Raw genomic sequence first — 144,179 nt, forward strand, 5'->3', positions numbered from 1 at the left:
GTAACAATCCTTAGGGCACGCTTTATTTATATCCGTGAAATCTACACACATTTGGTACTTCCTGGTAGCTTTCTTTACAAGCACAACATTAGAAAGTCAGCCCGAGTAATGCACCTCCCGAATAAACTTTACAGCTAGGAGTTTTTGGATTTTGGCCTTGACAGCTGTTTGCTTATCTTGAGCCTGTAAGCACTTCTTCTACTTGACTGGTGCAAAGGCCGAGTCAATGTTGAGCCTGTGGGTGGCTTGCTCGGGAGATACTCATGTGATGTCTTCGGTGCTCCAGGCGAATAGATCTGCACTTTTAGTGAGCACGACCTTGATTGCCTCGATAAGATCAGGTGCCATCTATGTTCCGACCTTCAATTTCAGCTCACCTCCGAGGGAGCAGTCGACGACGGGCTCGATGGGCATGGTGTTATAACCCCTCATGTCTATGAGGTCGTCCTCCAAGCACATTGTTGCACGGGGTTGCGTAGCCTACCATTGGATCTTTCTGGCTAACATTCAATTGCCTGGCACGGTGATCAAGTTGCTATAGCAAAGCAAAGTGAGGCATAGGTCGAAGACGTTAACAGTGGCTTTCATAGCCGCGAGTAGAGGCCTCCCAATGATGGCGTTGTATGCTAGGGGGATGTCAACTACTACCCACTCGGCCACCCGTTCCAGCTCCTTTTCGTCTTGAGTTAGGACCACTGGAAGCGATATGATTCCTTTGATCGGGACCTCAAAATCAGATAGTCCGACCAGAGGGAAAATGCCCGCCCGCAGGGCGTCACCGACATTCTTCATGGCGCCTAGGGCTACCCAGGTGAGTAAGTTTACCGAGCTTTCTGTGTCTACCAGCACCCTATGCACACTGAAGTTTGTGATATTGAGGGTGATCACGAGGGCCTCTGAGTGGGTGGTCCGGAATGGAGGCTACAATGTTAGGGTCTCATTTGTCGCTTTCCTCTTGCGGGAAGCCCCTGGGGCACCACCGCGTGCGGGATCCCCCTCCCTAATTACATGAATCTCGCCCTGAAACCTCAGCCTTTTTGAATCGTTAAACCTGGCGGGGTCTCTTTCCTTGGACTATGCTCTCGATGTCTGAAAGGCCTCGGGGGTGCCCCTTGCTCCGTGATTCTGTCGATCTCCTTTTGTAGCTGGTGACACTTCTCTGTTGTGTGACCGAAAGATTTGTAGTACTTGCAGTACTGCTCCTTCTCGACGTGATATTTTTTCCCTTGTCGGCTGGCGACAGTTGGCATCGGTACCTTCTTGGACCGGGTTTGTGGCGTAGTGGACCCTTTTCCCCTGCGCTCTGTCGCCTCTTCGATCCTGTATGATCGATTCTCCATATGAATGGTAAGGCATGGGGGCATCGTCCCTACGTCCCCTCGCACATTCGTGGTCCTCAGCCAAAGCCTTGCCCTTTTCTTCCTTTCTTGAATCTCCCTTTGCTTTATCTTTTTCTGATTCCTCATAGCCCGCGGGGCGGTTGTAGTCATCGTAGCGCACAAAGGTCTGAGCCATGGTCATCAGCTCTTCGAAGGATCGGGGCATCTTCTGAAAACACTTCTCCTTGAGAGGTTTGCATGATGTCCCTTTCACCAAGGCGTCGTGCGCGACCTCCAAGTTAAGGCCTTTGACCTGAAAGGCCATATGATGGAACCTAGAGAGAAAGTTGCGTAGTGGTTCCATCGTTTGCTGCTTCAGACCGTTGAGGTCGGAGCTAATCTTCCTTACTTTGGCCGCTGTGGCGAACCTCGAGAGGAAAAGGTCCTTCAGGAGATCGAACGAGTGAATGGACTCGGGTGCGAGGCCTTGATACCATTCCTGCGCACTTCTCGAAAGGGTGGTAGGGAAGACCTTACACATGACATCCTCGTCCTTGGAGTAGAGATTTATGATGCTCATGAAAGAGGCCACGTGGTCATTGGGTTCCTCCATCCGGTATACAGTGATAGGTGAGGTGCCTTCCAGTCTCACGGGAAACGTGTCTCTATGATCCGTTGCACTAGCGCAGTTTCGCTTGGCACCCGCTGCTCTGTTTACTGGCATTGCTCCCGGGGCCGCCGGTAAAACCTCCAAAGGCATGATTGCTCCGTCGGGTCCATCTGCAGCCGGCCTCGCTTGTTGAGACTCCGCAACATCCTTGAGGTATTGCCAGATTTTGGTATTTTCGTCCTGCAAACTTCTCTGTTGCTTGATGATCTTAATTTGAGCCGCAGTTTGAACCACATGGGTGGTTTGGAAACCTCGAATTGCACTGAGGAGCTGGGATGCGGTGTATGCCTCCTCGTCCGCCGGATCCATCTTTTCCAGCAAAGGGGCCAAGTTCTTGGGGGAGACCGGGAGCAGGTCGAAATTTGTTTGTTACGGAGCTCGCAGCTCCGGTTGTAGTCTCCCTTGCAGGTGTAGTTTCAATCGGGCTATGCATCCTTCCGATGTTCCAAAGTTACTTGTAGTCCACGATCACCGCACCAAATAATTAGGTATCGGACCGAACAGTAACTGTGGGGTGTCTCTGGGTGAGTTCCGAGGTGCTTCTTTCCGAGGTGTTGGGCTTCCGTCGACGTCTCTGTGAGGGGATCGGTCCCTGTATGCACTCTGACGGTCAAGACATTTAGTAGTTCTTAGCGAGGTGCTTAATAACGGGTTGATGTATAAGTGTGAGAATGCATACCATTGTAAGAGGTGTGGATGGATATTTATAGGCCTCGTTGATGGGCATGGGAGCCTTGATTGGCTCGATGGGTCTTCTATTTTAACTTAGCGGGCCCGATGGGCCAAGTTCATATCCCTAATCATTATTTATTTTCTCTACTTTAATAAAATGATTATTCTGTTCTTCCTCAATTAATGATGAATTTAAAGATATTTCTGAAAATTAGATCAAAAATTGTTATAAAATATTTATTCACATAATTAAAATATTAAAATTTAATAATATTGATAATTATATTATATAAAAAAAGGACTATACAATAGTACATAACTAAATATATTATACATAACTAAATATATTATCTAATATCTATGATAAATATAAAATAAATTTAATTTGCATAATTAAAAAAATTAAAATTTTATTAACTAAACTAAAATAAATGTGCAGTATTACATATACTGTGCAATATGTTGATACAATTAAACTATAAAATTAGTTTAATTATTTATTATTTTAAAAATTGATGACATAATTTTATAACTTGTGCATCACTTGAGCTTTCTATTAGTTTAACTAAATTAATTAATTTCAAATTTAATTATATAAAATTAATCAATTATTTAATTATCATAATTAGTTGGATCCAGATAAATAAACTGAGGTTATGTTTGATATTCCCTTAATCAATTAAATTAAAAATATTTAGTATTTATTTGATTTTAAAAAATATAAAAATAAATTTTATGATGTGATCGATTTGCAAAGAGAATCTCATAGTTTAAAAGTTTAAAAATAGAGATTGGAAGTTTGTGAACTTTACAGTTAAAAAAACTGCTGGTCAATTTTTTAATAAAACATAACTTGTGATTTTTTTTTACACAGATTCCTATTTGCAAATTTATAAACTATAAGACTATTTTTACACATTAATCAAATTACCGTAGTTTATTTTTATACTTTTTCTTTAATTTAAATGTATTTAATAGTTGTTATTTAAACACTAAAATAAATAAAGTTAAGAATCACTTATAAATAAATTATAATTTTTAATTGAAATTTTTAATATAAATGAAATTGGTTAGCTCTGTTATTTTTAATAGTTTCTTTCCTATTTTACAATTTTAGAGCAACTTTCTCCGCGTCTATCAAGGATAAATCGTACCAATGATTACTGAATCTTGATTTCTATTTCATAAAGGTTTATGGTTTCAATTAAAACCCTAAACTTTCTCTTTTAGTTTAATAAAATCATTCATACAATTTCAAACAAAAAATCATTGAAATAGTAACGTAGTAGCTACTTTTAAACTAATTAACTTTTACATATGAGATAATAACCACAAGGAGAAAAAAAAATAACAAATATTTCTTATTTATTTAATTCAACACGGCAACAACATATGTAATTTTTTTTTTAAAAATGTTATCATATGGATATCGTTTTATACGTAATTAAACTTTTTTCAACGTGATTGTCATGTTCTTTTTACGGTAAATAAAATTATTAAATTTTCTTGTGGTTTATAATTTCTAAATGTAAGATGAACTACACATTTTTTAAATTTTAAACTTCCAAAGGTCTGATAAAAAATAATCAATCAAATTGAACTCCAAAAAACAAAACTTGGAAGGTTACAGTCAGGGATGACAATGTTACCATAAATAAAGATAAATTAGAGAAAAAGAACAACATATAATAATAATAATAATAAACCAGAAAGAGTATTATCTTTAACATGTTTTGATAAATTTGCTTACTTGTGAATTAAATCTAAATTTATTTTGAGACACATTGGTCCCTAAAGTTAGTTGAAGGAAAAAGGGAGCTTGTTAAGATTTTATCAGTGTACCATTTGATACAATACATATATCAATACCCAACTTAAGTTTATTTAGCTATTTGGATGAGTTCTATGCATGCTCAAAAACTATTTATTGTAAACATACCAATTGAAAAGATAGCACTGTAAACATACCTAACTGAAAACATACCAATGGTATCACTTACAAAACCACAATAACGTTCAAACAAATGCCAAAACCACTATAAACTAGGACAAAAACATTGGCTATTGCGTCTCCTTTTGTAAGTCCACAGAATGCACAACCTCCTTCCCTAAATACACCTTATCTTTTTCACCTAAAAAATTAAGATAACTCGGACTTCATCAGATCACATTAATCATGCTCGAGCAGAGAAATGATATAACTTACAAAGCTCTCTGTCCATTATGAGAATTATGTCTGCTTTTTCAGCTTAGCTATCTGACTTATAACATCATTCAGGGGTTCACTTAGAATGCTTCTCTTCGATTGGAACAGAAAGGTAAAAACAGCAACAAATGTTTTACAATAACTTTCAATGCAATTTTCCACCTTAAATTACCAAGTTAGAGTGATATGATACATTCAAGGATGGAACAAGAGAAAAGACTTCATCAACATTGTCAGGATAAACTTTTGCAATCACAGATATCTGTAGACATAATGTTGAAATTTAACGATTGCTTACCTTTTTATTTATAGCAAGGTTAAAAAATGATACCTCCCCATCAGACACACCATGTTTTTTGAGGCTACTGATGTTTTGAGTTAATAATTTAACAATAGATGTTCAGCAACAATATAAATGTGTAGTAGAAGTAAAAAATCCCTTCTGTAAATGATGGAAAAAAATGATACTCTAGAACTTTTCTGATTGACTGAGGATTTGTATAATAAGCATCGGTCTTTGCATACTGCAATGCCCTGTCAAATGACCTGAAAATAATATGGAACAATATACTGCGTAAATATATTTCTAATTGTGAATATTGGCTTAAAGATATTTTACTCACACAAGAAGTTTAATTTTAGGATCTTGAGACAATAGAACCATTTGCTCATGGATTCCTTATAAGATTTGTGCAGCCTCATAGTCCATCATACATATGACAGTCTTTGGAAGTTCTACAAATAGAAGCAAATCTATATTACATGGCACTAGCTACCAAAAGGCACCTAAGAATCCGATAATCGCTCAAACACGGTGATTAATTATAATTAACCGCTCCTGGAAAATTAAGCATGTAAATGATTCCATGAGAAAAGTATATGCCTATGCCTATGCCTATCCCTGCGTAACATCAAACAACACAGGGCCAAAAAGAATTTCACAAATCTTACTATATTTGAAGATGTGCCCTATATATTCAGACTTTCACAGAAGAAGCAAATAGAAAGTATGGAACAATATGGGAAAACCTATGCGGATAACATAACAAAAAAATTAGTTAATTGGTCACTGGAGCGATTTCTGATCTGTGCTTCTTTCAACCTTTTATTTGTTATCCTTTAACGTATTTATTTATTACTTTTTGAGACCATTTACTGAAAAAAAACAAAGAGATGCAATGAGAATGCAATATAGTCAATTTTCGTATAGTGGTTTGGTGGATAGAATTAAAATTATTTTTTATTAATAATTTACCAAAAATAATTAATTTCTGTAGAATTATACAAATGTTACGGAAATTTGTAAAGGTTTTATAGATTTTCCGTAAAGTAGTGTTAATTTTCGTAAAGTGGTTTGGTGGATATAATTAAAATTATTTTTTTATTAATAATTTAACAAAAAATAATTAATTTACGGAAAATTATAGAAATATTACGAAAATTTGTAAAGGTTTTTTAGATTTTCCGTAAAGTAGTGTTAATTTTCGTAAAGTGGTTTGGTGGATATAATTAAAATTATTTTTTATTAATAATTTAACAAAAAATAATTAATTTACGGAAAATTATAGAAATGTTACGAAAATTTGTAAAGGTTTTTTAGATTTTTCGTAAAGTGGTGTTAATTTTCGTAAAGTGATTTGATGGATATAATTAAAATTATTTTTTTATTAATAATTTAACAAAAAATAATTAATTTACGGAAAATTATAGAAATGTTACGAAAATTTGTAAAGGTTTTATAGATTTTCCATAAAGTAGTGTTAATTTTCGTAAAGTGGTTTGGTGGATATAATTAAAATTATTTTTTTATTAATAATTTAACAAAAAATAATTAATTTACGGACAATTATAGAAATGTCACGGAAATTTGTAAAGGTTTTTGAGATTTTCCGTAAAGTAGTGTTAATTTTCGTAAAATGATTTGGTGGATATAATTAAAATTATTTTTTTATTAATAATTTAACAAAAAATAATTAATTTACGGAAAATTATAGAAATGTTACAGAAATTTGTAAAGGTTTTTTAGATTTTACGTAAAGTAGTGTTAATTTTCGTAAAGTGATTTGGTGGATATAATTAAAATTATTTTTTATTAATAATTTAACAAAAAATAATTAATTTACGGAAAATTATAGAAATGTTACGGAAATTTGTAAAGGTTTTTTAGATTTTTCTTAAAGTAGTGTCAATTTCCGTAAAGTAGTTTGGTGGATAGAATTATATTCTACATTGTGTAACTTTAATTTTCCCTATTTAGTGGTAGCCTGTAATAGCAGGTCAACTTTTAATATAATTTAATTTATTTTAAATTAATTTGACACATGTCGCAATACTATTCGTTATTGAAACAAAGTAAATTTACTTTGTTTTTAAAGGAAGTGAGGATAGCGGGCACCATTGAAAAGATAGCACTGTAAACATACCTAACTGAAAACATACCAATGGTATCACTTATAAAACCACAATAACGTTCAAACAAATGCCAAAACCACTATAAACTAGGACAAAAACATTGGCTATTGCGTCTCCTTTTGTAAGTCCACAGAATGCACAACCTCCTTCACTAAATACACCTTATCTTCTTCACCTAACAAATTAAGATAACTCAGACTTCATCAGATCACATTAATCATGCTCGAGCAGCGAAATGATATAACTTACAAAGCTCTCTGTCCATTATGAGAATTATGTCTGCTTTTTCAGCTTAGCTATCTGACTTATAACATCATTTAGGGGTTCACTTAGAATGCTTCTCTTTGATTGGAACAGAAAGGTAAAAACAACAACAAATGTTTTACAATAACTTTCAATGCAATTTTCCACCTTAAATTACCAAGTTAGAGTGATATGATACCTTCAAGGATGGAACAAGGGAAAAGACTTCATCAACATTGTCAGGATAAACTTTTGCAATCACATATATCTGCAGACATAATGTTGGAATTTAACGATTGCTTACCTTTTTATTTATAGCAAGGTTAAAAAATGATACCTCCCCATCAGATACACCATGTTTTTTGAGGCTCCTGATGTTTTGAGTTAATAATTTAACAATAGATGTTCAGCAGCAATATAAATATGTAGTAGAAGTAAAAAATCCCTTCTGTAAATGATGGAAAAAAAGCATACTCTAGAACTTTTCTGATTGACTGAGGATTTGTATAATAAGCATCGGTCTTTGCATACTGCAATGCCCTGTCAAATGACCTGAAAATAATATGGAACAATATACTGCGTAAATATATTTCTACTTGTGAATATTGGCTTAAAGATATTTTACTCACACAAGAAGTTTGATTTTAGGATCTTGAGACAATAGAACCATTTGCTCATGGATTCCTTGTAAGATTTGTGCAGCCTCATAGTCCATCATACATACGACAGTCTTTGGAAGTTCTACAAATAGAAGAAAATCTATATTACATGGCACTAGCTACCAAAAGGCACCTAAGAATCTGATAATCGCTCAAACATGGTGATTAATTATAATTAACCGCTCCTGGAAAATTAAGCATGTAAATGATTCCATGAGAAAAGTATATGCCTATCCCTGCGTAACATCAAACAACACAGGGCCAAAAAGAATTTCACAAATCTTACTATATTTGAAGATGTGCCCTATATATTCAGACTTTCACAGAAGAAGCAAATAGAAAGTATGGAACAATATGGGAAAACCTATGCGAATAACATAACAAAGAAATTAGTTAATTGGTCACTGGAGCGATTTCTGATCTGTGCTTCTTTCAACCTTTTATTTGTTATCCTTTAACGTATTTATTTATTACTTTTTGAGACCATTTACTGAAAAAAAAACAAATAGATGAAAGGAGAATGCAATATAGTTGAAATAAACATGGAATACAAGCAGTCATTACAGCAGTTTCCAGCATCAATAACAGCAAATTCTTGAGAACATATTTAAATGGCCTTGAGAATTTTCAACTGCCAGAATTACGGGAGGCTGGGGCTATGGCACAGTAGTGCTTCTAAGGAGATCCAGTAATAGATCCTGAATAAATCTATTGATTCTGGATGTGCCATAAACACATGCGTTATCATGCCAAAATCAGGATCAGCTTGCGTATAATGAACATACCTGTTCTCGACAGTAATATGGTAGAACTGACTAGCCAGGTCTCTACCTTTGAACTCATCTTTCCTCATCTTATCCATGTAATTATAGACATGTTTAATTATTGGGTTGTCTGCTAGATGCTTTTCTTTAACTGCTGTTAAAATAGCACAGGGATTTGCTTGAGCCGAACTCATATCACGCACAATTATTTTAGATACGGTACTGAGTCCGCTCATCTGCCGACTTCCTTCTGGATACACACGTAATGTATGATTGTGCTTACTAGTTGACCCAGCCTTAGTTTGTATCCCCCAACCAGAAAGGTCTATATGTTGATAGGATTTAATTTGAAATTTACATCTGCACGCTTTAGTTTTACTTTGTCTTATTAAAGTATCTTCAAAAGTTCTCAGAACACCTCTTTAGCATTCACCCCGTGAACATCTCAACAGCTTCTGCTTTCCTCCATGTTTGTGCGAAGATATTATAATCTCAAACCCATTTTGCCCAATCAACAGCATCTTCACACGAAAGGAAAACGGTGTCCGTTATGAAATGGGAACTATAATCAATGGTATCGGGATTCCAATCTTCTAACAGTTCCTGAATATACAAAAAAAATGCATAACAGGTGTTACTAAAACTTGAAAAAATATAAAAAATTAAGTTCGAGGGTGTTTCGGCCATTTTTTATGGTAAACGGACAAGCCACCCGTTCCACCATAGGCAGGAACGGGCAGCTTAAACTCCCCGTCCCCCTGGTGGAACGGGCGGCGCGCGCTGCCCGTTCCATAGGTGGAACGGGTGGCGCATGCTGCCCGTCCTATAGGCCGAACGAGTAGTTCATTCGTTCGGCCTACGGAACGAGATGCATGCGCCACCCGTTCAGACTAAACTCATAAAAAAAATTAAATAATTTCCGAATTCGATTTTTTTTTTAAATTTAGGATCGTAATATTACCTCGTGTTCGAAATCATCTACTTCGGAAATGCTCGGTTTCATTTTCGTAAAATTCGGTTTTTTTGCTCGGGAGAGAAAAGGGAGAGTGAGGATTTTGAGTTTTGGATAAAAAATAATGAGAAAGATGGAATGGTTAAAGATAGGGCGGTAATAAGTAATTTGGAGCGGCAAATAGCAATACCCTTATTTAAACACTAAAATAAATGAAGTTAAGAATCACTTATAAATAAGTTAAAATATTTAATTGAAAATTTCAAGATAAATGAAATTGGTTAGCTCTGTTATTTTTAATAGTTTCTTTCCTATTTTACAATTTTAGAGCAATTTTCTCCACGTGTATCAAGGATAAATCGTACCAATGATTACTGAATCTCGATTTCTATTTCATAAAGGTTTATGATTTCAATTAAATCCTTAAACTTTCTCTTTTAGTTTAATAAAATCATTCATACAATTTCAAACAAAAAAATCATTAAAATAGTAACTTAGTGGCTACTTTTAAAAATAATTTACATATGATACAATAACCACAGAGTAGCAAAAAAAATAATAATAATAACAAATAAGCAGCAAAAAAAATAACAAATATTTCTTATTTACTTAATTCAACACGGCAACAACATAGGTAATTTTAAAAAAAATGTTATCATATGGCTTATCATTTTATACATACTTAAACTTTTTTTCAACGTGATTGACATGTTCTTTTTACGATAAATAAAATTATTAAATTTTCTTGTGGTTTATAATTTCTAAATGTAAGATGAACTACGCATTTTTTAAATTTTAAACTTCCAAAGGTCTGATAAAAAATAATCAATCAAATTGAACTCCAAAAAACAAAACATTGGTCCCTAGAGTTAGTTGAAGGAAAAAAGGAGCTTGTTAAGATTTTATCAGTGTACCATTTGATACGATACATAGATCAATACCCAACTCAAGTTTATTTAGCTATTTGGATGAGTTCTATGCATGCTCAAAAACTATTTACTCTAAACATACCAATTGAAAAGATAGCAAATTTATAAAACATAACTTGTGATTTTTTAATAAAACATAACTTGTGATTTTTTAATAAAACATAACTTGTGATTTTTTTTTACACAGACTCCTATTTGCAAATTTATAAACTATAAGGCTATTTTTACACATTAATCAAATTACCGTAGTTTATTTTTATACTTTTTCTTTAATTTAAATGTATTTAATAGTTGTTATTTAAACACTAAAATAAATGAAGTTAAGAATCACTTATAAACAGTGGCGGAACCAGGACCTCGAATGACCCGGGGCTCAAACACATCAATAAAAAAAAATTCAAAATGTTAAAAAAAATCGGAATTAACTCTGTGGTTGACGGAAAATTTTCAATATTAAAACTGTAAAAATGTTATCATTTTTTTTAGAAACTAGCATTAAACTAATTGAATATTAAATATGTTTATTTTTTTTAATGGTAAAGATATATTAAAAATGAATTCAAAAGTGTTATGAAAATAAAAATAAAGAGTTCATTTAAAAATAAAAACTTTTTAAAATAAAATGAGGTTGAAGGGAATCGAACACAAGACCTCTCAAATAAAAGCAATGACCCTTAACCATCTCATCTACCTTTAAACATTGATTTAATACTACATAAAGTCAATATAATTATTTCCAAAATATTACGAGACATCATTATTAAAAAAAAATTTCTCAATTCTCGGGCGGCCGGCCGGGTCTGGAGCCCTGGCCAACCCCCCTGGTTCCGCCCCTGCTTATAAACAAATTATAATATTTAATTGAAATTTTTAATATAAATGAAATTGGTTAGCTCTGTTATTTTTAATAGTTTCTTTCCTATTTTATAATTTTAGAGCAACTTTCTCCGCGTCTATCAAGGATAAATCATACCAATGATTACTGAATTTTGATTTCTATTTCATAAAGGTTTATGGTTTCAATTAAAACCCTAAACTTTCTCTTTTAGTTTAATAAAATCATTCATACAATTTCAAACAAAAAATCATTGAAATAGTAACGTAGTAGCTACTTTTAAACTAATTAACTTTTACATATGATATAATAACCACAAGGAGCAAAAAAAAAATTACAAATATTTCTTATTTATTTAATTCAACACGACAACAACATATGTAATTTTTTTAAAAAAAAATGTTATCATATGGCTATCGTTTTATACGTAATTAAACTTTTTTCAACGTGATTGTCATGTTCTTTTTACGATAAATAAAATTATTAAATTTTCTTGTGGTTTATAATTTCTAAATGTAAGATGAACTACGCATTTTTTAAATTTTAAACTTCCAAAGGTCTGATAAAAAAATAATCAATCAAATTGAACTCCAAAAAACAAAACTTGGAAGGTTACAGTCAGGGATGACAATGTTACCATAAATAAAGATAAATTGGAGAAAAAGAACAACATATAATAATAATAATAATAATAATAATAATAATAATAATAATAAACCAGAAAGAGTATTATCTTTAACATATTTTGATAAATTTGCTTACTTGTGAATTAAATCTAAATTTATTTTGAGACACATTGGTCCCTAGAGTTAGTTGAAGGAAAAAGGGAGCTTGTTAAGATTTTATCAGTGTACCATTTGATACAATACATAGATCAATACCCAACTTAAGTTTATTTAGCTATTTGGATGAGTTCTATGCATGCTCAAAAACTATTTACTGTAAACATACCAATTGAAAAGATAGCACTGTAAACATACCTAACTGAAAACATACCAATGGTATCACTTACAAAACCATAATAAGGTTCAAACAAATGCCAAAACCACTATAAACTAGGACAAAACATTGGCTATTGCGTCTCCTTTTGTAAGTCCACAGAATGCACAACCTCCTTCCCTAAATACATCTTCTTCACCTAACAAATTAAGATAACTCAGACTTCATCAGATCACATTAATCATGCTCGAGCAGCGAAATGATATAACTTACAAAGTTCCCTGTCCATTATGAGAATTATGCCTGCTTTTTCAGCTTAGCTATCTGACTTATAACATCATTCAGGGGTTCATTTAGAATGCTTCTCTTCGACTGGAACAGAAAGGTAAAAACAGAACAAATGTTTTACAATAACTTTCATTACAATTTTGCACCTTAAATTACCAAGTTAGAGTGATATGATACCTTCAAGGATGGAACAAGAGTAAAGACTTCATCAACATTGTCAGGACAAACTTTTGCAATCACAGATATCTGCAGACATAATGTTTTAATTTAACCATTGCTTACCTTTTTATTTAGTTATTTGTGTTGGGGTTTAGTGTCCTATAGACAATTGTTCCAGGATATAAACCTACTGTATATGAATTGTTCTATATGAATTGTTCTTTATGTCATTTGTTTTAATAAGATATGGTTCCATAACTGTATAAAGGCAACCTCTTTTAAAGAACTAAATAAGTCTAATAAAAGGAAATCCCTGAGTTTATTTAAAGTGATTATAAAGTGTTCATACAAGCATGAAGTGAGACAAAACATTATAATAAACTAATAAACTTAAAACCACCCCAAGTCAAGTGATATGTTTTGAATAGGGATTGATATAACACTGTTAAGACTTGCATGTAACAATGTTTTCTGTCGAGACAGAGAGATGATCTCATAAGCTTCAGATATGCAGATATCTGGACAGTTACATGGATCCAATGAAAGGGTTCATTAGGATTGGGGGCCCGACTTGAGATAAGAGGATGGGTAGATTTATCCTTGTCACCTGTTCATCTCATTGGTATTAATAGGTATAAGTAATCCTAAGACTCAAAGGAATGTTAATTAGTGATTCTGGATTATGGAATGTGATGCTTTGATCCTGTTGTAGCACGATCCATAACAGGGATGACTCTAGGGTGTGTACGGCAGACTTTGGGTATCACAGAATGTAATTGCAAGATAATTAATATTGGATTAAGCATTTGTCACTCCTGATAAATGGGAGATATGTCCAAGGATCGCTTGTGGAAGACTTGACTCTAAATCCTTGCAAGGTGATAGCTTAAGACTTGAAATGTAGATTTCACTTAACCTATCTAATTGGAGTTAACTCGGCTTGTACAAGTAAAATGAAATATGTGACTTGACATTATCCATAGTCATAAGATTCTGTTCAAGGATATAGTTGATAAAGGATCGAATTATACTGTAACTAATACGGAAAGGTCAACGACGGAATCAACCTGTTTTCTTAGAGCTCTAGGGGAATGTTTCGGATCTGCCAATCATAGTTCGTGTACTCATTCCGTTATATAAAGATTGAATGTAATTTTGAGAAATTAATTTAATGGTTGTATACGGCTAGAAGCAGTAAGAACCTAATGGGTCACACATAAGACATGGAACCCAAAAGAGAAACAGATGTTAATTAATTGACGGAAGCCCAACTGAGTCCACTAAGGCCCAGTAATAGAGGGGGCGATTTTTTTTGTGTTGTGACACATAAGGAATTAATTTAATTTTAAACAATTATAATTAGATTATGATTATGGATTAAATTAATTATAGGATAAATAAGTTATGAGCTTTATTGAGATTAAATTGCTTCTAATTATTATCCTATTAATAAGTTATTATTATCTTTATATTTAGATATAATTATAGATAATAACAATAAGAGTATTATTCCAAATACAACTCTTATTCTGTAACCTAATTCTATCTGACCAGGGTTTAGATAGAAGAGGCTATATTAACCCCCTCTTGTTGTAAATTTCGGCCAAGCCAGACTATCCTGAAGAGAGAGAATTTCGACCCCCTATCGTAGTGGATCGTCTTTCACCGCTTGCTTCCGATTCAATTGATTTCATCTCTTTCTTTTATTCATTGATCTTGTGTTGATTAGTTAGAGGCAATCTGTCTTGATTGCTATTATTCGATTGAGTTCTAATATCATTTTGATTTTTTTTTTTGTTTTGTGCTCGTGAACTCGGATTAAGAGTTGAGGGCACTTCGCTTGCAACGGTAGATAGTTCATCAAAAGGTATTTCCTTCTGTCCCTCTTTATATGAAATAACGATTAACAGACCTTGGTTTAAAGGAAATAGGTTAAAAATTTTATATTTCTGCTGCCAAACGTTTGCCTATTTTCCTTCAGTGGTATCAGAGCCTGCGTTAAATCCGTTATTTCACATATGAAAATTAAAAGGTTTTTCAATCAGATTGAACATATATTTATTGTTAGGTTAATTAATAAAATTGTTTTGATTAATTAATCTAAAGATAAATAAGTTTTAATTAATTGTTAATTAAAATTGATTATGCATAAGTTCCTAATTATTTTGGTTGATAATCATTGTAACAAAATCTATTTGTTTTATGGTTAGATTAATAAAAGTTAGTTTTATTAATTCTAAAGGATAAAACAGAAAAACTTTAAAAGCTTTTCTTATATTATGAAAATCGTTTTAAAACCGTTTTAAAACTGATATACATACATATATATATATATTTATATGTAAAAAAAATTATTGAACAGTAGTTCGGGTTGCGCCGCGAGGCAGCAACCCGAACTACTGTTCTGTGGTTGCTGCCTCATGGCAGCAACCTGTTGCGGCTGGCCGTCGCTGCCGCAAGGCAGCGACGGGCCAGGCACAACGCTGCTGCCAAACGGCAGCAGCTATGTGGTCGGACCCTTTACGGGCCCGGCCCAAGGGTATGTTTGTTTTTAAATCGGTTTTAAAAATAAAATAGTTTTAAATATATTTATATATATACGTTTCAGAAATAAATAGTTTTCTGTTTTGATTATCAAATAAAAGAATTTATTTAAAAGTTTGTTTTACTTATTATTTGATATTTGTAAATCAAAGATATTAAATGAATTAAAACAAAATTAATCGGGATATGCATAACAAAAGGATTTGTATAGTTATATTAATCTAATATGTAATTGTTACATTTTGATTAGATTAGATATAGAAGATACAAAACTGATAGAATTAAAATTGGATGAAAGTTAATGTGATTAACCCAAATATTACATAAATATTTTATATAATTAAATTTAATTGAGTCTATGTATGGTTGGAGTTATGGACATATTTGGACCCTCTATTTAGTCTTTTGGTATTTTGGAAATAGGACCTGCGTGTCCTGCCTATCTACTATCTATTGTAATTTCTCCTCTCATATAATTCCCTTCAAATTAATTGAAGTTTTCTTTAGCAGTATAGAAATTAATATTGATGTAATTTCGATGCGCCATGGAGAAGACGGAGGACCTAAAGAGAAATATATAATGGTTAGTATTTCCCTAGATTTGACCTTTTATTCCGTTTTTGGCTCAACGAAATAATTTAGATAATATGTCCATAACGCCAATGTAAATTGTATATGTCTGATATATGCTAAAGCAAATCAAGACTATGTTAGCTTATGAGACTTAAAATAAAAATCCCCCACTCATTAAAAGTTAAGTAAATAAGCAAGTGATGAGTATCCGGTAGAGTGGTAAAATATGATGATAATAAGTGTGTCCTAGGGTTATAGATATGATCTTTCTAAGTGCTTTAACTCTACTAGACGCTACTACGTAGGGGCAAGTGTACCCCGTCGTATCAAGTAATAATCCGGTTAAGATCGGGTATCGAATCCACGAGATTTATAACTACAAGTATTAAACTACTCGGTTTTATACGTTATCTAAGCGGTGAATACTTTAGTTTGGTTGGGTGACAACTATAAACTACTCCTAAACTACGGGTGAGACAATTTTCATGTATTTCAAGCCCTCTTAGAGTGATACGGGTGATGATAAGTTATAACCTATGATAAACAACACGAAATATATACGATTAATGATTTACTCTCGCAAAGACGACAATTTATAGACCGAACAACTCCGTGAGGTTCTAGAGTCGTGATTTCCCCTTAAGGCGACTCTAATTCTTAGGATTAGAAACTAGGGCCCGTAAGTTCCGTGGCTCGTCAATTCCTACGGTTTCCGGTTTGTCAACTCCGGTGAGGCAACACCTATATGATTCCTAATAGATTTCGGAGCTCGTAAACGTCCTACACAATAATCAATTATAAGTATCAGAACAAGCAGTAAACATCAACACGTATAGTGAAAACGGAATCGTAAATCATATGTTATAAATATGGAATACGAGAATACGGGATACAACCAAGCCTAGTACATAGAAAGAGTACAAGCTAATTAACAAGTAGAAAGGGAAGAAGAATCGGCCCTTAAGACTAGCTAACCGGACTCAAAGTCGTCTCTTAGGACTAGGAGGTGGAACTCTCGAGCTTGGTGAATGCGGATGGAGCGGAACTTCGGCGGAGTAACGGGAGGATTATCAAGCTCTCAAGGTGTGAGGAACTCTAATACATAGAAAATTGAATACTGAAATGAGTGCTAATCACTCTTATTTATACATCAAACTCGGGGTAGAATCATAAATACACAAGTTGCATTATTTCTGCAGTTTTCCCATGACACGCCCCGTGTGGACAGGCAGGAGCCCCACGTGTTTGCACATTTCATTGAAAATTTCCTGCATGAGGATCAGATTCAGGCCTGATGTCATAAACACGCCCCGCGTGGACAGGCAGATGCCCCGCGTGTTTGCCTATTCCGTTGATAATTGACTGTGTGTGGATTAGATTCAGACTGGTTGTCATAACCACACCCCGCGTAGGTTGGAGTGCGCCCTGCGTGGTTGAGCCTCTGGGGTTCAATAGCTTGAATCATGCCTTTGACGCCCCGCGCGGCTTGGAACATGCCCCGTGTACCTGAGCTTCTGAAACTTAGATTGAAGAATTGCTCCTGTATGCCCCGCGTATAAGTGGAAACGCCCCGCGTACCTGAGCTCCTGAGATTTAGAATTGAAGAATTGCTCCTATACGCCCCTCGTATAAGTAGAGACGCCCCGCGTGTGTCGGTGGATTTTACTCCTTTTCTCATACCTGCGAAATACAATTCTCGAGAGCCGAGTTAGCTTGACGTTTATTTTTCTGAAATTAACTGAAAACAAAGGAAATTAATCAAAAGCATAAAATTTATTTTTATTTTATTATTTTATTAAAAACACATTATTTTTGTAATTAAACTCACTTATTTAGTCCACAATTAAACCATAATTTACGCTAAAAGATAGGGACGAAATGCCCCTATCAACCTCCTCGTACTTTAAAGTTTTACTTGTCCTCAAGTAAAAGAAATCGAAAGATAAGGGATTGAGACAATTAAGAAACAAACTTCCGGTTGGTTTTACCAGGTGCGTGATTTCGAAGCTAAAGTTTTATGCAAAGTTTTCGGCAAGTACTCACGCAAGCGAATGAGCGACCAAAACTTAGTCGAAACCTCCATAATCAAACTTAGTAGGCAATATTAACGGGGATTGATTATCTTTTGAGAACCCGATTGTACCTCACCAAGGGATTTCACTCTTAAGCTTAAGCTTTGGTGGGTCGGTGTCTTTGCGCTCTTCTTTGTACTTACTCGAAGTCACTGTGAGTTTGCATTTTCATCCGGGTTTTTCCTCCTATATTATGGTTTAGGCAATATTAAAAATGAACCCGGAGGGGGGTTGTAATGTGGGTGGCTTTTTAGCGGTTCATTTTTAAAAACTCGAGTCCAAATACCATTTTGATGATCGCATCGCTTTTTTCATTTTGGCCTTAGCAAGCTTGTAAAGTATAACTTGAAATTGCTCGGGTAGAGCTTGAGAACGCCTTTTTGCTCTTTATTTTTATTATTATATTTTTTTCTTTTTCTTTTTATTTTGAGAGCGGCACAAAAACGATTTCGAAGACTTGTTGTGCTTACTTGTTAAGGCCTTGGTTTGTTTCGGGTAATTCCGATGCGGTTGATTTCATTGGTATTTGAACAAGAGAAAAAAGGGTTAAATGTTAAAAGGGTTGTAGACACTGAGTCAGAGGACCTGTGACGAAAACCTGAAAACAAGACGGTTGAAGTGATTGATTCCGGAAGTTTTGAAAAACAAAAAAATATATAAAGAATAATAAGCGAAGGAAAATTAGCGGCACGGCGCGGGTGCTTAGCGGCATCCGACACGCGGACGACAATGGTCGAACGCCCGCTCGGCGGCGCGGGACGTGCGCTCGACGTCCGTCGGACGCACCGCAAGTGGCACGCTCTTGACGTCCGAGCAATGCCCGGGTCCGGTGGCACGGGGCGCGCCCTCGTGGGCCGCTGAGCGCACGTGCCCGGTAGCGCGAAGCGCGCGTTCGGCGGCCGCGACGTGTGAGCGTCCGGCGGCGCAGGACGCGCGCTCGGCGGCCGCGGGGTGCGCACGCCCGATGGCTCGAGGCACGCCCCGAGGGTCGTCGGGCGGGCGCCCAACCACGTCGGGCGAACGCCCGACGGAGGTTGGGCGCGGGCGCCCAACCTAGCGTTGGGCGCTCGCCCAACGCCGTTGGGCGATCGCCCAACAAATGTTGGGCGGCCGCCCAACAAGGTTGGGCGGTAGCCCAACACTAGGTTGGGCGGCCGCCCAACCCCAATGGGCGACGCCCAATTTCTTTTGGGCGTCGCCCATTGGTCCGGGGACCCGTTTGCCTATAAAAGGCACGGATCCCCATGCAAAAAAAAAGGAAGAAGGGAGGAGGAATCCTTAGAGAGCTTCTCACACTAGATATTTTTCTAGAGAGAGGAAGTTGATTTTTTTAGGAAAAAACATTTTTTTTCCTAAAAATTGAAAATCTCTAAATTTCCTAAGTTCAATTTTTACTAAATTTTTCATAAAAAATGGGAGCTCATGGTTCGTGGAATCAATCGGCTTCAACTGTCAGATACCGAATTCAAGGTATTATCCGAGGACTAGACTCTTTATTTTATTTAATTTATTCTCTTCTTCTATTTTTATGCTATAGTTTTTATTCATTTAGTCATTTATTTATTTTGTCACATTTTATTTAATTAGCGTATTTATTTAATTTTCGTTTCGTGTTAAATAAAATTCGGTTTTGTTTTAAAATAAAAAACCTCGTTTTGATGTCCCAATACGAACCGTGATCCGATAAAAGGTAGTTCGGGTATCGAAAACGTTGTAATTACAAGTTTTTAATTTAAAAGGAATTTCCAAATAATGTTTTGAAATAAAAAACGTCGTTTAGGAATTTCCGTTTTCGACTATGATCCATCTTTGGTAGTTCGGAAACCCAGAACGATTGAATTAGATTTGATTTAAAGCTTTTAAATAAATCTGGAAACATTTAGGAGTGCTGCTGTAATTTACCCATTCTGTCACTAAATGCTGTTTACCGACGGATTTTCCGTCGGTAAATCTGCCAAAATGTAAAAAAATACCATTTCAGTCCCTTTTTCTTAACTTTTAAACTTTTAATCCTTAGTACATATATATAAATATGTAACATATGTTTTTCAAATTATTTTAGAACTTTAGCATATATAATCATTCTAGAATATTTGTATATTATTATTTATTCTATTTTACAATATAAGTATAAGTATATATATGTATTCCTTTTTATTAATTTGGATTATGTTTTAAATGTTAGTTATTTGGTATTTTGAGAAATAATTAATATATATTAGCATATGGTATTTTTGGTATTTAAAACTATAGTAGTTATGTATATGTATAGTTTTTGGAACATTTGGGTTATTTTAGTGATTATTGAATAAAATTATTTTTGGATAAGAATTATTTTCTTAGTTATAGGATTTACTCATTATTTTCACATTTTCAAAGTATAGATATATTGTACCTATTATTTTTATATATACATATAACTTCTTTTGTATTAACTCTTATTTTATATTCTATTTTTGATTTAAATGTATATACGTATGTACAAATTATTTTCTTTACCCTTTGAGCCCATTCATGGGTCCATATTTCAAATGGGCTTTATTTAAGTGTAAATATTAGTTAAAATAAGTTTATTGTTGTAATTATAACAATTAGAGAGTCCATTAAATAAGTGGGGAAAATAAATCACAAAAAGAGAGTTTTCAATTGAATTATTTAAACTAATGAGTTTCTTTTTCTAATGTAAATAAATAGAGTCATTCTTGTTAATATTCCAAATCGTCTTCAAAACACCACGTTTTAAAACCTTAATCCGTTCCAAAGGCGGATTAAAGGATCATTGTAATTAAAAGCGTTTTCTTTGCAAATAATAGATTTTTGAATCATTTCCTTAAAGGATTTGTACAAAATGAAATTGACTTGTATGTTTAACCACGTTTTCTTATTAAAAGGTTCTTTATCTCAAACATTTTTAAATACTCGAGTCGTTCTAACGGCGATTCGGGTAAGCTTCATCAAACGAGGTTTTAAGACGCTCCTAAATCGTTCCAACGGCGATTAAGGTGCGAACCATGTAAATAAAACTCGTTTTGGGGAAATAAGTTAGTGTAGAATAAACACACAACATAACATTTAAATACGGTTGTAAATAAATCATTTCTTTCTTCCCTCTCTGTGTATGTATAAACATAAATGGGTGATTCTTTACTGAGGTGGCTTTTCAATATCATATGCTCAAAATGGTTTCTAAAAAGAGAAAGAAAAGGGTTTCAAATGAATTTTAAACTTAAAGAAGTATACGATTAGTCCGTTATCGCCTAACATGCTGAGTAGGAGGCCGGTGGTTCATAACCGGGCGATGTCGGGGTGACTAGTAGCCTTTCTCCGGAAAGGAGCTAGCCTTCTCGGCTCGTACCTAAGTTTCCCGAACCCACACCAGTCTCCCACAAGGGACCGGTGTTCATTTTCCCATTCGTGGGTGGCGACTCTTCCATATCTCCGAGCTTCGGTCCTGCCGAGCAGCTTGATTCCACGATTGGTTGCTTTCGGCGCCAATCACCGCTTACGTCGCCATGAGGTTGTCCACCCCCCGGTCCGCCCGGGAGATTAGGCCGCGGCACCTCGTCTAACAAGTGGCGACTCTGCTGGGGAAGCGAGAAATTTGATTCCGGAAGGCGTGTATTAAGCCCTTAACGGGGACGGATCGTTTTACTTCTTTTCGTATGCATTCATATGCATTATTGCAAACCCTTTGGGTAATTTCCACGAAACCTCTAGCGAGAGTCCATTCGTCGCTCGAAAGAGGCTAGCGTAAGTTCCCCCTTACAGTAAGGCGCCAGAGGGTCCCCATCCATTCGTTAGGGGCGAATCTGTGCGGTCCTGTGAGGTCCCGCGGTCAGCCGTGTCAGCATATAGTAGCCTTAGAAGTTTCCATAGGATTACCCGTTACTATTTTTGATGTGATAAATGAATCAGTTCGTGTTTTCAAACCGCCATGATACGTATCAAATCCTAAAGTATGTAAAGAAAATGGGACGATGTGTTAATATATACTTATGAATCGACATACTAATTACCCGAAAACATCGAAACGATTTGAACTAAAGACGACTTAGTTATCTCATATGAATGAACATGTGCAACCCGCCTTGTCCCTTTCGGTGTCCCGACGAAGGCACGTGTTCAGGAAATGTGTTATGACGTAAGCACGTATTAAGTATGAATCGGTTTAATGTTAAGGATAATTACATTTCGATATAAAAGACTATATTAACAATAGCCGTTATTCACATTCTTTAAATAAATTGGGATAAAACGAGATCAAGACAAAACGAAAATGAAGAACATTTCTGTCCTGAACGACCCTGTCATAACGCGAAAAGTTTCGCACAAGTAGCCCGTCCCTTCCGAATAAAAGACGAGCTTTTACGTTATGCCTCGTGTCGTTCTTAAGAGAAATGGATGTGTCCGTACAGATGACTAAGAAAATAAAGAAGAGAAAAATGAACTAAACGACCAAAATCATTCCGAATCTACGATATATATCAATACCGAGAGTAGTTAAAGAAAATAAACTAATGTCGTTGAGTACGTGCCTCGAACGAGTGTATACCCCGTTTAAAATCACAAAGCCGAATTAAGCCAAACCATATAATTGCGCCATATGGACGAGACTGCGGGTTTTGACTAACGACTCGATCATTTCGACCGTTACCAAAACTGCAAGAAATATGGCCCGATGTACGTGTTTGCTTAATTCGTTCCTAAAGGAAAGAGAACGGTGATGTCCTCGCTTTGAATAAGCATGCGATTCAACGAAACGTTGATTTTCTATAACCACACTAAGACGATATATCCCGTGGATTGGGAAGAACAACGAACTGTTGCTAGCCGAAAGGTTACCGTGCGCTCAAAATGAGACTCGCCGTCTTTTCACGTAGCTAAAATGAGCAAACGGATCCTCGACGCTAAGAACAAACGCGTTACGCGATGAGTCCGTTCCCTAAAATAAAATCCAAAAGTGATTCCATCACTAAATGAACACATGGTTATGTCTCTCGATAGATCCAAAAGATCCCGTTGTAATCCAAAAATCGAGACACAAACCCACGCGAACAAAAGGGAACGAGTCATTGACGATAACGAACGATTGGACTAGAAGAATAACTCGTACCCCGTCTAAAAACTGAGATGCGCTCAAAGGGAGTCAAAACCCGAACTAATGCGTCTCACGAAAGGACGAAAGATGAGTTATTCCGAAGGGACAATCCAACTTGGTCGATTTCTTAGTCACTGAACGTGGATACGTCAAAAACGAACTGTATTGTCTGATGGATGATTTACCTTCCCGCAATAATCGACGGCATCACGCGTCCCTGGACCGCAATGTGAGCCCCAAACCAAAATCCTAGGAAAGAGACCTGGACCAACGAGTGTGTGGAGGAATAAGGGCGGAAGAGAGATGTTGTGATACGTGTAAATAGAACTAACGTTTGTTCTTCTTATCTTATAATCGTAAATAAATAAACGCACACACCACGAATCATGCATATAAAAATCATGCATACATACTAATGGATACCGTTCGCGCAGACGTCATCATTAAGCGGTTGTGGTTTCGCGAGAGTGATCGGCTTGTCAGACAGTTTGATCAGCTACGAGTAGACAGTTCAGAATCAATAGATGTGGCTTCTGAATCATCTTCGTCTGGGTATACTCAGTCTTCCGTCAGTATGTCTGCGACCGACGAGAAAGTGGTTGAATTGGAAAATTCTGTGAACAATATCAATGATCAGCTGGCCGCAATCTTGGCCCAGCTAGCTGAGTTAGCACTGAAGGACAACAAGAGTGGTAGTAAGCGTGCTGAGAATGAGGTGAACGATGGCCCTCGCTTTGGGAATGAGGAGGATTATCAGGATTATATCCAAAAACAGCTGGAAAAAGAGAAAGCTAAGGAAGAGGAGTGGAAGCAACACATCACACAGGAAGTGCAGGACTTGCGCGGAGGAAGTTCCGGAAGTCAGGACTTTTATAACTTGAAGAATTGTTTGTCGGCAACAGCTTTGCCTCTGAAATTTCGGCTCCCTGACATGAAAAAGTTCGATGGAACGGGAGATCCCACCGCTCACATGAATCAGTATGTTGCGGTGATGAAGCACACGATCCTGACGGAGGATCAGGTCCTAGGGCTGTTTAACACCTACTTAGAGGGGGCTGCCCTCACATGGTTTCATGCGTTACCAATGGTGACAAAGAAGGATTGGAAGGAATTAGCGAAGTCATTCATCGCTCAGTATAGCTTTAACACCATGCTGGAGGTCACTTTGAAAGAGTTAGAGAGCACTAAACAGCAGGCTGGGGAATCCTTTTCCGATTTTGTGAAAAGATGGAGGGCTAAGGCCGCAGTGATGAAACAAAAGCCGCTCGAGCAGGATCAGATCCGAATGGTGGTTGGCAACACGTTGCCGTATATCAAGAATGAGTTGCGGTATATGTCGTTTACGGATTTCAATCAGATGTATAGTTGTGCCTTGACTGTCGAAGGTGATGGGGAGCCGAAGAAAGCTTATACCAAGTGGACGAAGTCTGGATATAGTGCCGGAGGGCCTAGCGCGAGTACGGAATCTGCAGCAGTGAAAGTGGTTGATCTTAATGCTATTGAAAAGAGGCGGTTCGCCAAGTTCGATCAGACCTATGCTAAAGTTTTCGAGCGTCTGCAGAAAAAGGGATTGTTGAAAGCCCTTACCCCGTATAACAAAGCTCAACCTACTCCGCAGATTCAGGCTAGAGGGTACTGTGAGTTCCACAGCAGTTATGGACATACGATTGAGAATTGCGAGAGGCTGAAACACGAAATCCAAGATTTGATTGAGGAGAAGAAGATAGCTGATCCTTTGTCAGCAAACCCTTCCGTTAGGCGCAATCCATTGCCTAATCATAGGGTGAGCGTGATCGGAGCTAGTTTGACAGAAACTGTAGTGATGGAATCCTTTGAGGAAGATGTAGAGGAGTTGTTGGACTCCGTCGAAAAAAGCAATGTGGGAAAAGGTCTGTATGTGTCCTTCTTGGGTGAGGAACGAGAGGATGAACCGATGGAGGAAGGGTCAGATGGTGGAGCACCGTATGATGAGGATAGTGCTGAAGAGACCGGAGAAGGGTCGTCTCGGACTATTGTGCCAGATTTGAGTTTGTTTAGCGGAGGAAGAGATCCCGAGGTGCACTTGCGTGAATATATGCACAACATGTTTATTGAATCCTTCGGAGTAGATGAGATTGCTCAGTGGTTTCATCATTCACTGGTAGGCGAGCCTTTGGAATGGTTCCACTCATTACCCGACTCTTGCAAGCATGATTGGGATCAATTATCAGATTTATTCTTAGAAAAGTACCAAAGAGCCGAGGCCGTAGAGCGCTTCGCAATGCAGATTGGACCTATCAAGCGTCCGCTACCGAGAGTTAGCAAGTATAATGGCAATAAGGATCCTATGGAACACCTTCATTTTTACTTGTCGGCTATGGCACCCTTGGGTTTTAAAGAAGAAGAGATCACTAGCTTGTTTTGTAATTCGTTGATGGGTGAACCGTTAATGTGGTACATGTCGCTGCCGATGTATGTTAAGACCGATTGGGCCGCAATGACGAAAAGATTTATCAAGGAGTATACAGTATGGATGCTGGCAGAGCAAACCCCTGACTCCCCGTCTTACCAAACACCTGATGCGGTGTTAGCAATGCCTAGGTATGGTGGATACCAGGATCCTGTGGAGCATGCGAGGATATTTCGCAATCATATGTATGACGTCGGATTTCCGCAGTGTGAGTTGCATGAACATTTTTCGGAAACCTTGATGGGTGAAGCCTTATTGTGGCATCAGGGTCTATCAGAGGAGGAGATGGGTCATTGGATACCGCTCCGAAGTGCCTTTGTGGCGAGATATGAAATGTACATTCCATGGACGGGATCCCTGGATGATCTAAACAGGATTAGGCAATTCCCCGAGGAACATTTTGTGGATTATGCTAGAAGGTGGAGGCACCGTTATGAGCAGTGTAATGAGACAATGAGCGATAAGGTGCAGCTTATGTGCATACAACGAGGTGCTATTCCGTTGGCCGCAAGGAGGATGAGCCGGGTGTCCCTCCGTGACTATGATGAGTTGATAGGTTGGGCGTTGTACGGATCGGCGGATCCCTTTTTCCTGAATCCGAGTGTTCCTCACGTCATGGATTTAATGGTCGTGGACATTTGGGAGAGTTCCTTGGACGAGGAGGATGCCAATCGAAGGGTTCCTATTAACATTTGGGACGAATCAGATGATGAGCCGGAAATTGTGGTAATGACGAGATCAGGTCGTGTGGCCGAGGAAAAGGCACCAATGGTAGACACTGAGATTGGAGAAGGGTCGGCTCCTAAGCCCAATAACCAAGTTCTTGAGCAGTTGAAGAAGACGCAAGCTAAGTCTACGGTCTGGGAAGTTTTATGCCATTCTAAGTACCATCGTGAGAACCTGATGAAGGAGTTGCAGAATTTGGTTATTTCCACCGATACTGAGCCGGCAGCGCTAGTAGGGGCAATTATGGCTCGAAAGAAGACTGAGATCACATTTACCGACGAGGATCTCCTAGAAGAGGGGAAGGCTCATAATAAGCCATTGTATATCCGAGCGGAAATTAACGGGAAGAAGACTAGCTGTGTGATGGTCGATGATGGATCGGCCATTAATGTTTGTCCGTTGAAACTCTTGTCAAAGTTGGGAGTGGAAAGAGGAGACTTGACGGCCTCTGAAACAGTGATTAGAGCATATGACGACAGTCGTATGCACATTGAAGGAGTCTTCAAGGCCAAGTTGAAAGTGGGGCCGCACGAGGAAGAAACTGAGTTCACGGTGTTGGATATCCCGGTAACTTTTGCTGTGCTGTTGGGACGCCCTTGGTTCCATAAGTTAGGAGGTGTGCCCTCCACGCTCCACCAAATGATTAAGTTCCCCTTCGGGGAGGAGATAGTAACAATTAGAGTTGAGAAATTGAGCTCGGTGGTAGCACTGGGAATTGAGCCTCAACTTTTCTCCGAATTCCAAGTCTCCGGGATTTACGAGTCGAGCATGACCACCGATGTGGTGAAAATGATGAAGGGAGGTTTCATCCCGGGAATGGGTTTAGGAGCATACCATCAGGGGCTGCCAGAGTTTCCGGACTTTAAGAGTCAGAAAACCCGGAGAGGTTTGGGATATGAGCAGGGGAGTCCGTCCAATGCGAGTGCTGAAGGAAAAGTAGGCTTGAGGAAGTATTTTGTGAGCGAGGGGCATGGGAAGGCATATTCAGGAACCCCCGAGGCATGGACTAGCATGGAAGGGAAGATTCTGCCAGGGTTCGAAATCTTCAATGATGTTGCCGACTGGGGCAAAGGAAAGGTGAGCTGCTTTGTCGAGGAGATCATGATGCTAGACTCGAATGCCGAGGAGCAAGTTATCACCATTGAAGCAACTGCGGGAGCGGTGGACGAGCCCAGTACCTCCAAGGTTCATGAGGAGCCCGAGAACCCTGATGATGAAAATTGTATTACTGCTTTGTTTGAATCGGATGATGTAATCACCCATGCTATCAATGAAATGAATTCTGATTTTGCTTACTTGCTTGATGTTGATCATGATCATTCCATGCATTCTCATTCATATAACATGCCTGCATTTGAAATCAATACAATAGAAATGTCAACTTTCAATCTTGGTACGGATGAAAATCCTAAACTTATACAAATTGCTCAAGCATTAACTATTGAAGAGAGAAAAGAATTTGAGAGAATAATTAAAAAATACGAAATTGTATTCGCTTGGACATACGAAGACATGCCTGGAATTGATCAATCAATCGTAACCCACCGCATTCCAACTTACCCCGAAGCGAAGCCCGTAAAGCAGAAGCTCCGACGTATGAGACCAGAATGGGCAGATAAGATCAGAGAGGAGGTGAAGAAACAGTTAGAAGCAGGATTCATCGAAGTAATCGACTATCCCCCTTGGGTCGCAAATATGGTGCCCATCGCAAAGAAGGACGGCAAAGTGAGAATGTGCGTTGATTACAGAGATCTTAACAAGGCATGCCCCAAGGATGAGTTCGCATTACCTCATATCGACGTATTGATCGACAGCGCATCGTCAAGTGTATTACACACGAATGTGGACGGTTTCATGGGCTACATGCAAGTTCAGATGGCCGAAAAGCACAAAGCGAAAACCTCGTTCACAACTAAGTGGGGGACATACTGTTACAGGGTAATGCCGTTTGGTTTGAAAAACGCCGGGGCAACTTACCAGAGAATGGCCACAGCACTGTTCCATGATATGATACACAAGGAGGTAGAAGTCTACGTGGATGATATGATGGTCAAATCAGAGACAAGAGAAGGGAATTTTGCCGCGCTCGAGAAGTTTTTGGCCCGAATCGCAGAATTCAAGCTAAGGCTAAACCCGAAGAAGTGCTTTTTCGGCGTTTCGTCGGGGAAAATCTTAGGCTATGTAATCGGAAATAAGGGAATCGAGGTGGATCCTGATAAAGTGAAGGCCATACAGGAGATGTCGGCGTCGAGAAATGAGAAGGAAGTGAGAGGGTTTCTGGGGCAGGTTCAGTATATCAGTCGGTTCATAGCAAGACTCACCGCAATCTGCGAGCCAATCTTTAAGTTGCTAAGGAAAGACCAACCCGCTGTTTGGAATGATAAGTGTCAGCAAGCTTTGGAGAGCATCCGGAGCTATTTGTCTAATCCGCCAGTGCTGAGACCGCCTAAACTAGGAAAGCCGCTTCTCCTCTATGTAGCGATTGAGGAGCGATCTATTGGGGCAATGTTGGCTCAAGAGGGAGACACCGGTGTGGAGCACGCGGTGTATTATTTGAGTAAGAAGTTCCTGGAGTACGAGCTCAAGTACAACATGATCGAAAAGACATGTGTGGCAGTAGTATGGTTGACAAAGAAACTGCGACACTATTTCCAATCGTATAAAGTGATCATTATTTCTCGGATGGACCCCGTGAAGTATCTATACCGAACTCCATCCTTGACGGGGAAGTTAGCCAGATGGTTGTTACTTTTGTCCGAGTTTGACATTGAATATGTGACGAAGAAGGTTATCAAAGGGAGGGCCGTGGCATAATTTCTGGCCAACCAGCCCCTGAATGCAGAGGAAGAAGAGATAAGTTATGATTTCCCCGATGAGCACTTGAACGCAATCGAAGTTATACCGTGGAAAATGTTCTTCGACGGAGCAGTTAATTCGAATGGAGCCGGAGTAGGAGTACTACTTACCTCACCGGAAGGAGAAAGGATCCCGATGGCCAAGAAGTTATCCTTCCCTCTCACCAATAATATGGCTGAGTATGAAGCGTGCATTTATGGCTTAGAGTCATTAGCGGCACTGGGAGCGTCATATGTCGAAATCTGGGGGGACTCAAAGTTGATCATTGAACAGGCACAAGGAAACTGGGAGGTAAGAGAAGAAAGACTACGTCCATATCTAGATCAGCTAGAAGGGTTGGCACAAAGATTCAGGGAATGTCGTTTCTATCATATTCCTCGAGCATAGAACCAGGCGGCGGATGCCTTGGCTACTTTAGTGTCAGTTTGGGACAACCCCCGGAACCTTGCTTCGAAGCCGTTGGTATTGAGAAGATCTCACAAACCATGTTACGAGGACGTAATGCTGTTAGGGACAGATGAAAAACCATGGTATTTCGATATCGTGAACTTCATGAAAGATGGGACATATCCGGCAGAGTCAGAACCTAGGGATCAAGCTGTGATTAGAAGGCTAGCTCGTCAGTTCGTCATCCATAACGACTTGCTTTACAAAAGGCACGTTGATGGATTACAACTCAGATGCTTGGATGCGGGAGAAGCCCGCGAGGCAATGGAATCAGTACATTCGGGAATTTGTGGAGCCCATATGGGAGGAGCAGTACTAGCTAAGAAAATTATCAGACAAGGCTTCTATTGGCTCACCATGGAAAGAGATTGTAACGAGTATGCAAAGAAATGTCACGATTGTCAAATCCACGGCGATTGCAGTCATCTTTCGGCCATGGAACTACATGTGCTAGCACCTATTTGGCCATTCGCTGCCTGGGGCATTAACATCATCAGCGAAGTAAGGCCTAATGCTTCAAATGGACATAAGTTTATTGCAGCCGCCATCGATTATTTCACCAAATGGGTAGAAGCAGAGTCGTTTAGCAAACTGGGATCCAAGCAGATGAGAAAGTTCATTGAAAAACACTTGATCACCAGGTTCGGAGTGCCTCATCACATGATCACGGATAACGGAGTCCAGTTTCAGGGGGAAGTAAGGAATCTTTTCCGAGAATATGGCATTGAACATCACAGGTCTTCTCCGTACCGTCCACAGGCTAATGGGACAGTAGAAGCAGCTAATAAGAACCTTAAAAGGATTCTCGTAAAGACGGTGGAATCACATCGGAACTGGCATGAGCACCTCCCATTCGCGTTGTGGGCTTATCGCACGACAATCAGAACCTCGACTGGGGCAACGCCATTCTCCTTGGTATACGGAACAGAAGCAGTCCTGCCGATTGAGATCGAAAAGCGATCGTTGAGAATCGCAGTGGAGGCAGAAATTCCCGAGGCGGAATGGACGAAGAAGCGATGTGAGCAGTTGGCTCTAGTTGACGAAAAAAGGATAGAAGCGCTTTACCATGTACAGTTATATCAAAGAAGGATGGCTCAGGCTTTCAATAAAAAGGTCAAGACTAGTCCTATCAAAGAAGGAGATTTAGTGCTGAAACAGATCCGTGTGACGCACAGCGACCCGAGGGGGAAGTTCAGGCCTAACTGGGAAGGACCATTCGTCGTAAAGAAGATACTAAGCAAAGGAGCGGTGAAGTTAACCACAATGGACGGCATGGAATTCTCCGAACCTACCAACCTGGATAGGCTTAAGAAATACTTTTCGTAAAAAAAAAAAGAAAAATAAAGAAAAATTCCCGATAGGTTGAAAACCCGCAAAGGGCAACCTATGCAACAATAAGGGAAATCCCAATGAGTGAAAACCCGAAAGGGCACTCATTTAAAAATTCCGGGATAGTAAAAGGGGAGGAGAAAAATCGCCGGGATCCGAAAACCGAAAGGCGGGTCCTGGTAACAATAGTTATAACTTGAGCAATTACAAAAACAATGTATAAGAGACTAAGTATTTCTGTTGTTTGTAAATAAATAGAGGCATGAATATATTTGACGAGAATGATTGGAATCATTATAATATATATGAATCACGGGTTATACATTTCTTGTCCTACTTTTCACAAAAAGCCTACCTACTATCCACCCCACTCCCTATACATCAGCTATACATCGGAGAAACCCTAATAAAAGCTACAAAGCAACAATGAAAGCTACAAAGCAATAATGAAAGCTACAAAGCAATACATAACGAGCCTAATACGGAGGAAAGTCCCAATAGTTCTCAAAATCTCTCAAGTGTGATGCCCGCTCCGCAGATAGTGCCTCCTCGGCAGCACGCGCTCCCTCATCAGAAACTCGCGCTCTCTCATCAGAAACTCGTGCTCTCTCATCAGCAGCTCGTGCTCTCTCCTCTGTGGCAAGGCGTTTGATCGACTCATCACGCGCCCTCTCCTCGACGGCAAGGCGACCCTCAGTCTCTCGTCGCATCATCCCCGACCAGTGGTCGTTCCTCTCTTGATACACATGACCAACTCGGGCATCAGCTTCCCGCACTAGCTCGCTCTGTCTTCGCTCGTGGGCATGCAGATCACTCTACAGAAAAAAGAAAAAAAAGAGAACAGATAAAAGGCAGCATAGGCAAAAACATAAATCATACATACATGCATACATTTCACTACACTAAAGTACAGTAATGATACATACCAGGTGATCGGTGCAGCGCAAGCTGAGACGGTCTCGGAGATAACCAGACAGCCCCACGTAATCCGTACAAGTCTCTCTCATGGTCAGAGAAGCGTCCGAGGGATCAAACGGGACCCTCGAGGAGAAGATAGGAGGGGCCGCCTCAAATCCTGCGTAAGGTGCCCCGGACTCGTCATAGCAGATCGTAGCATAATCTCTCCCATAGTCTGGTATAGGCACGCCTAGGGAAGACCTCTCCGGTCGGGCAGCGCTGGAGGACTCGCCAACATAGTAGGGCTGCTCGCACACTGGCGTCTGAGCCCGAGTGCCGTCGAAGAAATCAGATAAGTGGGCACTCCTCCAGGATCCCTCCTACAAACAAAACACACCATAAAACCTCTGAACATCTCATGAATAAAGGGGTAAAATAAAAAGGGAATGGAATCACTTACTGGGACCTCCTCCTGACCAAAGACTGCCGCGACAGCCTCCCTCGAAAATACATCCGCCACCGAATCCACCTCCATCGCCGCCGCCGGGGCATCCCTCGCGCTCAGCAAAGTAGACAAGTAAGGCTCACGGCCCCCGGCGTGAATCCACACCGCTCTACCAACATACCAACGGGTCAGGTCCCGACGAATGACCGATAGTGGCAGGGTCCGCACCGCGAACATAGAGACGGGGATCTCGCCCGGCGTCCAGTGAGCGTCCCTAACTCCGGTGATGCCTCAATCCCCTAAATACCACGCCCGCACGCAGGGGCCGGTGAGCACACACTGCTGCTCCTGGATCATCGATACAAATGTATAACTAGGGCCGAAGTCGAGGTCGTCCCATCGGAACTTAATCTAAAAAAAATGCACAAAGAGAAAGTCAGAAAGACTCAAACAAAAAACCAAGCATGATTAGGCAAAATCTACCTGTGTGAGGGTCAGCGAGTCGATCCGATCCAGAAGCCGCGACACTGTCCGACTCCTCTCGGCGCTCAAGTCAAAATCCCTCCACTGAGTCATGAAAGGCGGCCTCAGTACTCTCGATCGAGATCGAGACCGGCTGGGAAGGATGTGTCTCTCATACGCCCACACCTGCGGTAAAAACGAGGACTAAGAGTGTGAAAAATGCGAAGAAGATAAGACGGATAAGTCAAGAAGGCATCACGTACCAGCAGAGCAAAGGTATAACCACCGAAGTCCTTGCGCTTCCGGCAAGTCAGATCCAAAAACTTGTAAAGAAAGGCTAAGCCTGCCCCCACCCAATCGTAGGAAGCCGCTGCATCCAAATCGCTGAGCGCCTGAATGAGGCCCGTATGTACCTTCCCGCCCTTTGTGCGGAAAATCGTCTCACTCAGAGCATATACCAAGAAGCTACGAACCGCCAAGTCGGTATCGTCAGTCTCGCAAAAATATCGTCTACTCAAGAGGCTCGCGGTGGAAACAAACTTCGCCGGAGTAGACTTGGCGCATAGACGAACTCCCGGTCCAATCAAGGCAGCAAGCCTAGCAGGGTCGACCCGCGGTCGCATCATACCAAAATGGAAAGGGACGGGAGTGTTGCTCCCTCGCAATTCGGTCAATAGCGAAAAATCTCGAGGCGAGATAGTCATCTCCCCAAAGGAAAGGTGGAAGGTGTGGGTCGAATCAACCCACCGCTCACACAAGGCCCGTAGGCCAAAAGGATCGCATACCCCGTTGGTGCAGGGCAGCGCTGCAATAAAGGGCTCGAAGCCCAACTCACGCACGCGGGCTCTCGCCGCGGCGCCTAGCCTATCATACCACGAGTGAACCTCGGCGGTGGTCCCCGAAATCTCAATGAACTAAAAAGGAACAAGATAAGAAAATTTAAATACAGCTCCTAAAGCATGCAATTGATAAGAACGCGTTAAGACTAGGTATTCTTTCATTTTCTAACCTAGAGACATCCGGTCAGTTAGGACCAATTTTCTGTAAAAATCTCTCCGGTAGGGTCATTCACGTAAGGTTTAGTCAATTCTTTGATCCATCCTCGTCTGCGGTGACGAGGAGCATAGATTAGGCTTTACTATTCACATGCATTAGTTAAGTTTTTACTATTCACGTTTCACTATTCACGTGCACTATTCACGTTTTTACTATTCACATGCATTAGCTAAGTTTTCACTATTCACGTGCATTAGCTAAGTTTTTACTATTCACGTGCACTATTCACGTTTTTACTATCCACGCGCACTATTCACGTTTTCACTATTCACGTGCATTAGCTAAGTCTTTACTATTCACGTTTTTACTATTCACGTGCACTATTCACTATTCACGTGCACTATTCACGCCTTCACTGTTCACGTCGTTTTTACTGTTAGCATGCATAAATTCGTAGTGTCACTATTCACATGAATATAGCGCGCATTCTTACAAAAATAAACAGGTGTTACTTGTAAATAAAGGAATTCACGTTTTCTAGCTAAAGTCCTCTAAGGCAGTCTAAGGGTTAGCATGCAAATCATGTTCGTATAGGAATGCTAAAGCCTAGAGTTCGAATCGAATAAAAGTGAGAAATTACTTACCTCGTTGCAGCGTGTCCTGCTCAAATGCGTCGTAGGGTCGTGAAAGGTATCCACTCTATCCAGGTTTACGTAAACCTCGTCCATGCCTCTAGTGCCATCCCATTCATCTAAATCCATCCCGAGAATAATCCAAATTGAAGTCTAGTGAGAGAAAGAGGAGAGAGAAGGTGTGGGGTTGAAATGAAACCCCACCACCTTATATAGGAAAAGGGAATGGCATTACCGTAAATAGTGAAAAAAGTACGATTTGACATAAAGGTAAAAAGTAAATAATTAATTACTAGGTGCACAGACATTCGATTTGCAGTCCGTTTCAGCCTGCATTTCTCTTAGACAGCAACCAATACTGTCAAGATATGAACTCCAGACAACAGCCAATTTTTACAGAACAGTGACACCAGTCAAAGTACAGACGACAGTCAACAGAAAAACAATCGTTAGTCGATATCATTCCAGACCAAAACACGTTCCCATTAAACCTCCGAGACACTAGCTCCAGACAATGGTGTTTTAAAAGAATCCAGAATGGTTAGAAAGAACTTTTCTGCTCTTTAGCCATCTTACCTACGGTTCACGATCGAGGTAGCTTTTTAGCCATCTTACCTACGGTTCACGACCGAGGTAGCTTTTTAGCCATCTTACCAACGGTTCACAACCGAGGTAGCTTTTTAGCCATCTTACCTACGGTTCACGACCGAGGTAGCTTTTTAGCCATCTTACCTACGGTTCACGACCGAGGTAGCTTTTTAGCCATCTTACCTACGGTTCACGACCGAGGTAGCTTTTTAGCCATCTTACCTACGGTTCACGACCGAGGTAGCTTTTTAGCCATCTTACTTATGGTCCACGACCGAGGTTGCTTTCGAGCCATTCCTACCCATAGTCAACGTACGCTAGATTCCGAGAGAAAAACATCCACCGACGGCCGATTCAGAGGCGAGGATGGAAGGAATCAGAGAACGACACCAGAGCGCGCAGCGCGAAGGTCAGGTATGCTCCCTCCTACTCTTTACGTGTCTTTTACTTTTATATGTTTTACATTGCATGTGTTACGTTAGCAAAAAAACGTTTTCGAAACACACACATCACTGTCAAAATAGAAAAGTAGGGGCAACTGTAGACACTGAGTCGGAGGACCTGTGACGAAAACCTGAAAACAAGACGGTTGAAGTGATTGATTCCGGAAGTTTTGAAAAACAAAAAAATATATAAAGAATAATAAGCGAAGGAAAATTAGCGGCACGGCGCGGGTGCTTAGCGGCATCCGGCACGCGGTCGACAATGGTCGAACGCCCGCTCGGCGGTGCGGGACGTGCGCTCAGCGTCCGTCGGACGCACCGCAAGTGGCACGCTCTCGACGTCCGAGCAATGCCCGGGTCCGGTGGCACGGGGCGCGCCCTCGTGGGCCGCTGAGCGCACGTGCTCGGTAGCGCGAAGCGCGCGTTCGGCGGCCGCGACGTGTGAGCGTCCGGCGGCGCAGGACGCTCGCTCGGCGGCCGCGGGGTGCGCACGCCCGATGGCTCGAGGCACGCCCCGAGGGTCGTCGGGCGGGCGTCCAACCACGTCGGGCGAACGCCCGACGGAGGTTGGGCGCGGGCGCCCAACCTAGCGTTGGGCGCTCGCCCAACAAATGTTGGGCGGCCGCCCAACAAATGTTGGGCGGCCGCCCAACATTGTTGGGCGGCCGCCCAACAAGGTTGGGCGGTAGCTCAACACTAGGTTGGGCGGTCGCCCAACCCCAATGGGCGACGCCCAATTTCTTTTGGGCGTCGCCCATTGGTCCGGGGACCCGTTTGCCTATAAAAGGCACAAATCCCCATGCAAAAAAAAAGAGAGGAAGAAGGGAGGAGGAATCCTTAGAGAGCTTCTCACACTAGATATTTTTCTAGAGAGAGGAAGTTGATTTTTTTAGGAAAAAACATTTTTTTTCCTAAAAATTGAAAATCTCTAAATTTCCTAAGTTCAATTTTTACTAAATTTTTCATAAAAAACGGGAGCTCGTGGTTCGTGGAATCAATCGGCTTCAACTGTCAGATACCGAATTCAAGGTATTATCCGAGGACTAGACTCTTTATTTTATTTAATTTATTCTCTTCTTCTATTTTTATGCTATAGTTTTTATTCATTTATTCATTTATTTATTTTGTCACATTTTATTTAATTAGCGTATTTATTTAATTTTCGTTTCGTGTTAAATAAAATTCGGTTTTGTTTTAAAATAAAAAACCTCGTTTTGATGTCCCAATACGAACCGTGATCCGATAAAAGGTAGTTCGGGTATCGAAAACGTTGTAATTACAAGTTTTTAATTTAAAAGGAATTTCCAAATAATGTTTTGAAATAAAAAACGTCGTTTAGGAATTTCCGTTTTCGACTATGATCCATCTTTGGTAGTTCGGAAACCCAAAACGATTGAATTAGATTTGATTTAAAGCTTTTGAATAAATCTGGAAACATTTAGGAGTGCTGCTGTAATTTATCCATTCTGTCACTAAATGCTGTTTACCGACGGATTTTCCGTCGGTAAATCTGCCAGAATGTAAAAAAATGTCATTTCAGTCCCTTTTTTCTTAACTTTTAAACTTTTAATCCTTAGTACATATATATAAATATGTAATATATGTTTTTCAAATTATTTTAGAACTTTAGCATATATAATCATTCTAGAATATTTGTATATTATTATTTATTCCATTTTACAATATAAGTATATATATGTATTCCTTTTTATTAATTTGGATTATGTTTTAAATGTTAGTTATTTGGTATTTTGAGAAATAATTAATATATATTAGCATATGGTATTTTTGGTATTTAAAACTATAGTAGTTATGTATATGTATAGTTTTTGGAACATTTGGGTTATTTTAGTGATTATTGAATAAAATTATTTTTGGATAAGAATTATTTTCTTAGTTATAAGATTTACTTATTATTTTCACATTTTCAAAGTATAGATATATTGTACCTATTAGTTTTATATATACATATAGCTTCTTTTGTATTAACTCTTATTTTATATTCTATTTTTGATTTAAATGTATATACGTATGTACAAATTATTTTCTTTACCCTTTGAGCCCATTCATGGGTCCATATTTCAAATGGGCTTTATTTAAGTGTAAATATTAGTTAAAATAAGTTTATTGTTGTAATTATAACAATTAGAGAGTCCATTAAATAAGTGGGGAAAATAAATCACAAAAAGAGAGTTTTCAATTGAATTATTTAAACTAATGAGTTTCTTTTTCTAATATAAATAAATAGAGTCATTTTTGTTAATATTCCAAATCGTCTTCAAAACACCACGTTTTAAAACCTTAATCCGTTCCAAAGGCGGATTAAAGGATCATTGTAATTAAAAGCGTTTTCTTTGCAAATAATAGATTTTTGAATCATTTCCTTAAAGGATTTGTACAAAATGAAATTGACTTGTATGTTTAACCACGTTTTCTTATTAAAAGGTTCTTTATCTCAAACGTTTTCAAATACTCGAGTCGTTCCAACGGCGATTCGGGTAAGCTTCATCAAACGAGGTTTTAAGACGCTCCTAAATCGTTCCAACGGCGATTAAGGTGCGAACCATGTAAATAAAACTCGTTTTGGGGAAATAAGTTAGTGTAGAATAAACACACAACATAACATTTAAATACGGTTGTAAATAAATCATTTCTTTCTTCCCTCTCTGTGTATGTATAAACATAAATGGGTGATTCTTTACTGAGGTGGCTTTTCAATATCATATGCTCAAAATGGTTTCTAAAAAGAGAAAGAAAAGGGTTTCAAATGAATTTTAAACTTAAAGAAGTATACGATTAGTCCGTTATCGCCTAACATGCTGAGTAGGAGGCCGGTGGTTCATAACCGGGCGATGTCGGGGTGCCTAGTAGCCTTTCTCCGGAAAGGAGCTAGCCTTCTCGGCTCGTACCTAAGTTTCCCGAACCCACACCGATCTCCCGCAAGGGATCGGTGTTCATTTTCCCATTCGTGGGTGGCGACTCTTCCATATCTCCGAGCTCCGGTCCTGCCGAGCAGCTTGATTCCACGATTGGTTGCTTTCGGCGCCAATCACCGCTTACGTCGCCATGAGGTTGTCCACCCTCCGGTCCGCCCGGGAGATTAGGCCGCGGCACCTCGTCTAACAAGGGTGTTAGCAAAGAAGTCGGTTAATAGGCTCGAGGGGGCTTCCTAAAGGTTAATGAAATGAGAAAAATAGTTAAGAAAGGAATTAGCCTAAGTGGGTCCGTTTTATCATCTATTGCCCTTCTTACCAAAATAAGTGTACTTAACCCGGTATTAGATGCAAACTCTATGAGTTGAGTGAAGTCAAAGCTCTCGAAAAGTTGTGAAAGAAATAGAGTTCTCGTACAAACTCTTTTAGGCTCAAAAATATCTCACATGAATTTCGGGTTAAATTGTGTACTTTTAAGTTCTCGTAAAATTTTCAAAAATCCGTTTTTATTGCCTTTTTAAATTTCATTATAGAGATAACTTGTGGGTTAGGACTCAATGCTTTTGTTTAGTACGAACCTTGGCTTTGCATAAATTCCATAACTTCGAAATTAAGACTCAAATTTCTTAATTAAACCTATCATTTATGTTTCGATGTATTTACCTTTGACGACAAATAACGGAACTTTTAATTATTATCCGTAGAAGGTAGTGTGTCGGGTAATTTATGAGCCAATAAGTTAGTTCAATTATTTTTTTTGTTTATTTTATTTTTGTTTTTGTTAATGCAAAACAAACTGTAAGTGCGGGGTTGCACGGCCCTCCGCGTGATTAAAATGACGTGTATTCCAAAGACGTCGCAGCAGAAAGGAAAACAAAAACAAAATGAAAAATAAAGAGGGAATTAAAGAGAAACAAGGACCGTATAGGTCTGTTCTTACGCGAGGCGTACCTAAGGGAACGCTCCGCATAAGAGGTGTATTTTGTGTGAGTTTTGGGCAGAGACTCGGATACGCGGGGCGTGCCCAAAGAGACGTTCCACGTAGACCGAGGAGAAAGCCGTTATTGATTGGACAAGGTGGGTCATGCAGGGCGTAGGCAGGGGTACGCCTCCGCGTAAACCTTATTAATGCACACAAAAACAGGAAAAACGAACACGTAAATAACGAGTCAGTGCAAAATAAAATAGAAGGGCGGAAAATAAACGAACAAAACACAAAATAGAGACCGAAGAAAAGAGATATATATATGAAGACAATAAAAACACCAAATAGAAACAGGAAACGGAAAACATAAAAAACCGAAATGTAAAAACTCAGAAATTACAAAAAAAAGAAAACACAAGGACAAAAAATCATAAAAACATAAAAACCGAAAACAAAAACATAAAGAAATTATAGCGGAGGCGGAGGAGGATGGCCATAAATGTTGAAGTGGGCGAAGAAGGTGTTGGTGAAGGCGTCGAAGTTTTCCCGGTCCTCTCGCCTTTGGGCCTCGAATGAGTCGAAGCGAGTGGCGAGGGCGACTTGGTCCATGAGGCGATGAGCCTCCAAGGTGTCGAAGCGGGTGGCGATGTTGGCTTCAAGGGTGTCAAATCGGGAGTTGAAGTGGGCCCGATCTTGCCTTTGGTTCCCCTCCAAAATGTCCAACCGGGCATAGATCGATTGGAAGTCGGGGTTGGGTGGTGGGCTAAAGTTGAGGCCAAAGTCCGAGTCCCATTTGTCATCCGCTTGTTGTTGTCCAGCCCTCGAACTTTCACCCGGTCTGGAGGGACGGCGTTTGAGGGTTTGGAAGGCATTTTTCTCCAAGGGGCGGGGGTCATAGTGGGGAAGGCGATCAAGGGCGGCGACGCCAAGAGCGGAGGCGGCATAGATGGTGATTAAGTGCCCCAACCCGAGTTTGGCACGCTTCCGTGAGGGAATTTGGTGGAGCATGGTGGCAACAAGGTAGGAGAGGTCGAAAGTAAGGCCGTTCTCACAATAATAAAGGGCAAGAAGCTCAAGCTTGTTGACCTTGTTGGCCTCGGATTTCCCCGAGAAGTAGTAATTGATGAAGCGATGGAGGAGGTAGAGGACGGGATCGCGGATGCTGCCCAGGTGGAGATTGGAGATGTCATAAGTGTCCGACCCGATGATGGTCGTCCAGAATTCATGGGCAGAGGCATCGGTGGGCCAATGGGTGATGCCGGGATCCATTTGTATGGTGAAATGGTTGCGGATCTAAGACGTGTCGATGGAGTGGGGTCGGTTTTGAAGGCGAAAGGTGAGGAGTGCGCCACCGGGGACACCATTGGAAGTGAGGGAAGTGTAGAATTCTTAGACCAACGAAGGGTACATGCGGTGGCGTGCACAATAATGGTCGTGCCATCCGAGGGCATGAAGGAGATCCTCGAAGGCATGACGAACATCATAACGGTCGAGCACACTGGGGTCGATGTAGGGGAAAGTAATGACGGTGGAAGAGGAGATAGTTTGGTAGGTGATCGCCTCCCTTTCAGTGAGAATGTGAAAGGGGGCGTTGTATTGGCAGGTGAGAGGTGGTGTTGCCTCTCGTTCGGGTGGGGGTGGTGATTGTGTTTGGTTGGAATGGGAGGAGCGGGCACGAGTGGACCGCGGGGGACGGTTATCGGCGAGTCGCTTACTTCGGGTCATGGTGAGAGGGAGTGAGTGAGATTAGGAGGGAATTAGGAAGTTGGAGTGAGTGTGAGGGAGGAGGGGGGAAGAAATAGGGTAGTTTATATAGGGAAGGCGTGGGGATCCAGGTAATTTACGAATTCCCAGGGGGTACGCGTGGCGTGAAGGGGCCACGCCACGCGTATCCCACCTCCTGACCAATTTTGGTCCAATAGGGCTGAGGCACACGGGGCGTGCGTGGGAGCACGCCACGCGTACCTTGGTCTCTGACCGAAAATGATTGGAAGAATGGATAGCACGCGGGGTGTGCATGGGGGTACGCCCCGCGTGGAAGACGGTGATTGAATCATTTTTTTTTCGTTTTTTAAAGATATTTTTAATGTTTATGGGTTTTAATGGTTTTTAATTTTTATGGGTTTTAATGAGTAATTAAGGTGGTGGTTAAATGAAAAATTAATTATGGAGGGAGGTTAATTTATTTTTGAATTTGAAATTAAAGGAAGTGATTGGGGGGAGAATAGGTAGAGTGGGAAAATGGTGAAAGAAATGGGGAAATGGGGAAAGTGATATGAGTGGTGTTAGAGAGAGGTGGAGTGTTAGAGTGGTGAATAGGGGGTAGGGTGTCATGGGGAGTTGATTTTCGCAACTCCCCAAGGATACGCGGGGCGTAGCATGGGGAACACACGACCATTTATTTTCACTATGGATGAAGGGGACCTAAAAACACGCGGGGTGATAGCTCCCATTTATATAGGGTTTTTAGGATTAATTTAGTTTGTTTTCCCTTTGTTTCTATTTAATTTTAGTATCGTTTTATTACTTTTTAGTTAAAATTAGTAATTTCCTTTATTTATGGTATTTTCGGTGTTTTTAGGGATTTTCAGGGACCTTTCGTGCATTTCCGAACCAGACCCAAGCCTATTGGAGCATTTCCGGATCATTCAGGGACCATCAGAGCACTTTTGGGATTCATCAGGGACCATTAGAGCACTTTTCGGAAGCCCATGGACCTAAACAGATAAAAGCCGGAGCCACAGTTCCTCAAATAGGACCTGTCTCGGCGAGACATCACCTGTCTCGTCGAGACAGGCCCTCGTCTCGTCGAGACAGGCCTTGTCTCGACAAGACGAGGCGGCTGAAATTCGCGGATCAGGGCCCTAAAAGCCCATTTAACACTTTGCAAATGCCATTTTTACCCCTGAGGCATTAGGGTTTCCTTCCTAACTCTATAAATAGGGAGCTAATCCTAATCTTTTAGAGGGGATTAGCCACTTAATAAATTAGAGAGCCGCTAGGGCTTTCTCTCCTCCACAATGTAGATTTAGCTTTTATTTCAGTTTTATTTTCCTGTTTCTAGATTAGGTTTATTTCAGTTTTTATTTTCTTTTGTCAAGAACGATTGATGGGAGAAGCTCCGCATCTTCTATTTTTATAATTGGAATCGGCAAAACGGGTTTTGGATTTCTATCTCTTTCCCTTTCATCTTTTGCGATTATATTCAATTGAAGCTTTTTCCATTGTTCCTATTTTCCTATTGCTATGATTGGTTTGTCTATGAACTGATCTCCATCCAATTTGGGATGGGGATGAAATTGATTGTATGAATATGTATGATTAGGGATCTAGGACCCTTGATTGATTAGTTTATGCATGCTTAATGCCTAGAAATTGTTAGGAACATGATTTATGCTAGAATGAACATTGATAATGATCAACTAGCCTGTTTATGTATATAATGTGCTTAATTCCTGTGACCCTGACATTAAATATGATTATAGATAGATGAGAACCTGACCATGGAATCGTCTATACCGAAATTGTGTAAATCTGACTTCGCTAGAGACCACTAGGAATGAGGCTTTGTGGCTGGGCTACGGCTTTAGCCTTAGTTGTCAATAAACCTAATGCTTTGCATGACCTAGGGTATATGCCTAATCAAGCTGTCACCCGAATGCATGTGAATAGGTTAGACAAATCCCGTACAAATTTGTCTTTCACTTAGGAGAATTACCTTCAATCATTGGTAAAACATAAATCTGAAGTCCCTAAACCCATACATATGATTTAATCAAAGGATTCCTCAACCTATATTGTGCCATCCGTCAATTCACCTTCTACCCTGTCAATTGTTCACTTTATTTTGTTATCTTTATTGCTTTCAATTAGTTAATTACTTATCAAAAACCCAACTTTTATCCAACCCTCTAAACAATTAGATCATTCTAGGTAGATTTGCTAGTTATAACTAATAGTCTTTGTGGTTCGATCTCGTGCTTAGCACAATATTACTTGTTGCGATAGGATACACTTGTCTTATTAAATGCTATATATTTTACGAGCATCACGGGGCGTGGTATGGGATACACCCCGCGTAACGTGCTTTTTAGCATCAAAACTGAGCAGAAGCTCATCTACGCGGGGCGTATCGGTGTGTACGCTCCGCGCAGATGTTTGGATTAAAAATGGGATTTGTTTTTTCGTATTGTGGTTTTTATGATTTTTTTTACGTTTTGGGGTGTATTTAAAAATGGACGAAACGATCTCGAAAGAAAGGAATGTGGGAAGTTTGTTTAAAAACCGAATGAAAACGAAAATAAGAACAAAATTTTTGAAGGAAGATGAAGATACACACGAAGAAAAATAAAAATAATCTGAAAAACGTATATGATACATATAGACAAAGGGTTCGAAAAATGCAAACCGATGCTACGTTTATAGTCAGAGTAGCTCGACTTTCTCGGCGGGTGTGCTTATTGTAAGATATCCGAACCGGAGCCCGATGGATCCGAGCTGTGACTGTTAAGAAGAGTTATTGCTTGCCCGGATTCTCTATTCTTAGCCCGCGGGTTTTGCTCGGTATTGGTCGGGAGAGTTCCTAGTTGTCTCTCCTGTTGTTGTCGGTTCAAATGAGTCACTTGGTGACTCAAATCCCTGCAAAACACTTCATTATCGGCAAGACGGGTTAGAATGTCCTTTAACAAGGAAGTTACCGATTGGCCTTGCACATTGTTGGGAGGTTGGGCATTTCGACCGCCGAGGGCGCTTTGGGATTGCCCTAGCCTGTGCTCCCTATATTCTTGGTGGAACTCGGGTGGGGGCCTCAATATGTTATTGTTATTACCGTATGACAGATTAGGATGTTGGTATCGAGGTCTCCACCCGTTATCGTTATTATTGTGGTGGTTAGGATAAGAGTTTGAGTTAGAGTTGTACCTTCGGTTACCTCCTACGTAACTTACGTTCTCGGTATCACCGACAAAAGGGGTGCCGGTGTTGCAATTTCTTCCGTCGTGATCACCACCACAATGGTTGCACATCAGGACATGTGCATCTTTGTTGAAGCTCAATTGTGCTATTAAGGCGTCTAGTTTCTTGTTCATCTCAACCATGGAACCCTTTGGAGCCTCCTTTTCCATCGCGAACGTTTGATGTCTCGGAGATCCGGTAAGCCGATCTTTTTGCCATTGAACGCTTTTTCTCGCGAGCTCATTGATGAGCTCATATGCTTCGCTTGCTGATTTCCTGAACAGGTCCCCACCTGCTGCGGAATCCACGGTAGCACGATTAGTAGGCGTTAAACCATGATAAAAAAGTACTTACAAGATCGTGCTTGGGGATGTCGTGGTGTGGGCAACTTTGAAGCAATTTTCGGAACCTCGCCCAAGCCGCATGAAGGGCTTCGTACTCGAGTTGCCGAAAGGAAGTGATATCATTGCGCAACTTCACCGTCTTAGAAGGTGGAAAGTAATAAGAGATGAACTCCTTTTCGAGCTCGACCCATGATGTGATAGTTCCGGCTTCCAATGAGTGCAACCATTCCAACGCTTGGCCTGTCAAAGAGAAAGGAAAAAGTTTTAGACGTACAGCCTCAACCGGGACACCATTTTGCCGAGAAGTATCGCCACACATAAGAAATTTATCAAGATGTTCGTTAGGGTTCTCATGAAGTTCTCCTCCGAATTGACTGAGTTGTTAGATCAATTGGATCATGCTAGTCTTTATCTCATATGTGTTGGCCGGGATGGCGGGGCGACGATTCCATTGTGATTTTGTGGTCTATGTGGAGCTAGGATCTCCATCATTGTTCGGGTGTCGTTTCCCCCTCCATTCGGGACGTTTTGTTTTGATTAAAAAAAATGAAAGAGTTTGTCATTTTTTGTTTTCTTGTTCACCGATGGGTTGGTTTCATTGTTGACGTTGGCCATCTTTTCTCTCCGAATCCTACAAAGAGTTCGTTCAATTTCAAGATCAATAGGAACGAGAGTATCACTCCGAGATCGGATGTGCATAAACTCAAGAAGTAAACAAAGAAAATATGAACAAGAAAAAATATTGTCAGTAAAAGTGTATATAAACAATTTATACAAAGATAATGCTTAGACTAACAATAAAACGTTTTGGACTAACAATAAAACGTTTTGGTCTAATATTGCAAGAAAATATAAATCCCCGGCAAAGACGCCAAAGACTTGATGCGTGTCCGGTAGAGTGGTAAAATATGATGATAATAAGTGTGTGCTAGTGTTATGGATATGATCTTTCTAAGTGCTTTAACTCTACTAGACGCTACTACGTAGGGGCAAGTGTACCTCGTCGTATCAAGTAATAATCCGGTTAAGACCGGGTATCGAATCCACGGGATTTATAACTACAAGTATTAAACTACTCGGTTTTATACGTTATCTAAGCGGTGAATACTTTAGTTTGGTTGGGTGACAACTATAAACTACTCCTAAACTATGGGTGAGACAATTTTCATGTATTTCAAGCCCTCTTAGATTGATACGGGTGATGATAAGTTATAACCTATGATAAACAACACGAAATATATACGATTAATGATTTACTCTCGCAAAGACGACTATTTATAGACCGAACAACTCCGTGAGGTTCTAAAGTCGTGATTTCCCCTTAAGGCGACTCTAATTCTTAGGATCAGAAACTAGGGCCCGTAAGTTCCGTGGCTCGTCAATTCCTACGGTTTCCGGTTTATCAACTCCGGTGAGGCAACACCTATGTGATTCCTAATAGATTTCGGAGCTCGTAAACGTCCTACACAATAATCAATTATAAGTATCAGAACAAGCAGTAAACATCAACACGTATAGTGAAAATGGAATCATAAATCATATGTTATAAATATGGAATACGAGAATACCGGATACAACCAAGCCTAGTACATAGAAAGAGTACAAGCTAATTAACAAGTAGAAAGGGAAGAAGAATCGGCCCTTAAGACTAGCTAACCGGACTCAAAGTCGTCTCTTAGGACTTGGAGGTGGAACTCTCGAGCTTGGTGAATGCGAATGGAGCAGAACTTCGGCGGAGTAACGGGAGGATTATCAAGCTCTCAAGGTGTGAGGAACTCTAATACATAGAAAATTGAATACTGAAATGAGTGCTAATCACTCTTATTTATACATCAAGCTCGGGGGTAGAATCGTAAATACACAAGTTACATTATTTCTGCAGTTTTCCCATGACACGCCCCGTGTGGACAGGCAGGCGCCCCGCGTGTTTTCCCATTCCATTGACAATTTCCTGCATGAGGATCAGATTCAGGCCTGATGTCATAAACACGCCCCACGTGGATAGGCAGACGCCCCGCGTGTTTGCCCATTCCGTTGATAATTGACTGTGTGTGGATCAAATTCAGACTGGTTGTCATAACCACGCCCCACGTAGCTTGGAGTGCGCCCCGCGTGGTTGAGCCTCTGGGGTTCAATAGCTTGAATCATGCCTTTGACGCCACGCACGGCTTGGAACATGCCCCGCGTACCTGAGCTTCTGAAACTTAGATTGAAGAATTGCTCATGTACGCCCCGCGTATAAGTGGAAACGCCCCGCGTACCTGAGCTCCTGAGATTTAGATTGAAGAATTGCTCCTGTACGCCCCGTGTATAAGTAGAGACGCCTCGCGTGTGTCGGTGGATTTTACTCCTTTGCTCGTCCCTTCGAAATACAATTCTCGAGAGCCGAGTTAGCTTGACGTTTATTTTTCCGAAATTAACTGAAAACAAAGGAAATTAATCAAAAGAATAATATTTATTTTTATTTTGTTATTTTATTAAAAACACATTATTTTTGTAATTAAACTCACTTATTTAGTCCACAATTAAACCGTAATTCACGCTAAAAGATAGGGACGAAATGCCCCTATCAACAAGTTATTAAAATCGGTTGCCTCTCCCTAATATTATAATTCAGCCAGCAGTACTGGCGGCCTTTGGGTTGTTGAGTAAACTCAAGCTCAAGGTCTTATGGTAACACCTGAATTATCGAAAATCGTTTTCATGAATATGGGGTAATACTTAAATTAGATTATGATAATTGGATGGATAAACTCATGTTGTCATAAACTAATGGGCAATATGGTTGGGATTAATATGAACACATATTAGTTACTAATGTGGTTAGTAACCCAATAACCTAGGAATCGCATTGTTGATGTGATTGATTGTACGAATCTACCTAACAAATGGGACTAGCTTGTTGAGTAAACTCAAGGTGAAATTTCAGGAGTTAGGATCCTAGCTCACTAAAGGATTTGTGAAATTCTTTGAATTAATATGGAGGGTTATTAATTTGGCAAAATAGTGAGAGCAATTTAAAATGAAATTAAAAGGCCTATAATTTTAGATTGATATACTTTAAAGAAAATGAATAACATACGTTTACTCTTTCTCACTCTCAAGTTAAATTAAAACACTCGTAAAATCATGACTAAAACCAATCTGCAAAATATACTTACCGATAACAAGTTGAACGGTTCAAACTTCACCGACTGGTATCGTAACCTCAAAATTGTTTTGAAGTTCGATAAGATAGGGTATGTACTTGATACATCGATACCCCCCTACCCCGGCTGATGATGCTCCCATCGAAGAGATCGATGCTTACCAGAAGCATAAGGCTGATGATGATCATGCGGGATGCATCATACTTGCATCGATGACACCAGAATTGCAAAGGCAACATGAGGAGATGGATGCCTATTCCATCATCGTGCACCTGAAAGAGTTGTTTGGGAAACAAACTCAGTGCGAACACTATGAGATATCAAAACTGTTATATCGTTGCATGATGCAAAAGGGCACATCTGTGATGACACATTGTGTCAAGATGATAGGCTTTATTACCAAGCTTTCTAGTATTGGATTCGCGATGGATCACGAGCTAAGTGTGGACTTACTTCTTCAATCCCTCCAGAGAGTTATTCACAATTCATCATGAACTACCAAATGAATGACTTGCAAACCTCTCTTGAAGAGCTTACAAACATGCTCAAGACAGTTGAGCCCAATATGAAGAAAGACAAGGCAATATCAACTCTTGTCATAGAGGGATCAAAGAAGAGGAAAAGGAACTTTCCCAATCCTAAACATCCCAAGAAGGGCAAGAGGGCCATGCCCACTAAGGGGAAGCAAGTGAAGAAGCCCAAAGGAGAGTGCCACTTCTGTGGTAAAGACGGGCATTGGAAAAGGAACTGCAAGGAGTACCTAGCATCCCCCAAGAAGGGAAAAGACGGTGCTTCAACATCTGGTATCTTTTATATTGAAATAAATACAATTTCACAGTCTGAATCTTGGGTATTGGATACCGGGTGTGGATCTCATATTTGTATGAATATGCAGGAACTAAGTCGGACTAAGGAATTGAAGAAAGGAAGCATAAACTTGCGAGTAGGAAATAGAGCAAGAGTTGCCGCACTCGCGATTGGAGATTATGCTTTGAGTTTGCCCTATGGGCTTGTAATAGAATTAAGGAACTGTTTGTATGTTCCAGAGATGTCCAGAAACATTATTTATATTAGATGTCTTGTTGATGACGGCTTTCATATTTCAATAAAGAACAAGTATTGTGAGTTTTATAGAGATGGGATTTTCTATTTTTCAGGAATATCATTGAATGGCATTTATGTATTAGATGATAAAATTTCTGTATTCGCAATTGATACCAAAAGACATAAGCTAGATAATACAACTTACTTGTGGCATTGTCGTTTAGGCCATAAAAACAAAAGACGCATGCTTAAGCTACATCAAGATGGACTTATAGATTCAATTGATTGTGAATCATTGGAAACATGCGAAGCTTGTTTAAAAGGGAAAATGACAAAGGCACCCTTTAGCAATAAAGGTGAGCGTGTATCAGACACTCTAGGATTAATACATTCAGATATATGTGGTCCTATATCAGTCCAAGCAAGAGGAGGATTCAGATACTTCATTAGCTTCATAGATGACCATACCAGATATGGTTAACTTTACTTGATGAAGCACAAGTCCGAAGCTTTTGAGAAATTCAAATGCTTCAAGAATGAAGTAGAAAATCAAACGAGAAAGAAAATTAAGATTCTTCGATCCGATCGAGGTGGTGAATATCTTTCAGATGATTTTCTGAGTTATCTAACTGAATGTGGAATATGCTCACAATGGACGCCTCCTTATACACCATAACACAATGGAGTATCCGAAAGGAGAAACCGTACCTTACTAGATATGGTACGATCCATGATGAGCATAGCATCACTTCCAAAGGCATTCTAGGGCTATGCCTTAGAAACTTCCCTCTTTACCCTAAATCGAGTACCAACTAAGTCCGCCAGTTCCACACCATATGAATTGTTCATTGGTAGGAAACCTACTTTCTCATTCATGAGAATATGGGGTTGTTCAGCGTTTGTCAAACGCATAGCATCACATAAATTGGATGCTAAATCTGATAAATGTTTCTTCATAGGATACCCTAAGGAAACTATGGGGTATTACTTCTATCACCCAGATGATGAGAAAGTAATAGTATCCAAGCATGCAACCTTCTTAGAGAAAGAGTTTCTCGAAGAAACACAAACGGGAAGCATGATTGAACTTGATGAAGTTCAAGAAGAAGAAACACCAGCTGAAACAACAGAGGCGATAGAGGAACCCGAAGCAGTCCAATCAGATGAGACTCAAGTGCCACCACCTACTCGTAGATCACAAAGAGTTCGTGAACTCCCAATTAGATACGGTTTTCTAGTGGGAGATGATGAAGAGGTTCCCGTGTTAGACGATGAACCCGAGAACTACGAAGAGGCTCTCACCAGTCCAGATTCTAAAGCATGGCTTGAGGCTATGGATTCTGAAATGGATTCCATGTACACTAACCAAGTGTGGACTTTGGTTGATCCACCCGAAGGGATAAAACCCATTGGGTGAAGGTGGATCTTCAAGAAGAATACCGACATGGATGGAAAGGTTAGCACCTACAAAGCTAGGTTAGTAGCGAAAGGATACCATCAGAAACAAGGAGTTAATTATGACGAAACTTTCTCTCCAGTAGCCATGTCCAAATCAATCAGAATAATGCTTGCTATTGCCGCTCACTACGATTACGAGATTTGGCAAATGGATCTGAAAACAGCTTTCCTAAATGGAAACCTGCTTGAGGATGTATATATGATGCAGCCTGAAGGTTTCACGTCAAAGGATGCAACCAAGGTTTGCAAACTTTAGAGATCCATTTATGGACTCAAGCAAGCATCAAGAAGCTGGAACAAGCGTTTTGACGAAACCATAAAACAGTTTGGTTTCGAACAAAATTGCGAAGAAGCTTGTATTTACAAGAAAGTTAGTGGGAGCTCAGTAGCATTTCTCATATTATATGTGGACGATATATTACTAATGGGAAATGACATAGCTCTGCTACAGTCGGTGAAAGTATGGTTATCAGGTAACTTCTCCATGAAAGACCTTGGTGAAGCAGTGATGCGTGGTTCGTCTAGCTGTGTTTACGGATGTAGTGTGATATGAGTGTGCTATGGGACTATGGATGTGGTCTTTATAATTTCTCTAAATTCACTAGACGTCACTACTTAGGGGCAAGTGTACCCCATTGTATCAAGTAATAATCCGGTTAAGACCGGGTATCGAATCCACGGGATTTATAATTACAAGTATTAGACGACTCGGTTTCGTATGTTATTTAAGCGGTAATTACTTTCGGGTTAAGTAAGACTCAACTACACACTATTCCTCGATATTGGCGACACTGATTTATGTAGCTAATACTCTATGAAGTGAGATGAATATGATAAGTTATAACCATGATAAATAATGATTCTAAATGTATACGGATAATAGTTTACTCTTGCAAAGACGACTAAGTGTAGTAGAACCGACCCGTGAAGTACTTAGACTACGTGGTTCCTAGTCAAGGCGTGTCTAATGCGGGGGAATTAGAAACTAGGGCCCGTAAGTTCCGTGGCTTATCAATTCCTACGGTTTCCGGTTTGTCACTTCCGGTAAGGCAACACCTATATAACTCCCTAAAGATAGCCCGAATGGCGGCGGTAATCGCATTCTCCTACACAATAATCAATTATCAATATCAAAACAAGCAATAAACATTAACACATAAAGGGAAATAGAGATTATAAATCATAAATTATAAATATGGAAAGTGATTAGATGAAATACAACCAAGCCTAGTACATAGGAAGAGTACAAGCTAATTAGCAAGTAAAAAGGGAGAATCCGCCCTTGGAACTAGCTAACCGGACTCAAAGCCGTCTCCTAGGTCGTGGAGGTGGAACTCTCGAGCTTGGTGACGAATGGTGGAATGGAGCGTCAATGGAATGCCGGAACAACGAACAAGCTCTCGAGGGGGGGGGAGAGTTTAACTTACAAAATCTGAATCTAAATTACAAAGAAAGAAAAGAGTATAGTGTAGCTCTCTAGTATGTAGTTGGTGTTAAATGAAGTTCAAAAGCTTCTTATTTATAGACATCAAGCAAGGGCAAGTTTGTAATTTCACAAAGCACAAGTATGGAGCAACATTATTTGGTGCAGAAATCCCATGATACGCCCCGCGTAAATTGGTCTACGCCCCGCGTAAATGCCCATTCCGTCAGAAATCTCCTGCATGTGGACCAATTTGTTGTCTTGTTGTCTCAAGCACGCCCTGCGTAAGGGATTGTACGCCCCGCGTCTTTGAGTCTCTGGAGTTTTATTGCTTGAATTGGTACTTTTACGCCGTGCGTAGCTGAAGTACGCCCCGCGTAAAAGAGTCTCTGATCTTTTTATGTTGAAGAACTGCCTTTTACGCCCCGCGTATATGGTGGTACGCCCCGCGTAAGGAGAGTTGACTCTGGGAGACAATGCAGTCTGACTTTCAGGATTAGGCCAATTATTGTCGACATGTGTCATACGCCCCGCGTATGCTGAGTCAGTTCCACATGGCTTCTGCGGATAAGGCAATCATTACCGACACCATGTTTCACGCCCCGCGTAGGGGATTATACGCCCCGCGTATGGAGTGGATTTTTGCTCATTTCTCGTACCTGAAATACAAAACTTGAGAGCCGAGTTAGCTTGACGTTTTTATTTCCTAAACTAATCAAAAACATGGAAAATAAACTGAAAGTACGAGATTTATTTTTATTTCTTTATTTTATCAAAACACTTTATTTTTGTAATTAAACTTATTTATTTTATCTAAAATCAACCCCTAAATCACGCTAAAAGATAGGGGTAAAATACCCCTATCAAACCTCCTCGGACTTTAAATTTTTACTTGTCCTCAAGTAAAAGAAATCGAAAGACAAGGGATTGAGAAAATTAGGAAACAAACCGAAGGTTGGTTTTGCCAAGTGCGTGATTTCAAAGTTATGGTTTTGTGCAAAGGTTCCGGTAAGTACCTACGCAAACAATTGAGTACGAGACTTTTCTGAAACCTCCATGATCAAGATTTAATAGGCAATATTAACGGGGGTTGATTATCTTTTGAGAACCCGATAGTACCTCACCAAGGGATTTCGCTCTTACGCTCAATTTTAGGTGGGTCGGTGTTTTTTCACTCTTCTTTACACTTACTCGAGACCATATTGAATTTGCATTTTTATCCGGGTTTTTCCTCCTAAATATGGTTAGGCAATATTAAAAATGAACCCGGAGGGGGGTTGTAATGTGGGTGGCTTCTTTAGTGGTTAGTTTAAAGAAACTCGAGTTCAAAAATACCGTTTTGTGATTGCACCGTATCATTGCTTATTTTGGCCTTAGCGAATTTTACAAGACGTACTTCAAAATTGCTCGGGTGGAGCTTTGAGAATGCCTTATTATTTATTGTATCATTTGTTTTGATAGAGGCACAAAAACAATATTTTGAGAGCTAATGGTGCTCATTTGCTAAGGCCGTGACTTATTTCGGGTAATTCGGGTGCAACTTGATTATGTCGGTAATTGGACAAGAGGAAAAAGGGTTAAATGTTAAGAGGGTATTAACAAAAAAAGTTGGTTAATAGGCTTGAGGGGGTTTCCTAATGTTTAATGAAAACGAGAAAAATAAATTAAGAAAAATTAGCCTAAGTGGGTTCGGTTTATCATCTATTGCCTTTTTACCACAATAAGTGTACTTAACCCGGTATTAGATGCAAATACGATGAGTCGAGTGAAGTCAAAGTTCTCGAAAAAGTGTGAAAGAATTAGAGTTCTCGTACGAACTCTTTTAGGCTCAAAATACCTCACAAAGATTCGGGTTTAAATTGTGTACTATCAAGTCTTCGCTAAATTCTCAACTATCCCATTTTTATTGCCTTTTCAAAGTTCATTATGGAGATAACATTCGGGTTTAAGACTCAGTGCCTTAGTTTAGTACTAATCCTAAGTTTGCACAAATTCCCTAACTTTAAGATCAAGTCTAAAATTTCTTAATCGAATCATTCCTTTATGTTCCGACACTTTTATTTTTGATGACAAATAACGGAACTTTAATTAATTTTCGAGGGAGGGATAGCATGTCGGGAAAATTTAAAAGAGTCAATAAATTAGTTTAATTATTTTGTTGTTATTAAATTTTTATTTTTGTTTTTGGTAGTGCAAAACAAACGTTAAGTGCGGGGTTGCACGTCCCTCAGCGTTATTTAAAATGACGCCTATTCCAAGGGCGTTGCAAAAAGAAATTAAAACAAAAACAAAAATAAAGCTAAGGAATGGAAAGAAGAAGACCCTAAGTGGCCAGGGGCCCTACGCGAGGCGTGCCCAGGGGGGCGCTCCGCGTAGGGTGGCGTTTAAATCCTTTATTTGGGCAGAGACTTAAGTACGCGGGGCGCAATAGGGGAGGCGCCCCGCGTAAGTTGTTGTTTTTATTATTGATGGAGTCAGAGACTCAAATACGCGGGGTGCAATAGGGGACGCCCCGCGTATTTGAGGTTCTGAATTTTAGGAACCACGGAAAGGAACTTATACGCGGGGCGTAAGAGGGGGTACGCCCTGCGTAAAAGGTGTCTCTTGCAGAGTTTTGGATCAGAGGCACAAAGACGCGGGGCGTGCATAGGAAAACGCCCCACGTATTATGTCGAATTGGGATTTGGCTTTCCGTGGCTGGGAAGCGAAACGAAGAAAACAAGGGAAAATTGAACAGATATATACAGGGAGTTTGAGAGAGTCAAACCAATGCTACGTTTTCTCGACTTTCCTTTCTGATGTGCAAGCTTACGGTGGTGCGAGGAGTGTGGTTTCGCCTTGTTGTGGAAAAACGCCGCCGCGGTATATCTTTAGACGGTGGCCATTGACCCGTAGGGTTGCATTGTCGGAACCTTGGATTTCGCATGCCCCGGAGGGGTGCACATTGATGACGGTGTATGGTCCCGACCACCGACTTTTCAATTTTTCGGGAAATAACCGGAGGCGAGAATTGTAGAGGAGAACTTGATCCCCGTTGCTGAACTCCTGAATTTGGATGTGCTTGTCGTGCCACCGCTTGGTACATTCTTTGTAGAGTTTGGCATTTTCGTATGACCCCAAGCGGAGTTCATCAAGAGTATTGAGTTGGAGGAGGCGGTGTTCTCCCGCAGCCTGCATGTCAAAATTTAAAATTTTTAGCGCCCAATAGGCTTTATGTTCCAATTCCACGGGTAAATGGCATGATTTTCCAAAAACTAGACGATAAGGGGACATCCCGATGGGCATCTTAAACGTCGTGCGGTAAGCCCAAAGAGCATCATCGAGCTTCAAGCTCTAGTCTTTTCTAGAGGAGCTAACCGTTTTTTCTAAAATACGTTTTAACTCTCGGTTAGAAACCTCAACTTGCCCACTAGTTTGCGGGTGGTAGGGTGTAGAGACCCGGTGTGCAACCCCATATTTAAGTAAGAGTTGATCGAATTGTCGGTTGCAAAAGTGGGAACCCCCGTCGCTAATGATAGTCCGAGGGGTTCCGAACCGAGTGAAAATGTTTTTCTTTATGAATTTCCCTACCGCCTTAGAGTCGTTTGAAGGTAGGGCGACGGCCTCCACCCATTTGGAGACATAGTCAACCGCTACAAGAATGTAAGCGTTGTTATGCGACTTAGGGAAAGGTCCCATGAAGTCTATCCCCCAAACGTCAAAAAGTTCGCAAACTAAGATTCCTTGTTGGAGCATTTCGTGGTTTCGGGAAATGTTTCCGCTCCTTTGACAAGCGTCACATGATTTGACGAAGTCTTGGGAATCTTTGGACAAAGTAGGCCAATAAAACCCACATTGTAAGACTTTTGCCATAGTCCGACTAGGGCCAAAATGGCCCCCCGGCTCTTGGGTATGACACATATGTAACACATGATTAACCTCTTCTTCCGGTATACACCTACGAATAATGTTATCGGCACAAGATTTGAACAGATAGGGTTCTTCCCAAAAATAATGCTTAGCATCGTGAAAGAATTTCTTACGCTGCTCATATGTAAGGTGCGGGGGAAGAATATTACCGGCTTTGTAGTTTGCCATATCGGCATACCAAGGTAAAGATGTTACCGCGTAAAGTGCTTCATCGGGAAAGGTCTCCTTAATCTCAACAGCTTCCGAAGATTCGCCTTGCTTGCCTTATAAGCGAGAGAGATGATCAGCCACAACTCCACTCCTTTTTTATCTTTGATCTCGATGTCGAATTCTTGTAGGAGTAGGATCCACCGTATCAAGCGTGGTTTGGTGTCCTGCTTAGTCATCAAGTATTTGAGAGCTGCGTGGTCAGTGTATACGATAATTTTGGATAACACAAGATATGACCTAAATTTATCGAAAGCAAAAACAACGGCAAGCATCTCCTTTTCCGTGATGGAATAGTTTTGTTGGGCCTCATTGAGCGTTTTGCTCGCATAATAGATAGGGCGAAAGAGTTTATCCACCCGTTGGACCAAACAAGTGCCTACAGCCAAATCACTCGCATCACACATGAGTTCAAAGGGGAGGTTCCAATTGGGTTTCACCATGATAGGTGCATTAACTAGTTTTTCCTTTAGCGTATTAAATGCAAGTAAACATTCGGGGGAAAAACTAAATTCCGCATCCTTTGCAAGGAGTTGGGTCAAGGGGGTTGCTATCTTAGAGAAATCCTTGATGAATTGTCTATAGAACCCCGCATGACCCAAGAAACTCTGAATTCCCTTAACGTTGATTGGTGGAGGTAGTTTTTCAATTACCTCGATCTTGGCCGGGTCGACCTCGATCCCCTCCCCGGACACCTTGTGTCCCAAAACAATGCAATCTTGAACCATAAATTGACATTTTTCCCAACTTAGCATAAGGTTAGTGTCTTCGCAACGTTGGAGGACCTTATCAAGATTACTTAAACAAATTTCAAAGGACGACCCAAAAACAGAAAAATCGTCCATGAAGACTTCCATGAAATCCTCAATCATTTCGGAGAATATAGCCGTCGTGCACCTTTGAAAGGTGGCGGGGGCGTTACAAAGCCCAAATGGCATCCGCCTATATGCAAATGTCCCATACGGACAAGTGAATGTCGATTTTTCCTGATCCGAAGGATCGACGGGAATTTGCATATAACCGGATAAGCCATCGAGGGTGCAAAAGAATTTATGACCCGCCATTCTTTCCAACATTTGGTCGATGAACGGCAAGGGAAAATGATCTTTTCGGGTGGCTTCGTTAAGTTTTCTATAATCAATGCATACTCGCCACTCGGTTACTTTCCGTGTGGGGATTAATTCCCCTTGATCATTTTCCGTCACCGTTGTGCCCCCCTTTTTGGGAACACATTGGACCGGGCTAACCCATGGACTATCGGAGATAGGAAAGATTATACCTGCGTCGAGGAGTTTGATTACCTCGGCCTTCACTACCTCTTTCATATTGGGGTTAAGCCGTCGTTGCGGCTGCACGGAGGGCTTGACTTTATCCTCCATAAAGATGCGGTGCGTGCAAATGGTGGGGCTGATCCCTTTTATGTCGTGAATGGTCCACCCAAATGCGCCTTTATGTTTTTGTAATACCGCAATTAACGCCTCCTCCATTTCCACTGTCAAAAGCGAAGAAATAACAACCGGTAAGAAATTAGGAGGTTGCAAAAATACGTATTTTAAATTAGGAGGCAAGGGTTTGAGTTCCAAAGTTGGAGGTTCCTCAAGGGAGTTCTTCAGCTTTACTTTGCTATCCCGGTCTAAACCCTCAAACCGGCTCCTTGCCAACAGACATCGTTCTATTTCGGAGGAGTATTCAAACGGCTTGTTCAATGGCTCCTCATCCAAATGCTCAATACCATCCATTTCCGAAGAGGTTCCCGCGGAAGACCTCTTTGTCTTGCAACCGTAGGATGAGCTTACCTTCATGGACGTCAATGAGAGTCCTACCTGTTGCAGGGAATGGTCGTCCTAGGAGGATCGGTACCGAATCGTCTTCCGCCATATCAAGCACTACAAAATCGGCGGGGAAAATGAACTTGTCCAGTTTCACTAAGACATCCTCCACAATTCCTTTTGGCCGGGCAATGGATCTATCGGCCAGCTGAAGCGTCATATTGGTAGGCTTAGGTTCTCCCAAACCGAGCTTCCTGAATACAGATAAAGGCATTAGATTGATGCTAGCACCTAAATCACATAAAGCTCTCCTAAACTCAACATTACCAATCGTGCAAGGGATAGAAAAACTACCTAAATGCTTGAGTTTAGGTGGGAGTTTGTTCGTTATAATCGCGGAGCATTCCTCCGTGAGCGCTACCGTTTCATTATAATCCAACTTCCTCTTTTTGGCGAGGATTTCTTTAAGAAACTTCGCATATGTGGGCATTTGCTCCAATGCTTCCGCAAGTGGAATGTTAATGTGAAGTTTTTTAAAGATTTCCAAAAACTTGCCGTATTGGTGGTCCAATTTTTCCTTTTTAAATCGTTGTGGAAAAAGGAGCTTCGGCACGTAAGCTCCAATTGGGTCACACACATTTTTATTCTTATCCAAGGAAGTTGAGGGTTTTGGATCTGAACCGGGGTTGCTTACCACTTCCGGTTCATTACTTACATGTGGAGTAGGTGGAGTCGCCTTTGGAACCTGTGGTTCCAAACCCTTACCACTACGGAGAGTTATTGCTTGTGCGGTCTCCCAATCTTTTGGTTTCGGGTTTTGTTCGGTGTTAGTCGGGGGAGACCCATGTTGTCTCCCTTGTTGTTGGCGGCTTAATTGGGCCACTTGCTGTCCCAAGTCCCTGTAAAATGCTTCGTTGTTAGCAAGACGGGAAGATATTTCTTTAAGGAGATCAATTACCATTGCGTCTTGCGCATTGCTAGGGGGTTGTGATTTTTGCCCTTCTTGGTCATGAGGGAATTGGCCCAACCCTTGTTCCACAAATTTACCATGGGGATCGGATGGGGGCTTCAATACATTCCGCTCGTTATCATAAGATGGAATGTGTTGAAGCCTCCTTCCGTTATTATTATTGTTATGGTGGTGATAAGCATGCGTGTTAGGATAGGAGTTATAATGAGAATTATACCTTTGTTGTCCCCCTACATAACTTACACTTTCGGTGTCACCGGAAAAAGGGCTTCCGGCTTGACAATCCTTACCTTGGTGGCCACCACCACAGTGAGAGCACACCAAGACTTGTGCTGAATTTTGGAGGCTCATTTGCGCCATTAAGGCGTCTAGTTTCTTGTTCATTTCGATCATGAAGATTGTGGGAGCCTCGTCTTCTACGGCAAAAGTTTGATGTTGCGAGGGTCCGACAAGCCGATCTTCTTGCCATTGGACGCTTTTCCTAGCTAATTCGTGAATGAGCTCATACGCCTCGCTTGCCGATTTGCGAAACAAATCCCCACCTGCGGCGGAATCAACGGTTGCACGATTAGTCGGTGTTACACCATGATAAAAAGTACTTACTAAATCATGCTTAGGGATATCGTGATGGGGACAGCTTCGGAGCAGCTTTCGGAACCTAGCCCAAGCTGAGTGGAGGGCTTCGTATCTAAGTTGCCGAAAGGAAGTGATATCTTTTCTCAATTTAACCGTTTTAGAGGGCGGGAAGTAGTAAGATAGGAATTCCTTCTCGAGTTCCTTCCATGATGTGATCGATCCCGCTTCTAACGAGTGCAACCATTCCAACGCCTGTCCTGTCAAAGAAAAAGGAAATAGTTTTAGTTGGACGGCCTCAACTGGAACATTATTTTGCCGTGAAGTTTCGGCACACATAAGAAATTTATCAAGGTGTTCGTTAGGGTTTTCATGGGGTTCCCCTCCGAATTGACCGAATTATTGGATTAATTGGATCATGCTAGTCTTTATTTCAAATGTGTCGGCCGGAATGGTGGGGGCAACGATTCCGTGGTGGTTTTGAGGACGATGTGGAGCAAGAATCTCCAACATCGAACGCGTGTCGTTGCCTTCACCATTACGGTCGTTATTCACGGGTTGTTCCGGCACCCTTTGGTTGAGCTCGGGCTGGTTAGCTTCATCATTGAGATTTGCCATTCTCTCTTTTCGAATCCTACAAAGAGTACGTTCAATTTCAAGATCAATAGGAATAAGAGAATCACTTTTCGATCGGGTGTGCATAAAGTAAAAAGAAGTATAAAAGGTTATCAACAAGAAAGAATAATGTTAGTAAGAGTATATATAAACAATTTATAAAAAAAGAATGCTTAAACTAACAATGAAACGTTTTTGTCTAATATTGTAGGAAATTATAAATCCCCGGCAACGGCGCCAAAAACTTGATGCGTGGTTCGTCTTGCTGTGTTTACGGATGTAGTGTGATATGAGTGTGCTATGGGACTATGGATGTGGTCTTTCTAATTGCTCTAAATTCACTAGACGTCACTACTTAGGGGCAAGTGTACCCCGTCGTATCAAGTAATAATCCGGTTAAGACCGGGTATCGAATCCACGGGATTTATAATTACAAGTATTAGACGACTCGGTTTCGTATGTTATTTAAGCGGTAATTACTTTGGGGTTAAGTAAGACTCAACTACACACTATTCCTCGATATTGGCGACACAGATTTATGTAGCTAAAACTCTATGAAGTGGGATGAATATGATAAGTTATAACCATGATAAATAATGATTCTAAATGTATACGGATAATAGTTTACTCTTGCAAAGACGACTAAGTGTAGTAGAACCGACCCGTGAAGTACTTAGACTACGTGGTTCCTAGTCAATGCGTGTCTAATGCGGGGGAATTAGAAACTAGGGCTCGTAAGTTCCGTGTCTTGTCAATTCCTACGTTTTCCGGTTTGTCACTTCCGGTAAGGCAACACCTATATAACTCCCTAAAGATAGCCCGAATGGCGGCGGTAATCGCGTTCTCCTACACAATAATCAATTATCAATATCAAAACAAGCAATAAACATTAACACATAAAGGGAAATAGAGATTATAAATCATAAATTATAAATATGGAAAGTGATTAGATGAAATACAACCAAGCCTAATACATAGGAAGAGTACAAGCTAATTAGCAAGTAAAAAGGGAGAATCCGCCCTTGGAACTAGCTAACCGGACTCAGAGCCGTCTCCTAGGTCGTGGAGGTGGAACACTCGAGCTTGGTGACGAATGGTGGAACGGAGCGTCAATGGAATGCCGGAACAACGAACAAGCTCTCGAGGGGGAGAGTTTAACTTACAAAATCTGAATCTAAATTACAAAGAAAGAAAAGAGTATAGTGTAGCTCTCTAGTATGTAGTTGGTGTTAAATGAAGTTCAAGAGCTTCTTATTTATAAACATCAAGCAAGGGCAAGTTTGTAATTTCACAAAGCACAAGTATGGAGCAACATTATTTGGTGCAGAAATCCCATGATACGCCCCACGTAAATTGGTCTACGCCCCGCGTAAATGCCCATTCCGTCAGAAATCTCCTGCATGTGGACCAATTCGTTGTCTTGTTGTCTCAAGCACGCCCTGCGTAAGGGATTGTATGCCCCGCGTGTTTGAGTCTCTGGAGTTTTATTGCTTGAATTGGTACTTTTACGCCGTGCGTGGCTGAAGTACGCCCCGTGTAAAAGAGTCTCTGATCTTTTTATATTGAAGAACTGCCTTTTACGCCCCGCGTATATGGTGGTACGCCCCGCGTAAGGAGAGTTGACTCTGGGAGACAGTAGTCTGACTTTTAGGATTAGGCCAATTATTGCCGACATGTGTCATACGCCCCGCGTAAAGTGGTATACGCCACGCGTATGCTGAGTCAGTTCCACATGGCTTTTGCGGATAAGGCAATCATTACCGACACCATGTTTCACGCCCCGCGTAGGGGATTATACGCCCCGCGTATGGAGTGGATTTTTGCTCCTTTCTCGTACCTGAAATACAAAACTTGAGAGCGAGTTAGCTTAACGTTTTTATTTCCTAAACTAATCAAAAACGAGGAAAATAAACTGAAAGTACGAGATTTATTTTTATTTCTTTATTTTATCAAAACACTTTATTTTTGTAATTAAACTTATTTATTTTATCTAAAATCAACCCGTAAATCACGCTAAAAGATAGGGGTAAAATACCCCTATCAAGCAGCTTATATACTAGGGATAAAGATCTATAGAGATAGATCAAGAAGACTGCTTTGTCTTTCATAGGCTACATACATTGAAAAGGTGTTAAAGTGGTTTAGCATGCTTGAATCGAAAAGAGGTAACTTACCCATGGTACATGGGGTAAAGTTAAACAATCATCAATGTCCTAAAACAGAAGATGATAAGAAACGCATGGCTGTAATTCTGTATGCCAGCGCGATTGGTTCTATTATATATGCTATGATATGCACTAGACCTGACGTAGCATTCGCGTTAAGCATAATGAGTCGCTATCAAGGAAATCCGGGTGATGAGCATAGGAATGCCATCAAGAAAATTCTTAAGTACTTGAGAAGGACTAAAGACATGTTCCTAGTGTATGGAGAAGGGGATCTGAAAATAGAAGGATTTTCAGATGCCAGTCATCTCACAGATGAGAACGATTTTAGATCCCAATTAGGATACTTGTTTATCTTGAATGGGGGCGCGGTCGGTTGGAAGAGTTCCAAGTAGGGAAGCGTGGCTTTCTCTACGACCGAGTCTGAGTACATAGCTGCTGCGAAGGCAACAAAGGAAGCAGTTTGGGTTAAGAAGTTCATTACCGAACTTGGTGTGGTGCCTGACATTGTGAATCACATTACTCTGTACTGTGATAACAATGGAGCCATTGCACAAGCAAAGGAACCACGGTCTCATAATGCATCCAAGAATTACCTTAAGCGATACCACCTTGTAAGAGAGGTTGTTGCAAGAGGAGATGTGAGAATAGAAAGAGTACCTATAGAGGACAACGTATCTGATCCATTGACAAAGCCCTTAACCCAAAAAGTACATTATCGTCATTTGAGTTCTACTGGGATAAGTTGTAGAAACAATTGGCTTTAGTCCAAGTGGGAGTATGTTGGGGTTTAGTGTCCTATAGACAATTGTTCCAGGATATAAACCTACTGTAAATGAATTGTTCTTTATATCATTTGTTTTAATAAGATATGGTTGCATATGTAACCCCCTCAGTAGGATCACATGATATCTCACACAACATCAGTTACAGACATGCTTTCAATTCTCATTCATATAAACTTCAATCTCATATAAACTTTACATATTATACATAAGAGAAAGTATTTACAATTTACAATTCACGTTTAAGTCATTATCCTACATAGAGGATTTACAAAACAAAAGTACATCACAATACTCCAAATTGCCTAGATGAGAATGGACTAACATTACCGGTGCGACCTTAAGCAAGAAGAACTCTGCCTAACCTGTAAAATCTGTTGGCAAGGGGTGAGCTGCCTACTCAATAAACATATTACGCATATATGTATGTACAAAAGTAATGTAAAGAACACATATCAAAATATATCATCAGTACCAAGTTAGAATTTATTCACTTGTTTCACTTATTATAGTAATACTTATTTCAGTAAGTAGGCCTTGATGTACTTAGACAATATATATAAAATGGTCCTTGGGCCCAATCTGTATTCCGGCTCACTAAATTTGGAATACAATCATCTGTGCTACGGAGGAGTTAAACTCAACTCACGTACTCATATATCTCAACACATGTGCTTCCGGCTCACAATATTCGGATAGCACTCTCAACTTGGACCATTTCACATATCCATCTAAGCAAGCTCATATTCATATCTTATCCAACCATTATTCAGTTCCAGTATGTGCACAAGGCTCAACATGTCGTATTTACTCATAACACTGCAACATACTCAATCATATCACTTTATTATCAATCATAACGTATCACAAACACTCAAACATTATTCACATCATTCACATCAGATTCAACCACATCTCACACTCAACAAGTCACAAGGCACAATACATCCATACACATATATAAGCAATATGCTTACCGTCGCACTCAGTTCGATCTATTTTACACGATCGGGTGTACGTTCAATTGCACCTTGTCCTCCTAATGTCACATAACATTTATACAATTAGCCATAAGATAAACTTAATGAAAATATAAACTAATGAATGCTATATGATTTACAAGACACTAACTCCACAAAGGTCATGCAATCTAATCCTTTTGTCTTAGATCATCACATGACCTACTTGCACACATTCTGCCATAACTTTCTCTATATGAATCCAAATTCCTTGTTTCTTGAACCTACTGAAACTAGACATATATGGGTATAACATATCCAATATTCACATTAATATCACTTCTACACAATATATGGCATGCAAAATGATTCTTCCCTATTTCCAGCCAAGAAACAGACTATCCAGATTTGCATCTACCATAATTCACTCCTTCTAGCTCACACTAAACACAATGGATTCCCAAATCCTTTTACAGACATATACTTCAAGTAGTAGAAACACGTTTGTATAAATAAACTTTCCCAAATTATGAATCTAAGGTCCTCAAAATGCTACATCAACATGGATGCCTCACATGACATTCAATTTCGATGCAGTCATGTTCCATCTAGGTTTTCTTCATCTATATATGGATCTAAAGTCCCATATTTTAAAGATGGTTTCATAACATATATAGAAACATAGTTTATTCTTTATGTATCTTCAAATCCAAACAATATCAAGATGAAAAACATGCTCCAAGATGACTGAAAGCAGTACCCTTTATTTCTGTTTAGGGAACTTGATACATATCTTTCATTTCGACAGCCTATAACCACTTTAAACAACACAAAAACTCAACAAACTCAATCACAACTCATCCAAAACAAATCCTATGATCATACCTAGGTATTTCAGAATCTCAAACTCATAAAAAATAAGCTAAAACAACATACTAACCTTCAACTTGTGTCTATCACCTAGTATGCTTCCTAACTTGACTTGTTTGGCTTGAAAATGGAAGAAATTGGAAGATTTTTCTTTGGAGGGTGTTAGGGTATGAAAAAGGAAGGTTTGGTGAAGCTTCGGTCGAAATTGTGGCTGAATATCATAAGGATTGAGTTGTGCACATCCTTTTTAAAATGAAGAGGTGTATTTTGTCTTAATATTGGGTGACACCTCATGCTTGCTCACAAACCTCAAATTCAGCCCTCCTAAAGTGTAAGTTAATCAATTTAGGACATATTAATTCATTCATTCATTTAAGTCCTAACTCAATTAACCAATCGTTACATCTTAACGACACATTAATCGCATTATGCATATGAAACTTCTAGTGACAATGAGATGAATCTAAAATGTATGTATTCAATTATGAAAACATATATGAATGTGGGAAGACTCATATATTAGGGTTTTAGGGATGTTACATCATAACTGTATAAACGCAACCTCTTTTAAAGAACTAAATAAGTCTAATAAAAGGAAATCCCTAAGTTTATTTAAAGTGATTATAAAGTGTTCATACAAGCATGAAGTGAGACAAAACATTATAATAAACTAATAAACTTAAAACCACCCCAAGTCAAGTGATATGTTTTGAATAGGGATTGACATAACACTGTTAAGACTTGCATGTAACAATGTTTTCTGTCGAGACAAAGAGCTGATCTCACAAGCTTCAGATATGCAGATATCTGTACAGTTACATGGATCCAATGAAAGGGTTCATTAGGATTGGGGGCCCGACTTGAGATAACAGGATGGGTAGATTTATCCTTGTCACATGTTCATCTCATTGGTATTAATAGGTATAAGTAATCCTAAGACTTAAAGGAATGTTAATTAGTGATTCTGGATTATGGAATGTGATGCTTTGATCCTGTTGTAACACGATCCATAACAGGGATGACTTTGGGGTGTGTACGGCAGACGTTGGGTATCACAGGAAGTAATTGCAAGATAGTTAACATTGGATTGAGCATTTGTCACTCCTGGTAAATGGGAGATACGTCCAAGGATCGCTTGTCGAAGACTTGACTCTAAATCCTTGCAAGGTGATAGCTTAAGACTTGAAATGTAGATTTCACTTAACCTATCTAATTAGAGTTAACTCGGCCTGTACAAGTAAAACGAACGTCTCGCTATATGTGACTTGACATTATCCATAGTCCTAAGATTATGTTCAAGGATGTAGTTGATAAAAGATCGAATTATACTGTAACTAATACGGAAAGGTCAACGACGGAATCAACCTGTCTTCTTAGAGCTCTGAGGGAATGTTTCGGATCTGCCCATCACAGTTCGTGTACTCATTCCGTTATACGAAGATTGAATGTATTTTTGAGAAATTAATTTAATGGTTGTATACGGCTAGAAGCAATAAGAACCTAATGGTTCACACATAAGACTTGGAACCCAAAAGAGAAACATATGTTAATTAATTGATGGAAGTCCAACTGAGTCCACTAAGGCCCATTAATAGAGGGGGGCGATTTTTATGTGTTGTGACACATAAGGAATTAATTTAATTTTAAACAATTATAATTAGATTATGATTATGGATTAAATTAATTATAGGATAAATAAGTTAGGAGGTTTATTGAGATTGAATTGCATCTAATTATTATCCTATTAATAAGTTATTATTATCTTTATATTTAGATATAATTATAGATAATAACAATAAGAGTATTATTCCGAATACAACTCTTATGCAATAACCTAATTCTATCTGACTAGGGTTTAGATAGAAGAGGCTATATTAACCCCCTCTTGTTGTAAATTTCGACCAAGCCAGACTATCACGAAGAGAGAGAATTTCGACCCCCTACCGTAGTGGATCGTCTTTCACCGCTTGCTTCCGAATCAATTGATTTCATCTCTTTCTTTTATTCCTTGATCTTGTGTTGATTAATTAGAGGCAATCTATCTTGATTGCTATTATTCGGTTGAGTTCTAATATCGTTTTGATTTGTGTTTTTGCTTTGTGCTCGTGAACTCGGATTAAGAGTTGAGGGCACTTCGCTTGTAACGGTAGATAGTTCATCAAAAGGTATTTCCTTCTATCCCTCTTTATATGAAATAACGATTAACGGATCTTGGTTTAAAGGAAATAGGTTAAAATTTTTATATTTCCGCTGTCAAACGTTTGCCTATTTTCCTTCGATTTGAAACATAAAACAAGATTAAAAAATGATACCTCCCCATCAGACGCACCATGTTTTTTGAGGCTCCTGATGTTTTGAGTTAATAATTTAACAATAGATGTTCAACGGCAATATAAATATTTAGTAGTAGAAGTAAAAAATTCCTTATGTAAATGATGGAAATAAAGGATACTCGAGAATTTTTCTGATTGACTGAGGATTTGTATAATAAGCACCGGTCTTTGCATACTGCAATGCCTGGTCAAATGACCTGAAAATAATATGGAAAAGTATACGGCGTAAATATATTTCTACTTGTGAATAGTAGCTTAAAGATATTTTACTCACACATGAAGTTTGATTTTAGGATCTTGAGACAATAGAACCATTTGCTCATGGATTCCTTGTAAGATTTGTGCAGCCTCACAGTCCATCATACATACGGCAGTCTTTGGAAGTTCTACAAATAGAAACAACAATCTATATTAGATGGCACTAGCTACCAAAAGGCACCTAAGAATCCGTTCATCACTCAAAGGCGGTGATTAATTATAATTAACCGCTCCTGGAAAATTAAGCATGTAAATGATGTTGAAGCACCTTTCCACATGATTTTGATTTGACAAAATTATTTAAGTTAATCCCATGATTAAGACAATTAAATTTAAGTGCTTTGATTTAATTGTACTAATGTGTTTGTTCAATGTTGAGTATATTAACTAATGAGAACAGAAACTAAGTGTTCATAAAAAGAAAGACAGAACAAAGTCAGCATAAGTCAAGACACCCAGCAGAAGCTGAGTTGAATGTAACTTAGCCTCGTTAAAAGAAAAGTCTTCTTCAAAATAACGCTTGAAGGTGAAGCCGACCAAAGAAGCTGAGTGAAATATAACTCAGTCTCGACAAAGGAAATCTTAAAGGCAAAGTCGAACATTCAAGCTGAGTATTCATCAGCACAGCGCCAATGATCTGTTTACTAAAAGACAAGGTCCGACAGATCTCTGCAACAAATCAGAAGCCCCGAAAATGTGATCAAAGACCTTTTCGAGACGCATGGACCGTCTGGCATTTGGCAAGAAGACAAACCTGGCGCTAGAAGACGAAACCTGGTGCAAGAAGACGAAACTGGCAAGCATGCCTCCTGCGCAAATCAGAAGACAGGATTGGCCTGCGATTCTGGAAGCTGACCATTCAATGACGAAAGAAGACTGTTACTCCCAACGGATATGTCGGAATTCAAATGATTTGAAGCTTCAGAATTCACTATAAAAGTACAAGTTCATCACTTGGATCCTTACAACACATACAAGAAAATACAGATAGAAAAAGCAAATCTTCACAAGAGTGAAAATCCAAAATAGAAGCTGTCTCAAAAGAAAGCAAGTTCTTACATTCAATTTCCAATCATTGTGTAAAAGTCTAGAGTGAATTTGTATTCATCTAAAGTGTTCTTCGTTTTGTGAGAACAATCTTGTATCAATTGTAAAGGTTAGAAGAGTGGTGCTGAGTACTCGGTTTTAGTACTCAGTGGTAGAGAAATTCTGAATACTCGGTTATAGTATTCAGTGTGAGATAGAATTGAGTAGACGAATAGAGGACGGTACTCTTGCATACTCAGTTGCTATTGTAAACGGTTTGTGCTCTACCTTTAAAGAGCTCAGTAGTGGATTGAAAAAGCCCGGAGGGATTTTAGGGACTGGACGTAGGCTGTGAGGCCGAACCAGGATAAGACTGATGAGTAATCTCTAAACCTTTCTCTTGATATATATGTATGTGTTGCTTGCTTAAATTACTCAATATATAATTTGTACAAGCCGACGCTGAGTAATCAGAGTGCTGAGTTGGAAGCTGATCTAAAGTGTTATTTCCCAACTCACAATTGAAACAGTTCTAGTCAGTTTCTGACTAAAGCTGTCTCACACTTCACTCAGCCTTGCTGACCTAAAGTTGAGTTAAATCATCAAAGAATTAATTAAGTCAGCATTATTAAGCGAAAAAGTTATATTAGTTCCTAACCCCCCCCCCCCCCTTGGAACTAATCATATTAAGTTACACGGGACCAACAAGTGGTATCAGAGCTCAGTAGCTCACTATCCGAGATAAAACTATCTTGAGCTAATCCCTGTAAATGGCTGAGACCAGCACTCATTTCCTTCCAGGAAATCGAACAACACAAATACTCCCTATGGGATTATCAATTAGTCGACCTCCTCTATTCTTCGGGTCAAATTATATATTTTGGAAGAATAGAATGAAAAAATTCATTCAGGCTACAAACATGAGTGCATGGCTGGCTATAGTCCAAGGCCCGTTTGTTCCCTATGAAATTATTGACGGAGTAAAATCTATCAAGAGTGAGTCTAAGTGGTCAAAGGATGACCTTAAAAAATTACAAAATAATGCTTCGACTATCAATATGCTTCACTGTGCGTTAGATGCTGCAGAGTATAATAAAATTTCAGATTGCGAGTCAGCACAAGAAATCTGGAAGAAGCTGGAGGTGACCTATGAAGGAACTGGCAAGGTCAAGGAATCTAAAGTGAATCAGCATATGCGACTATACGAGCTGTTTGAGATGAATGACAATGAAGACATCTCTGAAATGAATGCAAGATTCACCAACATCATAAATGAGCTTAAGAGACTCGGCAAGAACTTCACAGAAAAAGAACATGTGAAGAAAATCTTGAGAAGTCTCCCCAAGAGCTGGCAAGCTAAGAAGAAAGCTATGGAAGAAGCTCAGGACCTGACCACGTATAAATATGATGAGCTCATTGGATCTCTGCTGACCCACGAGATCTCCAAGAAGAATTTTGAGGCCAAAGAAAAGACTGAGGACAAGAAGCAAAAATCTCTTGTCATGAAAACTGACTCAACAGAAGCTGACTCATCAGACGATGAGGAAATGACCACGTTCACAAGAAAGATGAAAAAGCTGTTTAAGAAAAATGATAAATACATCAAGAGGCCATTCAAAAGAAGTGACAAATACAAAGCTGAGTCGAGCGACAGCAGACACAAAAAGGACAGCTCAAAGCCAGTCACCTGCTTTGAATGCCATCAACCTGGGCACATCAAGTCAAGCTGTCTGATAGGGGCGTTTCGTTCCTATCTTTTAGCGTGATTTACGGATTAATTTTAAGAGAAATAAATAAGTTTAATTGCAAAAATAGAGTGTTTTAATAAAATAACGAAATAAAAATAAACTCCGTACTTTCGGTTAATTTTCCTTATTTTTGACTAATTTAGAAAATAAAACGTCAAGCTAACTCGGCTCTCGAGAATTGTATTTCATGTACGAGCAAGGAGTGAAATTCCACTGACATACGCGGGGCGTATCTCCCTTCACGCGGGGCGTGGAACACTTGGTCAGAAATAATTGACTCAATCCACAGGCACCACGTGGAATCTACTCACCAATACGCGGGGCGTATCAACAACCACGCGAGGCGTGGAACATGTGTCAGAAATGATAAGCCTAATCCTGAAAGTCAGACAGCATGGTCTCCCTGAGTCAACTACCCTACGCGGGATGTACCACCTTACACGCGGGGCGTGTAAGGAGGTTCTTCAATCCAAAAAGCTCAGAGACTCATTTACGCGGGGCGTACTTCAGCTACGCGAGGCGTAAAAGACCCAATTCAAGCAATAAAATCTCAGAAACTCAACCACGCGAGGCGCACCCAAGTATACGCGGAGCGTGGTTGAGACAACAAGATCTGGATTTGGTCCATATGCAGGAGATTTCTGACGGTATGGGAAACTACGCGAGGCGTACTCCACCATACGCGAGGCGTGTCATGGGAAATCTACAGAAAATCATGTTCCTCCATGCTTGTATTTTATGAATTACAATTCTACCCCTAGCTTGATGTGTATAAATAGGGGCTGAATCTTAAGTTTTAGATACACCATTGATATACAATTTTACTATAGTTAAAGCTCTTGTTATTTTTGTTTGAGATTGTATTTATAGAGCAAAACTCTTCCACCTTGAGAGCTTGTTCGTTGATTCCGGCGTTCCATCAAAGTTCCGGTCCATCTCCGCTCACCAAGCTCGAAAGCTCCACCTCCAAGTCCTAAGAGACGGCCTTGAGTCCGGTTAGCTAGTTCCGAGGGTGGATTCTTCCCTTTTTACTTGCTAACTAGCTTGCACTCTTCCTATGTACTAGGCTTGGTTGTATTCCATATTTACGTTTTCCATATTTATAATATATGATTTGCAATTTCCGTTTCTATATACGTGTTGATGTTTATTGCTTGTTTTGATACTCGTAATTGATTATTGTGTAGGAGAATACGATTTCCGACGCCATTCGGGCTATCTTTAGGGATTCATATAGGTGTTGCCTTATCGGAAGTGACACTCCGGAAACCGTAGGAATTGACAAGCCACGGAACTTACGGGCCCTAATTTCTTATCCCGAGCATTAGACACGCCTTGACTAGGAACCACGTAGTCTAAGTACTTCACGGGTCGGTCACACTACACGTAGTCATCATTGCAAGAGTAAACCGTTAACCGTATATATATTGGGAGTCATTGTTTGTCATATTTATAACTTATCGCCATCCGCATCATTTCGTAAAGTTTTTGTTATATAAATTTGTCTCAACCGTATTTAGGAGTAGTTTGTAGTTGTTCCCCGAATCAACTCAAAGTATTCACCGCCTAGATAATGTATAAAACCGAGTCGTCTAATACTTGTAGTTATAAATCCCGTGGATTCGATACCCGGTCTTAACCGGATTATTACTTACGACGGGGTACACTTGCCCCTAAGTAGTGGCATCTAGTAGAGATAGAGCATTTAGAAAGATCACACCCATAGTCGTAACGCACTCATCATAATATACATTTCGTCGTTAAAGAAGCTCTACCTAGTCGTACGCCTCATCAAGTTTTTGGCGCCGCTGCCGGGGATTTATAATTTCTTGCAATATTAGACAAAAACGTTTTATTGTTAGTCTAGGCATTATTTTTGTATAAATTGTTTATATATACTTTTTATATATACTTTGTACTAACAACATTCTTTCTTGTTTATAATTCCTTTCATTTATTTACTTTATGCACACCCGATCCCGGAGTGATACTCTCGTTCCTATTGATCTTGAAATTGAACGTACTCTTTGTAGGATTCGGAGAGAGAAAATGGCAAACCTCAACAATGAAGCTAACCAACCCGAGGTCAACCAAAGGCCGCCGGTGCAACCCGTGAATAACAACCGTAATGGTGGAGACATGCGCTCGATGATGGAGATTCTTGCTCCGTATCGTCCTCAAAACCGCAACGGAATCGTTGCCCCCGCCATCCCGGCCAACACATACGAAATCAAGACTAGCATGATCCAACTCATCCAACAGCTCGGCCAGTTCGGAGGAGAACCTCATGAAAACCCTAACGAGCATTTAGATAAATTTCTTATGTGTGCCGAAACTTCTCGGCAAAACGGTGTACCGGTTGAGGCCGTCCGACTAAAGTTGTTTCCTTTCTCTTTGACAGGACAAGCGTTGGAGTGGTTGCACTCATTGGAGGCAGGTTCGATTACATCATGGGTGGAACTTGAGAAGGAGTTCCTTTCTTACTACTTCCCGCCTTCCAAAACGGTCAAGTTGAGGAACGACATCACTACCTTTCGGCAGCTCGAACACGAAGCCCTTCATGCAGCTTGGGCAAGATTCCGAAAGTTGCTACGAAGCTGCCCGCACCACGATATCCTCAAGTTGGGGACCTGTTTAGGAAGTCGGCCAGTGAAGCATACGATCTCATTCACGAGCTTGCAAGGAAAAGCGTACAGTGGCAAGAAGATCGGCTTGTTGGACCTTCGCGACATCAAACGTTCGCCGTGGAGAAAGAGGCTCTGAAAAGTTCCATGGCAGAAATGAATAAAAAACTTGACGCTTTGATAGCCCAGTTGAGCCTTAATAAAGTTGCACATGTCCTGATGTGCAATCATTGTGGAGGAGACCATGACGGACTTAATTGCCAAGCCGGTAGTCCTTTCACCGGCGACACCGAAAATGTAAGTTACATAGGAGGCAATCAAAGGTACCATCCTAACCCGAACTCCTATTCACACCACCACAATAATAATAACAGCGGATGGAGGCCTCGGTACCAACACCCTAACTTGTCGTATGGCAATAATAACAATGTATTGAGGCCCCCATCCGACTTTGATTAAGAATATCGGGAAAATGGGCTAGGGCAATCACAAGCCATGCCCGGTAATCGGAACGCTCCACCTCCCGATAATGTGCATGGCCAGTCCGTAACATCCTTGTTAAAGGATATCTTAACCTGTCTTGCCGATAGTGAGGTGTTTTGCAGGGACCTTAACCGCCAGGTAGCTCACTTGAATCGTCAGCAACAGGAGAGGCCATTAGGAACCCTCCCGGCAAACACCGATCAGAACCCGTGAGGCAAAAATAGAGAGTCCGGACAGGTGATAACGCTCCTAAACAGTAGAAGTTCGGACCCGTCGAGTTCCAACTCGGACAACCTACAGTAAGCCGCCGAATGAGAAAGTCGAGCTACTTCGACTCTAAACGTAGCATCGGTTTGAATTTTTCAAACCTTTTGTTTATATGTATCATAACCGTTTTTTAACTTATTTTTATTTTTATTTATTCTCTCTTTTATGTTATTTTTAGTTTTCCTCTTTTAGTTATTTTTATTTTTTTATTGTTCTTTCTTATTTTTATTTTTATTTTGTTCTCATAAATCAAAAGAAAAACAAATCCCATTTTTAAATCCAAATTTTTTTAATCACGCGGGATGTACAACCCAGTACGCCCCACGCATCTTCGTGTCTGACCCATTTTCACAATAAAAGACACGTTACGCGGGGCGTCCTTCCTACCACGCCCCGCGTAACCTTCGGCAATTGACCCCCTCTCAAGTAAACGCCACGTATTGGACACGCGGGACGTGCCCTAGGGCACGCCTCGCGTATCCTCGGGGAGTTGTGAATTGCAACTCCCCATGGCAGCCTTTCTCTCTCCCACCTTTCCCATCACTCTCTCCTCTTCCCCAAAAATCTTTCCCACTTCTCCACTCCACCTCCTCTCTCCTCCAATCACCCTTCACCTTTTCAAATTCAAAACTTCCCTCTTCATTATTTTTGTAACCACCCTCTTAATTGTTCATTAAAATAATAAAAACATTAAAGCAATTAAAACCCATAAAAAAATTCAAAAAAAAAAAAACTCCTTAAAACCGAAAAATTGTTCGTTCCACGCGGGGCGTACCACCATTTACGCCCCGCGTCCTCGCCCCTCTCCTTTCAATTTCGGGCCAGGAGGTGCGATACGCGAAGCGTGCTTCCCTACACGCCCCGCGTACCGTGCCATTTTTGCGTCAAATAATGGGCAGAAGGTGGGATACGCGTGGCGTGGCCTCTTCACGCCCCGCGTACTCCTCTGGGAATCCGAGTTTTACTTGGATTCCCCACTCCTCCCCTATAAATACTCCCCCTTTTTCCCTCTTCTTCCTCACAACTCATTCTAACTTCCCACACCCTTCCTACACACTCTCTCAATCCCTCACTCACACCATGGTAAGACGAAAACAGGTTGTCGACATGCGCCCCCCACGGTCCACTCGGGCCCGTACCTCTCGTACCCAACTACGCCAATCACCACCACCCCCGAACGGGAGGAAACACCACCACTCACCTGCCAATACCGGGCTCCTTTCCATCTTCTCAGCGAAGAAGAAGCCCAATCCTACCAAACACTCTCCGCCGCCCACGTAATGGAACTCCCGTACATTGAACGTAGTGTTCTTGATCGCTACAACATTGGAGGTGCCTTCGAGGACCGCCTCCGTGCTCTAAATTGGCTCGATCACTATCGGGCACACCACCACATCTATTCTTCATTGGTCGTGCAGTTCTACACCTCCCTAGAATCCAACAATGTTCCCGGAGCCGCCCTCTTCAACTTCCGCCTTCACAACCAACCTTTCTCCATTGACACCCAGTGGCTCCGCAAGCATTTCACCGGTCAAGCGGAGGCGGGCATTGCACATTGGCCCGATGATGTCTCCCCTCATGATTTTTGGACCTCCATCACCGGGTCCGATGATTACGATATCTCCAACCTACGCCCGGCATGCATCCGCGATCTAATCCTCCAACTTCTCCACCGCTTCATCTCCTTCTACTTCTCGGGGAAGTCCGAGTCCACCAAGGTCAATAAGTACGAGATTTTGGCCCTTTACTATTGTGCAAACGGCCTCACCTACGACCTTTCCTACCTCGTGGCCGTCCAACTCCACTACATGCCTACCCAAAAACCTGGCAAAATCGGGTTGGGCCATCTCATCACCATCTTCGCCACTTCCGCTCTTGGCGAAGCTGCCCTTGACCGCCTCCCCAGCTTGGAGCCGCGACCCTTGGAGAAAAATTCCTTCAAATCACTCAAGCGCCCTACCTCCGGCTCGGGTGAAACTTCGGGGGCGGCCCACTCAAACGAGGAGGAAGGCTCGGACTCGGACATGGGGCTCAATTTCAGTCCACCACCCCTCCACGACTTCAACTCCCTCTATGCTCGGTTGGATATTTTAGAGGACAACCAACGCCAAGATCGGGCCCACTTCGACTCCCGCTTCGATTCCCTCGATGCTCGCCTCGATGCCTCTGAGGTTCAAAGGCGTGAGGATCGGGGCCATCTCGATGCTCGCTTCGACGCCCTCACCAACTCCTTCGCCTCCTACTTCAACATCCACGGAAATCCTCCCCCGCCTCAACCTTAGTTTCCCTTTCTTTGTTTTTATGTTTTCCTTTGTTTTGTGTTTATTTTAGTTCGTTTTCATTTTCTTGTTTTTGGTATCTTTTTTGTGTTTTTATTGTACTTTCTTTTTTCTGTTAATATATTTCCCTTTTTGTTTCGTTTGATTTATTTCCTCTTTTCGTGTTCCTTTTTCTCTGTCTATGCACCTTTAATAACCTTCACGCAGGGCGTACTCCATTTTACGCCCCGCGTGCTCATCATTTTTCTTGAATAAAACTCTCAGAAACTCAAACACGCGGGGCGCCCCTCTAAGCACGTCCTGCGTATTTGAGTCTCTGGCCAAACTTCGTTTAAAATATATCTCCTACGCAGGGCGCACCCCTGGGCACGCCTCGCGTAGGACCTGACCTTCAAGGGTCCTATTTGTTCATTAAAATTCCTTCTTTATTTTTGTTTTTGTCTTTCTTTTCTTTTGCGACGTCCTTGGAATAGACGTCATTTTAATAACGCAGAGGGCCGTGCAACCCCGCACTTACCGTTTGTTTTGCACTAACAAAAACAAAAATTAAAATTAAATAAACAACAAAATAATTAAACTAATTTATTGATTCTTTAATTTTTCCGACACACTACTCCCTCGGAAATTAATTAAAAGTTCCGTTATTTGTCCTTAGATGTAAAGACATTAATACAAAGGATCGGTTTTAGTAAGAAATTTTAGTCTTAATTCTGAAGCTCTAGAATTTATGCAAAGCCTAGGTTCGTACTAAACAAAAGCATTGATTCCTAACCCACAGGTCATCTCCATAATGAAATTCAAAAAGGCAATAAAAACAGGATAGTTGAAAATTTGAACAAGAACTTGAACGTACACAATCAACCCGAATTTTGTGAGGTAATTTTGAGCCTAAAAGAGTTCGCACGAGAACTCTATTTATTTCACAATTTTTGAGAGCTTTGACTTCACTCGACTCATAGAGTTTGCACCTAATACCGGGTTAAGTACACTTATTTTGGTTAAAATGGCAATAGATGATAAAACGAACCCACTTAGTCTAATTCTTTTCTTAAATTATTTTTCTCGTTTTCATCAACCGCTAGGAAACCCCCTCGAGCCTATTAACCGACTTTTTTTTTGTTAATACCCCTTTTTAACATTTAACCATTTTTTTCCTCTTGTTTAAATACCAACAAAATCAAATCGCACCCGAAATAAGCCAAGGCCTTGAAAAGTAAGCACCATAAGCTTTCGAAATCATTTTTGTGCCGCTCTCAAAACAAAAAAAAAAAGAAAAGGAAAAAACACAATAAAGAGAAAAAGGCATTCTCAAGCTCCACCCTGTTGGTCCCTTATAACGTGACAAGTTAGTTCCAAAGGGGGGGGATAGGAACTATTTAAAATTTTTGTCCGTTAAGGCTGACTTCTTTTCTTATGAAAAGGATTACACAACGTCACTAAGTAGATTCAAGACACAAGCTTAGTCAACTTGTGACTAAGTCTGCTTCTTTACTTGAGTCAGAAAATAGCACTTAGAGTCTATTCCTGAACTCAGCTTCTTAGTAAACTTAACTCAGCGTGAGTTCTTTACTTAGTCAGTTTTCACAGCAAGCAATATATATTAAAGGAGTTTAAGGGTTAGAAAGATATTACTCAGCAGACTTATCCTGGTTTGGCCTCTCCGCCTACGTCCAGTCCCTGGAACTCGTTCCGAGCTTTTTGAATTCTCTACTGAGCTCTTTAAAGGTAGAGCACGAAACCTTTTACAAATAGAAGCTGAGTATAACAAGAGTACCTTCCTCTATACCTCTACTCACTCCTATATCTACGCTGAGTACTATAACCGAGTACTCAGCCTCTCCTTTCTATTCTTCTAGAAATGATAAAGTGTTTGTCCTAAACAACGATTGCTAAGACACTTTAGATGATTGGAAATCACTCTAAACTTTTACACAATAATATGGAAATTGGTGTAAGGTATTTGTTTTGCTTTTCTCACAGAATCTTCGAGTATGAATTTGGTCAGCATTTCGACAACTTGAAGTTCTGCATCGATTGAAGCAAATGGATGGCCTTTATATAGTGACACTTGAGGCACCTGGTCATTTCGAATTTCGAAATAACCGTTGGAGGGAAACGGCTTCCTGTCGTTGTCACTCTGGGCGTGCTCAGCGTCGTTGGCCAATAGCATTCTTGCATCTTCTGTCTTCGTTAGTCTTCGGCAGAATGTTTCGCTATTTAAGGAAAAGTCCACGAGATAGCTTTCTACGCCTTCTGAACTTTTCCCAAAGCAGAAATACTTTGTCTAGAAGTTGAACATTGTCTGCCGCTGTCCAGACTGCTTTGTCGTCCAACTCAGCAACTTCTTCTTGAAGCTTTTGCCACGAAGGCTTCTCGATCCTTCTCTTGCTGAGTCGTCGTTTTAGTTGATACGGCTACGTTTTGTACTCTTAGGCCGAATGGTATTGATGTGTTGACTTGGGCTTGACTTCCACTTTATGGGCCTTTGGCCTTTTTAATCTCAATGTCTTATACACAATTAAACTCAACATTGAACAAACACATTAGTGTAATAAATCAAAGCATTTAAATTTAATGTGTTAAAATATTTTTATCATCACTTAAATAATTTTGTCAAATCAAAATCATGTGGAAAGGTGTTTCAACAAACTCCCCCATTTTGATGTTGGCAAAAATATTCAGTCGAAGAACTCACTGTTGAGCTCCCCCATGATAGTTGACCTTATTTTATCAAATGACTCCCCCGTAAGGTTTGAGCTACTGACTTAGTTTTACTCTAAACATTTCAAGGTTTAATTGAGTAAGTCTAAGGTCAGTTTTCAGAGATAGATCAGCTCATGGAACATATTCTATTTAACTCAGTTTTACGCGGAAGGTTTAAATATCAGAGAGCGCTGAGAATGCTTTGTTCAATGAGTTTTAGTTAAATGGACATATAAGAAGTGGTCAACATGCATGATCAACACAGCAGACATATCATCAATTAATATAGACAGTGTAGCACAGTTGATTTAATGAAGATGCGTTTTAACAAATTATATTAATTACTTAAGTAAACATCGCATAAGAGTGGTCATTATGAAAGAGATATAGATGCAATATAATTTGTTTTGAATTTAAAGTCAGCACAACAGGGTTCACAAAAAGAACACAGATATAAAGGTTCAGAACACAGATATAAAGGTTCAAAAACAAAAGCTAGCTATCCTAGTCAATACAAGTTAAGCTACTTTTGTTTGCCCTTGCCCTTGTGTTGCGGCTGACTAACTGCGGCTTGCTGAGTTCGTGGGGCTTGTTCTTTCTCCCCCGTTTTTCCATCATCAGGTTTAGGAATGAAGGTGGCTTCAATTGCAGCTTGAGTGAGGCGCTGAGAAAATGCCTTTAGCTTTCTCGTGCTTTCATTCATTCCGTCGAAAATTGGAACACCATCATCCACAATGGATCGAGGAATTTCGATTGATGCAGCACTTAGCATACTTAAGACAGCGGCTTGAGACTTGCCAATCCGGTGCATGGTTTCAGTGAGCATGGCAAAGGCTTGATGAAACATCTTTAGCAAAGAGGAGTCATAATACTCACGCTGAGCGTTGATTTCGCGCACATTGCTAAAAGTTGCTCGAGAATACTTCAGAATCTTGTTGGTTTTAAGCTCGTCAGTTGCCATCTCTTGTCTGTTTAAGTTTAGCAGATGCACAACCTCGCTAATTTGCTCAATAGAGCATTGAGAGGAGGTGGAAAGCTGGTGATTGGTTTTCTCTTGCTCGGTGTGAAGCTGGCTGAAGAGATGTTATACTTCGGCAGAAGTGGCATATGCTGAATTCACAGCTGATAGTTGATGAAACTCCCTTTGCAGTGAGTTTATATGGTTGACCATGGTCAGCTGGAGTTCGGCCAGCTTCAGTATATAGTCCTGCCTGGGCTGTTGAGATTGTAGTGTAGTCATGACACTCAGAAGATCCTTCATACCTTTGATCTCCGTAAGAAGCTGAGTGTCAGACGAAAATGGAGTTGTCTCAACAGTGGTAGATTCAGCGGCATTGGTACTTGATTGATGGAGGTCCTGGATGAGAGCTTGAGCTGAGACAATGATTCTTCGACCAGACTCAGAGGCAATAAGGTAGCTAAAGGATCCATCTTGTGTTGGCCTAGATGTCGGAAGTGGAGTATAACCGAATAAGGGCATTGTTTGGTTCTGCTCGTCATTGGAAGGCCCAGCATTGTCAGCGGCTGGCCTGGAATTAGTATTGTCAGTGGAAACTGACTGAATCTGATTCTGCTCATTTAGTTGGGGAAATGGAGGATCAGCAGAAAGAGTTGCTTGCTCAGTGTCAGGCTGAAGCTGACTAGGTGATGGAATGTTAGGAAGTTCAGTGTCCACCTGAGCAGGAAAATCCTTAGCTTGCTCAACAGTTTGAGGAGCGGAATCTTCGAGCACTTGCTCGGCATTACTTTGGTTGGCAGAGGCATTTAAGTCGGCATGTTCCTTTGGAGAAACAGAGGCTTGATTTTCTAGTTGCCCTTGTTAAGACTCAGGAGGGATTGAGAAGTATTTAAGTTGGACATCTGTAAGATCAGGAATCTCATCCCTCAGCGGTGAGTCACCCATGAGGTCAATGACGGGTGTTTTGAAGGCTTTCTTCTTCTCAGTCTCCTAAGCTTCGGAGGAGTAGGGTCACACGGAATAGACTCAATGGAGTCGGTGGGTGAGGCATCCCTTTGAACAGCAGGATCATTTTCTTGGTTCTCAGTTTCTTCTTCATCAACCAACTCAGTGTTGATTGGTTCAAGATGCTCATCATCTGCTGGTTCCTCAGTGTCATCCTGACCACTTTCTTCTTCTTCAGACTCATCATCTAGTTCTTCTTCTTCTAACTGGTCATCCAACTCTTCCTCATCAAACTGACCACCCAATTGGTCTTGGTCTTGTTCTTCCTCAACCTGTTGCTCAGCGTCAATCCCTTGACTCTGTGCATAGTGTGAGTTAGGAGGAACGACGATATCTGTTGGCATGGCCTTAATAGGTCTTAACTCAAACTTAAGTTGTTTCTTCCTCTTCCTTAATGGTTGGTCATCAACCTCTCTTTCTTCTGTTTCAAGCTCAGCTTGCCTAGGTCGTTTCGCAGCTGACCTAGATCCACCCGGACTTTGTTGAGTTTGCGGCTTTGTTCCTTTACATACAACTTTGATCCTCTTTAGGGTAGAGGCAGCTCCTTTAGATGTGCTTTGCACAACTTTCCTCTTTCTTTGTGTTCTTCCCTTTCTAGTCACTACCCCCTCGACGTTCTGGACAGCTGTAGACACCGAGTCGGAGGACCTGTGACGAAAACCTATAACAAAGCGGTCGAAGCGGTTGGTTCCGGAAAAATTTAAAAAAAAAGAGAGAAGAAAAATATATAATAAGAAAAAGAAAGAAAGAAAAAGTCAACGTAAATCAAGGTCGTCAAGTGGACGGCTCGCGAGCGCTCAGCGACGTGGTGCAAGAGCCTAGCGGCAGCCGACGTGTGTCCGACGACAGTTGGACGCGCGCCCGGCAGCGCGGGGCGTGCGCTCAACGTCCGGCGGCGTGCGCTCGACGACCGTTGGGCGCGCGCGCCCGATAGCGTGGGTGCACGCCCGACGGCCGCTGGGCGCGCACGCCCGGCAGCCGTCGGGCAAACGCCCAACGATAGTTGGTCGTTCGCCCAACCTGTTTTGGGCGACGCCCAATCTTAGTTGGGCGTCGCCCAAAACTTTCCGGGACCCGTTGCCTATTTAAGGCACGGATCCCCATGCAATTTAGGAGGAGGATTTTTTGGAGAGCTTTCTCACTCTAGACATTTTTAGAGAGAGAAAGTGAATTTTTTTGAGAAAAATATTTTTTTTTCTCAAAAAGTCCGAATTTTCCAAAAGTTAAAATTTTTACTAAAAAGACGAAAAACAAAAAAAACCCGGCAAATCACAACTCGTGGAACCGACCGACTTCGACTGTCAGATACCGATCTTGAGGTATTATCCGAGGACTAGACTCGTTTTATTTTATTTAATTTATTTCCTTTATTTATTTATTTTTATGTTATAATTTTATTTATTTAGTTATTTATTTATTTATCACGTTTTACTTAATTTTTCGTATTTATTTAATTTTCGTCTCGTATTAGATAAACGTTCGGTTTTGTTTTAAAATAAAAACCTCGTTTTAATATCCCAATATGAACCATGATCTGATTCGAAGGTAGTTCGGGTATTAAAAACGTTGTAATTATAAGTTTTAAAAATATTTCAAAATAACGTTTAAAATAAAAACGTCGTTTTAGGAACTTCTGTTATAGACTATGATCCATTTTTGGTAGTTCGGAAGTCCAAAACGATAGAATAGATCTAATCTAAAGCTTTTGAATAAATCTGGAAAGTTGTGGACTGTTTCTGTAATTTTACGTTTTCTGTCACTAAAGGCTGTTTACCGACGGATTTTCCGTCGGTAAAGCTGCTGGAACCTTAAATACCCATTTTGTGAGTCTTTTTCTTATCTTTTTGGCATTTCTTTTTAAGTATATCTCTATTTAATTATGTAAAATACTTGATAAATATATTTTTGGTTTATATAATTATTATCTATATATTATATGTATATTTATGTTATGTTAGAAACTTAATTTATATTGATTTGGTTTTGCAAATTATATAAATATATATGTATAGTTTTTGTGACTTTTTGGGATGATTAATTGGTTTTTGGGTCATGATGTAAATATTGTTTTTGAATCAAATGTTATTTTCTTATTTATGAGCTTACCTCATCATTTTTACATGTTTTGATTATAATATATCATACTTAGTGTTATTTTCATTATTATACATATACTTAGTTATATTATATGGTATTCTTTACTTAGTTTTCAAAGTTATATGTATATCATTATTTTTATCTAAAAATATATATATATGTATATATGTACATATTCTTTTCCTTATTCTTTTGGCATTTGGGGACATGTGTTTTAAATTGGTTTTCAATTGATGAATTTTGGTTTAGTTGGTTTATTGTTGTAATTATATTCAAGTAAGGATTAATTGAGTGAAAAAAGGGGAAAATAAATCACAAAAAAGAGAGTTTAATTTGCTTATTTAAACTTAAAGTTTTCTAGATATTCCTAAAAGTGTAAATAACGTTTTCTTGACATTTTTAAACCATTTCTTAAAACATCACGTTTTAAAACCTTAATTCGTTCCAACGACGGATTAAGCGATCCTTGTAATTAAAATTGCTTTTAATTGTAAATAATAGAGTTTTTGAATTGTTTTCCCAACTAAATGGTTTTTGAACAAAATAAATTGACTTGTATGCTTAATCACGTTTTCTTGTTAAAACTTTTATCTCAACATTTTCCAAACGCTCGAGTCGTTCCAACGGCGATTCGAGTGAACGTCATTAAACGGGGTTTTGAAACGTACCTAAATCGTTCCAATGGCGATTAAGGTACGAACCATGTAAATAAACTCGTTTTTGGGAAGTGAGCTTAGTTTAGAGTTAGTATGTAATACGAAGCATAAATCATATTGTAAACCAATCAATTCTTTCTTCTCCCCATCTCTCTCCTATGTATTTTGAATTGATGTAAATGGGTGATTCTTTACCAAAATGGCTTTCCATAATATATGCTCAAAACGGTTTTCAAAACGAGAAAGAAAAGGTTTCAAATGAATTTTAAACTTAAAGAAATATGCGATTAGTCCGTTATCGCCTAACACGCTGAGTAGGAGGCCGGTGGTTCATAACCGGGCGATGTCGGGGTGCCTAGTAGCCTTTCTCCGGAAAGGAGCTAGCCTTCTCGGCTCGTACCTAAGTTTCCCGAACCCTCACCGGTCTCCCGCAAGGGATCGGTGTTCATTTTCCCATTCGTGGGTGGCGACTCTTCCATACTCCGAGCTCCGGTCCTGCCGAGCAGCTTGATTCCATGATTGGTTGCTTTCGGCGCCAATCACCGCTTACGTCGCCATGAGGTGTCCACCCCCCAGTCCGCCCGGGAGATTAGGCCGCGACACCTCGTCTAACAACAGCGTCCCCTTTTCCTTCCTTCGCCACAATTGGTAGGTCATGTGCCAAACCAAATAGGGCAGCAGCTGTAATTTCGGTTCCCCGAACTTGGATTTCTGAAACCGTGTCTACTTTGTGATCCTGGAGGATTCGAGTGATAAAGGAGCCCAGCCTAAGGGTTCATGTACTTCGTAGAAACCCACCAATTACGAAGATAGGCATATTTATCGGTGTGTAGGTCAGCATGTGCCATATGAAACACTGCTCGAAGTTGGTTGCTGAGTTGATGCAGTTGATTTTGGGGTAGAGGAAATTTGTCAGTATGAAATTTCACCTACATGACCCTCAGGTTTGCAGAAGGTCTGAACGTAGTCGGTTTTGGTATGGTCACCAGATTTACGAAGTATAGCTCCTTCGTTTTTCAGCTTGAACAGTGAGGCTAGATATGCTGGGTTGATGGAGATGTTCTTTCCTCGAACATGAGTTGCTAGGTAGTTCCTGTTATCATTGGCGACTTTCAGGTTGGCGTAAAATTCTCGTACCAACTCAGGGTAAGTGGGATCCCGAACTGAGAACAGCTCGGTCCAGCCATTGTTCTTGATCCACTCACACAAAGGCTGCTTGGCATCCACGAATCCTTGTGAGAACCACCACGAGTGGTCAATCTTCCACCCCCTCACACTCTCGAAGACTTGAGTGTAGGTGCGTTGTACTACTTTCTTACCCTTGTCCTTTTGCTGCTGTTTCCCTTTGGAAGAGGTGGCTTGGGCAGCTTAAGCTTTCTTGCTCGGCGTAGTAGCTCCAGTGAGATTACGCTGAGTAGGAGAAGTGGGATTATCATCGGAGCGGTTATGGGAAAGACCGGCACCGAAGATGTTCAGAGAAATTTTAGTCATTTTCTCAAATAAGTTTTTAGGAGATTTGGGAACATTGAGAGAGAGAGTATAAATGCCAAAGATTTCTAAGCGTAAAGAAATAGACGTGGGAATTCATCCACTATTTATAGAGATGTTGAGTTAATCCATGGCGTTGAGTAGTCCGTTTTGCCTTGAGATTCTCAATCGACAAAGATTTTGGCATTTATGACACATACGGCGCGTGTGTTTTCTAATTATAGCCTATACGTCATCCTAGGTGGCTATTTAATTCGCGTGGTTTGCGTTAAAGTTTGCAACGGCTCTTTACTCAGTGTTAAGAATTTCAAGCGTTTAAAATTCTGAGTAATCAGTGTTAGGCAAAGGAATAGATCTTATGCGTAGAAGCTCAGCTTGAGGTAAATACTCAGCATGTATATTTATCTACTCGGCATGTAATAACACAAATCATTCAGCATGGTAATTCACTCAGCATGCATACTATGCTTGGAATTTATTGAAGAGGATTAAACATACCAATGGCTTCTCTAAGTATGTTGAATTGCTCGCGAGCCAGTGGCTTTGTGAAGATATCAGCAAGCTGCTCATCTGTTGGGACATAGGTCAGCTTGATCTCTCCCTTGAGTACATGATCTCTAATGAAATGATGTCTTATGCTGACATGCTTCATCCTGCTGTGTTGGATTGGGTTCTTTGATAAGTCAATGGCACTTTTGTTGTCACATTTGACTTCAATTGTTTTAGTCCGAACGCCAAAATCTTCAAGCTGTTGCTTAATCCATAGGACTTGAGCAACACAGCTTCCAGCAGCAATGTACTCAGCTTCAGTGGTTGACAGGGCTACTGACTCCTGCTTCTTGCTGAACCAGGACACAAGACAGCTCCCAAGGAAGTGGCATCCTCCTGAGGTGCTTTTTCGTTCAAGCTTGTCTCGTCCGTAGTCAGCGTCAGTGTATCCAATGAGTGTGAAGTCATGAGTATTGGGATACCACAAACCTGCATTCACTGAGCCTTGTAAATATCTAAGGATTCTTTTTACATCTATGTAATGAGATTCCTTAGGGTTAGATTGATATCTAGCACAATAACATACTGAGAAGTGAATGTCCGGTCTACTCGCTGTTAAGTAAAGTAGAGATCCTATCATACCTTGATACAGTCTGCTATCTACCGACTTACCATTCTCATCAGCGCAGAGGACAGTGTCAGTGCCCATTGGGGTAGATATTGACTTACAATTCTCAAGTTCATACTTCTTCAATATCTCCTTAGCATACTTAGTTTGACTGATGAAGATGCCATTTTTCCCTTGTTTGATTTGAAGTCCAATGAAGAAGTTGAGTTCTCCCATCATTGACATTTCAAACTCATTCTGCATCTGCTTACTAAATTCCTTGCACATTGACTCGTTAGTGGCACCAAAAATAATGTCATCAACATATATTTGAGCCAGCATGGTATCTTTACCCTTCCTCTTAATGAATAAGGTTGTATCAGCTTTACCTCTGACATAATTTCTAGTCAGCAGGAAACTGGTCAGCCTCTCATACCAAGCACGTGGTTTGGGAATTTAGGATCCTCAAACCCTGGAGGCTGATTAACATACACTTCCTCGTTTATAACTCCATTAAGGAATGCACTCTTAACATCCATTTGAAACAGTTTAAAGTTCATATAGCTTGCATATTGATAGGGGTCAAAAACCCCTATCTTTGGGTACGGTTTTAGGACGGTTTTTAGGGTTATTTGGCTAATAAGCGAGCAATTCTCGCATTTAAATGCTTTTGTGTGAGTAAGTTAGGAATTGAGAACATTCTATTTACTTTTCGTCGTTTAGGCTTGTTTTGTAATCAATTTAGGCAAATACAGCCGAAATAGCATGCGTATTAGAATTTCGTTATCTTTTGAAGCTAATTGGTCCGTCAAACGTCGCACCAAACGAAGCGTTTGCTCAAAATAAGCGATTGACGGATCAATTTGGCTTTTGGACTAATGTTTTCTGGAGTTTTTATGCGTGTGCAGGTGTGAAGTCAGACGAAAAAGGTCGCGGAACTCATCGAGCTTGGATCGAGCGTGCTTCGGGCAAAAACGCTCGGCGAGCAGGGCCCTACGGGCCATTTCTGCTAGCCGAGCAGGCCTCTGGAGGCCTGCTCGCCGAGCAGGCCGCCAGAGGCCTGCTCGCCGAGCAGGAGCCTGCTCGGTGAGCAGGAGCCTGCTTGCCAAGCAGGCCACCAGGCGCCTGCTCGGCGAGCAGGGGGCTGCTCGGCGCGAGCAGCCTTTCCTGCTCGGCGAGCAGCCCTGCGGGAATTGGTCAAAAAGACCAATTCCGCCCCCACGAAGCCACGCTCGGCCCCACGTCTTCCTACACCAACTAGGACACGAAAATAGGTCAAAACGAGGCCCGAGACGCATCAAGTTTTTGGCGCCGTTGCTGGGGATTTATTTCTTCTGCAATATCAAACCAAAGGTCGACTTGTTAGTTTAGGCATTCTTTGTGAATATTCTTTGTTAATATCATTTATACTTGTATATATAAATACTTGTTGATATACTATTACTTAAATTCGATCGTTCTTCCAGCGACTATGGACAACAGAGCGTCGAACCCGTCCATGAACGATCTTAACACAAAAATGGACTTCCTTGTGGCCTCATACAACCAAAATAACCAACCAAGGATACCATTCTGCGAGAGATGCGGCCAGAATCACCCCGGTAGGGTATGCCACATCAACTATTACGTACCTAGAGGTGAGAATGTAAGTTATTTGGGTAATCGTCAAAGGTATAATTCTGAACCCTCAACTTACAACTACTACGATCAGGAGCATACACGATATCCACCGGCGCCCTACATGGCACCCATGGATACCCTTCCATGTCCTCATTCTAACTCTGATTTTTATGGCAGGCAAACAGAGTACTCAGAAGGAATAATGACTCTCCTAAAAGAGATATCCGTCCGACTGGCAGCCAACGAGGAGGCATGCAGGACCCTGAGTGACCAGCTCGCCACAATCAGACAGGAAGAAAGGGAATGCCACGAGGCGTTCCTCTTGCAAGAAGAAGAGGCTCAAACCATCGCCCTAAGGAGCGGCAAGGAAGTGGACACACTCGTGGCATCTCCATCGCAAATGCCTCTGTCATCTCAGGTAAGTAGGGAACCGGAAGTGGTAAGCAACCCCGGTCCCGCATCTGAAACTTCAGCCTCTGAAAAAGCTGTAGAAAAAGTGGTTAGGCCTTATACACCAAAACTGCCACTCCCTCAGAAGCAGAAAAAGGCCAACCTAGATAAGAAATTTGCCCGGTTCTCGAAAATCCTTAGTAGATTATAAATAAACATTCCATTAATGGAAGCACTAGAGGAGATGCCGAACTATGCAAAATTTCTTAAAGACATGTTGTCGAAAAAGAAAAAGTTTGGGGAAAATGAGATAGTGGCTTTAACAGAACAATGCTCGGCCATAATCACCCATAAATTACCCCCCAAGCTTAAAGATCAAGGGAGCTTTACCATCCCGTGTAGGATAGGCAACATGCACATAGATAGGGCATTATGTGATTTAGGAGCGAGTATTAATCTTATGCCTCTATCAATTTTCAGGAAATTAGGGCTCGGAGAACCTAAACCAACAAACATGACACTGCAGCTAGCGGATCGGTCAATTGCACGGCCTAGAGGCATAGTTGAAGATGTGCTTGTAAAGGTGGACAAACTGATCTTCCCGGTCGATTTTGTGGTCCTCGACATGGAAGAAGATGACTCCGTCCCCATTCTCCTCGGGAGACCGTTTCTTGCAACCGGTAGGACACTAATAGACGTCCATTGAGGTAAATTGGTCCTAAGGGTGCAGGACGAAGAGGTAACATTTATGAATCCATGAAATTTCCTCAAGAACGCTCCAAAAGTTGTAACTTTGTGGATGCACTTATAGATGAATGTGTTGAGGAAGTTGATCTCGATATAAGAAATGCCTCTTTAGAACTCGGTCTAGGTGGTGAGGAATGTGAAAACTCAAGTGAGCCATTTGAAGATCTCCCACCTGAAAAATGTTATTGGGTTAAGGGTAGAAAAGAGGACCTTGACCGTGAGATCAAACCTAAACCTAAGACCTCGTTGGAGGAACTTCCAAAATTGGAGCTTAAACCCTTACCCAACAACCTAAAATATGTTTTTCTTCAACCTCCCACAGATTTACCCGTTATTATTTCTTCTTTGTTGACAGTTGAACAGGAAGAAAAATTGGTGGAGGTGCTGATGGAACATAAAGGAGCCTTTGGATGGTCAATCCACGACATCAAAGGTATCGACCCTAAAATCTGCAGACATAGAATTTTTCTTGAGGAGGAGATCAAGCCATCTGCCCAACCTTAACGACGGCTCAACCCTAACATGAAAGAGGTGGTAAAAGTCGAGGTTATAAAACTCCTCGACGCAGGTATCATCTTTCCAATCTCTGATAGCCAATGGGTAAGCCCGGTTCAATGTGTGCCCAAAAAAGGGGGAACAACGATAATGGAAAATGAAAAAGGAGAATTAATCCCAACTAGAAAGGTTACGGGTTGGCATGTATGCATAGATTATAGGAAATTAAACGAGGCCACCCGTAAAGACCACTTCCCCTTACCGTTTATTGATCAAATGTTGGAACGGTTGGCAGGGCATGAATTTTTCTGTACTTTAGATGGGCTATCCGGCTATATGCAAATTCCTGTGGACCCTTTGGATCAAGAGAAAACCACATTCACTTGCCCCTATAGGACTTTTGCATATAGGCGAATGCCTTTCGGATTATGTAATGCCCCTGCCACATTCCAACGTTGCATGATGGCTATGTTTTCTGACATGGTCGAGGAGTTCCTAGAAATTTTCATGGATGATTTTAATGTTGTAGGACCTACTTTCGACCAATGTCTTGAAAACTTGGACCGAGTCTTAGAACGTTGTGAAGATAAGAACTTGGCACTTAATTGGGAAAAATGCCAGTTCATGGTCCAAAATTGTATAGTATTAGGACACAAGGTGTCAGGGAAGGGGATCGAGGTCGATCCGGCGAAAATTGAGGTGATTGAAAAACTGCCACCTCCTACCAATGTGAAATTGGTTAGGAGCTTTTTAGGACACGCGGGGTTTTATAGACGATTTATAAAAGACTTTTCAAAAATCACTAAACCCCTCACTCAATTATTGCTAAAAGATGCTGATTTTAATTTCAATGAAGAATGTATGCTTGCATTTAAATTACTGAAAAAGAAATTAATTGAAGCACCCATTATGGTAAGCCCGGATTGGTCCCTTCCCTTTGAGTTAATGTGCGATGCCAGTGATCTGGCTGTAGGAGCCTGTCTTGGGCAGAGGGTGGATAAACTTTTTTGCCCAATTTTCTATGCTAGCAAAACCTTAAATGATGCACAACAGAATTATTCAATAACTGAAAAGGAATTGCTAGCCGTAGTATTTGCCTTTGACAAATTCAGATCTTATTTGGTGTTATCTAAGGTAATTGTTTTTACTGACCATGCAGACCTGAGATATCTGATGAGCAACCAGGATGCAAAACCTAAGCTGATCCATTGGATCTTACTACTCCAAGAATTTAACATCGAGATCAGAGACAAGAAGGGGGTAGAAAACGTGATAGCGGACCATCTATCCAGGTTAGAGTCAGATCGTCAACCCTTAGAGCATGAGGCAATCAAGGAAGTATTCCCGGATGAAACGCTGTATTCGGTAAAAACTCTCCCCTGGTTTGTAGACATCGCAAACTACAAAGTCGGTAACATTCTTCCTCTTGATTTAGATGCAAACAAAAGACGTAAGTTTTTGTTTGAAAGCAAACAATATTTTTGGGAAGAACCCTATTTATTTCGATTCTGCACTGATGGCATGATTAGGAGATGTATACCTGAGGAAGAGGTAGAGTCAGTGATTAACATGTGCCACTCTAGGGAACCAGGCGGCCACTTCGGGCCAGATAGGATAGTGACTAAAATTCTCCAAAGTGGACTTTGGTGGCCACAAATGCATAGTGATGTCAATAATTATATTAAATATTGTGATGCATGTCAGAGAGTAGGGAATATTTCTAGGAGGAATGAGATGCTTCAACAAGGCATACTCGTCTATGAGCTATTTGATGTTTGGGGCATAGACTTTATGGGACCTTTCCCTATGTCACACACTAACCAATACATTCTTGTTGCGGTTGATTATGTCTCTAAATGGGTAGAAGCCGAAGCCCTACCCACAAACGATGCTCGAGTAGTGATAAAATTCCTGAAAAAGAATATCTTTACCAGATTTGGTACACCCCGGACTATCATTAGCGATGGGGGATCCCATTTCTGCAATAAGCAGTTTGACACATTGCTCCAAAAGTATGGCGTAGCCCATAGGGTCGCAACACCTTACCACCCTCAGACAAGTGGTCAGGTAGAAGTGTCAAACAGAGAGCTAAAACGCATTCTTGAGAAAACGGTAGGGAATGCTAGAAAAGATTGGAGTCTTAAACTGGACGATGCTCTCTGGGCATACCGGACAGCATTCAAGACTCCCATAGGAATGTCCCCCTACCGTTTGGTTTTTGGGAAATCTTGTCACTTGCCTGTTGAATTAGAGCACAAAGCTTATTGGGCGCTAAAATTTCTAAACTTTGACCCTAAACTTTCAGGTGATCTACGGTTAACACAACTGCACGAACTGGATGAGCTCCGATATAACTCTTACGAGAATGCCAAATTGTACAAAGAACGAACCAAGCGGGTGCACGATAAAAAAGTACAGCGGAAAACCTTCCAAAAAGGCGACCAAGTGCTACTTTATAACTCCCGACTGAGATTCTTCCCGGGCAAGCTCAAGAGTAGATGGTATGGACCATTTTCAGTTCTTGCCGCACATCCCTCCGGTATGGTTGAGATCATGTTGAATGATGGAACCACCCAGAAAGTTAATGCACACCGACTTAAACTTTATCTCGGTAAAGACACCTCGGGTGTCCAAATCCTCCGGCTTCAGAATGATCAGTAAGTTGTCTTCTCCACCCTAACTTTTTACACCCGTACTTCATGATTTATGATACAATGTTGGAACTTATTGCATATTTTTAGTGTGAGGAGGAGGGGTAGACAAACTTACAAAAATTGTATAAATTTTTAAATTTTTGTTGCGTCGTGTCTAGTTTAGGTTTGCGTTTTGGTGTTTTATTTTTTGCTTTATTTATGTTTTTGCATGTTTAGGACCTAAAACCGTGAACCTCCTTCGAATCTAAACTTCGTTATTTGTCTTTGAGGGCTGAAAACCGAATCTAAAATTGCATGACAACTAGTTTAGGCGTAAGACACAACTCTTGTATTTGTAAAAGCATGAGCTACAGTTTGCATTTAGACCCTACTTTTGAAGAAATGCTAAAATCATTACTTAGGTAGATAACTTAAGAATTGAAGGCATGTAATATTAAACTTGAGTTTGGGGAAAACTAGTAAACACAAAATTGAAACCCAAAGAATTGTGAGCTGAATTTGAGCCTAAGAGCGAACATCAAAAAGCTCTTTTTCTTGACATTTTTTGTGTGAATGCTTTGACTTGTGGAAGATTACAGATTTTGCACCTAATACTGTGTTGAACCTACATGCAATGATTTGAGATGATAAACGATGAATCAGCCTCATTAGAATTAACCCTTTTCTTTACCTTGTTTTTCTTTTTCATCCACTCTAGGAAGCCCCTTTGAGCCGACATTTTTGTAGTTTGTAGATTTTTCTTTCGTTCTAACCGGTTTTGCGAACCACAACTTGGTTCGCCACTTAACCCTTGTTTTTGCAAAGCTCGAACTGAGCCTTTGTTTTCTTCTAGCGCTTTATCTTTGTTTATGGCATTACAGTAGCAAGCCAAAAGGCTAAGAAGTGAATGAGCATCACTATCCCAAAAAGAAAAAAAAAGGGGGGAGAGAAAAACAGAAAAAGAAAAGAAAAGAGACGAACAAAAGGGAAAACAAAACTTCATTCCCCAGTTCCTAAAAATCAAAAACGTCTCAATAAAACATCCCAAAAGAAAAAAATAAGGGATGAATAAAAAGCTCAGTCACTTCATATTTGCTAAAGCCATTTTAACTCCGTTTTTGTAGCGCTAGAACATTTAACCCTTGTTGTACCTTTAACCCTCTAACCACATTACAATCCCAATTAGAGGTTGTTTTTGATATCATCGGAGTTATATAGCATAGTAGAGGAACTCGGATGAACGTGCAAAATCAACGTAATCCTAAGCAAGAACATAAGCCGAGAGTAAACACCTTAGCCACCAAAAATTGTGTGAATGAGTGAACTACCTATGGTGAGGTGTTTTACTTAGCGATCCCCTCAAGCTCGTTTAATTGAACATGTGTCCATTTGCTTAAAACTATAACCCATGATAATTGAAATGCGGCTTTTGGATATCGTGTCTCTACTTTGTACTTCCGAATGCATATAATTACAGATGCTCGAAATTATGTCAAGCACCTAGTCAAACTGGGAAGTTTTCTAGCTTGCTTGTGATGGCGGGTTTAGTTTTTTTAGTTTACTTGGGGACAAGTAAAGTTTTAAGTGTGAGGAGGTTTGATAGGGGTCAAAAACCCCTATCTTTGGGTACGGTTTTAGGACGGTTTTTAGGGTTATTTGGCTAATAAGCGAGCAATTCTTGCATTTAAATGCTTTTGTGTGAGTAAGTTAGGAATTGAGAACATTCTATTTACTTTTCGTCGTTTAGGCTTGTTTTGTAATCAATTTAGGCAAATACGGCCGAAATAGCATGCGTATTAGAATTCCGTTATCTTTTGAAGCTAATTGGTCCGTCAAACGTCGCACCAAACGAAGCGTTTGCTCAAAATAAGCGATTGACGGATCAATTTGGCTTTTGGACTAATGTTTTCCGGAGTTTTTATGCGTGTGCAGGTGTGAAGTCGGACGAAAAAGGTCGCGGAACTCATCGAGCTTGGATCGAGCGCGCTTCGGGCGAAAACGCTCGGCGAGCAGGGCCCTACGGGCCATTTCTGCTCGCCCAGCAGGCCTCTAGAGGCCTGCTCGCCGAGCAGGCCACCAGGCGCCTGCTCGGCGAGCAGGGGGCTGCTCAGCGCGAGCAGCCCTGCTCGCCGAGCAGCCTTTCCTGCTCGGCGAGCAGCCCTGCAGGAATTGGTCAAAAAGACCAATTCCGCCCCCACGAAGCCACGCTCGGCCCCACGTCTTCCTACACCAATTAGGACACGAAAATAGGTCAAAACGAGGCCCGAGACGCATCACATATGCACATAAAATTCTAATAGCCTCTAGCCTTGCCACTGGGGCAAAGGTCTCACCGTAGTCAATACCTTCTTGCTGACTGTAGCCTTGAGCTACAAGTCTTGCTTTGTTTCTGACCACGTTCCCTTGTTCATCCAGCTTGTTGCGGAAGACCCATCTTGTTCCTATGGTCTTATGGCTTCTTGGTTTTGGCACTAGATCCCATACTTCATGTCGTCTGAACTGATCAAGTTCTTCTTGTATTGCATTCATCCAGAATTCGTCATGCTCAGCTTCAGCCAAATTCTTTGGTTCCTGGATTGAGACGAATGCTACGTTGCTGAGGTATCTCCTGAGTTGATTTCTCGTCATCAGGGTATTCTCAGCGGCATCAAGAATGGCACTCTCTGACTGACCTCTTGGTATCCTAATCTCCTTTGGTAGATTGATGTCTTGCGCTGGTTTTGTTTCAACAATCTCTGCAGGTGTAGATTGGTCAGTGAAAGTAATTTGAGTTTCACTTTTACCTTTGGTAAGCCCTTGAGGAAATGACTCAGTGGCTGTTTCTTGGTCAGCGGGTGCTGAGTGAGGGTCATCCTCGGTCAGCAGCTGGTATCTACCTGCAGGGTTAGTTTCATCGAACTCAACATGTACTGACTCTTCTAAGACTTGAGTTCGTTTATTGAAAACTCTGTATGCTTTGTTGTTTGTTGAGTAGCCTAAAAAGATAGCTTCATCAGCTTTTGAGTCAAACTTAGCTAGGCTATCTTTGGTATTTAAGATAAAGCATTTACAGCCAAAGGCACGAAAGTATCCAATGTTAGGCTTTCGTCCTTTCCAAAGTTCATAGGGGGTTTTCTTTAGTATAGGTCTAACAAGAGCCCTATTAAGAATATAGCACGATGTGTTGACAGCTTCTCCCCAAAAGTACTTTGGAAGCCTATGCTCACTCAGCATTGTCCTGGATATTTCAACCAAGGTTCTGTTTTTCCTTTCAACAACCCCATTTTGTTGAGGCATTCTAGGAGCAGAGAAATTATGGTCAATGCCGTTGGTTTCACAGAATTCAACAAACTGTTGGTTCTTGAATTCTCCACCATTATCACTTCGGATGTGAGCTAACTTAAGGTCTTTATCATTTTCAAGTTTTCTTACCAAATTTGAAAATGTCTCAAAGGTTTCATCCTTGCTACTCAGCAAGATGATCCAAGTGTACCGAGAAAAGTCATCTACAATGACTAAGGAAAATCTTCTTCCACCCAAGCTCAGCGGCTGGACTGGATCGAAGAGATCCAAGTGTAGTAATTCTAATGGACGCTTAGTTGAGACAATGTTTTTACTATGAAAAGATTGTTTGGTTTGTTTTCCAGCTTGGCAAGCGTGGCATAGTTGATCTTTTTCAAATTTGAGTTCTGGCAGTCCCTCAACCAATTGCTTTCTTGCTAATTTGGCCAGGAGGTCCATGCTTACATGACCAAGTCTCCTGTGCCATAGCCAGGAATTTTCTTCCTTTGACACTAAGCATACAGTTTTTGAAAACTTCTTTTCTAAATTCAGCATAAAGACATTATCAATACGAGGGGCAGTTAAAATTAACTCATTTGTTTTACCCTCGAATATTTTACATCCAGTGTCATCAAATATAACTTTTCTCCCATTGTCACATAACTGAGCTATGCTGAGTAAGTTATATTTGAGTCCGCTGACTAGGGAGACTGACTCAATAGTAGGATTACCACCAATGGTTCCTGACCCTACTATCTTACCCTTCTTGTTGTCTCCAAAACATACACTTCCTCCTCGTTTACGCACAAACGTGATGAACTGAGTTTCATCACCAGTCATATGCCTCGAGCATGCGCTGTCAATGTACCACATCTTTGACTTCTCAGCACACCTCAGGCTTACCTGCAATATAGCTAGTTGCTTTTAGGTACCCAATTCTTTTTGGGTCCTTGCTTGTTAGGTTCAACAGGTAAAGCATCATATTTCATTTTATGACGACACACTTGGACAGTGTGTCCATTCTTTCCACAGAAGTCACAGATGACCTTCAGTTTAGGATATCTCACTGACTGGTCAGCACCCCAGTGTTGAGCGTGCCAGCACACCTTTGTGGTGTGTCCTTTCTTCCCACAGAAGTCATACTAGACATTCCGCTGAGGATTCCATCTCTGCTGACTAGTACTTCGGTACTCAGTGTTCAGAGGATTATTTCTTTTATTCGGAACCTTAAGTTGGTTCTGAATTGATGTGACGTCCTTCCTCAGTTTCTTAGAATCTGATTGGACCTCAGTGACAAACTTTCTAATATTGGACCTTAAGTTGAGGTCGGAAGTCCAATCAGATTCTAAGAAACTGAGAAAGGACATCACTTCAATACAGAACCAGCTGAGTTCATTGGCTAAGAAAAGATTCTATCCAAATCCTGAGTATTCAGGTACTAGTCAGCAAAGACAGTACACTCAGCAGAACAGTCAGTGTGACTGTTGTAGAAAAAGAGGACACACTGTAAGTGTGTGTTGTTATGCTCAGCACCATCGTGCTGACCAAAAATGGAAACACCCTCAAAGGGTGGTTTAATGTGACAATTGTGGGAAAGATGGCCACACCATAAATGTATGTCGTCACAAAATCAAATATGATGCATCACCTGTTAAATCTAACAAACGAGGACCCAAAAAGAATTGGGTACCTAAAGATAACTAGTTCAATTGCAGGTGAGCCTGAGGTGCGCGAAGAAGTCAAAGCTATGGTACATTGACAGCACATGCTCGAGGCATATGACTGGTGATGAAACTCAGTTCATCACACTTGTGCATAAACGAGGTGGAAATGTAAGTTTTGGAGACAACAAAAAGGGTAAGATAGTAGGATCAGGTACTATTGGAGGTAATCCTACTATTGAGTTAGTCTCCCTAGTCAAGGGTCTTAAATATAACCTATTGAGCGTAGCTCAGCTGTGTGACAGCGGTAGAAAGGTTGTATTTGATGCCACTGAGTGTCGGATACTCGAGGGTAAAACAAATGATTTAATTTTAACCGCCCCTCGTGTTGATAATGTTTTCATGCTGAGTTTAGAAAAGAAGTTTTCAAAAAATATATGCTTAGTGTCAAAGGAAGATAATTCCTGGCTATGGCATATGAGACTTGGTCTTGTAAGCATGGACCTCCTAGCCAAATTAGCAAAAAAGCAATTAGTTGAAGGATTACCCAAACTTAGATTTGAGAAGGATCAATTATGCAATGCTTGTCAGCAAGGTAAACAAACCAAAAAGTCTTTTTAAAAATATAGTCTCAACCAATCGTCCATTGGAATTGCTACACTTGGATGTTTTCGGACCTGTCCAGCCGCTGAGCTTGGGTGGTAAGAGATTTTCCTTGGTCATTGTAGATGATTTCTCTCGATATACTTGGGTCATCTTGCTGAGTAGTAAGGATGAAGCTTTTGAAATGTTTTCAACACTAATTAGAAAACTTGAAAATGACAAAGACCTAAAATTAGCTCACATCAGAAGTGATAATGGCGGAGAATTCAAAAACAAACAGTTTGATGAATTCTGTGAAGTCAGCGGCATTGACCATAATTTTTTTGCTCCTAGAACTCCTCAACAAAATGGGGTAGTTGAGAGGAAGAACAGAACCTTAGTTGAAATAGCTAGGATAATGCTGAGTGAGAATAGGCTTCCAAAGTATTTCTGGGGTGAAGCTGTCAACACAGCTTGCTATATACTCAATAGGGCTTTAGTTAGACATATACTTAAGAAAACCCCCTATGAACTTTGGAAAGGACGAAAACCCAACATTGGATATTTTCGTGCCTTTGGTTATAAATGTTTTATTCTTAATACGAATGACAACCTTGCTAAGTTTGATTCAAAAGCTGATGAAGCTATCTTCTTAGGGTACTCAACAAACAGCAAAGCATATATGGTGTTTAATAAACGAACTCAGGTCGTAGAAGAGTCTGTACATATTGAAATCGATGAAACTGACCCTGCAGGGAAGATAAGTCAGCCTACCGAAGATGACCCATGCTCAGCTTCCGCTGACCAAAATGGAGCCGCTGAGTCATTACCTCAAGGACTGACCGAAGGTAAAAGCGAACCCCATATTACCTTTACTAACCAATATAATCCGGCAGAGATTGTTGAAACACCAACTTCTAAAAACTCAACACTGCCAAAAGAGATCAAGAATCCTAATAGCACACTCAGAGAAGTCCATTCTTGATGCTGCTGAGAACACCCTGATGACCAGAAATCAACTCAGGAGATATCTTAGTAATGTTGCGTTCGTCTCAGTTCATGAACCGAAAAACTTCTCAGAAGCTGAGCACGATGAATTCTGGATCAATGCTATGCAAGAGGAACTTGATCAATTCAAGAGAAACGAAGTATGGGATCTAGTGCCTAAACCTAAGAATCAAAAGACCATAGGAACAAAGTGGGTATTTCGCAACAAGCTAGACGAACAAGGTAACGTAGTCAGAAACAAAGCCAGACTTGTAGCTCAAGGTTACAGTCAGCAGGAAGGTATTAACTATGGTGAAACCTTTGCACCCGTAGCTAGATTAGAAGCAATTAGAATACTGTGTGCATATGCTAGCTTTATGAATTTTAAATTGCTCCAAATGGATGTAAAAAGTGCATTTCTTAATAGAGCTCTAAATGAAGAGGTTTATGTTAGTCAGCCTCCAGGGTTTGAGGATCCGAAATTCCCAACCTATGTTTATAAACTCAAAAAGGCTCTGTACGGCCTGAAGCAAGCACCACGTGCTTGGTACGAAAGGCTGACCAGTTTCCTGCTGACCAGGAACTATGTCAGAGGAAAAGCTAACACAACCTTATTCATTAAGAAAAAGGGTAAAGATACCCTATTGGCACAAATATATGTAGATGATATTATCTTTGGTGCTACTAACGAATCCATGTGCAAGGAATTTAGCAAACAGATGCAAACTGAGTTTGAGATGTCAATGATGGGAGAACTCAACTTCTTCCTTGGGCTTCAAATCAAACAAGGTAAAAATGACATCTTCATTAGCCAGACCAAGTATGCTAAGGAGATATTGAAGAAATTCGATATGGAAGGATGTAAGCCAATATCAACCCCCATGGGTACTGACACTGTGCTATGTGCTGACGAAAAAGGTAAGTCAGTAGATAGCATATTATATCGAGGTATGATTGGCTCTCTACTCTATCTAACTACAAGTAGACCAGACATTCAATACTCAGTATGTTATTGCACAAGATATCAAGCTGACCCTAAGGAATCTCATTACATAGCTGTAAAAAGAATCCTTAGATATTTGCATAGCTCAGTGAATGCAGGTTTATGGTATCCAAACATAAGTGATTTTACACTCATCGGATACACTAACGCTGACTATGGACGAGACAAGCTGGAGCGGAAAAGCACTTCAGGAGGATGTCAATTCCTTGGAAGCTGTCTAGTGTCTTGGTTCAGTAAGAAGCAGTCGTCAGTTGCCCTGTCAACAACTGAAGCTGAGTACATTGCTAATGGAAGCTGTGTTGCACAAGTCCTATGGATCAAGCAGCAGCTGGATGATTATGGAGTTGAAACCAAAACGATTGAAGTCAAATGTGACAACAAAAGTACCATTGACTTATCTAAAAATCCAATCCAACACAGTAGAATGAAGCATGTCAGCATAAGGCATCACTTCATCAAAGATCATGTACTCAAAGGTGAGATCAAGCTGACCTATGTTCCAATAGGTGAACAGCTTGCGGATATCTTCATGAAGCCACTGGCTCGTGAGCAGTTCAGCATACTAAGGGAAGCTATCAGTATGTCTAATCCTCTTCAATAAATATCTGAGCTAAATGAATATTGAGTGATTATAATATACCGAGTGATCATTACATGTTGAGTAACTATTATATGCTGAGTAAAATTGAATACTATGGAATCACTGCATGCTAAGTTGCTATACATATTAAGTGATTACGAAATGCTGAGTTACTCCACATACTAGGTATCCCTTCTACGCTAAACTGAGCACTCAGAACACCAAACGTTTAGTATTCTAGATGCTGAGTAAGACAACTTGCGAAATTTAATGTTTGCACGCGAATTTAAGTAGCCACCTAGGATGACGTAAGTATAATGATTAGGAACCCATGAGCCGAACGTGTCATAAATGTCAGAATTTAAAGTCGTTGAACGTTTCGAAATCAAACCGCCATTCTGACCTATCAGATCGAAGCGCTCCGACTATAAATAGTGGATGAATTCCCACTAACTTCCCTTTACGTTTGAAACTTATCGCATTCGATCTCTCTCTCTGAAATCCCTAATCTTTTGCATTTCTCGAATCTTTAAGAACACCATGTCTAGCGATTCCCAGAACCACTCCAACGAGCAATACGACGATGATCGCTCAGATATAAATCCTCCATCTCCTGTTGAGCAGGAATATAAGGAGACATCCTCTGAGTCTCAAGGACAAATCCATGGTCAGTATGACCAAGCTATGCCCGAGGTCAGCATCCTCGGTGAAAACCCTCACACTGACCAGTCGACTCCTTCGAAGAAAAAGAAGAAGAAGAAGCAGCCTAAGGAAAAGAAGTTCTTCAAGGTCTTCAATAGCATTAAAGGCTTTAACGTGTATCATTCCCGATGGTTTTCCGGGAGCTTCATAAATGAAGAGAAACCCTTCTGTGACTGGATTTCCAAGAATGGGTGGACCGACCTCTTTTCTATGCCTACAATGACCTACCCAACACTGGTGAAGGAGTTCTATGAAAACCTAGCGGTCTCTGAGGATGATGATGACTATTTGATCACCAAGGTCAAGAATAAGGCAATCACTATCACCCCTTCTTACCTTGCTACCCTGCTGAATCTTAAAGCAGAAGGTACAGAGTTGCAATGCACGAATGACTACAAAAGGGTTCAGTACGTCGTTGAATTCTGCAAACCCAAGAACCACAAAGGAGAAATCGCCAGTACGTATATGGGTCAGGCTCAAAAGCAAGCACACTACATCCTGACCAACTTTCTCTTTCCTAAGGTCAAGTCCTCCTCGTCAGCCTCTAACTTTGAGCAGTGTTTCATCTGGCACATACTGAATTACAAGCCACTCAACATGCCCGTCTTCCTTATCGGAGCTTTTCAACGCAACACCGGGATCCTTCGGATGGGTTCACTCATCACTAAAATACTTCAGGATTTCCAGGTCAGCCTTAAGGGAGAAATTGACATAGAGGGGACTGAAATCACCTCGGGAATTCTATTCGCGCTGGCCCACAGTCAGCCTATCAAACCTAAGAAAGGGAAGGGGGTTGTGACTGAAGAAGATGATGCTGAGGATAATATGGTTGAGGAAGCAGATGCCAAGGTAACCAAGAAGGGAAAGAAAGTTATGGTTGAAGAAGCACTGGCTGAGCGCACTAGGCAAGAAAGAAAGAGGAAAGCTGACCAATCCTCAACCCCTAAAACCAAAGACATCAACATAGCTCCAAAGAAGATCAGGATATTGTCTAGTGCGAAGAAAGATGCTCATGCTGAGTCAGCTCAAGGGGAACCTAAGTCAGCCGAAGGCAATAAGAAGAGAGCTAAGCCTGAGGAAGAAAGTGAGGAAACACCAGATCAGCCTCTAAAGAGGAAGAAAACCTCTGGGTTGAAGCCAGTAGATGCTAACCCTCTTGACTTTGTGATTTTTGCGGACTCACACTTTGTACGAAGTTAAGAAATTGACCTGGAAAAGACACCCTGTGATCAGGAGGAAGAACTGGGCCGCACTGAGGAATAGGTACAAGGTGATAAGATGGGCTCTGCTGAGCCAAGTAAAACAGCTGTTGCTGAGCAGACTGATGAGCAAGGAGTTAAGTCTCCAGTAAAGGACAAGGTCGATGAGAACCTCTACACTGACTTAGGCCTCAACTTCTCTTCTAAGTCACTTGACTCTCATGCAACTGACCCTTCTCCTCCAACCAAAACTCCAAAGGGCAGTGCCGATAAGAGATTTAAGAAAAAGGCCCTAAAGTAGAGCGTAATAGATTTACTGGATGAATCACCTTTGAGGGACCCAATCACAGACCTAACTGGGCTCCAGTTTCAATTCTTCACCACCATCACTGAGCCTACTCCAGCCCAAGCAAAGGAAAAACAAGCCTCTGTTTCTCAAACTGAGGAATAAGCCACTAAAGGTCCCATTTCTGTCGACACTTCCGCTCAACCTTCAACTGAGCAAGTGCTCAAAGTTCCTGCTGCTCAACATCCAGAGTTAGCTAAGGAAACTCAACCTGTTAAAGTTAGTGCTAAGTTGCCTAAATCTCCAATTCCGACTCAACTTCATACTGACACTGAGCAGGTAAATAACACTGCTGAGCAAATACTTCCATCATCTTCTGAGCAGCATCTAGATCAGTCAGCTCCTGCTGCTGGTCTAAATAAACAAAGTGTAGCTGCTGACCAGGCTGGCACTTCTACTTCAGGACAGCACCCAACTCCTCCATCTGGTGCTGACAACAATACGGCCCCTAAGCATCACACTGATGAATCCTACACTTATCTGAATGCTTCTGAGTCTGGAAGGAAAATCATCGACTTAGCTCAAGCTCTACTTCAAGATATTCATCAGTCTCACGCCGATGCTACTGGGTCTATTCCTGCTGAGCCAACATAATTCTCCTCTGTCACTCAACTTCTGACCGAACTTAAAGGTCTTAAGGAACTGATGAGTGTCATGACTTCCTTAGTCTCTCAGCAGCCCAAGCAAGAATTCATAATGAAGCTGGCTGAACTTCAGCTGATGATGGTGAATCACATGAACTCCATTGAAGGAAAACTTAATGCCTTATCAGCTGCAAACTCAACATCTGCAACCTCTGCTGAGGTCAATCATCTTTTCTCCCAGCTGTCTTCCGAGCTGACCGGGGCTCGTGAACTTATCTCCTCCTCTTCTCAGTGCTCTATATTGAACAGATTGGTGAAGCCATTCGCCTACTCAACTTAAGCAAAGAAGAGATGCACACTGACCAGGTCAAGACAAATGACATTTTACACTGCACCAGGTCAACCCTTGCACATGTCCGGCACATTAATGTTCAACGTCAGTCGTATGATTCTGCATTGCTCAAGATGTATTATCAATCTTATGCCCGAATGACGGACTCAATTACTTGGATTGGGAAATCTCTTGAGTATCTACTCAGCATGCTCAGCGCCAATATCAAAATCCCTGCTTCGACTATGGTTGATGGCATGCAAGTGTTTAAAGGTCTTAGGAAGAGTACGGGTCACATGCAACACTATTCCTCTATATTGACTCGTGCTGTTCAACAAGAGAAGTTCCTTGTACCTCCCCTACAATCGACTGATGCTGGCAAAACGGGGGAGAAAGGCCAACCTAGCCAAGCTAAGCAAGCTGCCGGAACTCAGCAAAAACCAGGGGAGAAAGCTAAGGATAAACAGCCAGCTGTCAGAACTCAACAGAAGCCTGGTTCAACTTCTGCTGTCCTGAGCAATCCAAGTCAGCAACAAAGAACAGTCAAGGGCAAATCTAACCAAATTCAAGTCAACATGAAGAAATAGATTAGCAATAGTCTTAGCTTATGACTTGTGATTTTATATCTGCATATCTTTGTTGAAACTGATTATCTATATATGCATCATTATCCAAAACTGACTATGTTATGCGATGCTTACTTGCTGTGTTTATATACTGATCTGTCTCATGAAACTACTCATTGAACAACAAATTAAAACTTGTGAACTTAGAAAATAAACAAATAGATCATACTCAGTGCACTCCAACCTTGATAAATGAATCCAACTCTGATACTTGAACTTAACATAATATCTCTGATATCTAAAAATAGATAAGTATCAAAACTGAGTAATGACCATATGTTCCAAGTATTTACCTTCTTCGGAAGCTGGCCTTAGGCTCTTTTCGATTAAATCTTAGAAGGTTTAGAATTGAACTAAGTCAGTGACTTAAGTCTTAGATTCACTCAATTAGATCTTAGAAGGTCTAGAGTCGAACTAAGTCAATAGATGCAACCCTTACAGGGGAGTAATCTCATAAGAATAAAAAGGTCATCAATCATGAGGGATGCTCAAACACTGAGTTCCTTAATTAAATACTTTTGCCAACATTAAAATGTGGGAGTTTGTTGAAACACCTTTCCACATGATTTTGATTTGACAAAATTATTTAAGTTAATCCCATGATTAAGACAATTAAATTTCAGTGCTTTGATTTAATTGTACTAATGTGTTTGTTCAGCATAAGCCAAGACACACAGCAGAAGCTGAGTTGAGTGTAACTCAGCCTCGTTAAAAGAAAAGTCTTCTTCAAAATAACGTTTGAAGGTGAAGCCGGCCAAAGAAGCTGAGTAAAATATAACTCAGTCTCGACAAAGGAAATCTTAAAGGCAAAGTCGAACATTCAAGCTGAGTATTCGACAGGACAGCGCCAATGATCCGTTTACTAAAAGACAATGTCCGACAGATCTCTGCAACAAATTAGAAGCCTCAGAAATGTGATCAAAGACCTTTTCGAAACGCATGGATCGTCTGGCGTTTGGCAAGAAGACAAACATGGCGCTAGAAGACGAAAACTGGTGCAAGAAGATGAAACTGGCAAGCCTACCTCCTGCGCAAATCAGAAGACAGGATTGGCCAGCAATTTTGGAAGATGACCATTCAATGACGAAAGAAGACCGTTACTTCCAACGGATATGTCAGAATTCAAATGATTTGAAGCTTCAGAATTCACTATAAAAGGACAAGTTCATCACTTGGATCCTTATGACACATACAAGAAAATACAGACAGAAAAAGCAAATATTCACAAGAGTGAAAATCCAAAATAGAAGCTGTCTCAAAAGAAAGCAAGTTCTTACATCCAATTTCCAATCATTGCGTAAAAGTCTAGAGTGAATTTGTATTCATCTAAAGTGTTCTTCGTTTTGTGAGAACAATCTTGTATCAATTGTAAAGGTTAGAAGAGTGGTGCTGAGTACTCGGTTTTAGTACTCAGCGGTAGAGAAATTCTGAATACTCGGTTATAGTATTCAGTGTGAGATAGGATTGAGTAGACGAATAGAGGACGGTACTCTTGCATACTCAGTTGCTATTGTAAACGGTTTGTGTTCTACCTTTAAAGATCTCAATAGTGGATTGAAAAAACCCGGAGGGATTCTGGGGACTGGACGTAGGCGGTGAGGCCGAACCAGGATAAGACTGCTGAGTAATCTCTAAACATTTCTCTTGATATATATGTATGTGTTGCTTGCTTAAATTACTCAGTATATCATTTGTACAAGCCGACGCTGAGTAATCAGAGTGTTGAGTTGGAAGCTGATCTAAAGTGTTATTTCCCAACTCACAATTAAAATAGTTCTAGTCAGTGTCTGACTAAAGCTGTCTCACACTTCACTCAGCCTTGCTGACCTAAAGCTGAGTTAAATCATCAAAGAATTAATTAAGTCAGCATTATTAAGCGAAAAAGTTGGAACTAATCATATTAAGTTACACGGGACCAACAAATGATTCCATGAGAAAAGTATATGCCTATGCCTATGCCTATGCCTATCCCTGCGTAACATCAAGCAACACAGGGCCAAAAAGAATTTCACAAATCTTACTATATTTGAAGATGTGCCCTATATATTCAGACTTTCATAGAAGAAGCAAACAGAAAGTATGGAACAATATGGGAAAACCTATGTGGATAACATGACAAAGCAATTAGTTAATTGGTCACTGGACCGATTTCTGGTTTGTGCTTCTTTCAACCTTTTTTTTGTTATCCTTTAACTTATTTATTTATTACTTTTTGAGACCATCTACTGAAGAAAAAAAACAAAAAGATGCAAGGAGAATGCAATATAGTTGAAATAAACATGGAATACAACCAGTCATTACAACAGTTGCCAGCATCAATAACAGCAAATTCTTGAGAACATATTTAAATGGCCTTGAGAATTTTCAACTGCCAGAATTGCGAGAGGCTGGGGTTATGGCACAGTAGTGCTTCTGAGGAGATCTAGTAATATGTCCTGAATAAATCTACTGATTCTGGATGTGTCATAAACACATGTGTTATCATGCTAGAATCAGGATCAGCTTGCGTATAATGAACATGCCTATTCTCGACAGCAATATGGTAGAACTGACTAGCTAGGTCTCTACCTTCGAACTCATCCTTCCTCATCTTATCAATGTAATTGTAGACGTGTTTAATTATTGGGTTGTCTGCTAGATGCTTTTCTTTAACTGCTGTTAAAATAGCACAGGGCTTTGCTTGAGCCGAACTCATATCACGCAGAATTATTTTAGATGTGGTACTGAGTCCGCTCATCTGCCGACTTCCTTCTGGATACACACATAATGTATGACTGTGCTTACCAGTTGACCCAGCCTTAGTCTGTATCCCCCAACCAGAAAGGTATGTATGTTGATAGGCTTTAATCTGAAATTTACATCTGCACGCTTTAGTTTTACTTTTTCTTATTAAAGTATCTTCAAAAGTTCTCAGAACACCTCTGTAGCGTTCACCCCGTGAACATCTCAACAGCTTATGCTTTCCCCCATGTTTGTGCGAAGATATTATAATCTCAACCCCATTTTGCCCAATTAACAGCAGCTTCACACGAAAGGAATACGGTGTCTGTTATGAAACGGGAACTGTAATCAATGCTATTGGGATTCCAATCTTCTAACAGTTCCTGAATATACAAAAAATGCATAACAGGTGTTAATAAAAGTTGAAAAAATACAAAAAATTAAGTTCAGGGGTGTTTCAGCCCTTTTTTATGGTAAACGGACAGGCCACCCGTTCCACCATAGGCAGGAACGGGCAGCTTAAACTTCCCGTCCCCCGGGTGGAACGGGCATAGGTGGAACGGGTGGCGCATGCTGCCCGTCCCATAGGCCAAACGGGTAGTTCATTCGTTCGGCCTATGGAACGGGATGCATGCGCCACCCGTTCAGGCTAAACTCATAAAAAAAATTAAATAATTTCAGAATTCGATTTTTTTTTAATTTAGGATCGTAATATTACCTCATGTTCGAAATCATCTACTTCTGGAATGCTCGGTTCCATTTTCGTAAAGTTCGGTTTTTTTGCTCGGGAGAGAAGGGGAGAAAGAGGATTTTGAGTTTTGGATGACAAATAATGAGAAGGGTGGAATGGTAAAAGAAAGAGCGGTAATAAGTAATTTGGAGCAGTAAATAGCAATACCCTTATTTAAACACTAAAATAAATGAAGTTAAGAATCACTTATAAATAAATTAAAATATTTAATTGAAAATTTTAAGATAAATGAAATTGGTTAGCTCTGTTATTTTTAATAGTTTCTTTCCTATTTTACAATTTTAGAGCAACTTTCTCCGCTTGTATCAAGGATAAATCGTACCAATGATAACTTTCTCTTTTAGTTTAATAAAATCATTCATACAATTTCAAACAAAAAATCATTGAAACAGTAACTTAGTGGCTACTTTTAAAAATAATTAACTTTTACATATGATACAATAACCACAAGAGCAGCAAAAATAATAATAATAACAAATATTTCTTATTTACTTAATTCAAGACGGCGACAACATATGTAATTTTTCAAAAAAAAAATGTTATCATATGGCTTATCATTTTATACATAATTAAACTTTTTTCCAACGTGATTGACATGTTCTTTTTACGATAAATAAAATTATTAATTTTTCCTGTGGTTTATAATTTCTAGGCTTAATGCTTCTCCAGCCCCCTTAACTTCTCACCCCCTTAACTTGTCCAAATTGGTCATTTTACCCCTTCTCAACTCATCGAATGTCCTAATTACCTCTTTAACTCTATAAAAATGGTATTTCCCACCCCTTATCATCTTATTTACCCTCTTATAAAAACGGTATTTCTTACCCCTTTATAATACAAAATAAATAGGACTTATTCAAACGAATAAAAAATACAAATAAGAACATTAATATAAACAAGTTAAATACATTATATGTAGGGATAATGTACCATAATAGGCCTATGATTTTTGGGTAAGTATCAATTTAGGTTCCACGTACAAAATAGCATAAATATAGATTTAACGTTTAAAAAAAGTTATCAATTTAGGCTTAGATAACGGATTGTAAGAGGTGAAAAATACCACTTTTATGGAGTTAAGGAGGTAAATAGGACATTCTATGAGTTGGAGAAGTAAATAGACAAGTTGAGGGGGTGAGAAATACCACTTTTATAGAATTAAGGAGGTAAATAGGATCTTCAATGAGTTGAGAGGGTAAAATGACCAATTTGAATAAGTTAAGGGGGTTGGAGAAGCATTAGGCCTAATTTCTAAATGTAAGATGAACTATAAATTTTTTAAATTTTAAACTTCCAAAGGTCTGATAAAAAAAATAATAATCAATCAAATTGAACTCCAAAAAAACAAAACTTGGAAGGTTAAAGTCATGACAATGTTACCATAAATAAAGATAAATTAGAGAAAAAGAACAACATAATATAATAATAATAATAATAATAATAATAATAAACTAGAAAGAGTATTATCTTTAACCTGTTTTGATAAATTTACTTGTGAATTAAATCTAAATTTATTTTGAGACACATTTGGTCCCTAGAGTTAGTTGAAGGAAAAAGGGAGCTTGTTAAGATTTTATCATTGTACCATTTGATACAATACATAGATCAATACCCAACTCAAGTTTATTTAGCTATTTGAATGAGTTCTATGCATGCTCAAAAACTATTTACTGTAAACATACCAATTGAAAAAAAGATAGCACTGTAAACATACCTAACTGAAAACATACCAATGGTATCACTTACAAAACCACGATAAGGTTCAAACAAATGCCAAAACCACTATAAACTAGGACAAAAACATTGGCTATTGCATCTCCTTTTGTAAGTCCACAAAATGCACAACCTCCTTCCCTAAATACACCTTATCTTCTTCACCTAACAAATTAAGATAACTCAGACTTCATCAGATCACATTAATCATGCTCGAGCAGCGAAATGATATAACTTACAAAGTTCTCTGTCCATTATGAGAATTATGCCTACTTTTTCAGCTTAGCTATCTGACTTATAACATCATTCAGGGGTTCACTTAGAATGCTTCTCTTCGACTGGAACAGAAAGGTAAAAACAACAACAAATGTTTTACAATAACTTTCAATGCAATTTTGCACCTTAAATTACCAAGTTAGAGTGATATGATACCTTCAAGGATGGAACAAGAGCAAAGACTTCATCAACATTGTCAGGACAAACTTTTGCAATCACAGATATCTGCAGACATAATGTTTTAATTTAACGATTGCTTACCTTTTTATTTAGTTATTTGAAACATGAAGCAAGGTTAAAAAATGATACCTCCCCATCAGACACACCATGTCTTTTGAGGCTCCTGATGTTTTGAGTTAATAATTTAACAATAGATGTTCAACGGCAATATAAATATTAAGTAGTAGAAGTAAAAAATTCCTTCTGTAAATGATGGAAATAAAGGATACTCGAGAATTTTTCTGATTGACTGAGGATTTGTATAATAAGCACCGGTATTTGCATATTGCAATGCCCGGTCAAATGACCTGAAAATAATATGGAAAAGTATACGGCGTAAATATATTTCTACTTGTAAATAGTAGCTTAAAGATATTTTACTCACACAGGAAGTTTGATTTTAGGATCTTGAGACAATAGAACCATTTGCTCATGGATTCCTTGTAAGATTTGTGCAGCCTCACAGTCCATCATACATACGGCAGTCTTTGGAAGTTCTACAAATAGAAGCAACAATCTATGTTACATGGCACTAGCTACCAAAAGGCACATAAGAATCCGTTCATCGCTCAAACACGGTGATTAATTATAATTAACCACTCCTGGAAAATTAAGCATGTAAATGATTCCATGAGAAAAGTATATGCCTATGCCTATGCCTATCCCTGCGTAACATCAAGCAACACAGGGCCAAAAAGAATTTCACAAATCTTACTATATTTGAAGATGTGCCCTATACATTCAGACTTTCACAGAAGAAGCAAACAGAAAGTATGGAACAATATGGGAAAACATATGCGGATAACATGACAGAAATTAGTTAATTGGTCACTGGAGCGATTTCTGATCTGTGCTTCTTTCAACCTTTTTTTTTTTTGTTATCCTTTAACTTATCTATTTATTACTTTTTGAGACCAGCTACTGAAAAAAAACAAAGAGATGCAAGGAGAATGCAATAGAGTTGAAATAAACATGGAATACAAGCAGTCATTACAGCAGTTGCCAGCATCAATAACAGCAAATTCTTGAGAACATATTTAAATGGCCTTGAGAATTTTCAACTGCCAGAACATAATAACAACATAGGTTAACTGGGACAATACTTAATTAGTGACTAGAACAATAAATGCTAATAAATAAATTGTTGGATTATAGGAAGTATCTGATACTATAACATACCCTGCTCAATTCTCAGTTCAAGTGGTGGTGGTTCTTTTGGCAAATTAGCCTTTCCGCCATTTGAAGTCTTGTCACCTTTACCACCCTTGTTCATACTACCTGGATATATAGGTAGAAAGAAATATACATAAATGAATGCTAGCAAACAATGAGATGATGTGTGATGCAAATCACATTCAAGATATAGTGAGTAATAGGAAAACATTAGTAGCATAATTTAGGAAGTTATATACCTATAATTTATGAAGTAATTAAATAATGTTAAAGCCTAATTTATACACTTATTTTATTGTTTAATCCCTCTATTGTTATTTACTTTATATGGAATAGAACATTTTTGGTGTGTCTCTGTTTCAAATCCTAGCTACTCACCTTTTTTCTAGCGAAGACCGTCATGGTAACCTTTTTTATGTACATTGATTTCCCTCTTCTATGAATAATCATTTGCTTGAATGTGTTCCAGGTTGTGTCAATTAAATCACTCGTGAATCAATGTTTAAGGTTGTGTGTGTAAACGATTATTTTTACCTATGCCTTTATGTCTGAGGTTGTGTTTAAATATTTGAGGTTTTTGTATGTAAACAATCACTTGACTCTCTGGGTTTGAGTTTGTGTCTGAACAATGACATGTGTTCCTATATCTGAGGGTGTGTGTTTTCCATTGATGGGATAAATTGGCCAGTAAAATGTCTCCTCTAAATGCTATAAACCGTACCACTGAGGAAACAATTAAACCAATGGAAAAGCAGTCATTTATTTTGCAAGTAATCCAACCTTTCTGAATCGAACAAACATATTGAAGTTGATAGTCACTTTATGACAAATGTTGTCACAATGAAAAGCTTTGTACTCTATTAAAAACCTCAACGGATCAGATTGCTGATACATTCTTACGGTATTTGTGACAAGCTTCACATAATAGACATTCATGGTTCAGCTTGAAAAGGGTATTGATATCCTAATTTAGGGAATTCCTATTTGTAATTCAGGAAGTACCTAATTAGATAGAATTTAGGCAGTACTCTTTTTCTTGGGTAGAAACCAGAGTTTTTTCCTTTTAGTGCCTAATTTATAAGCCACGTAATTTCTTGAATCCAGTTTAGTTATACCTTATATAGGAGTAGAACTCTCGGAAGCATATATATCAGCTAGAGCTAGGTAACAATCTAAATAGAATTATTGACAAGCAACTGTCCATTCATCTTTTCTTTCAAGACAACAGCAATTAAACAAGGAAAGCATATTATAATTGAAAGGAACTTGGACCTTTAGCAGAATCAAATTTCCCATCAGATTTTGATAAGAAGTCAGATTTGTCATTGGGTAAACCTACAAACACAAAGACACCTCATAGACATGAGAAAAACAAATATCATAAACCACTAATCATACTAATAAGCTTGAACTTGTTATGAGAAAACCATCATTTAAGATCAGATAAGATGAAGGATGCAAACAAAAACAAATAAAAAAAAACCTTCGGCGCTGAACTGAACTTTCCTTCCCCTCTTGGACTTTGCAGAGCTGTCATTGTTTCCTTTCGACACTGGCAAGGGAATTCAAAAGGAAAAAGTTTAATTTATAGACATATAATCATATCAACCTACATCTAATATAGGGTACAGGGAAATAACATAAAGCAAGCATCTGACTATTTTGACACATGATGTTATAATGCACGAAAATGGCAGCTCTCTCAATGAAGACAACAACAATTAAACCTACTTCCTGAGTTGTTTGAACCCAGAACCGCAGGGTTTCCTTTGGAATCCCCACCCAAACCAAGAAATTGAAATAAGGGACAACAACATCAGTGTATAGCGAATTTGAATCTCCAAACCGATGATTGCACTATGGTACAACAGAAAGCAGAATAAGGAAACTGTATCGTCTGATAAGATAATTGTCATAACAACCGTAAAGGGTGAATTAGATCGGTATAACTATATAAAAAATTGTATATGGAGCAATCTCAATACACAAACATCACTTTCGAAGTGGTGTTATCTTTAGGTATAAACCCTAAAGATCACGATTTTGGGCCCGATAATTTTTCTTGAATCTAAAAGAAAAATGTCACTGAGAATTAAACAACACAAACACATTCATAAGAGAGAGAGAGAGAGAGCGACAAAGTTAAGTGTTTGAAGAGCTTAAACCAACCCTTAGCACTGATGAAGTAAGAGAGAAGATTAGAGACATTACCAGGAAGTGAAAATCCTTTTCCTCCTTTGTCCATATTCCCACGATAACAGTAGTGCGCTGCAACTCAAATTGAAGAATGAAAAAAAATGCAAACGTATCAAATCGTCATAGAAAGAAAAACAAACCCAACGGAAGACATTTTTAAACCATTTACTCAAAGGTACACTGTAACCAACCAAAAAAAGGGAACGAAAAGCAAGAGATTGATTTCCGGAGTCGAATTTCGCCGGCTAAATTATTTTTCTCTGAATCGCTCTGCTTGTTTTGCTTCACCTGCTGCAAATTAATTGACTTCCGGTAACCCGCCTGTACGAGTTGGGATTTTTAAACATGAACCCGGTCTCAAAGAGGAAATTAAGTTGTGACGGTTCATTTTGGGAAAATTACATACGAATTCAAATTTGAATTAGATCGCACTAAACTATACGTGTTCATGGCCGGGGCTGGGCCCGGACTCGGACCGGACTGGTTCGAGTTCAAAAATCAAATTCGAAGCCTAGTTTATATAAATCCACCTAAATATATATGTATAATTTTTAATAATAAAAGATTAAATTTAGATTTAAAAATAAATATTAATGTATAAATTATTAATTAATATTAATAGGCGGGCCTGACTAAACCGGTCCGTACTATTTTTATAAATCTCAAACCATCTAAAAAGAGACGAGGACCAGTCTGGACCTAAAGATAAATTGTCATGTCTAAATCCAGTTTACAGGGACATGGACCTGGACGGGCTGGGCGGGTATCCGTAAACAGGTCTAGACTAAACTAAATATATCATTACTTTTCTTATATTTTAAGAATTTTTTTTGAAGTATATATTTTAAGAATTAGAATTTATAAATAAAAGGTTTAGAATATAATTGAGATCTAAATTTTTTAAACTAGGAAGCATATTTTATTTATGATGTTTAGAAAATAGTGACATTTTGTGAATTAATTTTGATGATTTAATCTAATTATAATATTATAACTAATTATGATTTTTTATTTTGTGAATCTACTTTGAAGAGGAAAAAGGAAGTTTGTCTTCCACCGGTTATATTTACTGTGTTTCTTATTGTTTTTTTCTGTTTATGTTTATATACTTCATTTAATCTCTTTATTCGTCTAAATTGTATCGGCTCTCTATTATTCTTTCGTTTATACATTTTTCGAATTTAGTACAAGCGGAAACGGTTTATCTTATTCGTAGATCAATGAATCTACGTAGTTGCAACAAAAGAAAGGATTCACATCCGAATATTCAGATTGACTTAAATGATGATGACTGCAGATGCTTTTCTATGGATTTGGAATTACGATAAGTATATATTTTCTTGTTCATTCATGTTTTTAATATCTTTTATGGTTATTTTTGCTCTTTGTAGTCGTTTTAGCGCATGTATATGGTTTTTGTAAGATTTCATTCATTATGTTTTTCTTGTTATACTTCTTTATTCGTCTATTAAAAATATACGTGTTTCTATTAAAAAAAACTAATTACGATTTCACATAAAAAAAAACTTCATCATTTTTATGGATTTCAAACAAAAATGTATGTATTCCAAAAAATGTCAAACACTCTAAAAATATCTTTTTTTTTGAAACAACACTCTAAAAATATCTTAAATACTATAAAATAAAAAGTAATACTCTTTTTATCAAAATAAAAAAAACAATACTTTTAAAATATCATTTGACAACATTTTAAAATTCTAAACACACTATTATGATGATATCGATATCATTTTCTTTTCTAATAAAATTCCAACTCTATACAAATTCTCCTATAAAAAAACATTTTTATGATCTCTCAATTTCAACTTTAATCTTTTGTCTCAATAGCAATTTACGTTTTTCAACCTCATTCAACACAATTCTAAACAAAATCTAGTTTGAAAAACCAAAAGACAGTAAAAAAAATTTAGAAAAAAATTGTAATTTTCATCCATTATAGAGGTATCTAGACGGGAGAAAACGAATCATCAACAACAATATCATTCGAATTCTGATTCTGATTCTAATGAACTAGACATGCAAAAACTTCTCAGAAGCAATTACACATAATCTATAAATCAATCAGTGGTGAAACTCTTAGCCTAGTGGTTGAGAGTTTACCTATGCCTTGGGAGGTCATGGGTTCGAATCACATCCAGGTCTGGTGGGAATTTTTCTTTCTTCTTTAATATAAGCAGGAATGATTAAAAAACGTCAATCAATAATGACATAATAGTTTGACTTTACCTTCACCTAAAGGTAAGAAACAATACATTAATGGAGTATCATCTCATAGGTCTTTAAAAAAATATCATTCTATAATACTGGAACAATTAAACATGTAAATAATATAAAAAATTTTTTATTTATTTCAGAAGATCTCAGCCAAAAAAATAAAAGGAAAAGTACAAAAATAAATCTTATGGTTACACTTTTTTTATCGGTGCCCTTGTGATCTAATAATTTACAAAATGGTACCTTGAGGTTCATTCTGTTAGCAACCACATACCAAATTGATTACCGGTGTTAAAAGTCAAAGGGAAAAGAGTTAACTTAGTCCTTATATTTATTTATTTTATAAATTAACTCCCTTATTATTTAATTATCACAAACAATCCAAAATCAAAAATAAAAATTAATTATATCATATTCTTCATCCCATTAATAACAAGATTGCTTCAATTTGAAAATGAGTTCAAATAGCTAAAATATCAATTTCACACCATTTCATCTATTCAAAATAAAAGGAAAGTGGATGAAATCAAGTTAAAGTGAATGAAACTGGCTTTAACTCATTTGAAATGCATTGAAACAATTAATAAAACATAAAATCAATGTTTAATATGGGCTTCCCGTCTTTCACTATTCCCCTTGGTCAAAATGATGCGTATTTTGATGAACTTAAAGATGTGATATTTGCAATCAAAAAGGTTGTGGATATAAACTAATTTCCCCTTTGACTTGTGACTCCTTATATGAGGTTAACCTATTTAAATCTCAGTCTACCGTTGTCTATTGGTTGCTTGTTTCGAATTGGCTTCATTGTCTAAATATTATTAGGAATAATATGGTCCGAGTTTCACACATCTTTAAAGAAAGGTAAGACTAATGTCGATAGCCTCGCTCGGTTTGCTGTCAAGTCTGATTTTTTTTTGTGGAATTCTTTCTTTGGTTTCTACTCTACTTCTATTTTTTAAGGACAAAACATTTTTAGGGAGCTAGTTATTATTTATTGTTTTTGGATTGGTGTTTGCTTTCTTTTATTTTTAATAAATTGGTTCCTAGCAGTTTGCGGTTTCTAGTGTTTTGGTATTTGATAACTGGTCAAAAATTCTTGATCGGGCCCCTTCCCTAAAATACAGTCAAACTTCTATAAATTAATAATATTGAAATCATGGAATTTTATTAATTTATAAAGTTATTAATTAATCAATAAATTAATAATTATTAACTTATAGAGTGATTTTAATTTTTTTTTAAATAAATTTTAAATGACTAATTTAAATAAAGTTTTTGTCTAAAATCAATGAACAAATAAAATTAAACATGTATTATATAAGTTCATTGAACTTAGAAGTTCATTGTATTTATGTTAAAAATATTCAATGTATCATTGTTAATGAATTACTATATAAATTTATATGGAGTGTTGTTTCAAATCATACCAAAAATGGCTTCTCATCTAAAAGGTGTCAATAAATCAACCATGACCAATCAAATCAGAAAAGCATTGTGTGAATACAAGAGAGATCACCCTGCAAGCACTCAAAAGGTTCTACAAGATTGGCTAAATGAAACATATCATTTGAAAGTCAAGGTACGATATTAGAATAGTTAGTGATGAAATTCAACTAGATTTAAATTTCAAGAAAAAACAAAATATTATAAATTCATATTTTGCTAAATTATCATAAGTATGTGTATCTATATATATTTCACATATGTATTTGAGAAATTATTAATTTATAGAGGTAATAATACAATCTGTGTTGTTCTAGAAAAATTATTATGTTATTAATTTATTAAAATTGATCATTTTTTGAACTGGCCAAGTCGGAACCAGAAGAAATTATTATTTTAAAGAGTTTATTAATTTATCGAGTATTAATTTATAAAGGTTTTACTGTACCTCAAAGTGGGGGTATTTGTATAGTTTTTTATAACCTTTGACATTAATAATGTTGTATTCGAACAGTCATATCCTTACTCTCTTTAATGGTCATTAATTGCCATTTAATTATATTTATTCACATTCATGGATGGTTGTAAATGTGTCCCTTGGTATTCTTAGAATCATCAAGACGTATGTATGCTCTTCGTGAGAACAATGGCGAGTGTCTTTTATCCCCTCTCATTGGGGCGTATCTTATTATGACGTGTCTCATCATGGTCTACGCAGCAATGCATAATGCTAAAGACTCATTCATTTTATTCATTATTGTATATTTAATCCTACATTAATTATCATTAGTTCTACATAAACCATGCATTAATCGTCATTAATCCGATTTCTAGGAGGAATAACAGCTTGCTATTATTTCTATTAATTTGTCCTTATTCCTCACTATAGAAAGATTCATTTGGGTTGTTATCACAAGCTCCCCTTAAAAGTCCAAAAAGCTCTTTAGGGCTGTCTAAAGCATGCCTTGCATTTAATGCTTTTTTGTTAGACATACTTCCCCAGACCAGCAGGAATGGAACACGTTATTTAAGCTTTCCTGCTTCTCTAAGTATCATGCTTAACCCAAAACGTCTTCTTACGTTCCATAAGCTAATGAAAGTGCTCAGGAGTCTAACTCAAAGAGATCTCCCTTCTCGGCTTATCAAAATATATCAATCTTTTTGGCTTAGACTTGATAATTTCTTATTATCAATCTTTCTATACCCCATCAATTCTTTTGGAAATCAAAGCCACATATCGTCATTCTAGACATTCGCCACTCTAGGCTTTGTTTTTGTGAAGGCGAGAATTCATTATTTCTATGAAGACGATGCTTTATTATTTTTATGAAGACGAGACTTCATTATTTTTACGAAGACGAGACTTCGTTCATTTTTCAAAGCATGTGTACTTTGTGAAAATTTCACTTTTCATTTGTCATTATTGGCATTCGCCATTCTTGGCATTCGTCACATCAGGCTTTATTTTCTTCATTTTCCATTCCAGAGATTCGCCACATCGAGCTTTTTCTTCATTTGCCATTCTTGGCATTCACCACATTGGGTTTTTTCTTCGTTCGCCATATTTGGCATTCGCCATCGAATAGGCTTTATCTAGGCGTTCTTTGCACCGTTCGTCATTCAATAGAATTAAGGAGCTCTTTTCTCCATTCAAGGTATTCGTCACATTGGGCTTTTTCTTTGCCACATCGGGTTTTATTTTTTATGACAGTGTTTAGCGCTGGCTGCAATATTAGCTATTCCCTTATACTTTTGGGTAAGTACCGAAACAACTCCAGAAGTGGGACATACCCTATCTGTTGAAACACCTTTTCCACAAGATTTTGATTTGACAAAATCATCCATGATTAAGAGACAATCAAATTAAGTGCTTCATTTTAATTGTACTAATTCGTTTGTTCCATGTTGAGTATAAATATAAATATAAATAGATATAAAAGTAAAATAGGACAAAGTCAGCATGAGATGACAGAACAAGCTAAGTGAAATAAAACCCAGTATAGAAGTCTCATGATCAAGCCGAGTGGAATCGAACCCAGCATCAAAAGATTGAGGCTTAAAATCCAACAGAGCTAAGTGAGATAGAACTCAGCATGAGAAGCCGTCTTAACAACTGTCTTACGAAGATGAGCGAACTAAAATATAACCCAGCATAGAAGTTGCCAAAGACAATGAACAAAGCTGAGTGAATCCTCAGGACAGCATGAAAAAGTTGCCTGCTAGACGACAAAGATTGCCGACCCTCTGCGCCAATAATTGATTCCTTGGAATAACGCAAAGGACACATTCCGAGATGTATGGGTCAATGGATTATTGGTAAAGGACAACTGGCATAAAAAGACAAGTCTGCAAGATAATGACAAACCTGGCATCTGAAGAAATCAGAGGAAAAGGATTGGTCTGAGAATTCTGAAGCTGACCAGAGGCTGTCTCCTAAAAGAGCCGTTTTAACATTAACGGCTACATCATTTCAAAATGACCCGATTCCAGATTTTCTCCTATATAAGGACAATCAAAATCCCTGGATCATTGCCGATTGACAAAAACAAAAAGTACAAAAGAGATAAGATACAAAAGCACTTAGATACAAAAAGAGATCTTACACCCATCTTCTATTTCTGTGTAAATGCTAGAGTGATTACTTGTAATCTTCTAAAGTGTTCTTTATTTGAAAAGGAACAAGTGTTTATCAATTGTAACATTGAGAGCGTTGTGCTGAGTGTTTGGTGGTAAACATTCAGTGGTAGAGAAATCTAGGTGCTGAGTTGTAGCACTTAGTAGGAGTTGGGTAGACGGATAGAGGAAGGTACTCTTGCATATTCAACTGCCTTGTAATCGGTTTGTGCTCTACCTTTAAAGAGCTCAGTATTGGATTCTAAAAGCCCGGAGGACTCTGGGGACTGGACGTATACGGAGAGGCCGAACCAGGATAAGTGATACTGAGTAATCTCTAACCCTCTCTCAATATATATAATTGCATGTGTTGTGTGATAAATTTACTCAGCATATAAAATTGTTTAAAGTTGACTCTGAGTAAATTCAAGTGCTGAGTTAGAAGCTGACCTCCAAGAGTGTCAATTCCTAACTTACAAGTAAAACAGCCTTAGTCAATATCCGGCCAAAGCTGTCTTGCAACATATCTGGCCAAGCTAACCAAAAGCTGAGTTGACAAACTCACCAAATAACTAAGTCAGCACATTAATTAAACGAAAAAAATAAAAAAGGGTATATTAGTTCCTAACCCCCCCCCCCCTTTGGAACTAATCACACGGGACCAACAAGTGGTATCAGAGCCTAAGCTCACTACTCAAAGATATAACTATCTTGAGCGGATCCCCATAAATGGCTGAGAACAGCACTCATTTCCTTCCAGGGAACCAAACAACACAGATACTCCCTGAGGGATTATCAATCACTAGACCTCCCCTATTCTTTGGGTCCAATTATACATTCTGGAAGAATAGGATGAAGAACTTTATTCAAACCACAAACATGAGTGCATGGCTTGCCATTGTTCAAGGTCCACATGTGCCATACAAAACTGTTAACGATGAGAAAGTTGTTAAAAGTGAAGCTGAGTGGACAGAGGATGACCTCAAAAAATTACAAAATAATGCTTCGGCTATAAATATGCTTCACTGTGCTTTAGATGTTGCAGAATACAATAAGATTTCAGGTTGTGAGTCAGCACAGGAGATTTGGAAGAAGCTGGAAGTAACCTATGAAGGCACAAGCAAGGTTAAGGAGTCTAAAGTCAATCAGCATATGAGACTCTACGAGCTGTTTGAGATGAATAAAAATGAAGACATCTCAGAAATGAACTCAAGATTTACAAACATTATAAACGAGCTCAAAAGACTTGGAAAGAACTTCACTAAAGAGGAACAGGTGAAGAAAATCCTGAGAAGTCTGTCTAAGAGCTGGCAAGTAAAGAAAACAGCCGTAGAAGAAGCTCAAGACTTGACTACCTACAAATATGATGAGCTGATCAGATCCTTGCTGACCCATGAAATCTCTATGAAAAACTTTGAAGCTAAAGAAAAATCCGAAGATAAGAAGCAGAAATCACTAGTGATGAAAGCTGACTCCACAGAAGCTGAGTCAACTGATGATGAGAAAATGGCTATGTTCACTAGAAAGATGAAGAAGCTGTTCAGAATAAATGACAGAAACGGTAAAAGGCCATTCAGAAGAAGTGACAGGTACAAAGCTGAGTCCAGCGACAAATACAAGAAGGACAGCTCCAAGTCTGTCACTTGCTTTGAGTGCCATCAAACTGGGCATATCAAGTCAAGCTGTCCCAACCTCAAGAAAGAAAAGAAGGGAAGCAAAAAGGCTATGGTAGCAACATGGAGTGATAGTGATGAGTCAACCTCATCTGAAGCTGATGCAAATGAAACAGCCAATATATGCTTCATGGCTAATGACGCTGACCACTCTCAATCTGAGCAAGCTGACCTCTCTGATGAAACTGGCCAGGAGGTACACAATAATGAGGTAACACCCTTACTCTTGTTTAGAAATGAGATGGTAAATGCCCTGAGTGATCTATATAAGCTGACTAAAAAATGCAACAACAAAATAAAATCACTCAACAGGCGATGTGACGAGATTGAAGAGGTCAAGCTGAGTGACCTCCGATATCTCCTCCAGGACAACTCAGATTTACATACCAACATGCAAATAATGCATAAGCTTGTCACTGAGGTTCAATCTGAGTCAAAGAAACTTAGAAAGGATGTTACAATCTTACAGAGTCAAATAAAAGGCTCAAAGAGAAATAAACCCCATGCTAAGTACGCAAGTACTAGTCAGCATATGCAGTTCACTCAATGTGAATGTTGTGGAAAAAGGGGGCACACAAAAGAGGTGTGTTGGTTCAACAAGCGGATTGTCTAATGTGACTTCTGTGGAAGAAAAGGACATACCACTAAGGTATGTTGGCACGCTCAACATAACAATGCTGACCACACTCAGTATCACCCTCAAAGGGTAGCTTTCTGTGACTTCTGTGGTAAATCAGGCCACACTATAAAAGTATGTCGTCACAAGTTAAAGTATGATTTTGCACCTGTTTAGACTAACAAGAAATGACCCAAAAAGAATTGGGTACCTATAGATGAATAGTTTAAAATGCAGGCCGGCTTGACATGCGTGGAGAAGTCAAAGCTTTGGTATATAGACAGCGCATGCTCAAAACACATGACAGGTGATGAAACTCAATTCATCACACTAGAACTTAAACGAGGTGGAAGTGTAAGCTTCAGAGACAATAAGAAGGGTAAGATAGTCGGCTCAGGTACTATCGGAGGTAACCCAACTATTGAGTCTGTCTCCTTAGTCAAAGGTCTCAAATACAATCTACTAAGTGTAGCTCAGCTTTGCAAAAGTGGTAGAAAGGTTGTATTTGATGATACTAAGTGTCAAATACTCGAGGGAAATACAAATGAATTAATCTTGACTGCTCCTCGTGTAGAAAATGTATACATGCTGAGTCTGGAAAAACAATTTTCTAAAAATATATGCTTAGTGTCTAAAGAGGATAACTCCTGGCTATGGCATAGAATACTTGGGCATGTCAGCATGGATCTTCTTGCCAAATTAGCTAGAAAGCAATTAGTTGAGGGATTACCCAAATTAAAATTTGAAAAAGATCAATTATGTAGAGCTTGTCAGCAAGGGAAACAAACCAAAAAGTCATTTCAAAGTAAAAATATTGTCTCAACCAAGAGACCATTGGAATTACTACACTTGGATCTTTTCGGACCTATCCAGCCACTCAGCTTGGGAGGTAAGAAATTTTCCTTAATCATTGTAGATGATTTCTCTAGGTATACTTGGATCATCCTGCTGAGTAGCAAAGATGAAACATTTGAGATGTTCACCACACTAATTAAGAAACTTGAAAATGACAAAGACCTAAAAGTAGCTCACATTAGAAGTGACAATGGTGGAGAATTCAAAAACCAACAGTTTGATGAATTCTGTGAAGCCAGTGGTATTGACCACAATTTCGCAGCTCCTAGAACACCTCAACAAAATGGGGTTGTTGAGAGGAAGAATAGAACTATTGTCGAAATTGCTAGAACCATGCTGAGTGAAAATAGGCTTCCAAAGTACTTCTGGGGTGAAGTTGTCCACACAGCATGCTATATATTGAATAGGGCTCTAGTAAGACCTATACTTAAGAAAACCCCATATGAACTTTGGAAAGGACGAAAGCCCAACATTGGGTACTTTCGTACCTTTGGGTGTAAATGCTTTATACTCAATACAAAGGACAATCTTGCAAAATTTGATGCTAAAGCTGACAAAGCGATCTTCTTAGGGTACTCAACAAACAGTAAAGCATATAGAGTCTATAATAAACGAACTCAGGTTGTAGAAGAGTCTGTCCATGTTGAGTTCGATGAAGCTGACCCTGCAGGAAAGTCAACTCAGCTCACTGAAGATGACCAAGCTCAGCTTCCGCTGATCAAAATGGAGCCTCTGAATCATCAATACAAGGGCTGACCAAAGGTAAGCAAGAAGTTGAAATTACATTTGCTGACCAGTCTATTCCTGTAGAGATTGTAGAAACACCTGTTCCAAACGACTCAACACTACCTAAGGAAATAAAAATCCCAAGAGGACACTCAGAAAAGTCTATTCTTGATGTTGCTCACAACAAGTTGATGACTAGAGATCAGCTTAGGAAGTTCCTCAACAACGTAGCATTCGTCTCAATGCATGAGCCAAAGAACTTTGCTGATGCTGAGCACGATGAATACTGGATCAATGCTATGCAAGAAGAACTTGATCAATTCACCAGGAATGAGGTATGGGATTTAGTACCTAAACCTAGGAATCAAAAGCCTATAGGAACCAAGTGGGTCTTTAGAAATAAATTAGATGAGCATGGAAACGTAATAAGAAACAAGGCTCGACTTGTAGCCCAAGGCTATAGTCAGCAAGAGGGTATTGACTATGGAGAAACTTTTGCACCAGTTGCTAGGTTAGAAGCAATACGTATATTGTGTGCTTATGCTAGTTTCATGAACTTTAAGTTATACCAAATGGATGTTAAAAGTGCATTTCTTAATGGTTTCATAAACGAAGAGGTATATGTTAATCAACCTCCTGGGTTTGACGATCCAAAATTTCCAAACCACGTTTATAAACTCAAAAAGGCCTTGTACGGCCTAAAGCAAGCTCCAAGAGCTTGGTATGAGAGGTTGACCAACTTCCTGCTAACCAGGAACTATGTCAGGGGAAAAGCTGACACAACCTTGTTTATTAAGAAAAAGGGTAAACATACCCTACTTGCACAAATATATGTAGATGATATAATATTTGGTGCTACTGACGAATCTTTGTGTAAAGAAATCAGTAAACAGATGCAAACTGAGTTCGAAATGTCCATGATGGGTGAACTCAACTTCTTCCTTGGACTTCAAATTAAGCAAGGTAAGAATGGCATCTTCATAAGTCAGTCCAAGTACACCAAAGAAATGTTAAAGAAATTCAGCATGGTGGATTGCAAACCCATATCAACCCCTATGAGTATAGATACTGTCCTATGCAAAGATGAGAAAAGTAAGTCAATAGATAGTAAACTCTATCGAGGTATGATAGGCTCCTTAATTTATCTCACAGCTAGTAGACCTGATATACAGTACTCAGTATGTTATTGTGCAAGATATCAAGCTGACCCCAGGGAATCTCACCTAACTGATGTAACGAGAATTTTTAGATATTTGCAGAGCTCAGTTGATGCAGGATTATGGTATCCAACTTCAAATGACTTCACACTCATTGGATATACTGATGCTGACTATGGACGAGATAAGCTAGAGTGTAAGAGTACTTCGGGAGGATGTCATTTCCTTGGAAGCTGTCTAGTATCTTGGTTCAGTAAAAAGCAATCATCTGTAGCCCTGTCTACAACTGAAGCTGAGTACGTAGCTGCTGGAAGCTGTGTTGCTCAAGTCCTATGGATAAAGCAACAGCTTGAGGATTATGGAGTAAAAACTGAGACAATAGAGATCAAATGTGACAACAAGAGTGCTATTGATCTATCCAAAAATCCAATCCAACACAGCAGGATGAAGCATGTCAGCATAAGGCATCACTTCATTAGAGATCACGTACTAAAGGATGAGATCAAGCTGACCTATGTGCCAACTAATGAACAGCTTTCAGATATCTTCACTAAGCCCATGGCACGTGAACAATTCAACATACTAAGGGAAGCCATCGGTATGTCTAATCCCCTTCAATAATTCTATGAGAAAATTTGAATGTTGTGAAATTGCCATACTGAGTAAATTCAAAAATTAGTAACTTCTACTTACTAAGCTTGAAACGTAGAAAATCACTCTATGCTGAGCAAATATACATGTTGAGTGATCATCCTGAGTAGGTACATATGCTGAGTAATAACTGATGCGGATTCCGGAGAATCCTCACTAAGGGATAAGTGTACCCCGTCGTTATCAAGTAATAAATTTCTGGTTTAAGTCCAGGTTATCGTCCACAGGATTTATTTCTGCAAGTACCAAGCTACTCGGTCTCGGATGTTATCTAGGCTTAGGGGGTTTTGAGTTTGGTTTGTTTAATTAATCTACTCCTAGGTTGAATTATGCTAATCCTAGCTAAGTTATCTAATTCTAACTAAGTTATTCTAACCCTAACTAAGTTACTCTACCCCTAATTGATCTTTTACCAAAGCAATTAACTGAATGAACATGAAGGAATACGATGATAACAATGATAGAATGTTTAAGCAATTGAATTGAAACTAAGTCGCTTGTGTCCAAGGCGATTAACCCGACCTATCCTCCTAAAGTCCCTAGTTCGTGATTCCCTTGTAAGGCCGAAACTAGCTCTAAGGCTCAGTAATTTGGGCTTAATCTTCTATAGGGTCGTCAATCCTATAGGCACTGACTAGGTCAGATTCAGCTCGCAATATGTGCCAACCTAATTTTGGGATTATCGAATGAGTTAAACCAATCAGACAAAGCGTGAGACAAAGACTAAAACATCAAAACAATTGAATGAACAAAAACTATATTATATATCAAAGATGAATGTATTGTCACGAAGTTACAATAAACCTAGAATTCATAGCATGTATCAGAGGCTAGACAGAATATAAAAGAAGAAAAATCCCTTTCAGGGAACCTGTCTACCAATGTAGGCGTCTTTCTAGGATTTAAGGATGGAGCTTGAGTAATCCTCGGTGAACGGAGCTTCGAAGGTATCTTCAATTGAGGTTTGAAGGATATGGAGGAGGTGGAGAGGATTCCTCAAGGTGGAAGCTAAGCTAATTACAAAAGTAAAAGATATTTAATTTACAATTGAAAATTCCTATTTATAGACGCGTCTCGGGCCTCGTTTTGACCTATTTTCATGTCCTAGTTGGTGTAGGAAGACGTGGGGCCGAACGTGGCTTCGTGGGGGCGGAATTGGTCTTTTTGACCAATTCCCGCAGGGCTGCTCGCCGAGCAGGCGCCTGGCGCCCTGGCGGCCTGCTCGGCGAGCAGAAATGGCCCGTGGGGCCCTGCTCGCCGAGCGTTTTCGCCCGAAGCGCGCTCGATCCAAGCTCGATGAGTTCCGCGACCTTTTTCGTCTGACTTCACACCTGCACATGCATAAAAACTCCGAAAAACATTAGTCCAAAAGCCAAATTGATCCATCAATCGCTTATTTTGAGCAAACGCTTCGTTTGGTGCGACTTTTGACGGACCAATTAGCTTCAAAAGATAACGGAATTCTAATACGCATGCTATTTCGGCCGTATTTGCCTAAATTGATTACAAAACGAGCCTAAATGACGAAAAGTAAATAGAATGTTCTCAATTCCTAACTAACTCACACAAAAGCATTTAAATGCGAGAATTGCTCGCTTATTAGCCAAATAACTCTAAAAACCGTCCTAAAACCGTACCCAAAGATAGGGGTTTTTGACCCCTATCAAACCTCCTCGCACTTAAAACTTTACTTGTCCCCAAGTAAACTAAAAAACTAAACCCGCCATCACAAGCAAGCTAGAAAACTTCCCAGTTTGACTAGGTGCTTGACACAATTTTGAGTATCTGTAATTACATGCATTCGGAAATACAAAGTAGAGACACGATATCCAAAAGCCGCATTTCAATTACAATAGGTCATAGTTTTAAGCAAAAAGGACACATGTTCAATTAAACGAGCTTGAGGGGATCGCTAAGTAAAACACCTCACCATAGGTAGTTCACTCATTCACACAATTTTTGGTGGCTAAGGTGTTTACTCTCAGCTTATGTTCTTGCTTAGGATTACGTTGATTTTGCACGTTCATCCGAGTTCCTCTACTATGCTATATGACTCCGATGATATCAAAAACAGCCTCTAATTGCGGTTGTAATATGGTTAGAGGGTTAAAGGTACAACAAAGGTTAAATGTTCTAGCGCTACAAAAACAAAGTTTAAATGGCTTTAGCAAATATGAAGTGACTGAGCTTTTTATTCATCCCTTATTATTTTCGTTTTGGGGTGTTTTCTTTGAGACGTTTTTTATTTTTCTAAAAACTGGGGAATGGAGTTCTTCCCTTTTGTTCGTCTCTTTTCTTTTCTTTTTCTTTTTCTGTTTTTCTCTTTCTTTTCCCCCCTTTTTTTTCTTTTTGGGATAGTGATGCTCATTCACTTTTTAGTCTTTTGGCTTGCTACTGTAATGCCATAAACAAAGACAAAGCGCTAGAAGAAAACAAAGGCTCAAGTCGAGCTTTGCAAAAACAAAGGTTAAGCGGCGAACCAAATTGTGGTTCGCAAAAACGGGTTAGAATGAAAGAAAAATCTACAAACTACAAAAATGTCGGCTCAAAGGGGCTTCCTAGAGTGGATGAAAAAGAAAAACAAGGTAAAGAAAAGGGTTAATTCTAATGAGGCTGATTCATCGTTTACCATCTCAAATCATTGCATGTAGGTTCAACACAGTATTAGGTGCAAAATCTGTAATCTTCCACAAGTCAAAGCATTCACACAAAAATGTCAAGAAAAAGAGCTTTTTGATGTTCGCTCTTAGGCTCAAATTCAGCTCACAATTCTTTGGGTTTCAATTTTGTGTTTACTAGTTTTCCCCAAACTCAAGTTTAATATCACATGCCTTCAATTCTTAAGTTATCTACCTAAGTAATGATTTTAGCATTTCATCAAAAGTAGGGTCTAAATGCAAACTGTAGCTCATGCTTTTACAGATATAAGAGTTGTGTCCTACGCCTAAACTAGTTGTCATGCAATTTTAGATTCGGTTCTCAGCCCTCAAAGACAAATAACGAAGTTTAGATTCGAAGGAGGTTCACGGTTTTAGGTCCTAAACATGAAAAAAAAACATAAACAAAACCTAAAAACGCTAAACTAAACTAGACACGACGCAACAAAAATTTAAAATTTATACAATTTTTGTAAGTTTGTCTACCCCTCCTCCTCACACTAAAACATGCAATAAGTTCCAACATTGCATCACAAATCATGAAGTACGAGTGTAAAGAGTTAGGGTGGAGAAGACAACTCACTGATCGGCCGGAGGGTATGGCCAAGGCATGTTGTAGCGCTCGCAGTAGTCTGCTGCTACGTATTCAAGACCCGAAAGCCTTCGGTCCATGTTCTGCTCAAAGTTGGTGAACCGTCGGTCCATCTGCTGAACAGTGTCAAAGGTCCGTAGGTTAAGATCTCGCATTTCTGCCATCATAGTGTTGATGGCTTGGAACTGGGCCTCCGTCCCCGACGCTTGGTGTTCCCTTTGGTCTCCTGCTGTCGCAGGTTCTTCTTCCTCAGGTTCTTCATCCCTTTGCTGTTGTGGAACTCGTGCTCTTTTTCTTCCCCCTGCGCTAGAGCTTGCTCCTCCGGTTGGGTTCCTGTTTAAGACTTCTTGAAAAGTAGATTTCCCCAAAAACTTGGAGTTAAGCAAAGTGGGGTAAATAGCAATTTCGGGATTGTCCAAATTTTTGAATTGGCTCTCAAGTAGGTTGGTAACTAAGTGCCCAAGGCCTAGGGAACCGCGTTTTCTACTTGTTTGGCTTGAGAAGCCTTCAAATATGGTCTTGACATTGTCCACATGTTTATGGTTGGCCACGCACCATAGTATGAGCAATTCCATCTTTGAGACTTTATTGCTCTCGTTTTTGCCCAATAAGTTGTGGGCCATAAATTTGTGAACAAGATTGAGAAGTGGGTCTAGGAGAGCGACTGGGCTAGCAGTCTGGGAGTTAAAGTCTGATATGCCTGTGAGTTGTTCCCAAGCTATATCTTTTGTTATAGGCTTCTCAAAGTCTGAGATCGCCTCTGGGTGATTATGAACTCCCATTAGGGCTGCTAGTGTGGTAGCATCAAGGCGGTAAGGTTTACCGTTTAGCCTAAAAGAATGCTTCCCACCGCCCAAGGGTAGCTCCTTTTTCCAAGTGGTCAAGAATTCTATAGTAAAGTTGTGATAAACCGGAGTCTGTGTTGTGGCTAGTTTATACCAGCCGTGGAATTTGAGGATTTCATTGAAATCCTTCTTTAAGCCTTGACTCGATAAAAAGGTTTGATCGACAACTACGTGTGTAGCAAGGTCTTGCTTGGAAAACCTATCGTACAAAATTCCCTCACGTTCATCAATAAGACCAAAGGGTGGATCATACTTAGCTTGGAGGCTTTCGTCGAACTCGACCTCAGATTCGGCTTCGTTCTCGACGACGATCTTAGCTTTGCCTTTCCGACCCATATTTCCTGAGGAATAGACCAAGAATGGAAGAGTTAGAAAATATTTACAAGTTTCAACATAAACCCCCAATAAACCATCCATAGGCAACAATCATAGCTTTAGGCACTTAGGGACTAAACCATAAGTATTTGGTCCCTAAGTCTTTTACCCGAAATTCACAAAATTCATGCAAAATTGAAGATACCCAATGACTAAAACATAAAAAGAATGCAATTCACAACTCTATTGACAAGTTTCTAACTATGATTTGAATAGTTGAACTTTGAGCTAAAATGGGGATTTTGCCCAAATTGAGCAATTTCTCCAAATATTCACAAATTGAGAATAGAAATCACACCCAAACTATAGATTAATCATTATGTTAACATAAATTGCAAGGAAATTAAGAGTTTAAAAGCAAACAAGACATTAATTTGAGAAAAGGAAAAAAACCAAAACTTAGGTTTTTCTCAAACCTCAAAAATTATCACCCTAAGCTAAAATCTAAGCCTATGAACATGTTAGAAATCAAAAATAGGTAAAGATTCATACCTTATATCTTGAATTCGGGTTAGAATGAAGAATTTGGGGGGTTAGGTTTTGAAGAAGCAAAAGAGGAGGGAGAAGGGAAGAATGAAAGAATATGATAAAAAGAAAGAAGAGAGAAGGAAAGAAGAAGGTGGGGAAGGGGATGATGAGTCACCCCCCTTTTTCTTTTCTTATTCTTTTCTTTTCTTCTTTCTTTCTCTTTTTTTTTATAATAGAGTGCGGGGGAACAAAGTTTGACAATATAAATAAACAAACGAGATCAAAATTCAATTAACCAAAATAATAAAAGGAAATAGGAGCAAAATAAAAACAAAAAGAAAAGAAAATGCAGAATCAAATTGTTCAAACTTTGAATTAAAAATCGAGGAGAACCCGATTTCTCCCCCTTACTCAATCCTTTCTCAGGATCTTTGGGTTCTTCTCCGTTGTGCTCGGGAGAGAACCCTGTGGCCTTTCCTGCCTGTCCCTATTAATCTGAGCCACCTGATTGCTCAAATCCTTGCAGAAGGCTTCGTTGTTGGCAAGCCTAGCTGAGATCTCCTTCAGAAGAGTGATCACTTCGTCAGATTCCTTAGGGTGTTGCACTGGCCCTTGATTTTGCTGTTGCTATGGGGGCATGCCAAGCCCCTGCTCTCTATGCTCTTGAACAAATCCTCTAGGAGGACGGAGCATATTCTGATTTGAATTCCCGTAAGAGGGGTTCGGGTGCTGAGGCCTCCTGTAGTTGCCATTGTTGTTGTAGGAGTTGTAGTTGTTGGGGTTACCGTTGTTGTAGTTCTGATTGTATCTCGGTTGCCCCCCAACATAATTGACCATCTCCACCCCATCTCCAGCGAAAGGGCTACCTGCTTAACAATACTTTCCATTGTGGTCGCCGCCACAGTGCACGCGGGTGGGAGGTCGGCTAAGCGTAGCCAACAGTACATCCATCTTCCTACTCAAATCTGCAACAGCTGGATTTTGTTCCTGTTCTTCCACAGCAAATACCCGCTGCCTAGTGGGGCCGGCGAGCTTCTGTTCTTGCCACTGCACACTCTTTCTGGCCAGCTCATTAATCATGTCATATGCCTCTGCTGCTGTCTTTCTAAACAAATCTCCACCCGCTGCGGAGTCCACAATGGCTGTGTTGGTGGGTGTTAGTCCGTGATAGAAGACGCTCACTAACTGATGCTTGGGTATGTCATGATGAGGGCACATGCGCAGCATTTTCCTGAATCGAGTCCAAGATGTGTGGAGCGCCTCATGCTCGGGTTGGTGGAAGGATGTGATCTCACCCCTGAGCATTGCTGTCTTCGAGGGAGGGAAGTAGTAGGACAAGAATTCCTTCTCCAACCTTGCCCATGTCGTGATTGAACCGGGCTCTAGTGTTCTCAGCCATTCCAAAGCTTGCCCCGTCAGAGAGAACGGGAACAGTTTCAGTTTAGCAGCATCTTGGGGGACCCCATTGGTCCTTGCAGTGTCTGCGCACATTAGGAAGCGATCCAGATGATCATTCGGGCTCTCGTGTGCTTCTCCTCCAAACAGTCCGGTCTGTTGGATCAAGTGAATTATACCAGACTTGATTTCGTATGTGTTTGCCGGAATGTTTGGAGCAGCAATGCCTGACAGATGCTGATATCGGTGGGGTGCCAGGATCTCACTCATCAGACGAGTGTCGCTCTCTGGTCCGGTGTTCTCATTGTTCTGTTCATTGTCAGTCATCTTGATGGGCTCGATAGGCTCGATGATCTCATCTTGCTTCAGCTTTCCGATCTGTTTGCTCATGCGAAGAGTACGTTCAAGTTCAGGGTTAAGAGGGACAACCGGTATTTTCGCTGATCTCGTAGGCATACGCTGAGAAAAGATAAATACAGAAATAAATGAAAGCTGAAGGGAAATCATACAAATCATACAGTTTTGTACAAGTATAAGAATGGTATGGGTAAACATATACAGACACGTATAAGTGAAGTTGATAGCTACATGTTCGTACAAACGAATACACACAAGCGTAAGTATAAACAAGGATGGTTATCATAAATGAGTATATATAAATAAGTGTATATAAACAAGTATAAACGGTATAGATACGTAATAAAAAGAATCATGATTATAAACAAGTATATATGATATTAACAAGGAAAGTATTCACAAAGAATGCCTAAACTAACAAGTCGACCTTTGGTTCGATATTGCAGAAGAAATAAATCCCCGGCAACGGCGCAAAAAACTTGATGCGGATTCCGGAGAATCCTCACTAAGGGATAAGTGTACCCCGTCGTTATCAAGTAATAAATTTCTGGTTTAAGTCCAGGTTATCGTCCACAGGATTTATTTCTGCAAGTACCAAGCTACTCGGTCTCGGATGTTATCTAGGCTTAGGGGGTTTTGAGTTTGGTTTGTTTAATTAATCTACTCCTAGGTTGAATTATGCTAATCCTAGCTAAGTTATCTAATTCTAACTAAGTTATTCTAACCCTAACTAAGTTACTCTACCCCTAATTGATCTTTTACCAAAGCAATTAACTGAATGAACATGAAGGAATACGATGATAACAATGATAGAATGTTTAAGCAATTGAATTGAAACTAAGTCGCTTGTGTCCAAGGCGATTAACCCGACCTATCCTCCTAAAGTCCCTAGTTCGTGATTCCCTTGTAAGGCCGAAACTAGCTCTAAGGCTCAGTAATTTGGGCTTAATCTTCTATAGGGTCGTCAATCCTATAGGCACTGACTAGGTCAGATTCAGCTCGCAATATGTGCCAACCTAATTTTGGGATTATCGAATGAGTTAAACCAATCAGACAAAGCGTGAGACAAAGACTAAAACATCAAAACAATTGAATGAACAAAAACTATATTATATATCAAAGATGAATGTATTGTCACGAAGTTACAATAAACCTAGAATTCATAGCATGTATCAGAGGCTAGACAGAATATAAAAGAAGAAAAATCCCTTTCAGGGAACCTGTCTACCAATGTAGGCGTCTTTCTAGGATTTAAGGATGGAGCTTGAGTAATCCTCGGTGAACGGAGCTTCGAAGGTATCTTCAATTGAGGTTTGAAGGATATGGAGGAGGTGGAGAGGATTTCTCAAGGTGGAAGCTAAGCTAATTACAAAAGTAAAAGATATTTAATTTACAATTGAAAATTCCTATTTATAGACGCGTCTCGGGCCTCGTTTTGACCTATTTCCATGTCCTAGTTGGTGTAGGAAGACGTGGGGCCGAACGTGGCTTCGTGGGGGCGGAATTGGTCTTTTTGATCAATTCTCGCCGAGCAGGCGCCTGGTGGCCTGCTCGGCGAGCAGGCTCCTGCTCGCCGAGCAGGCGCCTGGCGCCCTGGCGCCCTGCTCGGCGAGCAGAAATGGCCCGTGGGGCCCTGCTCGCCGAGCATTTTCGCCCGAAGCGCGCTCGATCCAAGCTCGATGAGTTCCGCGACCTTTTTCGTCCGACTTCACACCTGCACATGCATAAAAACTCCGGAAAACATTAGTCCAAAAGCTAAATTGATCCATCAATCGCTTATTTTGAGCAAACGCTTCATTTGGTGCGACTTTTGACGGACCAATTAGCTTTAAAAGATAACGGAATTCTAATACGCATGCTATTTCGGCCGTATTTGCCTAAATTGATTACAAAACGAGCCTAAACGACGAAAAGTAAATAGAATGTTCTCAATTCCTAACTAACTCACACAAAAGCATTTAAATGCAAGAATTGCTCGCTTATTAGCCAAATAACTCTAAAAACCGTCCTAAAACCGTACCCAAAGATAGGGGTTTTTGACCCCTATCAATAACCTTGTACTGAGTAGATATACAAACTGTGTTATTATCTTATGCTGAGTTATTAAGAAATGAAAAATCATCTAAGTAAAATTAGGCACTCAATATCACAAACGCTTCACTTCCTAATAAAACAGAGTTAAAACCTACTCGCACCATTAAATGCCAACACGTGTAATAAATAGCACCTCGAAGAGGCAAACAATAATGACATAACCCATGCGCCGAAGATGTCATAAGTGACAGAATCTCTGCCGATTGAATATCCCAAAGTGAAACGGCTAGTTCAATAAATGGGGGCGATTTAGATTCCTATAAATAGAGGAAGGTCCTCCCTTGAATTCTTAGGCATTCGAATTTTTCACTCTCTGTCAAAACTTCAAAATCCCTAGAAATCTCTGAGAATGTCGAACCCTCAGAACGTCTCCGGTGGTGATTCCGGCAAATTACACACCGATGAAAACCTCAAATCTCTTCCTCAGTCTAACCTAACTCCTAGCAAAAACTCTCGAGATGACCCAGCAAGCTCCTCGAAACAAAAGAAACCCAAGACTAGAACCATGGTAAAGGTTCACAAGAACGTCAACAATCTCGAAGTCCTAAAATGTCGATGGTTCTCTCCCAGCTTCATCACAGCCGAGAAGCCATTCTGTGAGTGGATTGAGAAAAACAATTGGGCGGGCCTTTTCTCTCTCCCCGGAACTACCTATCCTCACCTGGTTAGGGAATTTTACTCTGGTCTGTTTGTGGATGAAGACGATGCAGACTACTTGGAAACCCATGTCAAGGGCCACAAGATAACAATCACACCATCATACTTGGCAACCCTGCTAAATCTGCCAGAAGAAGGGACTGAGTGTAGAACAACGAAGGAAAAGCTTGATCATGTCAAGGGATTCTGCAAACCCAAAAACCACAATACTGACCAACTTCATCTTCCCTAAACTCAGCTCAGCCTCGTCGGCCTCCAACTTCGAGCAGTGCTTTATATGGCACATGTTGACCTACATCCCACTCAATATGCCTATGTTTCTGGTTGGTGCACTTCAACGTGGAGGTAAGAAACTTAGACTAGGTTCTCTAATCACTAAAATCCTTGAAGATCACAAAATAGAGACAATCAATGAGACTAAGAGTTTGGGAACAGAAATAACCGCAGCTTTGATGTTTGGGTTAGTATTCAACCAGCCATTGAAAGGGGCTGAAGAAATTATGGAAGAGGAAGAAGCAGGTGATGCTGAGCCAGAAGTTGAACCTAAGAAAGGGAAGGAAGTCCCTGTTGAGTCACCAAAGGCAAAGAAGAAGAGGAAGGCTCTTGAAACGTGCACAAAGGACATTTCTCCCATCCCAAAGAAGAAGCGGGCCATGGCTAAGGGCAAGAACGTTGATGCTGACCAACCTCAGGTTACACCTAGGTCAGCAGAGAAAAGAAAAGGGCAAGCTGAGCCCGAAGAAGACAGTGATGACACCCCAGAACAACCTCTAAAGAAGAAAAGTCGAAGTTCTGGCTTGAATATTGTTGAAGCTGATCCCATTGATTGGGTTGTGCCACCCAAGTCACACTACGCTCAAGGTCTTAGAATTGACTTGGAGAAAACTCCAGTTGAGCAAACAGAAGAAGAGGAAGAACAGCGACATGATGTCAATCAGCCTGATGTTGAGGAAGAAGTTCATACTGAGTCAGATGATGTTGAGCAACATCAAGCGAAAGATACTAAACAAGAAAGAGATGATCAGCAAGAGGAGAGGCTCACACAACATGAAAGTCCAGATGACATTCAAGCTGACCCGTCTCCTCCCAAAGCTAAGTCATTCAAAAGTCTAAAGAAGAAGGCCTTCAAGGGACCAGTTATTGATCTACTCATAGATTCTCCGCCTCTGGACCCAATCACCGATATGTCTGATATTCAGTTTGAATACTTCTCCCACACCGTAGAGTCTCCTCCTAAAGAACCGACCAAAAATCAAGCCTCTGTTACTCTTATTGAGGAATAAGCCAAGACTCCAAAGGATCCAAAATCTGCCGAGCAAGAAATCGAAGTCACAGCTACTCAAAAAGGAGAAACCATGAATCCACCTGCTCAATTTCCACCTCATGAAGAACACTCAACTCCTGGTACTGAATTACCTCAAGGACCAACTATTGATCACTCAACTCAAGCTGATAAGAAGCCAACTCCACCACCATCCAACTCAACTTCCATACCTGCTTCTGAGTCAAATCCAGCTGGTCAATTTGCCTATCATAGTGCAACTCAATCTGGCCATCGCATCGTAGAAACTGCTCAATCCCTTCTCCAGGAGTTCAACACTTCTGATGCTGCTGGGTCTGTTCATCCCGAGTCATCTAACATCTCATCCATCGCTCAACTTCTTAATGAAATCAAGGGGCTCAAGGATCTTATAAGTGTTATGACATCAGTTCAAACACAGCAACCCAAGCAAGACCAAATTGCAAAGCTGACCGAGCTGCTACTTCTCATGGTAAATCACATGGATTCACTTGAAGGAAAAATCAACACTCTCTCTGTGGTCAATCCAGGATATGTCGCTTCAGCTGAGTTAGCCCAACACTTTGCTAAGCTGACTGCAGAGCTGACCCATCTACGGTCTACGGGAAATCCTGAATCTGCCACATCTGCCGAGTTGCAAGAATGCTTTGCCAAGCTGACTGCTGATCTTACTTGTACACGTGAGTTAGTTTCTTCTTCTTCTCAGTGTACAATTGACCAACTGAGTGAAGCGGTAAGTCTACTCAATGTCAACAAAGCACAGATGGATGTTGACCCCATCACTCATGAAACCCTTCTGAGCTTCTCACAAACCATCCTTCGCTCAGTACGCTACACAAATGCTCAACGACAATTCTACGACTCAGCTCTGCTCAAGATGTACCATCAATCCTTTGCTCAGCTCTCTGAGTCAATCTTTTGGATCAGCAAATCTCATGAATGTCTCATTAGCATGCTGAGCAGCTCCTTACGGGTTCCTCAAACTGTTCAAGATGATTGTGTTCCAGTTATTGATGGCTTAAGTGAGAGTACAAGAAGGTTGAAGCGTTATTCTAACGCTCTGTCTGGTGCTGCTAAAAATGATACTTTCATTCCTCCTCCTCCCGATGATGGCAAAACGGGGGAGAAAAGCCAAGATGGAACTCAGCACGCCGGTGGTGCATCAGGGAGTAAAGATAAAGGAAAAGGCAAATCTCAAGCTGATCACCAAGCTCAAGTCAATCCGAAGAAAAAGAAGTAGTCTAGTCTAAAGCTTAGAACCTAGCCCATACTTCACTTGTGCTTAATATTTATATTTCTTGCTGAGTAAAATTATGATGTATCCAACTTGTCTTAATATCCAACTTGTCTTAATACCATATGTTGATCTGTCCAAATTGAACAAACAAATCATAATGAAACATACTCAGTATACATAAAAACAAAATCAATGAATCAAACTGAGTACTCAAGCATTTTTGAAAGCTGACTCGTCTAAATTAGAACTTTATGCCTAGGACTGAATCTAGTCAGTACAAATATCTTTAATTTGTCTCAATTAAATCTTGGAAGGTTTAGAGGTGAATTAATAGATGCAACCCTTTCGGGGGAGCAATTTCAGAAATATGAAAAATAATTCAATCATGGGGAATTTCAAAACTGAGTTCCATAATCATGTATTTTGCCAACAGCAAAATGGGGGAGTTTGTTGAAACACCTTTTCCACAAAATTTTGATTTGACAAAATCATCCATGATTAAGAGACAATCAAATTTAAGTGCTTCATTTTAATTGTACTAATCCGTTTGTTCCATGTTGAGTATAAATATAAATATAAATAGATATAAAAGTAAAACAGGACAAAGTCAGCATGAGATGACAGAACAAGCTAAGTGAAATAAAACCCAGTATAGAAGTCTCATGATCAAGCCGAGTGGAATCGAACCCAGCATCAAAAGATTGAGGCTTAAAATCCAACAGAGCTAAGTGAGATAGAACTCAGCATGAGAATCCGTCGTAACAACTGTCTTACGAAGATGAGCGAACTAAAACATAACTCAGCATAGAAGTTGCCAAAGACAATGAACAAAGCTGAGTGAATCCTTAGGACAGCATGAAAGAGTTGCCTGCTAGACGACAAAGATTGCCGACCCTCTGCGCCAATAATTGATTCCTTGGAATAACGCAAAGGACACATTCTGAGATGTATGGGTCAATGGATTATTGGTAAAGGACAACTGGCACAAAAAGACAAGTCTGCAAGATAATGACAAACCTGGCATCTGAAGAAATCAGAGGAAAAGGATTGGTCTGAGAATTCTGAAGCTGACCAGAGGCTGTCTCCTAAAAGAGCCGTTTTAACATTAACGGCTACATCATTTCAAAATGACCCGATTCCAGATTTTCTCCTATATAAGGACAATCAAAATCCCTGGATCATTACCGATTGACAAAAACAAAAAGTACAAAAGAGATAAGATACAAAAGCACTTAGATACAAAAAGAGATCTTACACCCATCTTCTATTTCTGTGTAAATGCTAGAGTGATTACTTATAATCTTCTAAAGTGTTCTTTATTTGAAAAGGAACAAGTGTTTATCAATTGTAACATTGAGAGCGTTGTGCTGAGTGTTTGGTGGTAAACATTCAATGGTAGAGAAATCTAGGTGCTGAGTTGTAGGACTTAGTAGGAGTTGGGTAGACGGATAGAGGAAGGTACTCTTGCATATTCAACTGCCTTGTAATCGGTTTGTGCTCTACCTTTAAAGAGCTCAGTATTGGATTCTAAAAGCCCGGAGGACTCTGGGGACTGGACGTAGGCGGAGAGGCCGAACCAGGATAAGTGATACTGAGTAATATCTAACCCTCTCTCAATATATATAATTGCATGTGTTGTGTGATAAATTTACTCAGCATATAAAATTGTTTAAAGTTGACTCTGAGTAAATTCAAGTGCTGAGTTAGAAGCTGACCTCCAAGAGTGTCAATTCCTAACTTACAAGTAAAACAGCCTTAGTCAATATCCGGCCAAAGCTGTCTTGCAACATATCTGACCAAGCTGACCAAAAGCTGAGTTGACAAACTCACCAAATAACTAAGTTAGCACATTAATTAAACGAAAAAAATAAAAAAGGGTATATTAGTTCCTAACCTCCCCTTTGGAACTAATCACACGGGACCAACACTATCCATTATTAAAAGATTGTGACAAGGCATAAAAGCTATATATACTTACATTTGGGGTTCAATGGCTTGATCCATGGAACATGCTTCATAGCGGAAGACTCTGTTTGCATTGGCCATATTGGCAAATATTGAGTTTGTTGTGATGACTCTTTATAGAGTTTTTAGTTCGTCTTGGAATCAACTTGGCAATTCCTTTACATTGGTTCCTGACTCTAGAATGAGCTTAGTCAAAGGATAAAACCGATTAAATATTTTATGTCAAAATAACCCATGATAGAACCTTAATTGTGTTTGTTTTAATAATACCACATATAACGGTCATAACCATAAAGTTACTATTGCACATGAATATTATTTTCATAATGAATTTTTAATAAATAACCATAATGACAATGACTCAAAAACAATGTCTTTTTGTATTTCGCTGCATATTTTTATCCAAGATAGTATATTTATTTTAAGTTGGAATGTTCAGGAGCTGGGTAACCCCCGAACAGTCTAGAACTTGGCTCGCTTAGTGTACTTTGAAAGTATACGACTTATGCCCTCACATTGATGAGTTACACATAACGGTAACCCAACATGTATACTGGAGATCCTAAAAAATAGGTTCAATTAGTAACAACAAGTAATGTAATAAGAGTTAGACCATGCATATTGAAGCATGAATTCATGTAGTGATATTAAGTTAAGGTAATAGAAACTCTTAATGAGATCTATACTCCATTTGAAGTGAAATACATAACTATATGAGTACTTCTGATAGCCTCACCTATGTGAATGTGGAAGTGGCACCGCTTCCTATGAATTTTAGAAAAAATTCTAAAACGTTCACTATATTATAAAAGCACATGTCTCTTTTATACTACACTCCAAATAGGTTTGATGTGACGCAATACTAGAGATAGAGTTCAAGACTACGAGTCAATGTAGTATAATCTAGATTTCAATCATTATGCAAAGGTTCAAGTCGAAAGATGCATTTGTTTATGCTCGATCTTATATTTTTATATCCACTTGACGAACCTCAAACCGAGAAATCGAAGAAACTATATAAAAAAAATCTTTCTTTAAAAACTTTATTTAGGAAATAAATACAATTTTTTTAAGGCATGTGCAAAAACATTAGTACATACACTCGAAGATATCAGGAATATTCACATGGACCTTAATGAGCAAGTGAATTCAGTTATTCATTGTTAGATCTAAGCTTATTAAATCTAAGCCGCAGGATGCTTCAAATTTCCACCTTAAGATTCTAATAAGCCTAGATCTAACAGTGAATGACCAAATATTGCATGATCATTAAGGTCCATGTGATCAAAACCGCAAAAATATAACCATAGATATTTTTGGTAATTTGCCCAAAATTTAAGTATAAAAGGTAAATAATTTATTAGTCCCCACCTATTTATGTAACATATTGTTTAGTCTTCTTATTTTGAAAAACACATTACAAGGTCTCTATCTTTTGCCAATATTAACTCTTTGGTCCTTTTATCTATTTTTTTTTTATACATTTTTAACCGAACATATCTTAGCTTTTAAGACTGTCATAGTACGATACAAAATGACAATATTACTCTGTTATTTTCTGTTTGTCTGTTTTATGCCAAATATAACGGTTAAAAATCTAAAAAAAAAAAATAGACAGAATGACCAAATGGTTAATATTAACAAAAGATATGAACCTTATAATGTGTTTTTCAAAATAGGGACTAAACAGTATGTTAGGTAAAAATAAATGGACTAATAAATTATTTACCCAATTATAAAAGCCGGTGAACAAAGGTTTTTGTAGTTTAGTGTTGTATTCAAGGAATGATGGATTACTTATCCATTCCAAACAGAAGAAATCCACTTAGGATATTGACTATATGATCTTTGTTTAGCTTTACATTAATCCTTCTTCTACTGAATCAATATCCAAGATTATGTCAAAGAAGAAAGAATTAAAATTTGAGAAGGCAAATGATAGATTATAAAGCATAAGATATTTAGATGGTTTTCTAAATTAGAATAGAAATTGAAAACTTCATCTTAAAACCACAATCTATTGTTATTTTTTTTTATTTCACATATAAACTTGTTATAATATCCAATTCAAAACAGTAGTAGTAGATATGATGAAAGGCTTCAAAGTCAGAAACGTCGGCAGCTATTAGATAGAGTTTTTGTTTAGTTGTGGATACCCATAATAATTGATAGCAATCCGAAGAGCAAGTTGTGCATATGATGCTGATAAAGGCCGTACCTTTAAGACACTCAACTCAAGTAAAGCTAAAATACATAATACTATAAATAGAATGCCTTAGGCTTAGGCAAAGTTGTATCATCTCATAATGAGGAAACAAAGCTTGTTGAATGCTTTGACATGGCTAATGATTGTGGTGGCATTCGTTGCCATATGTGCAAATGCAACTGCAGGTCCTCGTCTCCACACATTTGACCACACGGGGATGGGGATGGTTCAACCCCAAGGTTAGTAGACTAGATAGACACTATATGGCTTATGGTTTTGATTCATTCAAGCCATAATATACTAATTGGTTTGATGTTTTTTTTTGTTTTGGTTGAAGGTTGTCGCTGCTGTTATTTCATAGGGCAGGTTCCACACCTCAGTTGTGGGAAAGTATGCTGTGCAAGTGATTGTTGCTAGTAGGGATGCCTACGGGGTACCCGCTGGTGCTGTCAGGATTTTATATAAAATGGTTTGGGATGGAAATAAGATTTTATAAAAATACCCGTGACGGGTACGTACTATATAAGAATGAGAATACTTCTTAGGGTACTCGTTATCCTCGTTATCCATTATGTATTTGCTAATTTGTAATTTTTACCCTTTGTCAGCATTTGATTGTAGTTATTTTTGGCTTCTAATGAAAAATAAAGTGATGGCTTTTTTGAACACATTGCAAATGTATAACATTTTGGCTTAATAAATTAGGAAAACTCAAATTAGTTAAAAGTGAATTATTGACCTTTTAAATTTGCATAATAGGATACCGATTTCAACTTGCTCAAATTTCTTCTAACACTTAGGTGCCGTTTGGTAAGATGTAATGACCTTCGTAATGGAATAACCATTACATTGAAGGCTCATTACTATGTTTGGTTGCATGTTACAATTCTATTGTAATAGAATGAGAAAGCATTGTGTTAAATTTTGTTGAAGAAACCTTGTAATCCTCATTACATAGAAAAATGACTTGAATTCTCATTACATTGTCATCTAACCTCTCATTTCTCAAATCTCACATCTCATTCCTGTCAAAAACGCAAAAAGTAGAAAAAACATGAAAATTGAAAACGAGAAAAATGAAAAAAAAAACGAAAAACCGAAAAAATGCGAAAAATGAAAAACCGGAGAAATGAGAAAATAGAAAAACGGTGAAAAATATTGAAAATGGAAATTAAAAGAAACGAGAAAAATGTAAAAAAATATGAAAAAGCGAAAAACTATATACTAATTTATTGATTTCGGTTAATCTAATTTTGTATTTGATTTCGATTCGATTTTTTAAATTTTTCGTTGACTTTAATTATGTAAATAAAATTTTATGATTGCCTTTAATTAGAAAAATATAAGTATTGTAATGGTTATTACATTACATCATAATTGTCAACCAAACATGGTAATAGAATCACTATTCCATTTCATTACATTACAACTTTGATTACATTACGACCTTGATTACATTACATTGCATTACGGCATACCAAACGGACCCTTAGATGTTAATCATATCAATGACAAAGCATCCTTAAAGTTCAAAATGTAAATGAGTTTTTTAGATAAGTTGAAAAGGGCCCTGATTTTTCCAACCTAACATTTTTTACCCCGACCTTGGCACAGTCTATGAATTGAACTCCACTTTTCACTTTTCATTTTGGAACATTTTACACCTAATTTTGTTAAAAATGTCTGCCCAGATTGGACTTTAATGTACCAAGATGGGCAGATTAGGAGGTCATTGATATCAAAGAAAAGGTAGGGGCCAAATATAAAGTGCCAAAGAATGAATTTTGCCTATTGCACATTGATAGAACAGTTATTTATATCCACATTTCATTCAGAATGCATACTGACTGCACTATATACTAAAATATATATGTATAAATGCATATAAAGTTAGGTTCAATATTTGGATGATTCCATAAATATGGTTTACACTGTTTCTAGCATAATCCTACAACATATAATAACAATCTGCAACAATTATGGACAAATATCCAATCACTAGTATTTTTCTCACCTATGTTCATAGCTAATGGTTTCTAAAAAAGGGGACTTTGAAAAACCCACTAAAGGAAAACTTATTTTTCACATCAAAATAACCCATATACTGCACACTATCATAATCCAAATGATATTCCACCTAAAACATGGTCTGAAACCTGAAGAACTACCAGTATCAGAAACACCAACAAGAAATCTGCAATCACCAATTGATGGATCTAAAAATGTCACCATACCAAGCCCATCAAAATCACAGCTTTGTTCATTCTGATTCTGAAGCTGATAGTAACTATTGAATGCATAAGATATATTTCCCTTTTCTCCTATTTCATTGCAAGATCCTCCATAACTCAGTGTGGAGCAATCCGCAACACTACAGGCAACTCTCAAGTGGTTCGCCACATTCGACAGATCTTTCGTCGGGTCTGCAACACACCACCTAGAAGGGAGATATTCGACATTCTTTGCCTTCTTCAAAAACTTGTTACCCAAACCAAGGTCCAACGAATATTTTGGTTGGCCGTCGAAGGAGAAAATTCCCCAATGCCTTTCGAAATTTCCCGGAAGTTCACTCTTAGCTCCTTCGTCAAGTAGGCCGAAAAGATAGACATCCATTGGTGGAGAATTCGGTCTAAGAGGAGTCCCTGGGTTTCTTACAACATGGTTTACAAGGCCTTGGTTGAACGCCCTTGCTGCAGAGAGGTTTGCACTCATGGCACCATCAGTTGGCCAACCGACTTCACCGATCACTATAGGCATCTGACCGTATCCAATTTTAGTAAGTGCAGAAACTAAAGTGTCGAAATTTCCATCAAATGCATTGTAGTAAACATTAGGACCATCAGTTACTGCATGGGTACTTCCTCCAAAGAAAGCATAATCTTGTGGAAAATCTTTGCTTCCGTAAAGGCTAAGAAATGGGTATATATTGACAACAAAAGGTGAGCCGTTCGAGTTGAGGAAGGACACAAGTTGAGTAATAATGTCTGTCAACTCGGGTCGGAACGTTCCTTGAGAAGGGAGGTCGGCCTGGTAGGCATCAGCATTGCAAGGGACCACCAGTTTTACGTAACTAGCCAGATTCGCTTTAGACAACGATTGCTGTATATTTTGCAGGGCAGGGAGTACATATGATTGAAATTGACCCGAGTAACTTGAGAGGAATGGCTCATTTCCTACAGCAATATACCTGTGATTATATGACGAGAAATAAGTGGTGAAAAACAAAAAGTTCTTACTATATAAGAATGTCATACTCAAATTGCAGAACTTGAAACTTAGTCCTTAATCTTAATGATGTTTCTCTGCCTTTTTAATGGCAGAATTTCAGAACTAGACCACCTAATCATATCAAACAAACACGAAACTAACCTGACGGACATCAAATTAACCTTCAAAACCACTTGATGTAGCTTTACTAAGTCACCTCTTTATAAACAGCTTCTTCTAGGAACCAACCACTAAGCACAAAGAGGAGAAAATAGTATCTAACAGCAATGAATGATTTACCTCACCACTGCCTCCCTATCTCTCGCTCTCACTTACACATTCGTTTATGCACACAAGCACAAAGCAAACAAGTATGACAT

General features: G+C 39.5%; 4 protein-coding genes and 1 long non-coding RNA gene across 9 annotated transcripts in view; 1 reads left to right on the forward strand and 4 right to left on the reverse strand.

Annotated features, from left to right (window-relative positions):
- Window positions 1–7,552: 7,552 nt before the first annotated feature.
- On the reverse strand, window positions 7,553–9,139 carry LOC136207380 (DNA-directed RNA polymerases IV and V subunit 4-like). Its single transcript, XM_065998641.1, has 7 exons — window positions 8,967–9,139; window positions 8,362–8,366; window positions 8,152–8,263; window positions 7,997–8,074; window positions 7,860–7,893; window positions 7,722–7,790; window positions 7,553–7,621 (listed from the first exon to the last, which is right to left on the reverse strand). The coding sequence occupies exons 1-7, from the start codon at window positions 9,137–9,139 to the stop codon at window positions 7,553–7,555; spliced, it is 540 nt and encodes a 179-aa protein (XP_065854713.1).
- Window positions 9,140–12,802: 3,663 nt separating this feature from the next.
- LOC136207381 (DNA-directed RNA polymerases IV and V subunit 4-like) lies at window positions 12,803–74,620 on the reverse strand. The gene is made up of 7 exons (XM_065998642.1): window positions 74,596–74,620; window positions 73,927–74,055; window positions 67,263–67,374; window positions 67,108–67,185; window positions 66,968–67,001; window positions 13,066–13,134; window positions 12,803–12,972 (listed from the first exon to the last, which is right to left on the reverse strand). Exons 1-7 carry the CDS (start codon window positions 74,618–74,620, stop codon window positions 12,898–12,900), a joined length of 522 nt encoding a protein of 173 aa, XP_065854714.1. The 3' UTR covers window positions 12,803–12,897.
- A 33,895-nt stretch (window positions 74,621–108,515) lies between these two features.
- LOC136207165 (DNA-directed RNA polymerases IV and V subunit 4-like) lies at window positions 108,516–112,860 on the reverse strand. Of its 4 annotated transcripts, none has more exons than XM_065998454.1 (11): window positions 112,664–112,860; window positions 112,488–112,544; window positions 111,760–111,828; window positions 111,549–111,611; window positions 110,283–110,381; window positions 109,489–109,600; window positions 109,334–109,411; window positions 109,194–109,227; window positions 109,041–109,109; window positions 108,882–108,946; window positions 108,516–108,773 (listed from the first exon to the last, which is right to left on the reverse strand). In XM_065998454.1, exons 2-11 carry the CDS (start codon window positions 112,519–112,521, stop codon window positions 108,770–108,772), a joined length of 627 nt encoding a protein of 208 aa, XP_065854526.1. In that variant the 5' UTR covers window positions 112,522–112,544; window positions 112,664–112,860; the 3' UTR covers window positions 108,516–108,769. The 4 variants fall into 4 exon arrangements, with proteins under 4 accessions (XP_065854526.1, XP_065854525.1, XP_065854523.1 ...); XM_065998453.1 differs by having other exon boundaries at window positions 108,516–108,764; window positions 108,848–108,946; XM_065998451.1 differs by having other exon boundaries at window positions 108,848–108,946.
- A 27,750-nt stretch (window positions 112,861–140,610) lies between these two features.
- On the forward strand, window positions 140,611–141,260 carry LOC136206741 (uncharacterized). Its single transcript, XR_010676406.1, has 2 exons — window positions 140,611–140,831; window positions 140,930–141,260. It is a non-coding gene; the product is annotated as an uncharacterized lncRNA (long non-coding RNA).
- Window positions 141,261–142,461: 1,201 nt separating this feature from the next.
- The window catches only part of LOC136206083 (glucan endo-1,3-beta-glucosidase 5), a 2,995-nt gene continuing 1,277 nt past the window's right edge, over window positions 142,462–144,179 (reverse strand). The window contains exon 2 of one of the 2 annotated variants that reach the window (XM_065997006.1): window positions 142,462–143,765. In XM_065997006.1, the coding sequence (XP_065853078.1) occupies window positions 142,675–143,765 (1,091 nt within the window). In that variant the 3' untranslated portion in view covers window positions 142,462–142,674. Of the gene's footprint in view, window positions 143,780–144,179 lie in introns of both variants that reach the window. The other variant, XM_065997005.1, reaches the window with a different exon arrangement.

This window comes from Euphorbia lathyris, chromosome 9 (assembly GCF_963576675.1).
Source record: "Euphorbia lathyris chromosome 9, ddEupLath1.1, whole genome shotgun sequence".
Classification (NCBI taxonomy): domain Eukaryota; kingdom Viridiplantae; phylum Streptophyta; class Magnoliopsida; order Malpighiales; family Euphorbiaceae; genus Euphorbia; species Euphorbia lathyris.

Coding starts and splice junctions, on each gene's coding strand:
- LOC136207381 (XM_065998642.1), bottom strand. CDS start 74,620: ATGGAAAGGAGCCCGGTATTGGCAG. Junction 74,056..74,595: donor AAGGAGCCCGGTATTGGCAG/GTGAGTGGTGGT, acceptor TGAACAATTAAG/AGGGTGGTTACAAAAATAAT. Junction 67,375..73,926: donor AGGAGAGAGTGATGGGAAAG/GTGGGAGAGAGA, acceptor TTCTATTTGTAG/AACTTCCAAAGACTGCCGTA.
- LOC136207380 (XM_065998641.1), bottom strand. CDS start 9,139: ATGAGTTCGGCTCAAGCAAATCCCTGTGCTATTTTAACAGCAGTTAAA. Junction 8,075..8,151: donor CCTAAAATCAAACTTCTTGT/GTGAGTAAAATA, acceptor TATTATTTTCAG/GTCATTTGACAGGGCATTGC. Junction 7,622..7,721: donor CCCTTGTTCCATCCTTGAAG/GTATCATATCAC, acceptor TTCCAATCAAAG/AGAAGCATTCTAAGTGAACC.
- LOC136207165 (XM_065998454.1), bottom strand. CDS start 112,521: ATGGACAAAGGAGGAAAAGGATTTTCACTTCCTG. Junction 111,829..112,487: donor AAAAGGATTTTCACTTCCTG/GTAATGTCTCTA, acceptor TTCCCTTGCCAG/TGTCGAAAGGAAACAATGAC. Junction 110,382..111,548: donor GAAATTTGATTCTGCTAAAG/GTCCAAGTTCCT, acceptor CTATATATCCAG/GTAGTATGAACAAGGGTGGT.